The sequence below is a fragment of the Heterodontus francisci genome, chromosome 36 (assembly GCF_036365525.1).
Source record: "Heterodontus francisci isolate sHetFra1 chromosome 36, sHetFra1.hap1, whole genome shotgun sequence".
NCBI lineage: Eukaryota > Metazoa > Chordata > Chondrichthyes > Heterodontiformes > Heterodontidae > Heterodontus > Heterodontus francisci.
This window is the reverse complement of record NC_090406.1, coordinates 17,106,027-17,250,205: the sequence shown is the minus strand read 5'-3', so window position 1 is coordinate 17,250,205 and position 144,179 is coordinate 17,106,027. Positions and strand designations below refer to the sequence as shown.

General features: G+C 42.7%; 2 protein-coding genes across 9 annotated transcripts; both read left to right on the top strand.

The window, feature by feature from the left end:
- Nucleotides 1-40,894: 40,894 nt before the first annotated feature.
- Nucleotides 40,895-54,666, top strand: LOC137351621 (cold-inducible RNA-binding protein-like). 4 transcript variants are annotated; one of them, XM_068016240.1, is made up of 8 exons: nt 40,895-41,019; nt 43,794-43,901; nt 46,136-46,239; nt 46,694-46,826; nt 47,329-47,377; nt 47,470-47,525; nt 53,230-53,302; nt 54,176-54,666. In XM_068016240.1, exons 2-7 carry the CDS (start codon nt 43,802-43,804, stop codon nt 53,232-53,234), a joined length of 447 nt encoding a protein of 148 aa, XP_067872341.1. In that variant the 5' UTR covers nt 40,895-41,019; nt 43,794-43,801; the 3' UTR covers nt 53,235-53,302; nt 54,176-54,666. The 4 variants fall into 4 exon arrangements, with proteins under 4 accessions (XP_067872341.1, XP_067872340.1, XP_067872339.1 ...); XM_068016238.1 differs by having other exon boundaries at nt 40,896-41,019; nt 47,455-47,525; XM_068016239.1 differs by lacking the exons at nt 53,230-53,302; nt 54,176-54,666 and adding an exon at nt 49,800-50,546.
- Nucleotides 54,667-70,972: 16,306 nt separating this feature from the next.
- On the top strand, nt 70,973-117,482 carry LOC137351619 (cold-inducible RNA-binding protein-like). 5 transcript variants are annotated; one of them, XR_010969527.1, is made up of 10 exons: nt 71,241-71,440; nt 71,853-71,962; nt 72,469-72,575; nt 73,985-74,126; nt 74,774-74,855; nt 74,989-75,044; nt 78,529-78,602; nt 108,927-109,062; nt 112,617-112,837; nt 117,248-117,482. XR_010969527.1 is itself a non-coding variant. In XM_068016235.1 (7 exons), the coding sequence occupies exons 2-6, from the start codon at nt 71,863-71,865 to the stop codon at nt 75,041-75,043; spliced, it is 486 nt and encodes a 161-aa protein (XP_067872336.1). In that variant the 5' UTR covers nt 70,973-71,077; nt 71,853-71,862; the 3' UTR covers nt 75,044; nt 75,939-76,857. The 5 variants fall into 5 exon arrangements, 3 of the variants coding, with proteins under 3 accessions (XP_067872336.1, XP_067872335.1, XP_067872337.1); XR_010969528.1 differs by having other exon boundaries at nt 71,242-71,440; nt 74,992-75,044; XM_068016235.1 differs by lacking the exons at nt 71,241-71,440; nt 78,529-78,602; nt 108,927-109,062; nt 112,617-112,837; nt 117,248-117,482 and adding exons at nt 70,973-71,077; nt 75,939-76,857.
- Nucleotides 117,483-144,179: the final 26,697 nt, after the last annotated feature.

Sequence of the window (144,179 nt, the reverse complement as noted above, 5' to 3'; positions counted from 1 at the left end):
AGCGGGCTCCCAACTGAAGTGTTAGAGCCCAATTTAAATATGTTAATAAGCGTCCCACCTCTCCACAGCATGACTCTGGGATGCCCCAATATCTGCTGCCGTAAGAAATGACAGATGTCACTTTTAACCCCTCCAACACTCTCCCATCCATCATGATGCTGGGGGATGGTAATAACAAGCCCATTGTTTCCTGAGGTAATATCACCTCATTACACATGAACAATTGGCATCAGAATAACAGGTCACTACTGCAAGTTCATCAATTAGCAGAATTAGCTCATGGCAACTCCCTCATCATCGCGGAAGGACTTGCTCTCTCGGTGCACAGCACAACTTAACAAAAGTGACTGCTTCTCTGGCAGTCCACTCTTTCACCCAGAAAGGCAAGATACTGGGTAGATTTTGAGGGATCAAGGCTATCCTCTACCGATATGGCTGCTGGCACCTCGGAGGTTTTCCAGTATAATAAGACCCATTCAAGGATCGTGGTCGTGAACAGCGTGCTATGTACAACTTGCGGGTCTCAGAGGTCTCAAATTGGAAATCCTGGAAGAAGGAGGCCCTACAGAGAGCAAGGGAGCAGCAAGAGTCAGGTGTCTCAAGCAGATATGGAAGAAAACCAATTCCCAGTTGGAAGAAACATTTGTGCACTCTCATACAGGAGACCTTTGCTTGTCTACCATATCTGGTCAATGCGTGAAAAAATATTGTCTGAATCTTCCCTCCACAAATATGCCTTCATTTACAGCTTTTTGCATAACAACCCTCAACACCCTCCCTCCCTCCCCTCACCTCTTTTCATCCCAACTGATGAAAGCAACTATCAGAGCCTATCAATCTCTTCAGTACCACTACAATGATATTGGTAACCTACAATGTGTATGTGGCTTGTGTTCTTACCACTATACTTCCCCATGCTGTGAACTATGGTGTCTCTCCTGTGTGCTACCTCAGTGGCATGAGTGCTTGAGATAGCTGCTGCCATTCTCCAAAAGGGGCCTCTTTGCCTTTGTTTCACAACAGCAAAGTCCTGATATAGACCCTGCTGCAGGCTGCACCTCTTGGGCTGCTTCATGCAGGGCCTGCCTCCTTTCTGCCACACGTGCAGACATCGCAGATAAGAGGCAGGGGAGGGTGCAAACATGTTGTTAACCAGAGAGACAGCGCCATCATCTAGGCACATTTCTGCCATGCCACTGGTACCAGCCACTGACTCATCGTGGCTGCTGATCTGCAGAAAGCAAAATTAATGTTACTAATGACATCAGTGAAAGTTGTGGTTTCAAGTCTCACTCCAGAGATTTGAGCACAAAGATCTAAGCAGCTCTATGTCAGTGCACTTCGAAAGTACTTCATTGGCACGTGAAGTGCTTTGAGGCATCCTGAGTGTCATGTTTGACTAATCAGTTTGATTGCTTAAACCACCGGGTGGAGCTAGAGAGCAGAAGTGGAATTGTGGGAGATTTCCAGAAGTTTCCAGGAGACATTTTGATTCTGTCTCACAGAACGCAGGCTGCTGCGAAGACATATGCCACAATATGTAGATCTTTTATTGTTAATGTTAATGTGCTTTAAATAAACCAGTTGGTTGAGTTAAATCGGATATTGAAATTAAACCCAGCATAAACACAACACTGAGGTCATGAAAGGGGCTATATAAATGCAACTCTTTCTTTTTTGATAGTTATTTGTAACTTGTTATCAAGCTTGTCAAAGCCAAACAAAGGCAGCCTCCTCCAGTCTTCAAGGCCACATGTCACCAGCCTACACATCGATGGAAGAAGCACGGACTGGCCTCCACTGCAGATGCCCCTGGAGCTGGCATACACTCCATTGTGGCCTTCAGTTCTCTGAAACTGTACTCTAAAGTAATGTGCATGCTGCTGATAGCCTGGGTGGAGGAGTCTATCAGCTACCTCACAGTGTCTGATAGAGCCCCCAGGGCTTGCACCAGCACTTGCTGCTCTACCTATGAGCTCTAAATCCCCAGGTTGTTCAGGCAATACAAAATGAATATTTGGCCAGCAATGTGTTCCTCCTCACATGCCACAATCAGCTGCTCCTGGTCATTCATGCTCTGTGTGTTACCCAGTGCATTCCCTCTGGATTACTCATTAACTTCCCCAAAGTCGATGACTCTGAGCTAGTGCTTATTGGGGGTGGAGTTCTGTGACAGTGTGAGATGCAGGAAGGCCTCTCTTCATCTAGAAGGGCATCCAAAAGAGAAGAGGAAGAGAGATTAGAATGGTTTCCTGATGAATGCAACTCCCATGTCCCTTTCATTTAACAAGTGATATGGTTCAGTGAAGGGTAATGCAGGGTACAATAGAGAAGCAGAATATCATCACAAACCTATAGCTGTTGTATATCCTCTTTGCTTTTGACCTTTCACATCCTTGATGGCTTTCCTACCAAGTATATAAAGTATATACAGAGGTGAGAAGTCAGAGGTTTAGGTAACGGCCACCCATTGCAGATTTCTCTCGGCTGTTGTGGGCTGTCTTGTCCTTGCAAAAGAAAGGGGGAAAAGTGCTAATTACTCTTTATTACCATAGCCTGCAGTAAAATCCAAATATCAACAGGAAGTCCATAATAGCTGTAATGATAGGGGCTTGCAATAAGCAATTGCAGGCCATACAAGGCTTTTTATGGGGGAAGGTGGTAAGCAAGTAAGGATGTAAGTGAAGGAACACTTGCAAGTGAAGGCTGAGGGTATAAAAAGCACAGCAGACCATTAACATTGATAGTATGTAATTCAATCACTTTAATACAGTGTGAAGGGTCAGTCATTGTAAATGGCAGAGCTATTTAAAACAACACATTTTTGGAAGGCATGGCTCATCTTACCAAACATAACAAATCATACAACTTTTCTGCCGTTGAGTGGACTGTTCGCAGTTGGCACTGTCCTGTCCCCCTCCTTCCTGAGCAGCTCTCCTGGGGGGCTTGCGTTACACTGTCCCAAACAGGACCTCTCTCCTCTGCCTGCCCACCTGAATCTCTACTTCTGCATCTGAGAAGAAAGGTGTCTCTGTTCTGTAGCTGATCACACACAGTTTTCTTGGAAACTATCTTGCTTGGCAAAATCAATTCAGATGGTGCCTGGCCCTTTAAGTGCTGCCTCAGCACACCTGGTCCCTAATCAGAAGTGTTCCCAATACCTTTGGAGTACAGGACACAATTTCAAAGCTTGCAGATGATACAACACTTGGAAGCATTGTGAACTGTGAGGAGGATAGTGTAGAACTTCAAAAGGACATGAACTAGTTGGTGGAATGGGCAGACAAGTGGCAGATGAAGCTCAATGTGGAGAAATGTGAAGTGATACATTTTGGTAGGAAGAACATGGAGAGATAATATAAAATAATGGGTACAATTCTAAAAAGGGTGCAGGAGCAGAGGGACCTGGGTGTATATGTGCATGTCATTGAAGGTGGCAGGACAGGTTCAGAGAGCGGTTAATAAAGCATACAATATCATGGGCTTTATTAATAGGAGCATAGAGTACAAGAGCAAGGAGGTTATGTTGAACTTGTATAAGACACTAGTTCGGCCTCAGCTGGATTATTGCATCCAGTTCTGGGTGCTGTGCTTTAAGAAGGATGTGAAGGTGTTCGAGAGGGTGCAAAAAAATATTTGCAAGAAAGATTCCAGGGTTGAGGAACTTCAGTTATGAAGATAGATTGGAGAAGTTAGGACTGTTTGCCTTGGAGAACAGAAGGCTGAAAGGAGATTTGATAGAGGTATTCAAAATCATGAGGGGTCTGGACAGAGTAGAGAGAAACTGTTCCCACTCATGAAAGGATTAAGAACGAGATGGCACAGATTTAAAGTAATTGATACAAGGAGTAAAAGCGACACGAGGAAAAAATTTTCACGCAGTGAGTGGTTAAGTTCTGGAATGCACTGCCTGAGAGTGTGGTGGAGGCAGGTTCAATTGAGGCATTCAAAAGGGAATTAGACTCTTATATGAAAAGGAAGAATGTGCAGGGTTACATGGAGAAGGCAGGGGAGTGGCACTAGGTGAAATGTTCGTTAGGAGAGCCGGTGCTGACACGATGGGCCGAATGGCCTCCTTCTGCGCTGTAACAATTCTGTGATTCTGTGATACCTGGAGCTCTCCTGATCTACTTGAGAGATGAGCTTCCGATCACATATCCGCACGATCACTAAGACCGCCTATTTCCACCTCCATAACATCACCTGACTCCAACCCTCCCTCAGCTCATAAGCTGCTGAAACCCTCAAGCATGCCTTAATCTCCAGGCTCGAACTATTTACACACTTTCCTGGCCCGTTTCCGATCTTCCACCCTCTGTAAACTTGAGATCATCCAAATCCTGCTACCCATGTCCTAACTCGCACCAAGTCACATTCACCCATCCCAACTGTGCTTGCTGACCTATATTTGCTGCTGGTTAGGCTAAACCTCGATTTTAAAACACTCAAATTCTCCATGGCCTCCCCCTTCCCTATCCCAGTAACCTTCTCCAGCCCTACAACCTTCTGAGATATCTGCTCTTCCATTCCTAGCTTCTTGTGCATCCCTGATTTTAATTATTCCACCTTTGGTAGCCATGCCATCAGCCTCTGAAACTCCCTCCCTCAACCTCTCCACATCTCTATCTCTCTTTCATCCTTTAAGATGCTCCTTAAAATCTACCTGTTTGACTAAGCTTTTGGTTATTTGCCCTAATATCTCCGTATGTGACTCAGTGTCAAATTTTCTTTAATATTACTCAGTGGGGTCAATGGTCGTGAAGTCGAGGGGGAAGAGTAATGTTCTGCCATACTTTCAGCCATACTCACATCTGATTGGAAAATTTGGGCCTATATCTCTGATACCTAGTACTGAAATTCATCATTGTTTAATATTATTGCAATAACATAAGGGAAATTATTCTGAAAAGTGTCAAAATACAATAGGGCTGTTTTTCAGCTTTTTGGGTTCTCTAATTCAGAAAGGAGTTATGCAAAAAATACCAGATCAAACCTTGTGATGAGAACAGCAACATAATTTGTTTTTTTCCAAGCATCTTCCTCAATGCAGTCATTTGCAAGATTATAAATTGTTTCACTGTTTTCTTGGACTGGTCTCAATCTGTAAAAATGACTTACTTGCTGAGATCTTGTTTAGAATTCAGAAGATTTTTATTTGCTGAAAATGTTTACAATGTACAATTAGGGTATTTCTGATGGTTCACTTACTCTATTTCTTAAATACATATTCAGGTTCTCAATAAGTTTGTCCAGTTTAATTGTAAAAGGAAAACAGAGAAGGCAATTTACAATTGTGGTAGTTGTTCACATTTTGGTCACCAGAGGGCAGTGTGGTAAATTATTCCCTTTCATCAATGCAATTTTATTAATTTTTTAGAAAGATTCCAATGTGCAATGTTATGACAATAACAATTTCAGTCTTAAATTGATCCTATTCACTGCCATTTGACTTTTTTTCTTTGATTTACCATTAAGTGCACTCTTGTCCCAACCAGTTGAATGTCAAGACACTCAAGCTAACCAGGCATTGCCAGTTTATTTTCAGAGACAATCGGCACGGAAATAACTAGGAAGCATTAGTTCAGGATGGGAAATAGCAGAGGAAATAAAGAAAAGTTCTGGTTATCAGTGGAAGAATGTTTATCACTACACTAAATCTGTACAACTGCTGCTCAATTGGTAGCATTCTTTGAATCATAGAATCATAGAAAGTTTAAGGCCCGGAAAGAGGCCACTTGGCCCATCATGTCTGTGCCGGTCGAAAAACGATCCACCTATTCTAATCCCGTCTTCCAGCATTTGGTCCATAGCCCTGCAGATTACGGCACTTGAGGTGCATATCCTTACGTTGAGGGTTTCTGCCTCAACTATCCTTTCAGGCAGCGAGTTCCAGACCCCCACCTCTGTCTGGATGAAAAAACTTTTCCTCATCTCCCCTCCAATCTTTCTACCAATCACTTTAAATCCATGCCCCCTAGTCACTGACTTCTCTGCTAAGGTAAATTGGCCCTTCACCTCCACTCTATCCAGGCCTCTCAAAACTTTGTACATTTCAATCAGATCTCCCCTCAGCCTTCTCTGTTCCAAGGAGAACAACCCCAGCCTGTCCAATCTTTCCTCATAGCTGCATTTTTCCAGTCCCGGCAACATCCTCGTAAATCTTTTCTGTATCCTCTCTAGTGCAATTACATCCTTTCTGTAATGAGGTGACCAGAACTGCAAACAGTACTCAAGTTGTGGCCTAACCAATGAGTTATACAGTTCCAGCATAACCTCCCTGCTCTTATATTCTAAACCTCAGCTAATAAAGGAAAGGATTCTATATGCCTTCTTAATCACCTTATCGATCTGTCCTGCTACCTTCAGGGATCTGTGGACATTCACTCCAAGGTCCCTCACTTATTTATTTATTTAGAGATACAGCACTGAAACAGGCCCTTCGGCCCACCAAGTCTGTGCCGACCATCAACCACCCATTTATACTAATCCTACATTAATCCCATATTCCTACCACATCCCACCTTCCCCTACCACCTACCTATACTAGGGGCAATTTATAATGGCCAATTTACCTATCAACCTGCAATTCTTTGGCTGTGGGAGGAAACCGGAGCACCCGGCAAAAACCCACGCAGTCACAGGGAGAACTTGCAAACTCCACACAGGCAGTACCCAGAACCGAACCTGGGTCCCTGGAGCTATGAGGCTGTGGTGCTAACCACTGCCCCACTGTGCCGCCCCACTTCCTCTACACTTCTCAGTATTTGCCCATTAATCGTGTATTCCTTTGCCTTGTTTGACCTCCCCAAATTCATCACCTCACACTTCTCCGGATTGAATTCTATTTGCCACATTTCTGCCCACCTGACCAGACCATCAATATCTTCCTGCAGCCTACAGCTATTCTCCTCGCTATCTACCACATGGCCAATCTTGTTTCTGAGCTGCAAGGTTCTGAGTTCAGGTCCCACTTGAGGAAATCAAAACTGGCATTCCAGTGCAGTACTGAGGCATTTGACGCATTCAGCAGAGCAGGGCTCTACAAGATTTTGGGGAAAACTGGCTGTCCAATGAAGCTCCTCAGTTTCATTCGCTCCTTCCATGACACCATGCACTGCACTGTACAGTTTGATGGCTCCACATCCAACAGTTTTGGAGTGAAGAATGGAGTGAAACAGGGTTGTGTCCAAGCCCCCATCAGTTGGGTGTCTTCTTCTCCATGCTCCTGACCTTTGCCTTCCCTGCAGATATGGAAGGAGTCAACTGCACACCAGGTCAGATGGCAAGCTCTACAATCTATCAAAGCTGAAAGCGAAGACAAAAAACACATTGCATCCTGATCAGAGAACTCCTCTACACTGACGATGCTGCACTAGTCGCTCACATGGAAACTCAGCTACAAAGACTCATGGACTGTCCTGTCTTCTTGACTATAAGCGTCAAGATAACTGTGGTCATGGGACAAGGTGTTGCAAATCGGCCCCTGATCACACTAACAACACCCCACTGGAAGTGTTAGCAAATTCTGTTATCTTGGGCCTACGGTGACAGACAATCTGTCACTTGATGCAGAGCTCAATATATACATAGGGAAAGCAGCTACCACCTTGGCTGACTCACGAAATGCTCATGGGATAACACCAAGCTGACCCTTAGACCAAGCTGATGGTTTATAAGGCCTGTGTTCTCAGCACCTTGCTGTATGGCTGTGAAACATGGGTGACTTACAGCTACCAGGAAAAGAAGCTCAATAATTTCCATCTTCGCTGTCTGTGGTACAGTATGGGTATATCCTAACAGGACAAAATCACAAATGTGGCAGTCCTCTCAAGTCAGAGCTCCCAAGTGTGTTGGCACTAATCAAGCAGAGGTGGCTTTGGTGGATCAGACACGTCCACAGGATAGGAGACAGTCGCAAATCCAAGGATCTTCTGTAAGGGGAGTTAACCAGGGCCAGATGACCTGTGGGGCGCCCAAAGCTCCGCTTCAAGGATGCTTGCAAGCGTGACATGAGGCCCTAAATGTCGCCTATCATACCTGGGAGTCACTAACTGGTGAAAGAGGGAAATGGCGACACATCCTGTGGACTGATGTGCACTACCACGATGGCCAGTTGCTACAGCAGCTTGGCAACAGACGCCAATGTCAAAAACAACAACTCACAGCGTCACTTGGCAGCTTCATGTGCAAAACTTGTGGCAGAACCTGCCTCTCGAGGATTGTCCTTCACAGCCATCAGCAAAGGTACACCAAGAGAAGACACCCCACCTAAATGGATTGTTTGCTGTGCGTCTATCATCTTTCATAAATGGAAGGATGCCAACCACTGAAGGTGTGCTGCACTCTCAAAGGTGTCATCTTTCGGATGAGATATTAAACCAAGGCCCCAGCTGCTTGCTCGCGTGGGTGTAAAAGATCCCATGGCCCTGTCTTGAAGAAAAGCAGGGGGAGTTCTCCCCGGTTTTCAGGCCAGATTCCACCCCAACTTTCTGCTTCCAACATGGGTGGAAATCTTTTTAGCCCTCACGAAGCCAAGGAATTTTGGTGCTTGAATCCATAAACTATCCGCTGATGTGGAAAATCAAAAGATTCGCATAGTTAAGTGGAGGCTGTTTGTTTTATTCGTTGATGGGTTGTGAGCATCGCTGGCAAGGCCAGCATTTGTTGTCCATCCCTAACTGCTCTTGAGAAGATGATGGTGGACATTCCTGCTTAAGCTGTCACAGTCCATCTGGTGTAGGTACACCCACAGTGCCTCTAGGGAGGGAGTTCCAGGTTTTTGACCCAGTGACGGTGAAGGAACAGCAATATTGTTCTTTGGAGGGGAATTTGCAGGTAGTGGTTTTCTCATGCTTCTGCTGCACTTGGCTTTATAGGTGGTAGAGGTCACAGGTTTGGAAGGTGCTGTCGAAGGAGGCTTGGAGAGTTGGTGCAGTGTATCGAGTAGATGGTACGCACTGTTGCCACTGTGCATCGGTGGTGGAGGGAGTGAATGTTTAAGGTGGTGGATAGGGTGTCAGTCAAGCAGGCTGCTTTGTCATGGATAGTGTCGAGCTTCTTGAGTATTGTTGGAGCTGCACCCATCCAGACAAGTGGAGAGTATTCCATCGCACTCCTGACTTGTGCCTTGTAGATGGTGGACTCTGGGGAGTCAGGAGGTGAGTAACTTGCCGCAGAATTCCCAGCCTTTGACCTGCTCTTGTTGCCACAGCATTTATGTGGCTGGTCCTGTTAAGTTTCTGGTCAATGGTCACCCCCAGGATGTTGATGGTGGGGGATTCAGCGAGGGTAATGCTGTTGAATGCCAAGAGGAGATGGTTCGATTCACTCTTGTTGGAGATGGTCATTGCCTGGCACTTGTGTGGTGTGAATGTTACTTGTCACCTGAATGTTGTCCAGGATTTGCTTCAGTATCTGAGGAGTGTCAAATGGTACTGACACTGTGCAATTAACATGTTAGAGGGAAGGTCATCGATGAAGCAGCTGAAGATGGTTGGGCCTAGGACACTGAAGAACTCCAGCAGTGATGTCCTGGAGCTGAGATGATTGACTTCCAACAACTACAACCATCTTCCTTTGTGCTAGGTATGACTCCAACTAACAAAGTCGTTTCCCCTGATTCTCATTGATTCCGGTTTTGCTCGGGTTCCTTGATGCCATACTCAATAAAATGCTGCCTTGATGTCAAGAGCAGTCACTCTCAACTCACCTCTGAGGTTCAGCTCTTTTGTCCCATTTGGACCAATGCTGTAATGAGGTCAGGAGCTGAGTGGCCCTGGCGGAACCCAAACTGAGCATCAGTGAGCGGGTTTTTGCTGGGAAAGTGCCGCTTGATAGCATTGTTGACGACCCCTTCCATCACTTTGCTGATGATCGAGAGTAGAATGATAGGGCAGTAATTGGCCAGATTGAATTTGTCTTGCTTTTTGTGGACAGGACATACCTGGGCAATTTTCCACACTGTTGGATAGATGCCAGTGTTGTAGCTGTTCTGGAACAACTTGGCTAGGGGTACGGCTAGTTCTGGAGCACAAGTCTTCAGTATTATTGCCGGAATGTTGTCAGGGCCCATAGTCTTTGCTGTATCCAGTGCCTTCAGCCGTTTCTTGATATCATGTGGAGTGAATCTCATTGGCTGAAGACTGGCATCTGTGATTTGACCGAGTATGGCATCAAGGAGCCCTAGCAAAACTGAGGTCAATGGGAATCAGGGGGGAAACCCTCCGCTGGCTGGAGTCATATCTAGTGCAAAGGAAGATGGTTGTGGTTGTTGGAGGTCAATCATCTCAGCTCCAGGACATCACTGCAGGAGTTCTTCAGGGTTGTGTCCTAGGCCCAACCATCTTCAGCTGCTTCATCAATGACCTTCCTCAATCATAAGGTCAGAAGTGGGGATGTTGGCTGATGATTTCACAATGTTCAGCACCTTTCGTGACTCCTCAGATACTGAAGCAGTCCGTGTAGAAATGCAGCAAGACCTGGACAATATCCAGGCTTGGGCTGATAAGTGGCAAGTAACATTCGCGCCACACAAGTGCCAGGCAATGACCATCTCCAACAAGAGAGAATCCAACCATCTCCCTTTGACATTCAACGGCATTACCATCGCTGAATCCCCCACTATCAACATCCTAGGGGCTACCATTAACCAAAAACTGAACTGGAGTAGCCATATAAATACCGTGGCTACAAGAGAAGGTCAGAGGCTAGGAATCCTGCAGCGAGTAGCTCACCTCCTGACTCCCCAAAGCCTGTCCACCATCTACAAGGCACAAGTCAGGAGTGTGATGGAATACTCTCCACTTGTTTGGATGGGTGCAGCTCCAACAACACTCAAGAAGCTCGACACCATCCAGGACAAAGCAGCCTGCTTGCTTGGCACCCCATCTACAAACATTCATCCCTCCACCACCGACGCACAGTGGCAGCAGTGTGTACCATCTACAAGATGCACTGCAGCAATGCACCAAGGCTCCTTAGACAGCATCTTCCAAACCCGCAACCTCTACCAACTAGAAGGACAAGGGCAGCAAATACATGGGAACACCACCACCTGCAAGTTCCCCTGCAAGTCACACACCATCCTGACTTGGAACTATATCGCCGTTCCTTCACTGTCGCTGGGTCAAAATCCTGGAACTCCCTTCCTAACAGCACTGTGGATATACCTACCCCAAATGGACTGCAGCGGTTCAAGAAGGCAGCTCACCACCACCTTCTCAAGGGCAATTAGGGATGGGCAATAAATGCTGGCCTGGCCAGTGACGCCTACATCCCATGAATGAATTTTTTTTTTAAATGCTGGGATCCTCAGGAGGAGGTTGAGCAGGATCATCCACTCGGCACTTCTGACTGAAGATGGATGCAGATGCTTCAGCCTTATCTTTTGCACTGATGTGCTGGGCTCCCCATCATTGAGGATGGGGATATTTGTGGAGCCTCCTCCTCCTGTTAGTTGTTTAATTGTTCACCACCATTCATGACGGGATGTGGCAGGACTGCAGAGCTTAGATCTGATCCAATGGTTGTGGGATCGCTTAGCCCTGCCTATCGCATGCTGTTTGGCATGCAAGTAGTCCTGTGTTGTAGCTCCACCAGGTTGGCACCTCATTTTTAGGTATGCCTGATGCTGCTCCTGGCATGCCCTTCTGCACTCTTCATTGGACCAGGGTTGGTCCCCCGGCTTGATGGTAATGGTAGAGTGGGGAATATGCTGGGTCATGAGGTTACAGATTGTGGTTGAATACAATTCTGCTGCTGCTGATGGCACATAGCCCCTCCTGGATGCCCAGTTTTGAGTTGCTAGATCAGTTCGAAATCTATCCCATTTAGCATGGTGGTAGTGCCACACAACACGATGGTGGGTATCCTCAATGTGAAGATGGGACTTCATCTCCACAAGGACTGTACGATGATCACTCCTACCAAAACTGTCATCGACATATGCATCTGCGACAGGTAGATTGTTGAGGGTGAGGTCAAGTAGGTTTTTCCCTTATGTTTGTTCTCTCGCCACCTGCCACAGACCCAGTCTGGCAAATATGTCCTTCCGACCTCTGCCAGCTCGGTCAGTAGAGGTGCTACCAAGCCACTCTTGGTGATGGACTTTGAGGTACCCCACCCAGAGTACATTCTGTGCCATTGCTACCCTTGGTGCTTCTTCCAAGTGGGGTTCAACGTGGAGGAGTAGTGATTCATCAGCCCGGGGGGGGGCAGTAGGTGGTAATCAGCAGGAAGATTCCTTGCCCATGTTTTGACCCGTTGCCATGAGACTTCATGGGGTCCAGACTCAATGTTGAGGATTCTCAGGGCCACTCCCTCCCAATTGTATACCACTGTGCCGCCAACTCTGTCCAGTGGGACAGGACATACCCAGGGATGATGATGGAGGAGTTTGGAACATTGGCGGTAAGGTATGATTCAGTGAGTGTGACTTTGTCAGGCTGTTCTCTTTACGGTTAAGGATTAAGAGTATGGTGAAAGGATGTTAACAACATTGTGAACATAGCGGAAGATTTCTTGGAGGGCTGAGGATGTTAGAGAGATTGGGAGGGGTGAGGCACAAGGCTGAGAATTTTAAATTTGAAGTGTTGCTGGACTGGGAGCCAATGTAGGTCAGTGAGCACAGGGGTGATGAATGAATGGGACTTGATGCAGAACAAGAAGGCACAATCTTAAAATTAGAGCTAAGCAATGCAAGGTAGAAATCAGGAATCACCTTTCCTCACAAAGGGTAGTGTAAATTTGGAATTCTCCCCGATTTCCAAGACAGAGATCAACAGATTTTTTTTTCAGGCAAGGGTATCGAGGGGTAAGGATCAAAGGCATGTAAGTGGTTAAGGTGCAGAGCAGCCATGATCTAATTGGATGGCTGCTTTGTGTCATCCTATAAATCACCTGGGTTGTTTGTTAGATGAAAGGTGCTATATAAATGGAGGTTGTTGTGATTGTTGCAATTGAAGTGATGCCTTAGCCTCTGCTTCAGCATACCTTTTACAGAAAATTATATAGTCAGCATTAGAAATACTGCTGTGGAATTTGACTTTAATTCCTCCTAGTGGGTGACCATTATGCTGCTTTCCACTACTTTGCTTGCTTTGATGAAGTTTAAGTGTCTTGCCCCTCATTGATTTAGCTAGTTGGGTTGCCACATTTACATGGAAACTTTGGTGTAGGATCTTGATTTAACAGCTTATCAGAAAATATGAAGTTCAAAATATTTGCCTGATTTATAGGGGGCATGACATAAACCTCAATTCTTCTCACAGTAATAATGTTCGGGTTGCACTTAATGCTGAATAGAGATTTTACTGTCCCTCTTTGGAGCTTGTTCGAGAATCACTCAATTAGAATTTCATCTTAGATTTCTATCTCTGGTAAGTTGATGAGAGGATTTTTTTTCATATTGGAACATGAAATGGAGGTAGGCTTCACTGTCTTTTTGGTGCTTGATCTTTCTCATCTACCAAAGCATTCCGAGTTGATCATGAAAGTAAGGCTTTACGATAGTACCTGTAGTTAAAAATGATGCCCGCTCTTCAGTACTAGATATAATCTATTTTGATGAAGCTTAGATAATGTCTGTATTTTTTCACTGGTAGATGAGATGCAGTCAAAGGTAGGAACTTTCTGACTGAGCCCATTCCAGTTTGGCCCACCACCCTGCCAAAATTTGCACTTGGTATTCTTTTCAAGGGCCCTTTGTCTTCAATATGTAATTCCAAGTTTAATTTCTTGATGTAAAGGAATCAAAGGACTTCTTGTACTGAATGTTAAAAATGTACAGATGTACAAGTATGCCAAACATTCATCTTCCTCCAGTCAGAATTAAAAAGTTAAGTATCCCATTAACTTGCCAAGTCTCGCTTATTTTCATGTAACCCATTTCTGTGTAATGTACCGAAAAAAATAAATACACTACTATTCATTTGCAACATATCTCATTGGTGTTGTCTGACATTGGTAACTCTGCTGATAGACTAGAATCTTTGGCTTCTGTTTCAAAAGCTGCATTGTTACTTGGCCATTTTAAGATGTCCTTTGCTCTCCTTTTTTTCTCTGGAAATTTCCAAATTCATATTGAGGTATCACTTACCTTGTACCTCTACTCATGGCTAATATGTAATGCTCCAAACTTCATGAATTCAGCTTAATCAGTATATTGTTGCTGTTACGACCAGGTGCAAAAGGTGTCTAGGGGTCTGTAACTATCTTCACCTTGTCTTATTGTAACAGGGTTTAATTTTAAACACAGTGTTTTGAGCTCCCACTTTGCGAATCCTTGTTCACAGTTTTACAATTATAAGACAAAGAAACCAGGCTTTCTCAGGTTTAAAGAAGAAAGATGAAATTTTATTAAAACTTAAACTCTAATACAGTTCACACATATGGATATACAACGCGCCCACGCTAGCAAGCACATGCGATGCACACATGCAAATAGGGACAGAAAAGAGAACAGATAAGGTGGAACAATTTGAGGCAATATTCTGTTATGATGCTTCGAGCTCACTATAGTCCTTTTGCAAGTAGTCTTGCTTTTCGTTGGGGCCCAGTAGTCTTTTTAAAACTTTGTTCACATAGGAAACCTTTCTCACTTTGAGTTTCACGAGTTTCACAAGATTTAGTTCCGTGGGAAGGAGATGGAAGCAGAGAGACGGGAGGTTGTAATTCTTGCTTCAGTTCCAGGAGAGATCTTTACTCCATGAGCAAATGGCTTTGTCTCTTGTTCCAATTACTTTGTTGGGAGTTCAAATTCAGAAAAACTCCCAGGTTGCCCAGCAGGTTAGTCATGTGACTAGCTCTTTATATGGAATGATCTCTCCTGCGAGGTTTGTGGATTTTACCTTCGCAGTCTGTGGAATGCCAGCTTCCCTCACCTTCAACGTCTGGTAATAAAAAGTTCATTGTTCGTTGAATAAGTCAGGAGACAGAGAAGTCGAGGAAGGGAAGGGAAGTGTCAGAGATGGACCATGTAAAGGTGAGAGAAGGGTGGAAATTGGAAGCAAAGTTGATAAAGTTTTCCAGTTCGGGGCGGGAGCAGGAAACGGCACCGACACAGTCATCAATGTACCGGAAAAAGAGTTGGGGGAGGGGGCCTGAGTAGGACTGGAACAAAGAATGTTCGACATATCCCACAAAAAGACAGGCATAACTAGGACCCATGCGGGTACCCATAGCGACACCTTTTACTTGAAGGAAGTGCGTGGAGTTGAAGGAGAAGTTGTTCAATGTGAGAACAAGTTCAGCCAGGCGGAGGAGGGTGGCGGTGGATGGGGACTGGTTGGGCCTCTGTTCCAGGAAGAAGCAGAGAGCCCTCAAACCATCCTGGTGGGGGATGGAGGTGTAGAGAGATTGGATGTCCATACTGAAGAGGAGGCGGTTGTCCAATCTGCACCTTCTCCTTTGTTATCTCTTGCCGCACCTGCACCTCACTTGCTTATAACCTGTGACATTTTTAATATTTGTCAGTTCCGAAGGGTCACTGACCCGAAACGTTAACTCTGCTTCTCTTTCCACAGATGCTGCCAGACCTGCTGAGTGGTTCCAGCATTTCTTGTTTTTATTTCTGTGTCATACAAAGACTTTTTGCTTCAGGGGATGGGTGGTTCCCTTTTCCTCTGACTGTGGGGGAGGAGTTTTTGTTACTCTCCCCTTTGTTCTCTGGGACACTCCTACCTGCACGTATTTGTGCAAACTTAACTGCATTCTCCTTTGGCACTTTGACTAGGTGAGGCATCACCTTCACAGTTTCTCTGCCCCTGAGAGGTCTCTCTTTGTCTCTACAGGTTCCTGTAAATGCTGTTAACAACTCTGATGGGGTGCTTCGAGAGTTTGAATTTACATAGGAGGATATGGAGTCTAACTTTTCACATTTTTCTGGGTTGGTTGACCGGGTGGTAGGGGTTTTCATCTGGGATTAGTTTTTAATTTAGTTTAGTGATACAGCACTGAAACAGGCCCTTCGGTCCACCGTCTGTGCCGACCATCAACCACCCATTTATACTAATCCTACACTAATTCCATATTCCTACCACATCCCCACCTGTCCCTATATTTCCCTACCACCTACCTATACTAGGGGCAATTTATAATAACCAATTAACCTATCAACCAGCAAGTCTTTGGCATGTGGGAGGAAACCGGAGCACCCGGAGGAAACCCACGCAGACACGGGGAGAACTTGCAAACTCCACACAGGCAGTACCCAGAATTGAACCCGGGTCGCTGGAGCTGTGAGGCTGCGGTGCTAACCACTGCGCCACTGTGCCGCCCTGATTCTTCCCGGACTTCCTTTAACCTACCCTCTTAGTCACTTTTTCCCCTTCTTTTTCTAAACTTTTGCCAGCCAGGTGCCTGCCTGTCACCTTTTGCTCTCGGCAGGGGTCCCTTACAGTTCACCAGCCCTCTGCTGGAGGGTCCTCCTAACACTAGTACAGGACTTAGGGGTGCAGGTTTCACTGTAGGTTGGGGTTTCCCCTCAACCTGGCACATGTGACAACTCCTGCAGTACTCCACCACATATTTGTGGAGTTTTGGCCAGTCAAACCGCTGCCTTATGCAGGTTTTGGTCTTTCGTATACCGACATGTACAGCCACTGTAGTCTCGTGTGCCCTTCTTTTCTCCCCAGTACCTCTGCGGCACCACTAACTGGCGAACTACTGTCCACTCCTTGCCCTCAGGTCTGTGAGGAGACATCAGTATCTCAGTCTTTAAATAGTAGCAATCAGGGACTCCCTCTGCTTCACTTTCAGACAGGGCAGCCTGTGCTAACTCTCGCAATACTGGGTTGGCTCGCTGAGCCTCACTTAGGGAAAATCCATTTAATTCATTCCCTGGGTCTCCTAACTTTCCAAAGAAAGTCTCGGACAGGCAGACCTCATAGTCTTCTGCCTGCAGTGCCAATGCAGTCTCCTCTTGGGGAGCTGGTTTGATCAGGGCCTGATTCACTACACATTTAGGGACTCTGCAGGAGTCCGTCTCCTGCCACTGCCCCGTCTCTCTGACCTCCTGCGGTCTTTCTTTCACTACTGGGGGGCTACCACCTTCACCCCTGCCAGATCATTACCCAGGAGCATGTCAACCCCGTCCACAGGCAAACTAGGGACAACCTCTACAGTCACCAGTCCCGAAACTAGGTGGCACTCCAGGTGCACCCAGTGTACAGGTACAGGCATACACTGCCCTCTAATACCATTCACCACCATTTTGGTGTTCACAGCATTCTCTGGGGGAAAAGTCAGGCCTTTTCCCAGTAAAAGTGATCTAGTGACTCCTGTGTCCCTAAGACTCACTATGGGCTTGCTTGCCCCACTCGAGGGGTATGTGGTTACTTTCCCTTCAGACACAAAACCCTGTTAACCTTCAGGAATCCTATTAACTTTTCCTGCACTGGCCCAAGTAAGCTTCCTGGGTTGCACTCTTACTGCAGTTAAAGCCACAGCTTGTTCTGCTGTGCTTTGCATCAGGTCTCTGTCGTCACTGAGCGGGTCTGCCCTGATTAATCCTATCGGTTTCCCCTTTAGTTTCCGGCAGTCAGCTTTTAAATGCCCTGCCTTATTACAATGGAAGCAGACAGGTCTCTGGGTCTCACCCTTGCTCACAGCACCTTCTATTTTGGCTGGAGGAGGGCCCCCTGTGTCTCCTGCTTTCCTTTCTCTCCCAGGACTGTCTGGGCGGAGATCACCTTCCCACCCTTTGTCCTTTTCAGATTTGTGTGGGTGATTAGGAAAGGTTCTCCCCTGGGAAACCGACTTACAAATTAAAGCAAATTATCAGCCAGAACGGCTGCTTGCCAGGCTCCCTGAACCCACTGCTCCTCTACATAGGTCTTTATTGAGAGTGGGAGAGAGTTTTTAAATTCCTCTAACAGAATTACTCCTCTGAGAGTCTCATAACTGAGCTGTATTTTAAGAGCCCTCAGCCACTGGTCAAAAGCCAGCTGCTTGCTTCTTTCAAACTCCAGATAAGTTTGATTAGCTTGCTTTTTGAGGGTTCTAAACTTTTGGTGATAGGCTTCGGGCACTAATTCTTATGCCCCGAGGATAGCATTTTTGGTCAGTTCATAATTTAATGAACTCTCGTCTGGCAACAAGGAATAAACCTCATGGGCTTTTCTGGTCAGTTTGCTTTGCAATAAGAAAGACAAGGTCTCAGCTGGCCATTTTAGCTGCCTTGTCAATTTCTCAAAAGACACAAAAAACACTTCCACATCTTCCTCATTGAATTTTGGAATTAATTGAGTGTATTTTAGCAATTTACCCAGCCCTGAATTCTGCTCCTCCATACTGGCCATGCTTTCACTGGGGTCACTCTGTCACCCCCTAATTAATTCAAGCCGCCTCAACTATCTTTCTCTGCATCCTTTCTGGAATATTCTTTCTCTCTCTCTCCTGCCTCTCTCGTTCCCTCTCCTGCCTTTCTGTTTCTCCACATTCCTTCTGGAAGGCCCTCTCTTTCTCCCTCTCCTGCCTCTCTCTCTTTTTCTCGTTCCTTTAATTCAAGTTTCCTCTGTTCCAATTGTATCTTTGCTAACAATATCCTGTCGGATTCTGCTTCTAAGCCTGTTTCTACTTCTTCAGATTCAAGGGAAAAATGATGCCTTAGAAGTTCAGACTTCCTAGCCTTGCCACATACAGTGATCCCACACTGCTCAGCCATTTTTCTCAACTCCTCCATAGACAATGCTTTTAACTTATCCCAAGTTACTTCACCCTGGCTTGGAGAGCTACTCGCTTCAGTTGCAGACATGTTAGTATTCAATCACACACAACCACAGGAAAACCTGTATTAATCTTGCTCTTTTTTTTTGATTGGGGAACAATTTGGCTTCCCACTTCCAATTTCTCTCATTTGTGGGTAAAATTCCAGACACTAGCACCCAAATTTCTGTTACAACCAGGTGTGAAAGTTGTCTAGGGGTCTTTTTCAGCCTTCACCTGGTCTCATTGTAACAGGGTTTAATTTTTAAACACACTGTGTTTTGAGCTCCCCCTTGGTGAATCCTTGTTCACCGCTTTCCAATTATAAGGCAAAGAAATGAGCACACCAGGTTTTCTTAGGTTTAAAGAAGAAAAGTGAAATTTATTAAAACTTAAACTCTAAATCGGTTAACGCCTATGGATACACACCGCGCCCCACGCTAGCATGCATATGCAATACACATATGCAAATAGAGACAGAAAAGAGCAGAAGAAAAATAAAGTGGAGAGGTTTGAGGTAATATCAGAAGAGTTTCTTGTCACTGTGCTTCGAGCCCACTAGTCCTTTTGCAGATAATTCTTGCTTTTCGTTGGGCCCAGTACTTTTCTTAAACCTTGTTCACTGTAGGAGACTTTTCTCTCTTGGGGTTCATGTGTCTTCAGTTCCATGAGAAAGAGATGGGAACAGACAGAAGAGAGATGTTCTCCAGGAGCAAAGAGCTTTCTGAGTTTTAAAACTCTGTGGCAAGTTCAAATTTTAAAAACTCCAACTGCCAGTTAGTCATGTTACTAAACTGGTCTCACCAGGTCTTCTGTGTACTGGGGAAACAGGGACTGGTTCCTTTGTTCCAATACTGTTTGCTAGTATGCAAAAAAGGTTTTTCCATCGAGGGACCTGGCAACTCCTTGTGATAGGCCCTCTTTTCTTCCCAGCAACAATTTTAAGTTTTAATGTTCATGTGGCAAAATAATGTGTGCCTCATTCTTCACCTGCAAGACAAATGACAGGAGTGTCATATCACATAATGTACAAAGTAAGATTCTGCTATTAAAGTGCAGCTGCCCTTCCCCTGGGCTAACTAAGTCTGTTTAGCAAAATAAACATCCAGTTACTGTAAATGCTGAAGTTGGAGGTAATTGTTGTTGGAAAGGAAAGTTTGCAGGTTACAGATGATTCCAAATATTCAGTTCTCAATCAGTGGAACTCAGCATGATGTAAATTCCTTTATTTCTCTTTTTGTATACTTTTGACACTCTGAAGTGTGACACACTGTACCAGATAAAATACCTTTGGATAGATAGACATTTAGGCAGCCAGATAGAATGATGTTGTACAACCAAAATTTGGAAACAAAATAAATCAAACATTTTTTTAATCATTATATCCTTCCCTCACCCACGTACAGACAGAATTTTGCTTTCTGTGTCTGCCCTGTAAAGAATTATTCCCTGAGTCACTTACAACTGCACCTTCAAACTCCTATCGGCCTAGTTGTTAGCCCACCATTTTCCATGATACTTTTGCAACCATCAATTGGCTCAATATCTCTCTCACCTCCACCTTTAATGCCCTTCTCTCCAGTGAAACTTTAATACTCTCCCATCCCAGTTATGGTCCCCATCTTTGCACCCTCAAGTCCAAGAGGCACAAACTTGAATGTATCTGATTCACCATTGGCTCAGACGGTGGTATAGTGGTAATGTCACTGAACTGGTAATCCAAAGGCCCAGGCTAATGCTATGGTGACACGGTTTCAAATCCCATCACATCCCATTAAATTCAATTAATAAAAATCTGGAATTCAAAGCTAGTCTCAGTAATGGTGCTATGAAACTATCATCGATTGTTGTAATAACTCATCTCGTTCACTAATCCCCTTTAGGGAAGAAAAGCTGTCGTCTTTACCTGATCTGACCTAGGTGTGACTCCAGACCCACAGCAATGTGGTTGACTCTTAACTGCCCTTTGAAATGGCCTAGCAAGCCACTCAGTTGTCAAGCGCAATTAGGTTTGGATGACAAATGCGGGCCTTGCCAGCGACACCCACATCCCATGAAAGAATATTTTTTAAAAATCACATCTGATTAAACCATATCAAGCAATATCAGACCTCACTCCCCTTTGCTAAAGCTGCCTCATCTCGTTCACTAATCCCCTTTAGGGAAGAAAAGCTGTCGTCTTTACCTGATCTGACCTAGGTGTGACTCCAGACCCACAGCAATGTGGTTGACTCTTAACTGCCCTTTGAAATGGCCTAGCAAGCCACTCAGTTGTCAAGCGCAATTAGGTTTGGACGACAAATGCGGGCCTTGCCAGCGACACCCACATCCCATGAAAGAATATTTTTTAAAAATCACATCTGATTAAACCATATCAAGCAATATCAGACCTCACTCCCCTTTGCTAAAGCTGCCCACTACTCCTGCAGCATTCTGGAGAGCAAAGCTGACCCCTGGCTTCTCATGGACTTCTTTGCACTAAGATTGAGGCTATCTATTTTAACTGCCTCTGCTGATTAGATGCACCTTCCCCCAACTCTTTCCCAGCAAGCCAAACCGCCAGAGTCCTGAACCCACATCTCTCTCTATTTTGTCTCCATCTTTCCTCATGTCCTCTTCGAGTTCATTTAGTTCACATCCTGCACCCATGATCCCATTCCCATTAAACTGCTGACTACCTAATTTCCCTTCCTGGGACCCATGGTAGTTGATATTATAAATCCTTCCCCCCCACTCTTTGAAAAGGTTCTGTCATTACACCCTCCTCAAAAAATCCAACATCGTCTCTTCTGTCCTTGCGAAATATCTCCATCTCCAAAGTACTTGATTGTATTGTTACTTCCCACATCTTTGCCCATATATTACACAACTCAATCTCTCTTTCAATCTCTGCAATCAGGTTTCTGGCACTGCCACAACATTGAAATGGCCCTATCCAACGGACATTTTCTGTGACTGTGACCATTTTGCCCTACCCCTCCACATCCTCTTCAATCCCTCTGCAACCTTTGACGTGGTCAACCAAACCATCCTGATCCAACACTGCTCCTCTACTGTCCAGCTTAGTGGAACTATTCTCACTTGATTCCACACTTAACCTATCATAGCCAGCACAACTTCAGCAATGGTTTCCCTTCCCACTGCATCCAGCATCCCCCAAGGATCTAGCTCTGGCCTCCTCCTCCTTCTTATCTCTTGCTAACATCGACCACAGAAATAGTTTCAGCTTCAAATGTATACTGGGGACACCGCACTCCAACTCCACCACCTCTCTCAATCATTTCACTGTCTCTGTGCTGTCAGACTGTTTGTCTGACATCCAGTCTTACATATGTAAGAAAATATTTGAAGTCTCTATGGACTGCATGTTCAATGGTTCAAAACTGACTACATATTGGTAAGTCATGATTTTATTTAAGTATAAGTGAGACTTAATATGTTACAGTATTTGATCAGCAGTTTACAAAAAGCAATTGAGAATCATATTACTCATTGTAACTATCCGAATGATCCTTTGGGGAGGAGGTGTGGCACATTCTTCATTCCTTCCGCTCATATACATGTTTGCATCAGTCCAGATCAGTGCCCTTCCTGACCCTACTACACTGAAAATGACCCAAACCCACTAGGATATACCCCAAAAACCAGAATTAGAGAAACATCCATCTAATCATGTAACTTCCATTCTCCCCATTCTACCCAATCAGGAGTGCAACAAGGTCTGTGGCCAACACTAGACTCGGGCCTCCCTTATCTGCTGTTTAACCTCAGCACATGTTTTTTCCCGTTTCCATGGTGATACCTTAACCCAAAGGATGACACTTCTGACAATGCAGCAACCTATCAGTTATGTATGTAAGTGTTAGCCTCAATTATGGACTCAAGTACGAGCATGGAGCTGTAATCCAAACTCTTCTGTACACGACAAGGGTGCTAACAACTAAGCCACAAAACTCCAATCAATTCAAAATGTATATAATATATTAGCATTGGCATGCCAACTTGCTTTGTTGAATGTTAATTTTCTTTAATCCACTGACTGAAGATCTGAATTTATATATTTTTAAAATAAATTTTTAAAAAGAACAGATAAAAGATGACTTTGCTCGCAGCTTAAGATGGCCACCTAATTTGCAACACTGTATCCTACAATGCAGGGCCTGTGAACAGGGAGACGAAATGTCTGCTCATCCCAGCAAGAACCAAGACCAAGGAAGTTTAAGGGAACAGCTTGTTCTTTTTTTTTTAGCAAGAAGAAATACTGCTAACTATTATGCTTGAATCACTGCGTAACTGTCATGTGACAAGTCCCTCCCCATCTGTGGCTTTAAGCTTGTGTTTCTCTGCAGCAGCAAGGAGAAGCATCTGGATTCTGACACATGCAGACTTTCTCTCCATTCCAGCTTGCAAGCTTCAAATCCTGCTTGTTGATTGACCACCTTTGCGTAGTCCGGCTACAATCAGAAACCCCGTTGGAGGAAATAATCAGCATCGCTGTCTCCAAGAGACCCACTGAACCAGTCGTCTACCTCTTCAAACTAAAAGCCTCAGGGGCACCAAATTCAGCTAGAAGCCAGCCGAATCACCAAACCCCACAGACACTATACCCCTTTTTTCTATGGGCTCTAACTCAATCAATCTACCTTTCCTCACTATGTAACCTATTTGTGTGTGTGTAAACCTCTAGAATGTGCATGTGAGTGAAAGTTGGCACGTAATTTATTATTTTAATTAGTTCGGTTTAAGTACAATAAAGTTAACCTCTTTCTTTGTAAACTCAAGAAAACCTGTCCAGTTGGTTCTTATTATGATCATAGTAAGTAAGTAATCAAACATCTACTGAATTGGCCAGTACATCCACTTTAAGAAAGAATTAAACCTGATCAAACAAGGAGGGGGAAAAGAGGGAAGCCCTTTGGCCCCCTCCTCAATTGACCGTAACAGCATACTCCAGGTAAGTGCTTCTTCAAAAATAACATCTTTGAAAACAATATGTATGCTGACCACACCCAGCTCTACCTCACATGCAGACTCAAAGCCAGATCATAAGGAGATATTAGGGCAGATGACCAAAATCTTGGTCAGAGGTAGGTTTTAGTTTTAGTTTTAGAGATACAGCACTGAAACAGGCCCTTCGGGCCACCGAGTCTGTGCCGACCATCAACCACCCATTTATACTAATCCTACACTAATTCCACATTCCTACCACATCCCCACCTGTCCCTATATTTCCCTACCACCTACCTATACTAGGGGCAATGTATAATGGCCAATTTACCTATCAACCTGCAAGTCTTTGGCATGTGGGAGGAAACCGGAGCACCCGGAGGAAACCCACGCAGACACAGGGAGAACTTGCAAACTCCACACAGGCAGTACCCAGAATTGAACCCGGATCGTTGGAGCTGTGGTGCTAACCACTGCACCACTGTGCTGCATCTTAAAGGGGGAAAGAAAGGAAGAGATTTAGGGAGGGAATTCCAGCGCTTATGGTCCTGGCAGCTGAAGGCATGGCTACCAATAGTGGACTGATTAAAATTGGGATGCACAAGAGGCCAGAATTGGAAGACTGCAGATATCTCAGAAGGTTTTAGGGCTGTAGGAGATTACAGAGATAGTGAGGGGTGAGGCCATGAAGGCTTTTGAAAGAAAATAAAGGGTAAAGAGGAGGAAAGAGAAGTGGAGAGGCACACATTTGCAGTTTTGTTAGTTTCCTTCTGCTAAGTTATTTCCTTGTATGATAAATGGTAGTGTGATATGAACAGTACCTGAATTTCTAATTCTAGAACCTCTAGGAGCTCTGCAAATTATTTTGCTGTTTTGTTGGGTTCTTTTCCAGTAAGAAACTTGGTCAATTTGTTCTTGTATATAATACTTGCCTACACCATATTGATGACATTGTAAGAGATGGCTGTGTGCAAATTAGCTGCCACATTTCCTACATTACCACAGTAACTACACTTCAAAAATATTTTGTTGGCTGTAAAGGGTTTTGGGATACCCTGAGGTTATGAAGATTATATAAAAATGCAAGTGTTTCTTCTATTTTGTTCTTATAAAGACCATGTATATACAACAGATATAGGGGAAATTGAATAGCATATAGTAAAAAGTTTCTGAGCCATCCGTTCCCCTCCAAAATAGAGCTGTTTCCATCAACATTAAAAATACAATAATGCGTTCAATGTCCTGAGAATTAAATCGCACTGCTAACAGTGCTTGTTATTTGTTAAGAACACTATTTATTCCTTTACTTGGGATCTTTTCAGAACAATGTGACATGGAGACTTGGGTGTCAGCCTTCACTAAGTGGTAGCACTCTTGCCTGTTAAGTCAGAAGGTTGTGGGTTCAAGCCTCAATCCAGAGATGTAAATACATAAATCTAGGCTGATATTTCATTGTAGTACAGAAGTGGGTGTTGTTTTTCCAATTGGATGTTAAAATGAGGCCGTGTCTACCCTTAAGGGTTGGTGTAAACTATCCCATGGTGCTATTGGAAAAAAAGCAGGAGGTGTCTTGGCCAATATTTATCCCTCAACAAACATCATTAAAACAAGATTAATTTGGTCATTATTCTCAAGGCTGTTTGTGGGACCTTGCGGTGTGCGAATTGAACCATAGAAAAGTTACGGCACAGAAGGAGGCCATTCAGCCCATCGTGTCTGCGCCGGCCGAAAAAACTAGCTATCCAATCTAATTCCACCTTCCAGCATCTGGTCCATAGCCTTGCCGGTTACAGCACTTCAGGTGCATGTCCGGGTACCTCTTAAATGAGTTGAGGGTTTCTGCCTCCACCAACGATCTGGGCGGTGAATTCCAGATGCCCACCACCCTCTGGGTGAAAAAGTTTTTCCTCATGTCCCCTCTAATCCTTCTACCAATCATTTTAATTCTGTGCCCCCTGGTAATTGATCTCTCTGCTAGGGGAAACAGGTCATTCCTGTCTACTCTATCTAGGCCCCTCATAATTTTGTACACCTCAATTAAGTTGCCCCTCAGCCTCCTTTGTTCTAAGGAAAACAACTCTAGCCGATCCAATCGTTACTCATAGCTGCAACTTTCAGGCCCTAGCAACATTCTTGTAAATCTCCTCTGTTCTCTCTCCAGAGCAATTATGTCCTCCCTGTAATGTGGTGACCAGAACTGTACACAATACTCCAACTATGGCCTAACCAGCGTTTTATACAGTTCCAACATTACATCCCTGCTTTTGAATTCTATACCTCAGCCAATAAAGGAAAGCATTCCATATGCCTTCTTCACCACTTTATCTACCTGTCCTGCCACCTTCAGGGACCTGTGGATATGCAATTCAAGGTCTCTTACTTCTTCTACCCCTCTCAATATCCTCCCATTTATTGTGTATTCCCTTGCTTTGTTTGCCCTCCCTAGATGCATTACCTCACACTTCTACGGATTGAATTCCATTTGCCACTTTTCCGCCCACTCAACCAAAACATTGATATCATACTGGAGTCTACAGCTATCCTCTTCACTATCAACTCCACGGCCAATTTTTGTGTTATCTGTAAATTTCCCAATCATGCCTTGCACATTTAAGTCCAAATCATTAATTATATACCACAAACAGCAAGGGACTCAACACTGAGCCCTGTGGAATGCCACTGGAAACCGCTTTCCATTCACAAAAACATCCGTCAACCACTACCGTTTGTTTCCTGTCACTGAGCCAATTTTGGATCCAACTTGCCACATTCCCCTGTATCCCAAGGGCTTTTATTTTTCTGACCATTCTGCCATTTGGGACCTTATCAAATGCCTTACTAAAATCCATGTAGACTACATCCACTGCACTACCCTCATCAATCCTCCTTGTTACTTCCTCAAAAAATTCAATCAAGTTAGTAAGACGAGTTTCCCTTAACAAATCCCTGCTGACTATCCCTGATTAATCCGTGCCTTTCAAAGTGGAAGTTTATCCTATCTCTCAGAATTGATTCTAAAAATTTACCCATCACCGAGGTCAGAGTGACTGGCCTATAATTATTTGGCCTATTCCTGGCACCCTTTTTAAACAATGGTACAATGTTCGCAGACCTCCAATCCTCTGGTACCTCGCCTGTATCTAGTGAGGATTTGAAAATGATCCTCAGAGCATCCGCTATTTCCTCACTGGCGTCCTTTAACAACCTGGGATACAATCCATCTGGCCCTAGAAATGTATCCACTTTCAAGGATGTCAGACCCTCTAGAATGTCCTCTCTCATTATGCTTATCGTATCTAATATTTCACACTCTTCCTCTTTTACTACAATATCTGCATCATCCCTCTCCATTGTGAAGACAAAGAAAAAAAACTCATTCAGAACCCTGCCCGCATCTTCTGCATCCACGCATATGTTCCCTGGTACATCTCTGATAGGCCCTACCCTTTCCTTAGTTATCCTCTTGCTCTTAATGTATTGATAAAACATCTTTGGGTTTTCCTTGATTTTATCTGCCAATAATTTTTCATGTCCTCTCTTTGCTTTCCTAATTCCCTCTTTTACTTCACCCCTGCACTTCTTAAACTCCTCTAGGCTTTCTAAAATATTAAGATTTTTGTGACTGTCATAAGCTTTCTATTTCTGCTTAGTGCTGTATGTTTCTAGATAACCGGGGGCTCTAGATTTGGCTGTACCACCTTTTACCTTTGTGGTGACATGTCTACACTGTGCCTGTAGAATCTCACTTTTGAATGTGTCCCACTGGTTTGCCATTGATTTTCCTTCAAGTAGCTGTATCCAGTCTACTTTTGCTAGATTACCTCTCAGCTTCTTAAAATTTGCCTTCCCCCAATTTAGAACTTTTACTCCTGTTTTATCTTTGTCCTTGACTCCGGTGTTTCCCTACATTACACCATACTAATTAAGCCTGATGGTAGCGATACAATAGCAATATGGCCCATACTTTGTTGTTAAAATGACAGCGAGGCTAATGGCACTTGCCATTATCTGTGCAAATCGTACAATTCAGGTGAGAGGCAGATGTGAGGTTAAATGCAGAAATCCAAACGTTGCAGTCCAAAATATGCTGCTTCACCTTTAGCTTTGTGAAAATGGCTTTGTGCTGTCTGCTTCACCATTGAAATGCACAGAACGCCATGAAGTTGTTGTACTCGAGCAGAGTGGAAAAAAGAACAAAAGGAAAGGTCCGTGAAAGGTTTGTGATAGGGTGGAAGGCAGGAGATATTAAATAACAAGAAAGATGATGTTGTAAGGCCAAAGGGAGTGCCCATGAGACAAGAAAAGAAACAAAAGGTGTGTCTAGAAGAGCTGTGAATAGCAGAATGATGAACAGCTGCTATCCAAAAGCAAAACAAAGAGAAAAGAAATAAGGAAGGGGGAAAAAGTAAAGAAAAAGGAAACAGGTATTATTGCAGGAGGTCGAGAACAGAAAGGCCAGAGTGGGAGCAAGGTGGAGAATTAAAATTATAGGTGACTGGAAGCTCTAGGTCATGCTTGCGGACTGAACAGGGGTGTTCCGCAAAGTGGTCACCTAATCTGCTTTTTTCATTTTTTTTAATGTTTCCTTTTTGTCTCTCTTTTCTCTGTCTGAATCCAATCTTTCTTCCCCTCTTTCTTTACATGATTTGACATTAAATTCACCCACTCTAATTTACACTTCCTTCTCAGTCCTGTTAACTTCACAATTTTTCAATCTGATTGGTTAAGGAGATACACAGTTGGTTTCCCTGTTCACTCAGATCCAGGTGCCTGGTTTCCCATTATCAGCTCGCATGTTCAGCAACTTGTTAAGTAAAAACAAATTAAAAACCTAGACGTAACTGATTTGGATGAAGGGACCGAAGGTATGGTTGCTAAATTTGTTGATGACACAAAGATGGGTAGGAAAGCAAATTGTAAAGAGGGCATAAGGAGGCTACAAAGGATTATAGATAGGTTAAGTGAGTGGGCAAAGAACTGGCAAATGGTGTATAATGTAGGAAATTGCGAAATTGTCCATTTTGGCAGGAAGATTAAAAATGAAACATATTTTCTAAATGATGAGAGATTGCAGAGCTCTGAAATGCGGAGGGATCTAAGTGTCCTAATGCATGAATCACAAAAGGTTAGTATGCAGGTACAGCAAGTAATTAGGAAAGCTAATAGTGAGGGGAATTGAATACAAAAGTAGGGAGGTTATGCTTCAGTTATACAGTGCATTGGTGAGACCACATCTGGAGTACTGTGTACAGTACTGTTCTCCTTATTTAAGTAAGGATGTAAATGCATTGGAAGCAGTTCAAAGGTTTAATATTACCTGGAATGGGCAGGTTGTCTTATGAGGAAAGGTTGGACAGGCTAGGCTTGTATCTGCTGGAGTTTAGAAGAGTAAGAGGCAATTTGGAACATATGAGATCCTGAGGGGTCTTGACAGGGTGGATGTGGAATGGATGTTTCCTATTGTGGGAGAATCTATAACTAGGGGTCACTGTTTAAAAATTAGGGGTTGCCCATTTAAGACAGAGGTGAGGAGAATTTTTTTCTCTGAGGGTCGTGAGTCTTTGCAACTCTCTTCCTCAAAAGGCGGTGGCAGCAGTCTTTGAATATTTTTAAGGCAGAGGTAGATAGGTTCTTGATAAGCAAGGGGGCGAAACGTTATTGGGGGTAGGCGGGAATGTGGAGTTGAGGTTACAATCAGATCAGCTATGATGTTGTTGAATGGCAGAGCAGGCTTGAGGGGCTGAGTGGCCTACTCCTGCTCCTAATTTGTATGTTCATATGTACGTACAAGGGCAAGTCTAACAAATGGCAGACAGCTTTAGATTTACTCACACAACAAATATGAGCCATTACCAGTTTTTAACACTCACAAGTTTAAGTAAAATTGTTATGAATGCTGGACTTTGTAGTATAGTTGTGTTTTAAAAACTGTGACCTTTAATGCAGTGTAAAATGGATTTGGAGGAGACCTGTGCCCTCACACCAAGTCTGCCCAGAGACAAGCCAAGGATTGTGGTTACCAAGTAAAGAAGGAACCCAGATCAAAGCAGGGTGCAAGGTTGTAAAATTGAAAGGACAATGGATTTTGGTCTCCTAGACTCTCAGATTGTAAATAGGGAGCCAGGATCTGAACTGCAGATTCGGGTTGGAATTTTTAACACCTGGAAACAAAGGAAAGCTGAGGTAGTTTTGCTATGGTCAGACTTATGGCTCTGAAAATTGTAAAAGACAAATGACTATTGACTTTTGATCTGAATAAGTTCAACAGGCTTTCCTAGGTTTGGCATGATGAAAGGAAGACACAAAGACCAGTGTCCTTCTTAAAAGAGAGAGAGAAAAAACTGCTGTCAGATCACAGATACAGCAAAAGGTTGCTAAGACTTGAACCTAATTCAAAAGTTGAGGTTTGCAGAGGAGAAAAGTCACCAGAGATTGCCTTGTTACTGGAAGACCAGTCGAATGTGCTCAGAAGTGAACGAAGAGGACACTGGGTGATCCAACCCATTGCAACTGGGACGAGTTTGGGACTTTAAACTGCTAAGTTACTATTTCGATGAGAGCACTGTGCAACGTATAAATGTGGTGAGGGGTCTTCCGGGGTGTTAATAGGTTAATGGGAAACCTTTCTCCATAATTTAGTAAATTAGCTACCTACTTAAAGTAGCCAGAAGCGCTGCACAAAGAACAGCCAGGCACTGTGCACATGACTATTGGCAACACCTATGCAGTCGTATTCAGCTGGCCTCTGACACCGGAAACATCAGAGTATGATAGCATTAAGAGAGCTTTTGGGCCAACCATCAAGAAGATCGCTGCCACCACCCTTCTCCCTCAAGTCTAAATCAGGGGAAACAATCACTGACCAACGCAAGCAAATGGACCGCTGGGTGGAGCACTACCTAGAACTGTACTCCAGGGAAAATGTTGTCACTGATACCGCCCTCAATGCAGCCCAGACTCTGCCAGTCATGGATGAGCTGGACGAACAGCCAACAAAATCAGAACTCAGTGATGCCATTGATTCTCTAGCCAGTGGAAAAGCCCCTGGAAAGAACGGCATTACCCCTGAAATAATCAAGAGTGCCAAGCCTGCTATGCTCTCAGCACTCCATGAACTGCTTTGCCTGTGCTGGGACAAGGGAGCAGTACCACAGGATATGCCCGATGCCAATATCATCACCCTCTATAAGAAGAAGGGTGACCGCGGTGACTGCAACAACTACCGTGGAATCTCCCTGCTCCGCATAGTGGGGAAAGTCTTTGCTCGAGTCGTTTTAAACAGACTCCAGAAACTGAATGAGCGTGTCTACCCTGAGGCACAGTGCAGCTTTCGAGCCGAGATATCCACCATTGACATGCTTTTCTCCCTTCGCCAGCTACAGGAGAAATGCCACGAACAACAGATGCCCCTCTACGTTGCTTTCATTGATCTCACCAAAGCCTTTGACCTCGTCAGCAGATGTGATCTCTTCGACTACTAGCAAAGATCAAATGTCCACCAAAGCTACTAAGTATCATCACCTCATTCCATGATAATATGAAAGGCACAATTCAGCATAGCGGTGCCTCATCAGATCCCTTCCCTATCCTGAGTGGCGTGAAACAGGGCTGTGTTCTCGCACCTACACTGTTTGGGATCTTCTTCTCACTGCTGCTCTCACATGCATTCAAGTCTTCAAAAGAAGGAATTTTTCTCCACACAAGATCAGACGGCAGGTTGTTAAACCTTGCCTGTCTTAGAGCAAAGACCAAAGTACAGAAAGTCCTCATCAGGAAACTCCTCTTTGCTGATGATGCTGCATTAACATCCCACACAGAAGACTGTCTGCAGAGACTCATCAACAGGTTTGCGGCTGCCTGCAACGAATTTGGCCTAACCATCAGCCTCAAGAAAACGAACATCATGGGACAGGACGTCAGAAATGCTCCATCCATCAATATCAGCGACTACGTTCTGGAAGTGGTTCAAGAGTTCACCTATCTAGGCTCAACTATCACCAGTAACCTGTCTCTCAATACAGAAATCAACAAGCACATGGGAAAGGCTTCCGCTACTATGTCCAGACTGGCCAAGAGGGTGTGGGAAAATGGCGCACTGACACGGAACACAAAGGTCCGAGTGTATCAAGCCTGTGTCCTCAGTACCTTGCTCTACGGCAGCGAGGCCAGGACAACGTATGTCAGCCAAGAGCGACATCTCAACTCATTCCATCTTCGCTGCCTCCGGAGAATCCTTGGCATCAGGTGGCAGGACCGTATCTCCAATGCAGAAGTCCTCGAGGAGGCCAACATCCCCAGCATATACACCCTACTGAGCCTGCGCCGCTTGAGATGGTTTGGCCATGTGAGCCGCATGGAAGATGGCAAGATCCCCAAGGACGCATTGTACAGCGAGCTCGTCACTGGTATTAGACTCACCAGCCGTCCATGTCTCCACTTTAAAGACATCTGCAAACGCGACATGAAGTCCTATGACATTGACCACAAGTTGTGGGAGTCAGTTGCCAGTGATCGCCAGAGCTGGGTGGACATCCATAAAGGCGGGGCTAAAGAGTGGCGAGTCGAAGAGACTGAGCAGGAAAAAGGACAGAAGTGCAAGGAGAGAGCCAACTGTGAACAGCCCCGACAATCAATTTTACCTGCAGCACCTGTGGAAGAGTCTGTCACTCTAGAATTGGCCTTTATAGCCACTACAGGCACTGCTCCACAAACCACTGACCATCTGGCAAGTTTAGGGAACCTTGGTTGACGAGGGATATTGTGGGTCTGGCCAGGACAAAGAAGGAGGCATATGTCAGGTATAGGCAGCTGGGATCAAGCGAGTCCCTCGAGGAGTATAGGGGATGTAGGACTACACTTAAGAAGGAAATTAGGAGGGCAAAAAGGGGCCATGAGATTTCCCTGGCAGATAAGATAAAGGAGAATCCTAAAAGATTCTATAAGTATATTAAGAGTAAAAGGGTAGCTAGGGAGAGAGTTTTTTAAACAGATGGCTCCTGGGCTGGAAGCTCCCTAGGAAGCTCCCTTGCTGTTCAACTCTATCCATGGCCATCTGCTCCCATCCCTAACGTTTTCTCCCCCAATCTGCCCTCTTAAACTGTTTAAATTCCCCTGGCTCTTTAAATCAGTTCATTTTAGCCCTATCTAAAGGCTAACAGTTAGTTTAGTGTATGTTACCTGGGCCCACTGCCCTCCCCCAGCCACACCTGCTCTTTGTTTTCTCAATGAAATTGATCCGGATGAAACTGACGAGCACAGCTGCCGATACTTTAATCTCCGATCCTGCTGTCTTCACAGTCCAGAGTGTCTGCAGCCACAGCATGCGGTAAGTCCATTGAGGTGAAGAAGGAGCAGCGGGACCCGAGAGAAGTCCTGAGAAAAGGTACCCCGAACACCCAAAAAATCCACGAACGGCCCCCCCGCCGCAACTTCAAAGCGCCCGCGGGAGATGGCTCGGAGAGCATCTGCAGCGCACTGTCGGCAATGCTGCATGCCTTTATTTAAACCACTGCAAAAAAAAACCCTTAGCAAATGTAATCACCTCTAAGTCTGCCAAATGATGCTTCACCTCCCGAAGGACGTGGATGAGCTTTCCGGACGTCGATGGTGGGCACTGAGGAAATGGCTTATTACCTGCACCAGCTTCCCCCCCCCCCCCACCCCCGTCCCCTTCCCTGCTCCACCCTCTCAGCTCACCCCCTCACAACCCCGTCCCAGCCCACCCCCCCTCGCACCATCTTCACCCCGCACCCCCTTCCCCTGCACCCCCCCCCCACCCCCTCCTTCTACCCCTCCCCCTTGCATCCCCTCCTCCCACCGGCACCATCCTACACCTGTGGAGGGGCCCCAACAACCCCACTGCCTTGTGGGCGTCTCGGGAGAGACCAAGGCTAAGGGAGTAAACCCTAACAGAAAATCCGGAGCGGAACCCCGTAGGCGGTCATGTGTCACCTTTGGCATGTTTCTGGCAGTTCCTGCAGCCATACTGGTGCCAAACGTCGTGTCCTGCACTCCTTTGGACCCCACCAGAAAGGCCAAGAGGGGGGTTTTGACGACTGGGCAACTCTCAACCTCCATAAATTTGCCCAGGCATGCGCCATGGAGAGGTCACTCCATAGTTGCCTCACAGCGACTAAAACAACACGGAAGGCAGCAGTTACGGGTTATAAGTCCAGATAAATTGGCGTAGAAACTGGGCGCCACGGGTTGCCTTTGTCGGTGGGAGAGGTCATTGCACCTCACTGGACAGCTACCGCCCGCCTCAAACCGGGCAGCCCCCAGTCAATAAGGTTCTGTCCCGCCACAGTCTGCCTGCTTCAATGGGTGCTTGGAGCTCAGGGTCATTGCCCGAAAGGTGGACTGATACACCGCACCAAACAACATGAAAAAAGGAAAGAAGGTACCAGCCCTTCGCTTTGCAAGCTGGAACGTCAGAACTATGTGTCCTGGCCTGTCGGAAGACCTTACACAAATCAACGATTCTCGGAAGACCGCCATCGTTAACAACGAGCTCAGTAGATTCAATGTGGACATTGCAGCACTTCAGGAGACTCGCCTCCCCACGAGTGGCTCTCTAGCAGAGCAAGACTACACCTATTACTGGCAGGGCAGGGATCCTGAAGAACCAAGACAGCATGGAGTGGGCTTCGCCATCAGAAACTCCTTGCTCAGCATGATGGAGCCTCCCTCAAATGGCTCGGAACGCATACTGTCCATCCGACTGCTCACCACCTCTGGTCCAGTACACCTACTCAGCATCTATGCTCCAACACTCTGCTCCCCACCTGAAGCTAAAGACCAGTTCTATGAACAACTCCATAACATCATTAGCAGCATCCCCAACACCGAACACCTATTCCTGCTGGGGGACTTTAATGCCAGGGTTGGGGCCGACCATGACTCGTGGCCCTCCTGCCTTGGGCGCTATGGCGTTGGAAGGATGAATGAGAACGGGCAGAGACTGCTTGAGTTGTGTACCTATCATAACCTCTGCATCACCAACTCGTTCTTTCACACTAAACCCTGTCACCAGGTTTCATGGAGGCACCCAAGATCACGTCGTTGGCACCAGCTAGACCTCATTGTCACAAGGCGAGCCGCCTTAAACAGTGTTCAAATCACACGCAGCTTCCACAGTGCGGACTGCGACACCGACCACTCCCTGGTGTGCAGCAAGGTTAGACTCAGACCAAAGAAGTTGCATCATTCCAAGCAGAAGGGCCACCCGCGCATCAACACGAGCAGAATTTCTCACCCACAGCTGTTACAAAAATTTCTAAATTCACTTGTAACAGCCCTTCAAAACACTCCCACAGGGGATGCTGAGACCAAGTGGGCCCACATCAGAGACGCCATCTATGAATCAGCTTTGACCACCTACGGCAAAAGTGCGAAGAGAAATGCAGACTGGTTTCAATCTCATAATGAAGAGCTGGAACCTGTCATAGCCGCTAAGCGCATTGCACTGTTGAACTACAAGAAAGCCCCCAGCGATTTAACATCCGCAGCACTTAAAGCAGCCAGAAGTACTGCACAAAGAACAGCTAGGCGTTGCGCAAACGACTACTGGCAACACCTATGCAGTCATATTCAGCTGGCCTCAGACACCGGAAACATCAGAGGAATGTATGATGGCATGAAGAGAGCTCTTGGGCCAACCATCAAGAAGATCGCCCCCCTCAAATCTAAATCGGGGGACATAATCACTGACCAACGCAAACAGATGGACCACTGGGTTGAGCACTACCTAGAACTGTACTCCAGGGAGAATGCTGTCACTGAGACTGCCCTCAATGCAGCCCAGCCTCTACCAGTCATGGATGAGCTGGACATACAGCCAACCAAATCGGAACTCAGTGATGCCATTGATTCTCGAGCCAGCGGAAAAGCCCCTGGGAAGGACAGCATTACCCCTGAAATAATCAAGAGTGCCAAGCCTGCTATACTCTCAGCACTACATGAACTGCTATGCCTGTGCTGGGACGAGGGAGCAGTACCCCAGGACATGCGCAATGCCAATATCATCACCCTCTATAAAAACAAAGGTGACCGCGGTGACTGCAACAACTACCGTGGAATCTCCCTGCTCAGCATAGTGGGGAAAGTCTTTGCTCGAGTCGCTCTGAACAGGCTCCAGAAGCTGGCCGAGCGCGTCTACCCTGAGGCACAGTGTGGCTTTCGTGCAGAGAGATCGACCATTGACATGCTGTTCTCCCTTCGTCAGATACAGGAGAAATGCCGTGAACAACAGATGCCCCTCTACATTGCTTTCATTGATCTCACCAAAGCCTTTGACCTCGTCAGCAGACGTGGTCTCTTCAGACTACTAGAAAAGATCGGATGTCCACCAAAGCTACTAAGTATCATCACCTCATTCCATGACAATATGAAAGGCACAATTCAACATGGTGGCTCCTCATCAGAACCCTTTCCTATCCTGAGTGGTGTGAAACAGGGCTGTGTTCTCGCACTCACACTTTTTGGGATTTTCTCCTCCCTGCTGCTCTCACATGCGTTCAAATCCTCTGAAGAAAGAATTTTCCTCCACACAAGATCAGGGGGCAGGTTGTTCAACCTTGCCCGTCTAAGAGCGAAGTCCAAAGTACGGAAAGTCCTCATCAGAGAACTCCTCTTTGCTGACGATGCTGCTTTAACATCTCACACTGAAGAGTGCCTGCAGAGTCTCATCGACAGGTTTGCGTCTGCCTGCAATGAATTTGGCCTAACCATCAGCCTCAAGAAAACGAACATCATGGGGCAGGACGTCAGAAATGCTCCATCCATCAATATTGGTGACCACGCTCTGGAAGTGGTTCAAGAGTTCACCTACCTAGGCTCAACTATCACCAGTAACCTGTCTCTAGATGCAGAAATCAACAAGCGCATGGGTAAGGCTTCCACTGCTATGTCCAGACTGGCCAAGAGAGTGTGGGAAAATGGCGCACTGACACGGAACACAAAAGTCCGAGTGTATCAGGCCTGTGTCCTCAGTACCTTGCTCTACGGCAGCGAGGCCTGGACAACGTATGCCAGCCAAGAGCGACGTCTCAATTCATTCCATCTTCGCTGCCTTCGGAGAATACTTGGCATCAGGTGGCAGGACTATATCTCCAACACAGAAGTCCTTGAAGCGGCCAACACCCCCAGCTTATACACACTACTGAGTCAGCGGCGCTTGAGATGGCTTGGCCATGTGAGCCGCATGGAAGATGGCAGGATCCCCAAAGACACATTGTACAGCGAGCCCGCCACTGGTATCAGACCCACCGGCCGTCCATGTCTCCGCTATAAAGACGTCTGCAAACGCGACATGAAATCGTGTGACATTGATCACAAGTCGTGGGAGTCAGTTGCCAGCATTCGCCAGAGCTGGCGGGCAGCCATAAAGACAGGGCTAAATTGTGGCGAGTCGAAGAGACTTTGTCTTTTTTCCTGCCAACTACTGAGGCGCAAGGGGAGAGCCAACTGTGCAACAGCCCCGACAAACAAATTTCTCTGCAGCACCTGTGGAAGAGTCTGTCACTCCAGAATTGGCCTTTATAGCCACTCCAGGCGCTGCTTCACAAACCACTGACCACCTCCAGGCGCATATCCATTGTCTCTCGAGATAAGGAGGCCCAAGAAGAAGGTAGCTAGGGAGAGAGTAGGTCCCCTTAAGGATCAGTGTGGTAATCTATGTGTGGAACAACGGGAAATGGGCAAGGTCTTAAATGAATACTTCTCGTCTGTATTTACCGTGAAGGTCATGGAAGCTAGTGAGTTCAAGGGAGGGAACAGCAATATCCTGGAGCATATCAACATTACAAAGGAGGAGGTGTTGGAGATTTTGAAGCGCATTAAGGTGGATAAATCCCCAGGGCCTGACCAGGTGTATCCTAGGATGCTATGGGAAGCAAGGGAGGAGATTGCTGGGGCCCTGGCAGAGATTTTTGTATCATCATTAGCCACAGGTGAGGTACCTGAAGACTGGAGGATAGCTAATGTTGTGCCTTTATTTAAGAAGGGCAGCAGGGATAAGCCAGGGAACTACAGGCCGGTGAGCCTTACATCAGTGGTGGGAAAGTTATTGGAAGGGATTCTGAGAGACAGGATTTATATGCATTTGGAAAGGCATGGTTTGATTAGGGATAGTCAGCATGGCTTTGTGCGTGGGAAATCATGTCTCACAAATTTGATTGAGTTTTTCGAGGAGGTGACCAAGAGGATTGACGAGGGCAGGGCGATGGACGTTGTCTACATGGACTTCAGCAAGGCCTTTGACAAGGTCCCGCATGGTAGGCTGGTCCAGAAGGTTCGAACACATGGGATCCAGGGTGAGCTAGCCAATTGGATACAAAATTGGCTTGGTGATAGGAGGCAGAGGGTGGTAGTGGAGTTTTTCAGATTGGAGGCTAGTGACCAGTGGTGTGCCGCAGGGATCGGTGCTGGGCCCTCTGTTGTTTGTCATATATATTAATGACTTGGATGTGAATGTAAGGGGCATGATTAGTAAGTTTGCAGATGACACCAAAATTGGTGGTATAGTGGACAGTGAAGAAGGTTGTCTAAGGTTACAACAGGATATAGATAAACTGGGAAAGTGGGCAAGGGATTGGCAAATGGAATTTAACACAGACAAGTGCGAAGTGATGCATTTTGGGAAGTTAAACCAGGGCAGGACATATACAGTGAATGGCAAGGCCCTGGGGAGTGTTGTTGAGCAGAGACAAAGAACAAAGAACAAAGATAATTACAGCACAGGAACAGGCCCTTCGGCCCTCCAAGCCTGCGCCGATCCAGATCCTCTCTCTAAACATGTCGCCTGTTTTCTAAGGTTCTGTATCTCTTTTCTTCCTGCCCATTCATGTATCTGTCTAGATACATCTTAAAAGACTCCATCGTGCCCGCATCTACCACCTCCGCTGGCAATGCGTTCCAGGTGCCCACCACCCTCTGCGTAAAGAACTTTCCACGCATATCCCCCCTAAACTTTTCCCCTTTCACTTTGAACTCGTGTCCTCTAGTAATTGAAACCCCCACTCTGGGAAAAAGCCTCTTGCTATCCACCCTGTCTATACCTCTCATGATTTTGTACACCTCAATCAGGTCCTCCCTCAACCTCCGTCTTTCTAATGAAAATAATCCTAATCTACTCAACCTCTCTTCATAGCTAGCGCCCTCCATACCAGGCAACATCCTGGTGAACCTCCTCTGCACCCTCTCCAAAGCATCCACATCCTTTTGATAATGTGGCGACCAGAACTGTACGCAGTATTCCAAATGTGGCCGAACCAAAGTCCTATACAACTGTAACATGACCTGCCAACTCTTGTACTCAATGCCCCGTCCGATGAAGGAAAGCATGCCGTATGCCTTCTTGACCACTCTATTTACCTGCGCTGCCACCTTCAGGGAACATTGGACCTGAACACCCAAATCTCTCTGGACATCAATTTTCCCATTGGACCTTGGGGTGCAAGTATATAGTTCCCTGAAAGTGGCAACAACACAGGTAGACAGGGTGGTGAAGAACGCATATGGCATGCTTGCCTTCATTGGCCGAGGCATTGAGTACAAGAGCTGGGACATCTTGTTACAGTTGTACATAACGTTGGTTTCGGCTGCATTTGGAGTACTGTGTGCAGTTCTGGTCGCCACACTACAGGAAAGATGTGATTAAGCTAGAGAGGGTGCAGAAAAGATTCACAAGGATGTTACCTGGTTTGGAGGTCTTGAGTTACAAAGAGAGATTGGATAGGCTGGGTCTGTTTTCTTTGGAGCGAAGGAGACTGAGAGGGGACATGATAGAAGTATATAAAATTGAGAGGCATAGATAGGGTAGATAGCCAGAGTCTGTTTCCTATGGTGACTAAAACTAGAAGGCATAGATTTAAGGTGAGAGGGAGGAGGTTTAAAGGGGATCAAAGGAGTAAATTTTTCACACAAAGAATGGTGGGTATCTGGAATGAGCTGCCTGAGGAGGTGGTGGAGGCAGGAACAGTGGCAACATGTAGGAGGCATCTGGACAAGTACTTGAATAATTTAGGCATAGAGGGATATGGAATTAATGCAGGCAGGTGGGATTAGTATAGATAGGCATTATGGTCGGCATGGACATGGTGGGCCGAAGGGCCTTTTTCTATGCAACAAAAACAAGAAATGCTGGAATCACTCAGCAGGTCTGGCAGCATCTGTGGAAAGAGAAGCAGAGTTAACGTTTCGGGTCAGTGACCCTTCTTCGGAACCCTTTTTCTATGCTGTAGCATCTATGACCTCTAGGCACTTACCCATTGTCTTTCGAGACAAGGAGGCCAAAGAAAAAAAGTACTATTTAGTTAATGTTGATTTTTAGTTTGTTATAAAAGAAATCTTAAAATATGAAAATCTTGTTGTGTAATTCTTCAATTGGTTTGGGGAGTTCATATCTCTTGTTTTAAAGTTAACAGTCTCTGCTGAGGTTGAAACTAAGTGCATCCATTATATTTTCATATAATTTCACATTAACCTTATATTCACTACTGAACCAATTCTTTGATTATTTATTAGTAAAAGGAACTGGGTCACAGGCCAATAATACAAAATAAAAACAGAAAATGTTCGAAATACACAGCAGCATCTCTGGAAAAATAAGAGTTAACGCTTCTGGTCGTTGACCTTTTGTCAGAACTCCAAATCAGATCCAGTTGCTGAGGAAAGAAACGTTGCTGTAAAAACGAGTTTTGGTAGATACATGAGAAAGGAAACAGAATGAGGACGAACAAGGTAAAAGAGACAAATATAAATCCCGTCGGAAGGGAGAGCAGAACACCTTCAACGCGGGCATCCCTGGAAGAGGAAGTGGCAGTGAATTAAAAGCTAATACAAAAGAGAAATACCGCGGACCCCAGAAATCTGAAATAAAAAACACACAAATCACCGGGAACACTAAAAGGGTCAGGCAGGTCGATATTCTCCTTTAACTGTACTTCTCTCTCCACAGATGCTGAACATTTGCAGCATTTTATTTTTCTGGAACGGAAGCAATCTTGACAGGAACCCGATCTGCGCATGCGCACTGCCGAGGTAGCCTGTTTTGATGGGGAAATAGTTCGGGCACCGGGGACGACGGTTTTTTTCAAAAAAAATCTGTTCGCTGCGCCTGCGCAGTGCCGAGCGTTTGGGTCTGGTCACAAGGACTGGATAGGAAATCAAGGCGCCGCGCCTGTGTACTGACTATTCTTTGGGTCTGGTCACAAAGACGCGATTGGAAATCAAGGCGCCGCGCCTGCGCAGTATTGAGAAAATAGGGCGGGCGGAATCGTTTTTTGCTTTCGTGCTGTCGATTGTCTTGGAGAAGAGGAGAGGCGGTGCGGTTAAAAAAAAACATACTGTGTTGTTTGTGGATAAAATACGGTGAGTGAGGTTGCTGGTTAAGATGTTCAGATTGTATTTGAGGAGCGGTGATGTAGATTGATAACTATGGCCGATTAAATGTTTATAATCTGTGAAACCAGGGCGAAGACCGTTCTCTCCTTGGTGAATTAATGAAATGGAAGTTAAGCTTTTTCAGTGCTAAAAGGCTCTTGTTAATGTCTACTCCTTCGTATGTTGTGAGGGGTTATCGGGAAGTGAGGGTAAATTTTAGGTCGCCAGTATCTGATTTTAGTTTTTTTTTACTACGGCCGGCACTGAGCCACTGTTTAAAATGGCGGCGAGGCGGTAAAATGGCGGCGGCTGGGATTGTCTCCAGGTCTTTCTTGAAGGCTGAGTGTGTTCGGTGGGTGGATTCAGCCGGCTCCATCTTGTGTGTCGCAGTTGGAATTAAAACTCCCGCGGTTCATTTGTCCTTCCCCTCCCCCATCCCTTCTTTTGCCTACACAATACTGTACCCAGAAACATGAGTCAACCTTGGTAGCTCTCCAGTTTGTAAAGTTTGAATTGAAATAGTAGATTTTTTTTTACATCAGATTGTGGAACCGCATTCGTAATTTGCAGGGTTTATGCGGAGTTTCTGTAGCCACGTAATGCAGCTTAACTAATGCACGTTTGTGCATATTTTATGGATTGTATGTAATTACATATTGCCTCCATTCTTTTGATAACTGCCAATCTGAGTGAAGTATGTACATAACGTCCAATCAAAACACAATAGATTTTTATGGGTAGCACAGCATTAATGAAGGAAGTATCTAGTATTAATTTTCCTTGCCCTTCAAGAGATGCATGTTTTAATTTTAACTGAGTTAACTTGTCTGAACGAATACAGCAATGTTTTCCCATAATATTTTCAGATACTTTATAGATTTAATAATGAGGATTATGTGAAGGGATTTGAGGAAACATTTTTTCACCCAGAGGGTAGTTGGAATCTGGAACACACTGCCTGAAGGGGTGTGCGCAGCATTTAAGTATTTAGATGGGCACTTAAAATGCCATAGCATACAAGGCAATGGGCTAAGTGCTGGAAAATGGGATTAGAATAGATAGGCTTGATGGCTGGTGTGGACACGATGTGCCAAAGGGCCTGTTTCTGTGCTGTATAACTCTGACTCAATGTCATGACATCTTAGCTGTTTGACCCTGCCCAAACGGCATGAGAAACTCATGAAATCTGTAACCTTGTCTTAAATCAAAATATTTTAATACTTCCTCAGAATTTTTTTTTAGTTTAAACCTTTTGTCATTTAAATAAAAATGTGGGACTTGAAAATGAGACCTTGCTCACAGGTCTAGGGTCAAGTACATTTTTATGACTGCCCACCAAGGTATATATGGAACAAAAACAAGAAATGCTGGATTCACTCAGCAGGTCTGGCAGCATCTGTGGAAAGAGAAGCAGAGTTAACGTTTCGGGTCAGTGACCCTTCTTCGGAACTCATGGTATATATGGACTCTTGTTGAGTTCTGGTGAAAGCGCTCAGACTTGAAACATTAACTCTGCTCTCGCTGCAGATGCTGCCTGACCTGCTGAGTATTTCCAGTGCTTTGTTATTATGGACTTTACTGTTCATTTCCTCATTCTTTAGAAACATTCTCACCTCTTGAGTGCCATACTAAATGCATTAACTAAAAGCAAAATTCTGCAGATGCTGGAAATCTGAAATAAAAACAAAGTGCTGGAAATACTCAGCAGGTCAGAAAGCATCTGGAGAGAGAAGCAGAGTTAACATTTCAGATCTGACCTTTCATCAGAACTGGCAAAGGTTAGAAAAGAATTGGGTTTTAAGCCAGTGCGGGGGGTGGTTGGTGGGGAAAAGAACAAAAGGGAAGGTGTGTGATAGGGCAATGGGCAGGAGAGATTAAGAAAGCTGTCATGGGACAAAGGCAAAGAGCATGTTAATGCTTGTGGTGAAAGACAAAGCATTTGTCCAGAGAGTATTAATGGCAGAGGGATGAGCATCTTTGTCCACATGAAAAAACAGGCAAATGGTTAAAAAACAAAATAAATAGAAAAATAGTTTTTAAAAAGTCAGTCATGCTCTGAAATTGTTGAACTTGAGGTTGAGTCCACAAGGCTGTAGAGTGCCTAACCGAAAGATCAGGTGCTGCTCCTTGAGTTTGCATTGATGTTCGCTGGAACACTGCAGCAGGCCAAGGACAGAAATGTGGGCATGGGAAGGGGGTGAGTTGAAATGGCAAGCATCCAGAAGCTTGGGGTCATGCTTTCAGACTGAGCGGAGGTGTTCCGCAGAACGGTCACCCAATCTGCATTTGGTCTCCCCAGTGTAGAGGAGACTGCATTGTGAGCAGTGAATGCAGTACATTAAATTGAATGAAGTACAAGTAAATCACTGCTTCACTGCAAGGAGTGTTTGGGGCCTTGGATGGTGAGGAGAGAGGAAGTAAAAGGGCAGGTATTACACCTCCTGCAATACATTTATTAGTTTGTGTCAAATGATGGGTTTAAGTAGGCCTTTCAGTACATCAGTATTTGCAGGAATTGGGAATATATATCTACCATTTTCATCTATTTCCAGAATTTATCTGCAAAAACTTAAATGCTTGTGTACTGTGACTTTCCTGCTGAATTACTCCTTTTTAAAAAAAAACCTGTTCCTATCAGATGGGCAGGGTCAGGAAGTATTTTTAATTTTCGCAGTAAATTCTCCCTTGCAAAATGCAATTTAATGATTGCAATAATTTTCATTGAGGTTGTAAATGTATTATAGTGCTCTGTTTTCTCCCAGAAAATACCATGTCTGATGAAGGAAAGCTTTTTGTCGGTGGGCTCAGCTTTGACACAGATGAGCAATCACTGGAGCAGGTATTTTCCAAGTATGGAGAAGTTCGCGATGGTAAGGTCCTAATGTGTTTATTTGAAGCAGTTTTAATGTGGCCATTCCCCTACTAGGGAAAAAAAGGTGCCAAATATGCTTTATTACTGGCTGATAGCATTTGGTGTATATATTAACTGAAACAGGGTGCTGCAGAAGATGACAACCAAAGAAGGAGATTGTCAGAATTGGTTGGTACTTGCTGGGAAAGAAGATTGTATGTATTCAGCTGGCAAGACTCAACAGATTCTCATTTTTCAGTGCATTCTTAAAAACGAGCTGTTTTAATTTCTGCAGAAAAATTTACCCCGTCAAGATGGAGGAGTCATGTGTCTTAGCTGGTTATTTTGATTGACATCCAACTGCTATAATTCTCATCACATTGTCTCGATTGGTGCTCTTTCCTAAATAAAAAGGTTATGGGTTGAAGTCCCAGTATAGAAGCCTAGGTTCAGGCCTAATTGAAGTACGGAAGGTACCCTTCCTACCTTTAACGTCTTTTTTAAAAAAGCAAGTCTGCTAGGTCAGTCTGAGGAATGCAAGTTATGCGTAGTCTAGTGCCCCTTTTAAAGAAAAAGAATTCTCCCTTTGTGTACAACTTGCAGATAGTCAAAGCCTGATGAAGAAAAGTATGGAGTACTCCTAGGCTGCATTCTTGCTTCAACCAGGAACACTGAAAAATAGTGACTGGTTATTCATGCTGTATTTATACTGTGTTTTCTACATTGGCAATCTAGGATCCCTTGTTTGGGGGCGTGGGGGTTTGGGAAAGAGTGGATAAATGGATTCAGCAGTTGTTGAACCATAATGCACGTTGGAAGAGGTGACTGAAATCATGCTTGAAAATATAGGCTTTGTGAAGGTTTTTGAACTGCAGAAGCAGAAAGGTTTTGCACAAGAACTTAAGATTTGAGCTGAGGTAGTTGAAATATTATATTGGGGTGAAGGTTAGGCAAATGGTCGAGGATGGGGTGCTGGAGAGCATGGGGCGGGGGATAAGTTTGAGTTAAGTTGGGATGAGGTCCTGGAGGGTTTTGAGGAATGTTGCAAATATGTGTGTGGCACAGACCAGCCAAATGAAGGTTTGTGAGGCTGGGAGGAATGGCTAAGCAAGATCTTGCAGTTGAATTTTCAGAAAATTGAAATTTGTGGTGAATGACATGTTGAAAAGGAGGACCTCATGAAATTACAAAATGGAGGTACAGTGGTTGGTAATGTTGGAAATAGAATTAAGTGGATTTGTTGATTGGATATGGGAAGCGTGGCTCTGGATCAAACATACCATCAAGTTTTTGATGTAGTTTGGCTTAGCAAATGACTAGGGTGTTGAATGAAGTCTGGCTTAAATGCTGACACATCAGGCTGAAATTTATGAGCGTGCCGCAAATTGTGGCAACACACTTTGCTGTCAGTGGTCTTCAGGCGCAGATGCGCTGTTGTTGAGCCCCGCGATATTTTGCGTGGGGGCTCGTTTAAATGGAGGGGGCGGAGCGGCTGCTCTTTGTGACATAGAGGGAGCCACTGCACACGCGCCGTTTTTAAAGGACTTCAAACCATTCGAAGAAATTTTTAAATAATATAGTTAATTTGTGTTGCAAACATTAAATGAAAGCTGGTGGCCTTTCCCATCTCTTCTCTCCTCTTCTTCCCCCCCCCCCCCCCCCCCCGGGCCCTGCTCCCCTACCACAATGATCAATGATTGCTTTTGGGCCTACATCTCCAAAAGTAACTTTATTCCCAATCCGAGCTCTTCCCCCATCCCCACAGCCAATTAAAACTCCTTTGCCCCCCCCCCCCCCCCCCCCCCCCCGATAATTTCATTCTCTTTTCCCCTCCCCGCCCCATGTCACGCTGAGCGGCAGGGAGGACCGCACCGAGGCTTCGCCGCTGCTGGTACAATGCGGCGAGGCCTTCTCTGCATCGGGGGATCATGGCAGACTTCTCCGGGAAGAATTTTCCGGGCGCCCCCCCTTCCTGCCATGACCCCCAACACCAAAGGCATAAAATTCAGCCCATCTTGTTTTCTTTATTGAAGGCTAGCAGGTTTCCTTGTATGGATTCATCAATCCTCAAGTCCAAAGACCTTGCCTGGGATACAGCAGTCCTTTTTTAATTGCATGCTTTTTTTTAAAAGCCAGCTTGGAATCGTACCCCATCAACAAATATTACAAGCTAAGGTGGTTACTTTAGAAATTTAAATGCTGTTTTAACTTGAAAACTTAATGCTCTCTTCTTTTCTCCTGACCCATGTTCAGTCCTTGTGATTAAAGATAAAGACACACACAAATCCAGAGGGTTTGGTTTTGTTACTTTTGAAAATCCTGATGACGCAAGAGATGCCTTGGCCATGAATGGAAAGGTATATATTTCTAGATGAGTGTCTTTTAAAGATTAGGTGGTAGGCATCTCTTCAGATGCATGATACTTCAATATTTTAATCTGGGATTTATTCAAATTGAGAAAGTATTTTGTGCTTTAATGTTTAGTTTTCTGAAGAACATACATCATTTACACTTTTGTAAACTGCCTCAATCTATCTAAATACGTATATTCCAGTTTCCTTGAAGTAACTTCGTAACTATCCTCAGACATTCAGCCAAATTGGACTGGTGGATAATTATCTCCCACTTGATTAGCCTGATGGTTCCAGATTTGTTTTCCCATGCCAGCTATTCACTTGTACCTAATAATAGACTACTCAAGTAAAATGGAAGTTCATTTTGAATTCTAAGCATTGAGGAAAACAGTGATGAAGTTTTGTGATTCTATACTGTTCCACTGTAGCAATTTGTCCGTTTCATTTCTCTTGACAGTCAGTTGATGGTCGGCAAATTCGAGTAGACCAGGCGGGCAAAGGCTCTGGGGGACGATCTCGGAATTACCAGAGTGGGCAATCACGAGGTTATGGATTCCGTGGTGGGAGAAGCAACCGTGGATTTTACAGAGGTGCTCTATAATGCTGATCTGTGAATGTAATAGAGAATCGTATGAGTTCAAATGGCAATTTGTGAAAATTAAATCAGTAAATTTGACAATTTGTGGGCTTGCTGCAGAAAAACTACCATGAATGCTGCAGGATACATGTTCCTGTCTGTCGTGGTCTGGGGGTGACTTCAGTGCTACATTATATGGTTGACTCAATGCCCTTGGGGCATCGAGGGGTGGATGATGATTATTGCTTTGCTAATGTTGAATAATAAACTTTCTTAAATAGTGTTGGATGCGCTGCTGTACTGTTGTACAGAATGGGAGATGGTGGCATTCTGCATGTCGGAGCTAATATACGGTTCCATCCACAATTTTAATTAAATTTCGTGCAGTTTAATACTGATATATCATGGATATAGTACCTGGGTAGATGTTAAATTTCTCTTTTTTCTCCTACCCTCCCCTGCCCCACCCCCCAACCACACTTACCTAAAGGCTAACTTGCTCAATCTTCCAATAGATGGTGACAGAAGTGGACGAAGCAATTACAGAAATGACTACTATAATAGGTAAATATTTATATTCCTGCATAATCAGTAAATCTATTTTGTTTTGCATGTGGTTAAAAACATTTTTTTAATTGCAGGAGTCAAAATTCTAGCAGTTATGGCTATAGTTCAGCTGGAAGGTCATACCGGGATGACTATGATAGTTATGGTAAGTACATATATCAAACTCTTGTGTAAGCTTCCAGTGCAATTTGCAACTTAACACTGAAAATCATTGAGCTTAGAACAGTGTAGTTGCAGTCATATAGCTTACCCATTTAATCTTGTATTTTAAAAATGTTCATATTTTTCCTTTTTACAAAATCTTTAAGAACCTCACCTTGGGATACTGAAATTTCTCATACTATTGATAAATTAGTGCTGACGTAGAGATGTGATCTGCTTTATAAAGTACAAGCTTTCTGAAAATCTCACCTGGGGTAAATGGGATAACGAGTTGTATATTGCTTTTCAAGTTCCCTTTTTCGCCTTTCCCCAAATTAGGTTTTAACTGCAATAATGCCTTGGTGTGTTATTTGTAACTGCAGCAAGCTCAGTGTAAGCCATTATACCAGTGAACTTAATAATAATAGTACAGGTTGCAAAATTTCAGTATTGAATTGGAGATACACTAACCATGAGTGTTTAGCTATGTGTTTTTAAGAAGGAGTTATTAATTTAGCAGCACCACTGTTGGGGCATATTTTTACTCATTGGAATGTAACTGCCGCAACTGTCAATTAATAAGATTTAAGAATTGAAGTTGCTGAAAAGCTGTTGGTCAACCCTCCCCGCCATCAAGCGCGCACCTAAATTTTGAAATGTATTCCTTCCTCTAAACAAAGTGGAAGCCAGAGAAAAGGTAAGTACACAATTTCTAAAAGGCTACCATGGATTAGAGGAAAAAACTGAGTAGAAGGAAGAAATGGAAATTTTGGGGTGAGCAGAAGTTGTTGCATCGGTTTTAAATTGTATTTTAAATGTTGTAATTTAGGATTTTATTACAGCAATAATCAAATTTCCTTTACCAAACTGCAGTTTATATCGAGTTTAATGTTTTGTAAAATTCCACTATGAATTGTTGTGCTTCAATTATTGAAGTGTTTTAAATAAAATGTGCTTCTAATAGGACTTTATTTAACAGCTTAACTCATTAGGTTTATTTTAGATTCAAAATGCGATGTATAATGTCTAGATTGAATAATTGGGATTTTACTGTTCAGTTTTCCTTTTATCCTTTTGATTCTACCTCTGCCCAATTAATTCAATTCTAACTGAATAAATGGAATGGTCCTGTTGGTCATTTACGTTTACGGAAAAATGCTGGTTACCTTCAAGTATTGTTTCCCAGAGTCTGTTTCTGCACATTTATAAACCAAATTGCACAAGATGAGAATTATATTGAGTCAGCTTAAAATTTACAAATAAAATTTTGATTTGCAACTGTCCACTAGAACTGAAGAAATTTTGTTCAATATGAACTCATTGCTTGTTTTGAGAACAAATTTAAAGCACTTTTATTTTTAGCCCATTATATTTGCGACTATGGCTTCTGCCACTGGGACCTGTGACCTTTATGGTTATTATGATGTGCTATTTAGTCAGCAGTATATTGAAGGGAGAGGGAGGTGACGACATGAAATAACCTCTTCTGCATAATGCTCCATGGTGCTTTGGCTGCTGAATTTTGTTCACGGGGCTTTAGGAGTCGAGCACTAAAGCTTACGCTACCAGTTCTATTTCAGTGAAATATATATATCTGGCAATGCATGTTGCACACTCTTTTTAGGCATTGACACAGTCCTGCAACTATACACTTCTGTATCTAGAAGTTGTTCCAGATTACCCACACTTCTACCTACAGCATCACTAATGCACTCGAAAGGGCATTTGTCTTGTTGCTCATAGAAAATCAGGACATCACAGGAGATGCTTTAGCTTTGGTGTTTCTCTAGGTGTATCAATTTTCTGCCCATATGCAACCTTGCCATAATGAAAGGAAATTGTCTTGGCTGTGGATGTTGCCACAATGTGTTTTCAGTGGCATTCTGTATCAAGTGGTAAGAGGTGGGTGCTTCATATGCTAGCCGCCTTTCTTCTCTACCTCTTTTCCCCTTTTGATTTTTATCTATAACCCCAAGAAAAAGACTTGGGACTGAAGTGTTAATCTAATATCCTGGCAAATGTAAGAGCTTATCCATTGAAATAGATTTCCAAATTGGAATTTTGCACTGCCTGCCCAGTTGCTTGTTTTGAATATACTTAGTTTTGAGCTTTTCCAATACTGGCACTCCATGCATTTTGTAGCTAAAATTAAATGGTGTTAAACAAGGGAAATGTGTGCCAGTGAGTTTCTATTTTTTACAATCTGATAGAATATGGAGAAGCTGAATTAAAAATGTATTACAAATTCTTTACATTGTGCCTGCTTCTCCTCCTCCAGCTACAAATGAATAATCAGTCTCCTTGAATCAAGATCATCCTCCTTTTGGCTCTTGAGTTTTGGAACTACAGAAAGCAGTTGTCTTCTGAACTTGTTGCCTGTTTTAACATTATCAAAATTATTGACAGTCTGATAGCTTCTGACTTGAATGTGCATTTACTTTTGGGTCAAAAAAGACCTATTGAACCTATTTATTTCAAAAACTTTTCACTTTCAGCCCCACGCCTGTAAAGAACAGACTTGATCTTCTTTTATCCTATTGAAATCCTCAATCAGTTCCCCCCTGCCCCCCTGTGTTTTTTGCAGAATTTTGATATATTCCTCATTTTCTCTCCCTTCTGCTGGTCATTTTTTTTTTTGAAAAAAAAAGCTCAATTTAAACTAAATCACAAAAGCTGTGCATGCTGCAGCGTGTTGACTTTTTCAAGCTTGTTTGTTGAATACAATTATACACATTACTTTCCTGATGGTAAATCAGCATTCAGTCGTTCTGCCTGTCATTAAAAATTAACTTGCAGTGGAATGTTCAAATCTGCTGGATCTTGAGTATTTTGCATAAAACCTGTTAAGATACAATTTACAAAAAATGCATTCATTTTCAATCTAATATAGGAGGCTTGTTTTTGGAAAATTATATACTGGTAACGTTGGCCATTTGTTCATGCTGTATTTCATGCGCAAGGATGGAACAATTTTTTTTGTATAAACTTGGCTTTTTGGAAACATAATTAAAGAACCTTGCCCAAAGATCTCTTGTTGCCTTTAATCAACCATAAGTGTTATAGTGAACCCTGCTAATGAGTTCATTCAATTTGGATAAAATGTAGTGACTGAAATTGGATGTTGAATACTCAGTTTAATACATGTCACATTCTGATTATTGTGTCCTTTATCTACCTTTTATACTTCTAAATGACGACTTTATGCAGTAAGAACTTAGCTTTCTATTTTGACCTTTTTTAAGTAACTTCACATGCTGTGTAATTAGCACATTTTTTTTAAAGCTGTGTATATGGAGGTTGCCAGAAAAGCATAACATTGCATTGTTTCATGGCTAACTTTCTACCTATTAATAACACTGCTTTTAGAAGCAACATTTTTTTTAAACTTGCTATTGGGTAATCTGTAGTGCATCAAATCTTGTGTTTAACAGTGCAGCTGAAATGACAGACATTGTCTACTTAGTTTAGTTTAGAGATAAAGCACTGAAACAGGCCCTTCGGCCCACCGAGTCTGTGCCGACCATCAACCACCCATTTATACTAATCCTACACTAATTCCGTATTCCTACCACATCCCCACCTGTCCCTATATTTCCCTACCACCTACCTATACTAGGGGCAATTGCTAATGGCCAATTTACCTATCAACCTGCAAGTCTTTGGCTTGTGGGAGGAAACCGGAGCACCCGGAGGAAACTCACGCAGACACGGAGGACTGGGTTTCTATGAAGTGTTCTACATTTGAGGTCACTAAGTACCCTACATTTATAAACTGAGCACATTTTGAACTACATTTGAAGGAGAGGGAGATGGAGTGGAGTTGGGACCTAGTTATACAGGAGATGAATTACAATTGACCTTACTCATTTTCAGTGATTTCCTGCTTTCTCCAGACCCCCTTCCTTCCCTTAATGTCTCTTCTCCCCTTGACCCAGCAAGCCAGTTTCTCTTGTGAGGAAAATGTTGATTTACCTTTGTAGACTATTTTTGAAAAGGCATGAAGGAGTCATTTTGATTTTTAGTAAGTGCTGTGTCTCAGGATGACCCACTGGCTCTATATAAATGTAATCCATGTCCTTTCCTCCATAACATTTTTCTGTTTTAATGGCTTGCCTGAATTTAATTTGTGAGCCCTCTTCGCTCCTAGTTAATGTGCAAATAATATTTTGTGGATAACTAAAATGAGTAATCAGATTAAAACTGCCATTTTTTTTCAGTAGGTAAAGCTAGCTTGTTCAGATTGAAACACACCACGACTTATTTTTACATAATTGTTCACGGAAATTCCAAACAACAAGCCTGAAAGGAGCCCAAATAATATTGCAGCATCCTAGAAGTGATCAATAATTTTAAGTTATTACTCTAGCCCCAAAGGTAATGGCTCTAAAGCAATTCTCATGTGAAATGCAAATTTTTCCATTTCCCTTTCCTCCTCCTCCAAAAAACCCTTTTCACCAGGCATTTAAGTAAAACTTTTTCAGATTATCTTACCTGAAAGTACTTCCTGCTAAGCTGTTAAGTCCTTTAATATTTGAAACTTGTGCAACAATTACATGAATTAAGATAATAGCCCACATTACTTGTCACAAAGATTTCATATACTTTACAATATCAAGATTTTTGCTAGCTTTGAAAGTAGTGGCATTGAAGAATGACGTGTTCCTCCTGCAAAGAAACTTCAGCTGGTTATGGCTAATGCGTCAGTGGACATAATCATAGCCTTGAGGTAACTCATTTTGCTCTCGTACAATGTCCACTTTCCCATTTTGTTAAGCTGATCCATTTTAAATGTTCTGGTGATGTGCTTGGAATAAACTCGTGGATTTCCTTCTTGGCCTCTTTAATGTGTACATCTCTAATGAGTTCAAGCATACTACAGTTCACTGAAATGCACCCAAATCAAGTTGAATTGTTGCCATTGGGTGAAAAGATCAGTGGAGGACTCTTGATGTGAAACTGATCATGTGTCTACTTCATATCCTAGACTTTAACTTGCCAAGCTCAGCGATATGAATACTAAAGTCAACTGTGCTGTTAAGTGGAAGAAAGAGGAATTTGTGTCTTGATCAATTTTATCAATATCCCAGTTCTTGTTCATAACACTAGTTATTCCTAATAATACAGCATACATTTTCAAACTGGTGTTCGCGAGGTCCCCAGATTTCAGTCTGGGGCCCAGCATACCACAAGCAATTGCTCAAATTCTGCATTTTTCTTGTATTTGGTAGCATATTTGTCATTAAATACTAATTTTCTGTAATTATAACACTATTCCCTTTTGGGTAGCTACTCTCTTCAGGAAGCTGGGGTGGCAGATGTCTTAGGGTCTGAATATTTACGCAGGTCTCTACATTTTCAAAATGAGTTTTTTCACTAAGGGTGTGGATTTCAATTTCTTCGCAGCCCCCCACCCCCTCTAAGTTTTAAATTGGAGGAAAGCAAAACTCATTTAATGATTCATTCTGAGTTCCAGTTGAACACACTTGAATTTCTCAATTGTGCAAGTATTACACTTACACTTTTGGATTTGCTAAAGTAAGACATTTTGAAAGCAAGGACTATAGAATATTTTGAATTGGCTTTCTGATGACGCACTTAAGTTTTTGTGCTGATGTGGAATTTTATGCTCGGTTAGAGAATTGGTTAATGGATTAATATTTGAAATTGCATGCAAAAAAAGGTTAACTTATTGGCTTCTTCTGTTGTAGAATGAACAAAGTTGAAGTAAGAAGATTGTCGTTTAAATTTTGGAAAGTGAGGTGAAATCTCCTGAAAAACAACGTAAGTAGTTTAAAATAAAATTCGTATAGCAGGTGCAAACTTGTCACCAGTGTGAATTAGATCATTGTGCACATCTATGTCTAACAGAATACAAAATTGGAGAAAAATTGAGAATTTTGAAAGCTCCACCTTTTTAATAGTGAAACCAGCATATTGGAACTGCGATGAAGCTTTATTGCCCTTTTCAATTTATTCTCTTCCATGCTATCAGTTGAGTTGATCTTTTATGTACATGATATTGTCAGATCACGTTTAGGAATCTACCACTGTTGGGTGTAGATCTGAGTCCGTACAGATCAGAGATCCTTTGACTTAAAACAAATTAACTTCTGTACATTTGTTAATCTATCCTGACAAGTTACCATGTTAATTGCACCAGCATATATTAATCAGGATGGGGGAGGGAGAAGAGTAGAATTTCACTTTTGAGAAAAGTCACATTTTGCTAGTTATGCAATGTTGGTTACTATTAAGTCGTGATTAGGTTTGTTCCTTTTAGCCTAATCCAAGATTTTGAGTGCTGCTATAAGTTTGCTTTTTACTATGAATAAGTGTTCTGTCTGGTGAACACGGGCATTTTTTTCTACTGTTCCCACTTCCATTAACCCTTTGTCATTCTAACATTGTATTGGGTCAATGAGTTGATTCTTGAATGGTTTCTTCAAGCTATTGTGCTTGTAGAATATTGCATCTAATAGGATTTGCGTAAGATCTTGGTTCACGTTTATACCAGTTGTAAATACGGATCTTCAATACTTTGCCCTAGATTTGTTTTCATTTCTATTCTGTATCAAAGCTTTGAAAATGTCAACAAAATCGTGAATCTAGCACCTTTTGAACAATCTTTGTTAATGCTGTGTTTGCTCATTTTAGGCTGATCCTTCTGTTGGAAAGAAAAGGAAGAAAAAAAGGAAAGCATTTTTAGCATAGTTGCAGTTAATGTTTTCAGGTAACTGGGCAAGACTTTTTTGTTGGATAAAATTGTTTGTATCCAGCCTACAGTTCCCCTTCCATTTCATTAGACATAAAATTGTGGAGATGGCATTCTTGAAAGCACAGTAGTTAACATCGAGTGCACCAAGATGTGAAAGTCCTCCTGTCCCAGTCTAAGAAAACAACACCTATTGTCACACAACATGACAAGTGTGTGCACGCTTTTTAAATGATGAATTTTTCCATCATTGTTATGCATCAATCCCTATCCAAAAAAGTTCCATCTAGCTGAGCACTACCAGATCAGTTCCTGATTCTACATCAGTGGTTACTTTAGGAACCACAATTTAAAAATGTTCTGTAAATGACTGTTTACTGTAAAAATAATTATACAATGTACTTTTACCTGTCAATTAAATGTTTCGGCTCTATTGAATGTGATTAGTGTTTTTATTTTAAGTGGTCAAGACCCATTTTTGTGTTTATGTAAATTAAATCTACTGGGCAGCTGCAAAGAACTTGAATTCGCTGTTTAGAGGAAGACTACTTTGGATGGCAGATGGATTAGAGGATACTTGAAGCTAAATTATCTGAATTGACATTTATTATATTACACCAAAGAGTGTACCTGCAGCATTTCATTTCCAAACTACCCTAACTTTTGGTGTCAAGTAGGTGAGGTACTGAAGGTGATTTAGTAGTTGCATTAATTGTCAGTCATTATAATTGTTTGTCATTGTTAAATTGACCAAAGCTGCCACCTGTCAATGTTTTACTTGAGAAATTACACACTCTATATTCATTTTTATGTACAATAAAATCTCATATTTTCAATTGAGCACCCTATGTAGATTAGATGAATGGGAGCCTGTTCTGATTTTGAAGCGGAGTATTTGTAGTTGAAAGGTGCTGCACTTCATTTTCTGAAAGTGGTATCCTCACATCCATATATAGCATCGTGGTGCTTTTTTACATGTAGGAGTGCGTCATTTTGGAATTCATTAATAAATTAGTATTGTCATTTTTGGTCTCACTGCGCTGCTTTTTGTGTTTATCTCTAAATTGCAAGTATGTTTTGTAAAGCATCGCTCGTCGTTTTGGCTTTTCTATTCTCTTGGCTTCTGACGTAACACCATATCGTGCAACAATGTCTCATTCTTGATGTTTGCTGGGGTTCTCATCTAGCATGTGATGCACCCAGATGGTTGAAGTGTAGTTAGAATTGAATGCTTTATGTTGAGTCATCAAGAAATGTAACTTCCTGGCGAGACCTTGGAGAAGTTTGAGAGTTTTGAACTGGATTTGGAAGATTATGTAAATCTTTCCTTTTCTCCATTGAAAAGATTCTTTGCCAAGCAGAGAAGCTAACCCCTTACTGACTGAAAACTGCTTTTAGACCTGTAAACAGTTCAAAAGGACTGACTGAAAGGAAGGGCTCCTACAGGTTGTTTGAAGGGTCAAATCTGGCTCTGTGATCATTTAATTTCAGTCAACTTGAGCAGGATTTTCAGCCGATATAAGAAGTTTTAGAATGGCTTGTGGTCTGAGTAGTTACTATAATTGTGGTAATTAATACACAACTGTCAAACATCTGCAGCTTGAGAGGTGGCCTATGTGTCTAGCCCTCACATTAGGTTTGTTCCAAAGGGATAATTGAATTAGTGGTGACAGTAAGGAAACTGATTTTACTTGATTCTAGCTGTACCTGGCTTCTGTTATGGTCAAGTGGCAAAAGTAAATGAAAACCCCAGATGTCCAAAGGACACCTTCATTGTTTATAAATGGTTAGTTTTAATTTCCTGGTCATTCAGAAGTTGTCTTCAACTGAGCCTGGTTCAACGTCACAGACAACATGTAATTGAGCAGCTCTGTGAAAGTCTCGGGCAATCAAAAGCTGCTGAAAAAATGCCAAATGTTTTTATTTTAAAATGGTTTGCACATGGGAATTCAATTATTCAATGTTAATTTCATGCTGTGTAATTATCTAAATGAAAATAAATCTGACTTTTTAGGCTGTTGTGAAAAGTATTATATAGAGGGCTGAGAGCATAATTGTTCCAACCAGAATGATCTGTATTGACCTGTCATTTATCCTGTGACAGCATAAGAGTTTGAGATACGGTTCTGTTTGCGGAAACTGCCTTTGTCATGACCAGTTGCAATTTGGAAGGATACCTGAACACACTCACCTGTGTTATTATGTAGAAATACAAAAATTTACATCAGGAGGCCATTTGGCCCATCATGTGTGCCAGTAATTTGTTATCCCACTGATTGAATTTTATTGCCCTTTTAAGGCTCTTGTGCAGAAGGCTGCACTTCCTCCCCACACAAGTAGTGAAAAAATCTAACACCTCATAGGAATAGAAAAACATGAGCTGGCCATTTGTCCCCTCGCACCTGTTCCTCAGTTACTAATCTGTACCTCTTAACAGCCATTCATCCATATTCCTTGATGTCCTTGCCTAACAATTGGTCTCTATCAAATGATAAGGAGTTGAAGTACAGATCAGCCATGATATAGTGGAATGGGTAAACGGGCTCCAGGGACTGTATGGACTAAATATATTCCAATGTTTCACCAAAGTTCATTTGATATCTGTTTTTTGTCCCAGCAGTGCTCAGATTTATGAAAGCTGCATTTGAAAATTTGATCTTCCCTTCTGGATCAACTGTAGATATTAACTCAACAATGAGTTTTCACCTCTAATTTCAGATGCTTTGCCACATTCTGAACAAGTTGCATATCGGGAAGACATAGTATGTAGCCTTTCCCAACATATGTTTGCTAGTTGCAAAAAAAAACCCTGCAAATTGATCAAGGCTGCTGATTGGAACCACACATAATGAAGTGTAGAGACTGAAAGACTGGTAAAATCCCAAACTGCCAACTAAAACCATCAGTACAAAGGGAGACTTGGGTTGTATATACAGATTGGCCCAGATTTGCATTAGTGATGATGGCGAAACTCAGGATTCACCGTTGTTACTCCACTGAAACTGACTATGACTTTGGGAGTACACGTGCAGAATAATGAAGTCTAAAAGTTGCTGTCAATAATTCTATGCTAGCCTCTTGTTGAGGCACCCCCTCCCCCTGCATCGTTCAATCAAAGGGAGAGCTATGAAGGAACAGGAGCTTCTACTCTACCACTGTTAGTCTTTTTTTATTTAAAAAATACCTTGGAAAAAGTTGCACCTTGTTGAATGAGATGTAATTGGGTTTTTAACAGTGTACTATATAATTACTGTTAAACACCCACACTGGCCCCGATGAACTAATTTTGTGGATGTCAAATTTCTCAAATATTTTTCAAGTTTGTTTATAGTGATATTTTAGTCTCTTTAAATCCAATTTATTCTGTTATGTTAAATATAAAAAGTGAAGGATAAAGTGCTTTTAATTTCCTGCTTGGTGATATCACTACTGCATGTGTAGAAATCCCCTTGATTTGGCACAGATTTAAATTACCATCAAGAAATAGGAAGTCTGTGCCAGATCTTTGAACAGCTTTCTTCAAGGTCAGTAGTGTGCACCAATACGTTGCTGCTGACTGAAATCTGGGCCATTGTGTTAAATCATGTTGACAACTTAATATTGAGAAGAGTGGCCATGAACCTTTTTGAAATTTTTGTATTTTGCCTCTTTTTTCCCCCCCCCCCCCTTTCTCCGGAATGTGTTTGCAGTGTTGAGTTTTAAAGCTAAATAGGTACTACATTTTCAAATGTATTAGTCCTACCTCCAGGACTATATAGCATAGTTTGGATGTTATATGGTCAACATTTTGATGTGCAGCAGTTCAAACTATTAATATCTAGTTCTTCAGGGATACACCATGATTCTGATGCACTGCTTTTTCTATATGCCAACTATAAATATATATAATAGAATATAAATGCATTAGAGGCAGTTCAAAGAAGGTTCACTCGACTGATACCTGGGATGGGGGTTATCTGAAGAAGGGTTGGGTCTGTATTCATTGGAGTTTAGAAGAATGAGGTGATCTTGTTGAAACATCTAAGATCCTAAGGGGACTTGACAGGGTGGATGTTTCCCCTTGTTGGAAAGACTAGAACTAAGGGGCACAGTTTAAAAATATGGTGTTGCCATTTAAGATGGAGATGAGAATTTCTTTTCTCTCAGGGTTGAGAGTCTTTGAAACGCCCTTCCCTGGAGAGTAGTAGGGGCAGGGTCATTGAATATTTTTAAGGCAGAGGTAGATAGATTATTGACTAAAAAGGGAGGCGAAAGGTATTGGGGGTAGACGGGAAAGTGGAGTTAAGGCCACAATCAGATCAACCATGATCTTATTAAGTGGTGGAGCAGGCTTGAAGGGGTCGAGAGGCCTACTCCTAATTCGTAGTACTGTTTCTAACCTGGTATCGTTTACAGCTGCTTTAGTACATTTGTATTATTGGTCTATTTGAGGTCTGTGCTGCAGTTTTTGGCTTCAAGAATGAGATGTTGATGGATGGATTTGAACTGGAAGATGCATGCATATAGAAGAGGGGAGTGGGTGATTGAAGACATGGTGGAAATCTCGGGTGATGATGAGGTCCCAGAACTGGTATGATGGGTGGGGATAAGGGAACTTTGTGAAAAGTGAGGTTGAGGTTAACAAGTGTCATTCTGTTGAATGAAATTACAACTACTTGAATTTGTATAGTGCCTTTAACATAATCAAACATCCAAGGCACTTCACAGGACCATTCATTGTCAGATGAAATTTTGACACAGCCACAAGAGGATAGCTGGCCAAAAGCTAGGCCAAAGAAGTTGACTTTAAAGAGAGTCTTAAAGGAGGAGCAAGGTGGAGAGGTTGAGGGGAATTTCTGATTTATCCCACTTTTAGAAGTGGGGGAAGGTAACCAGGTAAGTGGAGATTGAGAACAAGATGTAGCAATTGAAAGGAGGCAATAGAAAAATTTGAGGGCACTTGATCTAAAAATGCGAAAGAGCAAGATGTTTTGAATGTGAAGAAGCTGAAGGAATGAGTTGAAGATCAAGTTGGTAAATGTGCATCATGGGTATATTTACATAATGAGCATCTACCACTTTTCAATGTGAAACTTTAAAGTTTGGAGCTCAAGCCTGAATTTATCAGACACAGCACGTAGCAGCTTCTAGGTTTTTGTCCAGCACTTTGAAGTGGTGCTTGACTTCAGAATGATAGAGAGTCAACATTCTCAGCATTGAGATGTGGCAGACTCACCCCTGGTCTCAATCGTGGTTGGATGCTGCCTGCTCTTTGCTAAGATATGCCAAGTTGGAGCTCCTGGTTTTTAGTTCGGCTTGCTTTCCTGGAATAGTTAGTCTGATGATTCAGCTAACCAAGGTGACTGCTCCCTTCTGCATAAGTTGTTAGTGTTCTCATGATACTGAAGTCAAGCATTTTTTTTTTTTACCTATGTTGCACATTTTAACATAATCAATATGCTCTAATTGAGGATGTAAAGCACACATTGATCGAAAGCACTGGCGCACTTTTTTTGTCTTTAACGGAGGGAAAGAAAGTACAGATGCGTACGTTGTGATTTTGAGCATTGAGATTGTGCCCAACAACTGTTAGTGATCTTTTTATTTAAAGTTTACTTGAGTTTTAAAAGGGGTAGCTAGAGATGGTGTTGGTTTTGATCTTCGACAATTCCCTAGGTTCTCGAACAGTCCCCATAATTGGAGGGTAGCAAATGTAATGTCTACGCAAGAAAAGAGGGACAGTGGAAACCAGGAACTAAAGGCCAGTTAGCCTGATAGAAGGGAAAATCGTGGAATCTGTTAAGGTACACTGGACTGACTCTTGATGAGGCGATTGTCCTCTGAGGGCAGAGTGAGTAGTCTAGGACTGCATTCCCTAGACTTCAGAAGAACGAGACGCTATCTCATTGAAACAAATTTCTTAGGCTTGAAAGGGTAGGTGCTGGGAGGATGTTCTCACTGGCTGGGGAATCTAGAACTAGAGGCCACAGTCCTAGAATAAGGGGTCAGCCATTTAGGACTGAGATGAGAAATTTCTTCCCTCAGTTGTGGATCCTCACAATTCTCTATCACAGAAGGCTATGGGTGTTCATAAGGAGTAGACCACGCAGCCCATCTAGCCTGCTCCATCATTCAATACAATCATGGCTGATTATTGGCTTCATCTCCACTTTACTGCCTGTTCCTCATATCATTTGATTTCCTGTTGAGTATATCCAAGACTGAGATCAATAGGTTTTTGGATATTAAGAGATATGGGGGTGTGGCAATTGAGGTCGAAGATCAGCCGTGATTATACTGAATGACGGAGCAGGCTTAAGGACTGAATGACCTTTTTTAAATGTTCTTGAGAGGCAATTAGCCACATGTGGATTGTAGATAACATTGGACACTGCTAAAATACTATAGTTATTTTAGTCTAGCAATTACTATTGTGATGAGAGAAAATAGTGTTCATGAGACAGTCCTTTGGGCTGCTATTTTGATGCCGTCATTAACCTATGTATTCTAAACTGATACCTCAGTGAACAAAGGCGTGTCAGTGAATGAATTGTTGCCTTTATCTACAACACTAACTTCAAGGCTTTGATCAGAAAATGAGTCATTGAGACTACATACATAATTTTAACATGGCTTTTCATTGTAGTAGCTCTCAGAATCTTAACTTCATCTTTGTTTGCAATTTTGTTTTTGGAGCTAGCATTTGTTGTACAGTACTTTGGATCCCACAAGAGAGGTGATTTCATTTCTTGTGCACAGTGCAAGACTTGTCAAGGTTGGAGATGTTTTGTCATTTTTCTTAAGGAACGCATATAACTAGAAGATTTAATGTAAAATTGGGTTTGATCAAAATAAAAGTGAATCAATAAGTTCATTAAAAAATGCTATACTGTTACATCTCAAAGAATCTTAGAGTTGCCTTCCAAAGAGGGGTGATGTGATTAATGATTTGGGTTCATCTGATCCTCAATCAAATGCCAGGTTGGAGCAATACGTGGGGATAAATCAGTTTATGGGCCATAAATAATTCAAAGTTATCCAATTAATGTTGGAATGAGGTTTTGTTTTTAGCTTGAGGTGGACTCATGCAAATATATAATGTATATGAATGATGAGCACTGCTAATGTGGATCATGCACAGTGTATAATGTATGAAGATTAAAAATGTCTTAAGTGTATGCGGAAGGTAATTGCCATAAGTACAATGGTACTTAATCCTATATAGAATTTTCAAAAGTTTAAAAAGTGGGTATATTGTTAATCCTCAACTACCCTACCGTCCTTTTTAGAGGGTAGTGGTGAAGTTGAATGGAAAACGGAACAGTTAGATATGATCAACTGATGTGAGAAGACTTTGTCTTGTGGCATTGTACACAGGAAGTCAAGACCAGGAGTATCTAGGTGAAGTGGGGTTAGAAGCAGGGGGCAATTGGACTGGGTGTACTGACTATTAAATCCATTTTTAAATTCATGCATTCTGTCTTTGTTTCCTGTGTCCGCATTTACAATGGAAACTGACTAAACTAATGTCTCCAGGTAATTATACCCTCCCACCAGTTGCAGTGGTGTTGTGCTTCCATTGGTGATATGTTAAATTAAGACTTGATGGGTTTACATGTGCAATTTCCATTATAAATGTGGATTAGGAATTTGGAATGGGGAATGTTGATGGAAATATGTGTAGCTGTATAGGTTTTCATAGATTAATGACTTCCAGTAAGTGATCCATTTTCTACAAAAGTGGGTAACATTGCGGATGCTGGAAATCTGAAATAAAAACAAAATGCTGGAAATAGCAGGTCTGGCAGCATCTATGGAGAGAGAAATGAAAGGTCATTGACCTGAAAAGTTAGCATCTGTGGCGAAAGAAACGAGTTGCTGGACCTGCTGAGTATTTTCAGCATTTTCTGTTTTTATTCCCACTACTTCTAGTTGTGAGGATTTATCTGCTTTCATGGCTTCCTGTGGAGTTTCACACTCGCAGAATTTATTTTTCCAATTAGATAACCTCTTTTTTTCAATTGTGTACAGAATAATTGATTCATATTCAAAGGAAAGAACCTGCATTTATATAGCACTGTTCACAAGTGCAATATGTTCCAAAGTGATTCATAACAAATATTTTTTTTATTTATCATGGGACGTGGGCGTTGCTGGCTAGGCCAGCATTTATTGCCCATCCCTAATTGCCTCAAGTGGTGGTGAGCTGCCTTGAACTGCTGCTGTCCATGTGCGGTAGGTACATCTGACCCAGCAACAGTGGGAATGGCGATATAGTTCCAAGTCAGGATGGTTTGTGACTTGGAGAGGAACTTGCAGGTGGTGGTGTTCCATGCATTTGCTGCCCTTGTCCTAGTTGGTAGAGGTTGCGGGTTTGGAAGGTGCTGTCTAAGGAGCCTTGGTGCGTTGTTGCAGTGCATCTTGTAGATGGTACACACTGCTGCCGCTGTGCATCAGTGATGGAGAGTGAATGTTGAAGGTGATGGATGGGGTACCAATCAAGTGGGCTGCTTTGTCCTGGATGGTGTCGAGCTTCTTGAGTGTTGTTGGAGCTGCACCCATCCAGGCAAGTGGAGAGCATTCCATCACACTCCTGACTTGTGCCTTGTAGATGGTGGACAGGCTTTGGAGAGTCAGGAGATCAGTTACTCGCTGCAGGATTCCTAGCCTTTGACCTGTTCTTGTAACCACGGTATTTATATGGATGCTCCAGTTCAGTTTCTGGTCAATGGTAACCCCCCCAAGATGTTGATAGTGGGGATTCAGCGATGGTAGTGCCATTGAATGTCAAGGGGAGATGGCTAGATTCTCTCTTGTTGGAGATGGTCATTGCCTGGCACTTGTGTTGCGTGAATGTTATTTGCTACTTATCAGCCCAAGCCTGGATATTGTCCAGTTCTTGCTGTGTTTCTACACGGACTGCTTCAGTATCTGAGGCATATCCACCATGGCTGATCATTTGCCATGTGTGTTTTTGGTATAAATATTCCCCAATTTTGTCAAAATTCAAAGTATTTTCAGCCCTTGTGTTAATCTTCAGCACTAAAAATTTGTTCAATTGAAATCAAAAAGAAAATTCCCTTAAAAGTTAGTATTTCCACAAACTGCATTATAAAGACTATAACGAACAGAAATTGAGTTTTGCAAATTGAGCCTTGCTTGTATGTTAAAGCAATTGGCTAGATGATTTCAAGGATGATATAAATTCAGTATTTTATAACAAATGCTGAAAGGGCAGAGGAAAAATCCCAGTAATAGTTTACAACATCACATCCACACCTGGGCCTTTATTAATTCTACTTTGCCCAGCTTGTTTGGGTTGATGGCTTAGAAAAACTGGTAATGACCAGTTTTTTGTTTTCCGATATGCCTGGGAATTCATAAGTAACTTTTCCAAAGGAAGCTAAGAATTTTTTTATTAAAACAGCTGAGGTTTTTTGATAGCTGTTGGCCTTGATTCCTTGTAGAACAACAGCTGTGTAGTAGAGTTGAAAATTTCTACAAGACAGAGGGGTGGAACTCTCACTGAACCTTCCATCTGGCATTCAATTTTTAAATAATGCATTGTTCAGCCTCTGAAGGAGGTATAACAGTTAACTTTTATGCTTGATTCTCTGAGTGCTAAGCTGACTATTTCTACCTCAACTCCAGGGATAGTTTTGTATTTCTGCAGTCTTGTGACCAGTTTGGGCAAGGCAGGAGTGAAAGGTTGGGATGAATTTATTTTTAGATGTGTTCCAATGCAAATATTTGTTTCATTGGGTCAAATTATGTAATTTTTTTTTCACTGTGGCAAGTAGTTATAGTATTTAAGGCTATCAGCAGCATAGAGGAGGTGGAGGAAAATGCTGGTGTTTTCAGGAAGCTAATATACTAAGGATTGCTTATTGTCCTTGCTGAGATGTGAGAAGAGGAGAAAAGGGACTCTGAAATGTAAAGCACTCCATTTGCACTGCAATTAACAATAACTGCAATTCAATCTTCTTTATCAGCTACAATGTAGTGTAAGAACAGAAAAATAGGCTTGCTATCAAGTACCTCATTGTACCATATTTAGAGGGTGATGGGACCAGTTGAATTAGAGATTTGCTTGTATGGTTTGTTCTTTTAAAGCTTCAGGACTTTTGTGTCTGTCTTCACAGTTGAAGACACAAGTTGCATACCAGAAATAGGCAGTAACCTGGGGGCGAAAAAGGCTAAAAAGAGTGAGGAAATTGTGGATATTGATATCAGCTGAGAAAATATATTGGAGAAACTTAAGGGACTAAAATCTCACAAGTCCCCGGGACCACATGGCCTACGTCCTAGGGTTCTGTAAGAGAGAGTGCATCCACTATCTCTTAAGCTAACTATGATTTTCCAGAATTCCTTTGATTCAGGAATGGTCCTATCGGATTGGAAGTTGGCAAATGTTGCGCTGCTTTTCAAGAAAGGAGGTAGCGAGAAAAAGGAACTATAGACCAGTTAGCCTAACATCAGTTGTTGGGACGATGCTGGAAACATATTGAAGTCTTAATATTGGACTTGGAAAAGCATAGTATGATTAGAGCAAGTCAGCATGGTTTCACTAAAGGGAGAACCTGTTTGACAAATTTTAGATTTTTGAGGATGTAACAAGTAGTGATAAAGGGAAATCAGTAGATGTAGTATATCTGGATTTTCAAAAGGCATTCAATAAGGTGCCACATAGGCAAGATAAGGGCTCACCTGTGTTGGGGATAATAGCGTGGATAGAGAATTGGTTAACAGGAAGGAGAGTGGGCATAAATGGGCATTTTCAAGTTGGCAGGCAGTGAATAGTAGGGTGCTGTAAGGATCAGTGCTGGGGCCTCAGCTATTTGCAATCTATATTAATGACTTGGATGAAGAGACAGAATAATGTATCTAAGTTTGCTGATGATGCAAAGCTCGGTGGAAAGGTAAGCTGCGGGGAGAATGTAGAGAGGCTGCAAAAAGATGTAGACCATTTAAGTGAGTAGGCAACTAGATGGCAAATTGAATATAATGTAGGGAAGTGAGAAGATGTTCGCTGTGGTTGCTAAAATAGAAAAGCAGAATATTAAAAGATGTGAAATTGGTAAGTGTTGATCAGAGAGACTTAGTACTCGTACGAGGAACGCACAAAATTAACATGCAGGTGCAGCAGGCTATTAAGAATGCAAATAGCATGTTGGTCATTATTACAAGGGAATTGGAGTACAGGAATAAAGAAGTCTTTCTAAAATTGTACAGGGCTTTGGTGAGACTGCACCTGGAATATTGTGTGCAGTTTTGATCTCCACATTTAAGAAAAGATATACTTGCACTGGAGGCAGTGCAGCAAAGATTTCCTAAATTGGTCCCTGGGATGAGGGGGTTGTCCTGTGATGAGAGGCTGAGTAAATTGGGCCTATATTCTCGAGTTTAGAAGAATGAGAAGAAAGGGCTTGATAGGGTAGAAGCTGAGATTGTTCCCACTGGTCAGGGAATCTGCAACACAGGGACACGGTCTCAGGATAAGGGGCCAAACATTGAGAACTGAGATGTATTATTGAGAATAACTATTCCAAAAAATAAATCCTGTAGTATTATTTCTAAATGTTTCCTTGACTATAACATTCAAATATCTTCAGACTCAGTTGTTTAAATTGAGGGACGACCTGCTAATTTTAAGATGTGATTTTGCAATGGGAAAACATAATGTATGCAATCATCTCCCTTACCTCTTGTTCTGTCTGTCTTCTCCCTTGAGAAATACCTTGAGGTATTATACCATACCAAAATATGCATGTTTTGTAGTATTTGCATTTTACATCGTACACCCAGTTAGGACCCGGTGAGGAAGTTGTCTTGGGGTCTGTCAGCCTTCACCTGGTCTTACCGTAACAGGGTTTAATTTTAAACACACTGTTTTAGCTTTTTCTTGGTAAATCCTCCTTCATCACGTTCCAATTATAAGGCTAAGAAACCAGCACAAACAGGTTTTCTTAGATTTAATGAAGAAAAGTTGAAATTTATTAAACTTGAACTTAAATGCTAATTCGGTTGGCACTACAGATAAGCGACATGCCCATGCTGGCATGCATATGCGATACACACCTGCAAATAGATAGAAAAGAGCAGAAGAAAAAATAAAGTGGAAAAGTTTGAGGGAATATCTGAAGAGTTATTGTTACAGTTCTTCGAGCTCACTGTAGAGTCCTTGATTGTAGGTAGATCTTGCTTTTCGTTGGGGCCCAGTATTCTTAAACCTCGTTCGCTGTAGGAGACTTTTCTCTTGGGGTTTCATGTGTCTGCAGTGGATTCAGAGGCTTGTGAGAAAGAGATGGGAGCAGGCAGGAGAGAGATCTTAGTCCAGGAGCAAACAGAAATTCTCAGTTCAAACTGTTTGTACAATTTAGAAAAACCCAGGTTGCCAAGCAGGTTAGTCATGTGACTAAGTGGTCTGACCACGTCGTGGATTGTGTCACCTTAGCAGTCCCTGGAATGCTTTTCTTACACACAATACCTGGCGATCATGGTCCATTGCGGGTTGAATGTGTCAGGGAATGGTCCTTTGTCCTTCCAATCACCATCTGTTAATATACAAATATCTTTTCCAACCACAGCTGATCTGTTTAACAAGTCCTTTCTTCACTCCAGTAACAGTTTAAAATCAACGTACATGGCAAAATTAATGTGCCTCATTCTTGGCAGGTGGGGGCCTAACATGACTACTCAATGAATGTAAGGTGTAACGAAGTTTTGCTCCTCCAACTGAATTTAGGTATGATGTATTTCATATATTACAGAATCTACTTTGTTAATCAGAAAGCTGCTGGATTTGGTCTCTGAAAGAGAAACTCAACTCCCCATAGTGTTGGTTTTTGGCACTTTGACACAAGTGCTTTAAAACACCAAACTTGGGTGCGTGGGTGTCTTTGAAACCTATTGTCTATAATAGTGATGGAATTCTCATCAAACCCTGTTTGATGGGGAAATACATTTGAGAAGTGGAAAAGGCTAAATTACAACCAATACCTACAGATATGGGAGATGCATATCCTCTGTTTTGCACAAAGCATAGCCTGCAGTGGTTGTGATGCAGCATGATGTGGAACTATATTGAATACAGTAGGGAAGTACTATAAATTGGCCTTCTGACCTCATCTGTAAGGATAAAAAGTACATAAACTGCTATCTGCATTGAAGATAAAATACTGTCAGGCAAAAAGTTGCCCATGCTTGACATAGAACACTCATAAAACTCCTGAATTTCACATTAGGCTTGATTATTTTTGATTTAAAAATTGAATCCTGCATTTTAACGTTCTAGCTGGTAGAATTGTTATTAAAATGCTATCCTGCTATAGTGAACATTGTGAATGTGGGTGGTGGAACTGTTCTTACATTTCATCTGTCTGCTGTCATCAGAGCCAAACCTACGTGCAGTAGATGCCACAGTTGTTTCAGAAAAGTAACATTTTCTGGTCTTCGAGCTGAAGATGTATTGGATTAGGTGCTGATACAGTATACTTGACATACGGCTGATCGTGCTGGTATTGGCATCCCTCCATCTACGAAAGATGATGGACACGCAGCAAACAATCCATTTAGGTGGGGTGTCTTTTAGTGCTGAATGTGAAGCTGCCAAGTGATGCTGAGAGTTGTTTTGGCATTGACACCTGTTGCCAAGCTGCTGTAGCCACTGATTATCATAGTGCATGCCTGTCCATAGGATGTGTCACCATTTCCCTTTTGGTCAGCTAGTGACTCCCAGGTGCGATAGTCGACATTTAGGACCTTCATGTCACGCTTGCAAGAATCTTGAAGCAGAGTTTTGGGCGCCCCACAGATTGGCCCCGGTTACCTCACCATACAGAAGGTCCTTGGGTATGCAACTGCCTTCATCCTGGAGATGTGTCTGATCCGCTGAAGCTGACTGATTAGTGCCAGCACACTTGGGCGCTCTGCCTTTGTGAGGACTGCCACATTTGTGATTTTGTCCTGCCAGGATATACCCATTGATGTGTGCTACAGATAGTGAAGATGGTAGCTATAAGTAAGCCCATGTTTCACAGCCATACAGCAAGGTACTGAGAACTCTGGCCGATGTGCAACTTGCAAGTCAGCCAAAGGTGGCAGCTGTTTTCCCTATGCGTGTATTGATCTCCACATCAAGGGACAGGTTGTCTGTCTGGCGCTATGGACCTAGTGGTTAGCAAATTCTGCTACCTTATCAATGGCTGTTATTTAGTGTGGTCAGGGCAGCGATGCAACAACTTGTCCAATGTCCATAGTTTTCTTGATGCTTTTATAGTCAAGGAGAACAAGGCTGGATCACTGAACATCATTAATGTATTAAAATGGTGATTGGAAAAGCTGCTTTTACATTTGTCTAATTTGTGTGTACCTGTATCACCTCAAAACGATGAGGTTAAACTGGAAAATCATAAGCAATGTTTAGCAAAGGGCGAGTTTAGATGAAAGGTTATCAAACTGGCCTGTTAAATTTTGTTTTTTCTCTCTCTCACTCTCGCTCTTGCTCTCTCTCCAATCACTACTTGGCCTGAGTGTTTCCAGCGTTTTACCTATTTACAACTTGTAGCTTAGCCTTCAGCTGCCTAAGCCTAAAGCTCCTCTTTTAAGACACTCCTTAAAGCCCACCTATTTGACAAAGGTCTTGGCTACCAATCCTCATCTCTGTAATAAAAACAAGAAATGCTGGATATACTCAGCAGGTCTGACTGCATCTACGGAGAGTGAAGCTGAGTTAACGCTTCAGGTCAGTGACCCTTCATCAGAACTTGTATCTGTGTATGTGGCCCGGTGCCAAATGTTGTTTGTTAACCCTCCTGTAAAGTGCCTTGAGATGATTTTACGTTATTCTGAACAGCTTGCAGTTTTAGAGATCTCAACCATAGTTGGCTGTAACCAATATATAAATATACTAGTTTTATAATATAAACCTAGTCGGTTTATTCAGGGAGCGAGACCCAGACCCATGCCTCTCATTTTATTGTGTGCAACTATAATTGACTACTGTTAAAATACAACAGATAGATGTTGTGGCTTTGTTGTGTTCCTCTATTGCTGTGACCTAAACATCGACTGCTGCTGGAGAACTGTCAACTGTGAAAGATGCTCTTTGGTCTGCTTGAAACTTGCAAAGAGTTGTCCATGACTGTTGCAGTCATAGTCCAAGGTCCAGGACTACATGCCGAAAGATGCACTAAAGTGTGGAGTGGCTGCTGCAAGTGCTCGATGGGGAAAGGCTACAAACCATGTAAAACCTCCTCCGGCTGCATGCGCTAGAGTATGTCTTTGGTACATAATATAACCTGGTCATCAGGTGCGAGGCGCTCACGTTGCTGTATGTGGCGCAGGTCTGGCCCATACCCCACTCCTGCGCTGTGGCGGTCACCCGAGCCATTTTCCGCTTCATCTGGGGATCCAAAATGGACCGGGTCCAGAGGGACACTATGTTCAAATCTCTGGATAATGGCGGGAAAAATATACCCAACGTGGCCCTCATCCTGATGACTACCTTCGTGTGCGGCTGCTACAAGCTGTGTGTAGGCCTCCAGTACGCAAACTCCAAGTGTCACTACGTGCTGAGGTTCTATCTGTCCCCGGTGTTGCGAAGGATGGGCCTGGTCACATTGCCGTGGAACGCTCCATGGGGTTGGACCGTGCCGTACCACCTATCCTTCATGGAGCAGTTTCTGCGGGAAAACACCTTTTGACCACCAATCCATCAGGCAGTGGTCTGCACGGAATGTCCTCAAGGCCCTACGGGAAAAGGAGACGGTGGATCCTGTCGGATGGTTCCCTGAGCAGACCACCAGTCATTTGGCGGAATGGCTCATCACCAGAACTTTCAAACAAGCACCAAGATGTAACTTGGCTGGTGGTGAGAAGAGCCCTCCCCGTCAGGTCCTTCCTGCATGCCCTAAGTCTCGCCCCCTCCGAACAATACCCCCGCGGTGGCATTCCTCCTAGAATGTGTCTTTGCAAAGCAGGTGTGGAAAGAGATGCAGTGGTTTTTGAGGTTCATCCCAAGCAGCTCTGTAACACAGGAGTCTGTGCTCTACGGGCTGTTCCCAGGGACGCACCCTGAGACACACATCAACTGCTGCTGGAGGACTATCATTTCGGTGAAAGACTCCCTTTGGTCTGCCCGAAACTTGCTGGTCTTCCAGCGCAAAGAGTTGTCCACGACCGAACGTTGCAGGCTGGCACATTCCAAGGTCCAGGACTATGTGCTGAGGGACGCACTAAAGCTTGGGGCAGCCGCAGCAATGGGGAAAGACCACAGTGTAAGGTCCCCCTACCAAGCTGAACTGAGGGGCTGGATCCATGGGAAACCCCTCAAACTGTATTGGGAAATTTTTTGTTTGTCATGCCAGATGCATTTTTACATTTTACAGCAATGAAATGGAAGGGTTGTGAGGCAATTTTTTGACTTGGTGATGTTTGAAACGGTTTGGTGATGTATTTTTTTTTTACAGATTTTCATGGATAAAGTATATTTTGGAAATAAAAAAACATGTCTTTACAATATATATTTGCATTATATATTGTAAATACAATGGCAAGGGTTGTGGAGTACCTTGTGCTCTGTCTTGAAAGAAACTGATCTTTATTGCACTTTTAGCAATGTCCAAGTTGAAATGTTATGAATCAAGTATTTCTTTGGGGGTGGGTGGTGGGGTAGGTGGTAAGGAGAAAGGACAGCACCGGGAGCTCCTAGCAGTAGCTGGGCTGCGCTGGGGGGGTTTCATTCATTCATCGGGTCTGTGGTCGGAGGCTGCGCAGAGCGGTGGATCCGGGGCACGAGGCCGCAGCTATAAATAGCAGGCAGCAACGGGGGGCTCCCATTTCCACCTTGGAGCTCGGAGCTGCCGGTGAGTGTCTGTGTGCCCGTTCCGGTATTCTGCCTGCGCACCGTGTTGGATCGGGAACGACTCCCGGTCGCGGTCGAGCCGGCGTTTCGGTCGGTTGGTGCGGTCAGCGGCTCCCTTTGAACCGAGTGAGGGGGTGGGGCCAGTAACCTGGTGCGGTTCTTCAGAGTGGAGGCGGGCCTCCGATAACGGAACACTCTGGAAATTCGCGCAGTCGGCAACAACAGTTTTTCCTCATAAGCTGCCGACTCGTATTAACCGGCTGATGCAAGATAAATCATTAAGAGATCGGCACAAATTATTTTAAAATGCTGATTCGTTGCGTTTTAACCTTTCGAAGCACAAAAAAAAATTCGAGGGTGGTGGGTGAGTTGAAGATTTTTAAGGGGATCAAAGCGGTTCGTCGTGGCTGCTCTTCGAGTCTTTGCTGGCGGCGGCGGGAGAAGATGAGGAGAGACCGTGTGGACTGTTGGTGGAGGGGGCAGGGGGCGCTCCATAAAATGGCGGCAGCGCCACAAAGCGGGCCGGCCGGCGGGCGAGCTGGGCACCGACATGGTCACTGCCTGGGACCCGGATCGTGCCGCATTGCGGCACGCACTGTGCCTGTGAGGAGCGGGCCGGGGGCTGGGGCTCCAAACCCTCCCCTAAACCACAGCTACTGAGGGTGGCAAGGCTCCTTCTTCACCTCACAACCGTGCGGCTGTAAATCACTGCAATATCATAACCCCACCCCCCCCCCCCCAAAAAAAAATTAATTAATTCTCTTATTCCCAAATAGATCAAGCAAAATGTCGGACGAAGGAAAGCTTTTTGTCGGTGGTCTTAACTTTGACACGAACGAACAGTCCCTGGAATCCGTGTTCTCCAAATATGGTCAGATCTCTGAAGGTTGGTATCTGCTGTGGCATCTAAATATAATCCACCCGCGTTAGCGGGGCAGAGGTTTAGGCAATGCTCAATTTCGGGACCGCGGTAGCTGAATTATGAATGATCGTTGCTGGAAGGTCATTTTGATATGGGTGTGCTGTTTACATTTTCCATCTTCACTTTTACAAGACTAGTTTGTTTACTGTCAGTGCACATCCTCCCCGCAACATGGATTCCTTATAATTTTGCAGTTTTAAATGGGCTGTAAGTTTTTTTGATATTGTACATTGGTGCTCATGCAGATAAATAGAAGAGGGCAGCCTTAAATGGGGGGATGGTGCAATAAATGGAGTGCGAGGAGGCTCGTGTGGAGCATAAATACTAGCATAGACCTTTTGGGCTGAATGGTCTGTTTCTGTGCTGTGAATTCGATGTAATTCTATAATACGCTGTGAACATATTTTTAGCTCTTTGGGTTAAGATGTGGTGTTTCGGAACTTGAATTGTTTTTTCCTTCTCTGCTTTAGTTATTGTAATTAAGGACCGGGAGACACAGAGGTCAAGGGGGTTTGGTTTCGTCACCTTTGAAAATCCTGATGATGCAAAGGATGCCATGTTAGCTATGAATGGAAAGGTACATTTTAAATACTCATTAATTGTACAGATTTACAGTTTAGGTGTCATCTTGATTAAGTGGTATCGCTGCTGCCACGGTGTGAGAAGGTGATGGATTCATGCCGCCCCTCCCCCACCATTCCAGAGACTTGAGCATATAGTCCAGGGTGACTATTCTGTACAGTACTGTGAGAGTAATGTCAGAGCTGCTGTCCTTTGGATGAGATGTTAAACATCGTCCTGTCTGTCCCTCAGGGAGATGCAAAATTTCCCATGATGCTACTCAAAGAAGAGTAGAGGAGTTTTAGTATCCTGGACAATATTTATCCCTCAAATCAACATTGCTGAAAACTGATTATCTGGCTATTATACATTCTCTGTTGTTCGCTATCCAGTCTCGGATGAGTTGAAGTTTCCTTGAATTAAACATCGGGAAGACGAAAACCATCTTCTTTGGCTCCAACCGCAAACTCCATTCCTTGGCCACTGACTCCATCAATCTTCCTTGCAGCTGACTCAGGCTGAACCAGACTGTGCAACCTCAGTGTGCTATTTGATCCTGAGTTTCCAATCCTCTGTCCATCACAAAGACTGCCTACTTCCACCTTCATGATGTTGCTCGTCTCTGCCCATTCCTCAACCCATCTATTGAAACTATCTCCAGACTCTGTTACCTCCAGACTCTGGTTTTCCAATGCTTCCCTGGCCAGATTCCTGTCTTCCACCTTCCCTAATCTTGAGCTCATCCAAGTCTTTGCCCATATTCAAAACTGTACCAAGTCCCATTTACCCATCCCCCATGCTCGTCGATCTACATTAACTCAGTGTCCAGCAATGCCTTGCTTTTGACATTTTCATGCTAAAGTCCTCTTTGGATCTCTCCTTCCAAACCTGACATTTTCTCCAGCCCTAGAACCCTCTGAGAAAGTTGTGTTCCGCTGACGCTGGCCTCATGTATCCCCACTTTGCTCGTCCCACCATTGGCTGCTTTGCATTCAGTCGTCTGGGCTCTATGCTCTAATTCTCTCCCTACCTATCTCTGACCATATTTTATTCACCTCTTTTATCTCTTCCTTTGGATCGATGTCAATCTTTGTCTTATTACGATTGTGAAGTGCCTTTGGATGTTTTATTATATTAAGGCGCTGCATAAATGCAATTGTTCCACCAGTAACAACTTGCATGCTAGCTGCCATGTTTCCCTACATTATTAGTGATTGAACTTTTAAAAAATAAATCAAGATCAGCCACGACTTAATTGTTGGAACAGGCTCTAGGAGCTGAATGGCCTGTTCCTGTGTTTCTGTGTAAAGTGCTTTCAGATGTCTGGTGATCGTGAAAAGTGTGTTATAAATGCAGGCTCTTTTATATTTAAAATGAAACCATTTGACAACCAAGAACTATATTGATGCTTTTCTCTGATTCTAGTCTATTGATGGGCGTCAGATTAGGGTGGATCAAGCTGGCAAATCCTCTGGAGACCGATCCCGAGGTTACAGGGGTGGAAATGCAAGCAGTCGTGGATTTTTCCGTGGTGGGTCTGGACGTAGAGCACGCGGGTTTTCTAGAGGTATGTAACTTTACCAATATGGTGTAAATGAATTTTATCTGCTTTAGTGCCCAGGGACAGTGAAGGTTAAAAGGATTGGTTGTCTAAGATTGTCATTGGTCCTTTTGTTTGTTGTATTGAACACTAAATATGGTGGCGCAGTGGTTAGCACCACAGCCTCACAGCTCCAGCGACCCGGGTTCAGTTCTGGGTACTGCCTGTGCGGAGTTTGCAAGTTTTCCCTGTGACCGCATGGGTTTCCTCCGGGAGCTCCGGTTTTCTCCCACGTGCCAAAGACTTGCGGGTTGATAGGTAAATTGGCTATTGTAAATTGCTCCTAGTGTAGGTAGGTGGTAGGAGAATTGAGGGAAGGTGGGGATGTGAGAGGGAAATGGGATTAATGTAGGATTAGTATAAATGGGGGGTTGATGGTCGGCACAGACTCGGTGGGCCGAAGGGCCTGTTTCAGTGCTGTATCTCTATGACTCTGACTAAAATGTTACCATCAATGTTTAGCAGTATTAAAATCACTTCTTAACTTACAGGTGTAGTACCTTATGGCCACTGGAATTTTCAAACATGGGCCCATTTCATGTGGCTTGATTTGAATATTAATGCACCTTTGTCTATTTGATTGTATTCACACCATTATTTGTATTCTTACACAGGTGGAGGAGATAGGGGATATATTGCACGCTATGATTCAAGAAGTGGTTACTCAGGATCAAGAGATTACTATAACAGAGATAGGTAAAAGATGTTTCTTTATCATTTATGGTTTGATTTTATTATATTCAGTTTATGTTTGGTTACATATTGTTATGATTAGTTGTTTGCTCTGAAATGATCTGCAAAACACTACAGGGGTTTTGTTTGTCCCCAGGAGTCAAGGGAGCTATGGCGGTGGTGGTTCTTACAGGGATAGTTATGACAGTTAAGGTAGGTGCCATTAAAAATGAAAAATAAGTGAAAACTGGTCGGATTGGGGTTGCAGCTCTAATCTTCTGAAAAGATCTAGTTGGCTTGATAACTGGTTTCAGAAATATTACATAATGTGAATTGCCAATAAGCAGTGTATCTGCATGTCAACGTTGTCCACATGAATTTGGGTTATTTAACCATAACCTGAATACTGAAGGCTCAGTACAATGTAACATTGATTCTTCCTGTAGTACCAGTCAACAGTGCATCTCTGGGGGCGGAAAGTTCTACTGATGGTAGGTTCTGGCCTTGCAGTTCTGTTGGGTCCAGGCGGAAAGAACAGGTTCTTGGTCTGTGCTACACTACAGTGCTTGATCCCTGCTACTAGGTTCTAAAGGTTAACTGGTGCAGTGTAGTATTGAGAAATGGATTTCAAACCTTGAAGTTTAATGCATTATTTTGCATTGAAATCTTGGACTAGCATACTTTTAGTTCTTGTCCTGCATGTCGAACTTTTCACCTTTGGATAGCGGAACAGATCTGTCCACTCCTATAGAAATCAATTTATATATGTAGTACTATCTTGAACCAAAACCAAGAAAGCAGCAGTGCATTCTAAATTTTTAAACCATTGAGGGTATTTTGAGGTTCAGATCGGACTTAAATATATCAGAAATCTCAAACCGGTTACCTACTGTTTTCCCATAATATATTCATTGATATTGCATTTACTTTGATGGGAATGCAAATGCCATAATTTTCAATGTTACGTGATGCTTCAGATAATCTACCATGCCCCAATCGCTCTAAACCATGATCCAAGTCAGTCCATATCACTGATCTAGCAGTAGGAAGAGGAAGCTATGATTACTGTTGCAGTCTTTTTACATTGTACCTGCTTCTTGTTCTCAGCTACACACAACGAATAAATAAATCCTCCTGACTCAAGATCGTCCTTCCTATGGCTGTATTTATAAAGATTTTCGGAGCTTCGTGGAATCGTATTGTGTATTTGTATTCTCACTGACATGTAGTAATTCAGTTTGGCCTTGTTAATCACAGCCTGACAGCTTCTGACATGAGGATGCACACTAAGTGTTGGCTCAGTAATTTTGGAATTAAACAATCAAATAATCATAAGCATTCTCAGGCACATGGCAGAGCCCTCAATATTTTATTTTTTTGTAATGTTTTGAGGTTTTCTTTTTACTTTAGATTTGTTTTTGTCTTAACATTGCTCAAATGCTTCAGTGCTTCCCATGATGTCTAGCTATTTCTGAATTGAAGTTGTGGGGTTGACTGGAATACCGGTAAAACAAACACGTAAAAGGGGTTAATAGGGTGTTCCCAATCTATTTTTATGTTAAGCAAACTGATGTTTTATAGAAGCTGAACAAGCTGTGGTCATTTATTTTAAAATAAAGGCTTTCATAGCCACTTATTCTTGTAAACGTTGTCATCTGAAACGTTCCTTTAGTGTAGCAAGGTAGGGAAGCAACACGGGAACAGAAGATATTCTCTGCCTCACAAACCGCCTTGATACTGCTGAAGATAAAAGGCTTCATTTTTAACTTGTAATTGGACATTTGTACATCTTTCAGTAGTTTCAAGAGTTCTGTACACTGTAAATAACTAGTTAATCATGTTCCAAATTCTTCAAAATTTACAAATGAAGTCCTGAGCAATGTATCTTTATAAGTTGACATGTATTGGATGAGAAATATTTGGAAATGGCTTTCTTTGTGTTGTATGTTCAAGTGGTTTAGAGTTGACCTTTTTGTACTGAAACAGGCTTCACGAAGCCTCATTAAACAAAATACCTGACTCATAACCCTGATCTTCCTGTAGTTGGATTCTTGTGGGATGGGAAATAGTGGAAAGGGTCCAGGTAGGGATTAATTCTGCAGTCTGTAATGGTAAATGTAATTGGAGAAAGATTTTAGAAATTAATTAGGGGTATTAGGAACTGACTTGAGCTAGCAGGGAAGTTTTGTATTGCTATTGAGTTGTAGATGTATAGCCACTGCAGTTGAAGCCCTATTTACCTTGACAATTAAGTGATGTGAACAAACTGCCAGCTGAGCATCAAGCAACTTGTGGCAAAAGTTGTTCCAGATACACTGCATTGTCATCATTTTATAGTATATTATATAAAGTACTGTTGTACGGTATTAACTAATTGATCGAAACTGAAATCTCAACTGTCCCTTTGTGACAGTTGTAGGAGGACTAGTAAAATCAGTACTACTCGTTCAGTGTGTGTCCTCAGTGTCTCCTCAGGTGTGTCTGAGGTCATTGCCAACTATGGTGCTTATTTAGACTCCTTAGGTTGGACTTTGAATTTGTCCTCCTTCACTTTTATTTTAGATCAACCATTTTCAATGCATATAAAATTCTTAGCAAGTTTATAGTACTAACTCTTGTCACTTCCTTTGTGCAAAAAAAAGAGGCAAATTTTGAAGTGGAGATTTTCTGTCGTTCATTAGTTTGAAAATAATTATTTTTAGTGCCAGATATCAAAAGGCTATCTGTTTCTGGCTGAAGCGGTTTTATATATATTCAAAAAAGTCCGGTCTGCCTTTTCATGTTTCTCAGAAACTGGTAGCTTTATAATTACTTTGATAACATATAGAATAGTTGATGAAATGGAAAATTTCCATTCCAAAACTTGCTGCTGTATAGGTGAAGTGATAAAATTAGTACTAGCAGCTGGATGGTCTATACTAGCTTTTTGGAGTTCAGTTATCAGAAACATTAGGGTAAAGGTTACAAACAGTTCAAAAATAAACTGTCTCTGTTACTATAATTTTTTTTTATTTTTATGAAGCAAAAGGAAAATTGGGCACAGCTAAATTTGGTGCAAATGTCTGTTCAGAAAGGTGTTCCAGTCCATTAAAGATTTTTATAACACTTCACAACTTCTAAGGATCTTTGCTAACATTTGGAAAGAAATGGCCATGGAGAACGAAGTGCTGTGCCTTCTTCAATGAAACCTGAGATGAAAACAGCACATGGCTAAGTGCATATGTGGATATAGTCCTAGATTTGAGGTAACTCCTTTTACTCTCATGGGCAGTTTACGTTGACTGTTCATTCAAAACGCTTCTGAAATAATATGCTTGTGAAATTTCATTTATTTTATTGGGTTAGTACTCTAGCAGAATCCAACTCTTAAGATTGAACACCACACCAAACCTTACTATAATGCTTCATTCCTTGATCTTGTAGTCGTTCAGTTGTTTGCTGTATTCTACTCCATTGGCATATAATAAAGTGAGCACTCTAAAATATTGCCCCTTCAAAAAAAGGAAATTGGATCTTATACTGTTAGTGGCACAATTTTTGTTTCCTTAAATAGGATTTGCCTTGTTAGTGACTGTTTACTGAAAATTGTAAAAGTTACCACATTAATGTAATCAAATCCTTACACCTGAATAGTTTATATTTTGCTGAGTTGCTTCAAGTTTCCAAATGTAACTAATGGTCTCTCTTCATGTTACAGAACGAAACAGAGCGATGGCTTCAATAACGCTGTTGATGGCCCATTGACACTGAAGGCAGAGGAACGCTTGTGTGGTACGTTTGACATTACATTTGCACTAGGCTGTTGAGTATGTAGTTACATTTTAACTTTAAGTGCTAATAGATTAATAAACTTCATGTAAATATTTTTGGTGGCTCCTAAATTGCCCATCCATCACACTTCCATTAATTTAAGGCTAAAACTAGTACAGGTGATCACTTGCTATGTAATGTAATTGTTCAAGAAAGTTGTTGTGTTTACAGTTGCCTTCTCTATATTTTTTTTAGTAAAAGATGAATTGCCCTGTCCCATTGAGCCAGGCAAATAAAAATGAAGCTGCAAGACACCAAAGGAGTGCTTCGAAACACAAAACTGTTAGCTGATGTGCCTTTTTTTAAATACCCCAGAAACTGGTGTGTGGTCTATACTGGTATTTAATATATTAGTACCAGAATTGGTCTATTTTAGTAAAGTAAGTTTCTGTGTGTTGCAGCTGTAGGGATATGGTACAACAACTGAGATAAAAAGCCTAGCAATACTTTTTAATGGTCTCCAGTATATTGCGCTAAGCCAGAAGTGTTGGGCTTGCAATACATTATGGCCATATTTGGAAGCCCCAATCCATCATTATAGCTTCTAGTGTCTTAAATAATAGTCTTGTTCCATTATGTTGACATATTCAATATATGTAAAAGATATTTGGTCAAAGGTTCCTCCTACCCCATTTTCCTGCCTCCCTTTTTCTCAAAACTTCTACTGCTTGCTTCAGTATAGTCTCACTGGTGATAGTTGCCCTTCAGCACATTGCCCAATTCGTCAAAATCCAAGTTGAGCAGTGATGGTTTGAATCTTTGGAATTCTCTACCCCAGAGAGCTGTGGAGGCTGATTCACTGTCTATCTCAGCCTTGAATATATTCAGAATTTTGAACTATAGGGGGGGGGGGGTCAAGGATTATGGGAAATGGGCAGGAAAATGGAGTGGAGGCCGATTAGATAGATCAGCCATAATCTTATTGAAAGGTGGAGCAGGCTTGTGGGACCAAATGGCCTACTTCACGTGTTTCTTATGTTCTTATGGTGAATGGCAGCTATTTGTAATTGAGATATTGCAGTTAAACCTGTATTTTTATTTACCCATTGTTTACAGACATGCACTTTCAACATGAAACACTGATTAGTAATCAAAAGTGGAATCCTGGCTGATTTATCTCAACCCAGGTGTATAAGCAATCCTTTTGCTACCCAACTCAAATTGGTTAATCATGCACAGTTTGATGTCTTTCTGATTTGTATTGCTTAGCCTCTTGCTCGATAAACTCGCGGAATCATTGTGTGTTGAGGGGATGGTGGTTGCTGGCTGTGGTTAGCATGAAAACGTCAGGTCATACAAGTCTAACCTTGATTTCTGGACCCTATGGCTTTTCTGAAGATTATTGAATTATAAATCTGTCTTTTTCTAAGGTTCAGTAAAGTGTTTGAAGCAAAGCTGTTTGATTATAATTGACAGTACTAAGACCTGATGTTTACTTACTGCTCATACAACACATAACTTAAATTTGAAATCTTGCTATAGTTCATGGGGTCTCACTATTATAATTTTTAGGTCTGGATGTAATGTAGAGCATCTGGTAACTTAAGCAAATCTGACTGCACTATTTGTTCTAAAAAAAAAAGTATGGAAGTGCGCATTTTTAATTCAATAGGATGGGAATGATGAGCTATTTGTACACTGCTGTGAGAACATGGGAATTTGTCAGGTCAAATTTGGATTGGTTTATGGATTAATCTCAATCACTGCTATTTATATGTTCTGTTCAAATGTAATGTTTGTTTCAACTCATATAAAGAACTTAATATGTCATCTTATTTGCTTGAAGGCTAGCTTCACTCATGGATTCCATGAACATTCTAAACAAAAATGAAAACTAGATGAGCCAGGCTGGCTGGCTAATTCATAGTTCATTGGAGTTTTGCCAACATGCCTGATTGATTTCTGACTAATGCCATAGGGGATCATCTCCATTCCACTCCTTCAGGTGTGTCAGCTTGGAGCTAACTCCAAATAAAACCCCACAAGTAGAGATACGGTAGATTGTCATGCAGAGAGGTGCGAATCTTGTGACGAGAGACCGATTGCCTGTTAGATGACTAGCAATTACTTGTATCCTGCACAGGATGGGTGTTGGTCAGCATGAGTTGGCTCCCCAGACATATTCAGATTTTGAATTGGCTCAGATTTTATAGCGAGAGAGGGAAGTTGGAGGCCAGAGTTGAGAGAAGGATCACTGATCAACTGTCAAGTGTTTTTTCCATCTTGTGAAGAAATGAGTATCCCATGATAGTGTCAGTATTTAATTGTTGGATGCACTTGGACATTAGAGATATCGAGGGAGAAAATTATTTTTGATATGACGAAAGTAGGCATCTTGAACACCGCTTTAGACTGGAGGAGATGGTGAAACCATGATAGTTGATGGAGGTATTTCAGGGTGGACCCATCAAAGCGAAGAAGTGATAGCCGTTGGTTAGATTTGAGTGAGCTGAAAAAACATTCTGAAGAATTATAAACCAAGATTTCTTTCCCATTGAATGATATAGAGATCAAGATGTAGCAATTCAACTATTAAAGAAAGATGTAATGTAATTGAAAATAAGGAAATGGTAGACTTGCTATATAATTACTGTGTTTCTTCACAATAGAGGAAGACAGTACCAGAGCTATCAGGAAATATAAAAATAAATCATAGGGAGAAACTTGGATTTAATGCAAGTGGAGAAAACAGTAATGGTGAAAATAATGGGGCTGAAGATTGACAAATCTTCAGTACCTAATGATTTCTTCTACCCCAGGTTATTAAAAGAAGTAGGTGAGGAAATTACAGATGCTTTAGTAATGATCGCTTGATTCAAGAATTGTCCCTTTGGATTGTAATATTGTCAGTGTCACTCCATTACTGAAGAGTGGCGAGAGAGAAACCAGCAAGTTGTAGACCTTTTCTATAGACTTAATATCTGTTGTGGGGATGTTACATGAATCTCTTATTAGGGACAGTGATTGAGCACTTGGATAATTATGAACTGATCAAAAAGCCAACTTAGGTTTGTAAAGGGCAGGTCATGTATAACCTGGTTGAATTTTATTGAGGTGGCAGATTAGGGAGTGCATAAGAATGTTAATTATATAGATTTTCAGATGACATTTGGTAAGATTCCACTCAGACTTTTAGCAAAAATGAAAGAACATGGGTAGGGAATTGGTTAGGAGGTAGGAGTTTATTTATATAAATATTGGAGATTGTATTTTATCGATGACACATGAAGTTTGATGGCTGTAAATTAAGTGGCGCAGTCTTCTTTTCTTTGGCCTCCTTGTCTCGAGAGACAATGGGTAAACGCCTGGAGGTGGTCAGTGGTTTGTGAAGCAGTGCCTAGAGTGGCTATAAAGGCCAATTCTAGAGTGACAGACTCTTCCACAGGCGCTGCAGATAAAATTGGTTGTCAAGGCTGTTACACAGTTCCTCACTAAGTTAAGTGGCACAGTAAGTTGTGTATATGGGAACAGAAAGTTACAAAGGGACATAGTGAGTGTGTAAAGTTGGCAGATGGAGTTCAGTGTGGCGAGGTATAAGGTTGGACTTAAAAGATAGATCTGAGTACTTTCTGAACAATCAGAAGCTAAGAACTGGAGAAGCAAGAGATTTAGGGATTCATGTACAGAGATCATAAACATAGAAAATAGGAGCAGGAGTAGACCATTCGGCCCTTTGAGCCTGCTCAACAATTCATTATGATCATGGCTGATCATCCAACTCAGTAACCTGTTCCTGTTTTCGCCCCATATCCTTTGATCCCTTTAAACCCAAGTGCTATATCTAACTTCTTGAAAACATACAATGTTTTGGCCTCATCTGCTTTCTGTGGTAGCGAATTCCACAGGTTCACCACTCTCTGGGTGAAGAACTTTCTCCTCATCTCAGTCCTTAAAGGTTTACCCCGTATCCTTAGACTATGACCCCTGGTTCTGGACTCCCCCACCATTGGGAGCATCCTTCCTGCATCTACCCTGTCAAGTCCTGTTAGAATTTTATAGGTTTCTATGAGATCCCCTCTCACTCTTCTGAACTGCAGCGAATATAATCCTAACCGACTCAATCTCTCCTCATACGTCAGTCCCGCCATCCCAGGAATCAGTCTGGTAAACCTTCGCTGCGCTCCCTCTATAGCAAGAACATCCTTCCTTGGATAAGGAGACCAAAACTGCACACAGTATTCCAGGTGTGGCCTCATCAAGGCCCTGTATAATTGCAGCAAGGCATCCCTGCTCCTGCTACTAAAGTGGATAACCTCACATTTATCCACATTATACTGCATCTGCCATGCATTTGCCCACTCACTCAACTTGTCCAAATCACCCTGAAGCCTTTCTCCATCCTCCTCACAACTCACCCTCCAACCCAGTTTTGTGTCATCTGCAAATTTGGAGATATTACATTTAATTCCCTCATCTAAATCATTAATATATATTGTGACTATTTGAGGTTCTAGCAGCGATCCCTGCGGTACCCCACTAGTCACTGCCTGCCATTCGGAAAAAGACCCATTTATCCCTACTCTTTGTTTCCTGTCTGTCAACCAATTTTCTATCCACCACAATACACTACCCCCAATCCCACATGCTTTAATTTTACACGCTAATCTCTTACGTGGGACTTTGTCGAAAGCCTTCTGAAAATCCAAATAAACCACATCCACTGGCTCCCCCTCATCAACTCTACTAGTTACATCTTCGAAGAATTCTAGTAGATTTGTCAAGCATGATTTCCCTTTAGTAAATCCATGCTGACTGTCCGATTCTACCACTGTTCTCCAAGTGCTCTGCTACAAAATCTTTGATAATGGACTCTAGAATTTTCCCCATTACTGACGTCAGGCTGACTGGTCTATAATTCCCTGCTTTCTCTCTACCTCCCTTTTTAAATAGTGGGGTTACATTAGCTACCCTCCAATCTGTAGGAACTGTTCCTGAGTCTATAGAATCTTGGAAGATGATCACCAATGCATCCACTATTTCTAGGGCCACTTCCTTAAGTACTCTGGGATGCAGACCATCAAGCCCTGGGGATTTATCAGCCTTCAATACCATCAATTTCCCCAACACCGTTTCTCTACTCATACTGATTTCCTTCAGTTCTTCTCTCTCACTAAACCTTGTGTTCCCCAACATTTCTGCTATGATATTTTTGACCTCCTTTGTGAAGACAGAACCAAAATATGCATTTAGTTGGTCAGCCATTTCTTTGTTCCCCATAATAAACTCCTCTGTTTCTGACCGTAAGGGACCTACATTTGTCTGCACTAATCTTTTTCTCTTCGCGTACCTATAGAAACTTTTATAGTCAGTTTTTATGTTCCCCGCAAGCTTGCTCTCGTACTTTATTTTCCCCTTCTTAATCAATCCCATGGTCCTCCTTTGCTGAATTCTAAACTGCTCCCAATCCTCAGGTCTGTTGTTTTTTCTGGCGAATTTATATGCCTCTTCCTTGGATCTAATGCTATCTCTAATTTCCCTTGTAAGCCATGGTTTGGCTACCTTTCCCATTTTACTTTTGCGCCAGACAGGAATAAACAATTGTTGCAGTTCATCCATGTGCTCTTTGAATGTTTGCCATTGCCTTTCCTTCGTCGTCAGTTGTCAGGTCCAAAAACAATTAAAAGGACTATTGGAATGTTGGCCTTTTATCTCAAAGGGGTGGAAATTATGCTACAATTGTGTAAAGCACTGGTTAGATTACATCTGGAGTGCTGCGTTCAGTTCTGGGCAGTGTACTACAGGAAGGATACATTTGCCTTGGAGTGGGTGCAGTGCAGGTTCGCCAGAAGGATGCTAAAGCTAAAAGGGTTAACTTTTGAGGGCATATTGCATAGACTAGGCTTGTATTCATTTCAGGTCTATGACCTTCCATCAGATGAAAGGTCACAGACCTGAAACATTAAACGGTTTCTCTTTCCAAGGTGCTGCTGACCTATTGAATATTTCGAGCATTTTCTGTTTTATATATCAGATTTCCAGTATCCATAGTAATTTGCTTTTGTAAGCTTGTATTCCCTTGACTATAGATGATTAAGAAGTGACCAAGATGATTAAAGGATTTGATGTTATCAATGAAGAGAACCTATTTTCTCTGGAGTCCAGAAAGCATTTGATAAGATGCCACATCAAAGGTTATTGTGAAAAATAAAGGCTCATGGTGTAGGGGTAATACATTGGCATGGATAGAAGATTGGCTCGTTAACAGGTAACAGAGTAGACATAAATGGGTCATTTTTCTGGTTGGCAAGATGTAATGTGCGTCGTGCCCCGGGGATCAGTGCTGGGGCCTCAACTTTTTACAATTTATATAAATAGACTTGGATGAAGGGACCAAAGATATGGTTGCTAAATTTGCTGATGACCCAAAGGTAGGTAGCAAAATAAGTTGTGACGAGGACATAAGGAGGCTACAAAGGGATATGGATAGGTTAAGTGAGTGGGCAAAGATCTGGCAAATGGAGTATAATGTGGGAAAATGTGAAATTGTCCATTTTGGCAGGAAGAATAAAAAAGAAGCATATTATCGTAATGGTGAGAGATTGCAGGGCTCTGAGCTGCAGAGGGATCTGGGTGTCCTGGTGCATGAATCACAAACGGTTAGTATGCAGGTACAGCAAGTAATTAGGAAAGCTAATAGAATGTTATTATTTATTGCGAGGGGAATTGAATACTAAAGTAGGGAGGTTATGCTTCAGTTACACACTGCATCGGTGAGACCACATCTGGAGTGTGTACTTCCTTCCTCCTTTAAGGAAGGATGTAAATGTGTTGGAGGCAGTTCAGAGAAGGTTTACTAGACTAATACCTGGAATGGGTGGGTTGTCTTATGAGGAAAGGTTGGACAGGCTAGGCTTGTATCTGCTGGAGTTTAGAAGAGTAAGAGGTAACTTGATTGAAACATATAAGATCCTGAGGGGTCTTGACAGGGTGGATGTGGAAAGGATGTTTCCTCTTGTGGGAGAATCTAGAACTAGGGGTCACTGTTTAAAAATAAGTGTCGCCCATTTATGACCAAGATGAGAGATGTTTTCACACAGAGGGTCATGAGTCTTTGCAACTCTCTCCCTCAAAAGGTGGTGGAAGCAGAGCCTTTGAATATTTTTAAGGCAGAGGTAGATAGATTCTTGATAAGCAAGGGGTGAAAGGTTATCGGGGGTAGGCAGGAATATGGAGTCAAGGTTACAATCAGATCAGCCATGACCTTGTTGAATGGTGGAGCAGGCTCGAGGGGCTGAGTGGCCTACTCCTACTCCTAGTTCATATGTATGTTTGTATTAGTCCAGAACAAGGGGGCATATCCTTAAAATTAGAGCTAGGTCGTTAAAGGTGTCAGGAAGCACTTTTTCACAGACAGGGTAGTTGAGATCTGGAATTCTTCTTGTTTTCGCGTGCGCCCCCCCCCCCCCCCCCCCCCAAAAAAAAAAAGTTGGCTAGGTCAATTGAAAATATCAACGCTAAGATTGATAGATTTTTCTTTTGTAAGGATAATAACTGATGGAATCAAGGCAGGTAAGTGGAGTTGAGGTACAGATCATCCATCCATGATCTAATTAAATGGTGAGGGGCTAAATGCCCTAATGCTATTATTTACATATGTGCTTTGAGAGGAATGGAGTTTATAAGTACTGAGTGAGTATGCTGGGAAGTAAGTTCATGCTGAGAGGAATCATCAATATAAAGGTTGGTTGAAGATTGAGAGAAAGTAGAATGTTATTGATGAAAATATTTAGCATAGATGAGATTGGGACTTGGGAGAACAGTAGATGGCGCTTTCAATTTCCAGAAAATGTGTCAAAGCAATTTTGTAAAGACAGTAGAAAGATGAGGGGGAGTTTTATGCTGTCCACTGCAGCAAATTTGGTGGCGTGCGGGGTGATATAATTAGGCGGGCGGTGTTTCTCGGATTCCTGACGGGATATTTTAGAGGAATTAAGTCGGTGGTGGATTTGTGACATTCTGGGGTTCCCCCAGTGCAGTGGTGGATTGCAGCTTTGCATTTATTTAAATAACATGAATACTCATTACCATACGCATAGTTAGAATTTAGTCCCACCTGCCAGATTAAGTGAATGGCGAGTGATATTCCGGTGCCACCTGGTTCACAATTGTTTCAACGTTGTGTGCAGCAGTCTGATTTGTGCAGTTGAGTCTCAGGTCTGTGTTCTTCTTTCTTTAACTCATCTGCTAAACTAATGTCAGCATTGCAATGGATGTTTACCTTCACGCCAGCATTGGAATGGATGTTTACCTCCAGGCTTGGCACTAGCAGGGTTTTCTTAGGATGGCGGCAAAGGCATGGGCAGGGGCTACATGGAGAAGGAGGGCAGGGTCGTCGGGGAGGGAAGGGTGCGGTGATCGGGTGCATGGAGGAGCAGGGCAGGGTCGTCGGGGAGGGAAGGGTGGGGTGATTGGGTGCATCGAGGAGCAGGGGAGGGTGGAGTGTCCAGGTTGTTGAGTGGTTGATGAAGATGCATTTTGTCGGCTGCGGGGGGTGGTGTGTGGATTAACTCTTTGGCCTCCTTATCTCGAGAGACACTGGGTAAACGCCTGGAGGTGGTCAGTGGTGTGTGGAGCAGCGCCTGGAGTGGCTATAAAGGCCAATTCTAGAGTGACAGGCTCTTCCAAAGGTGCTGCAGAAAAATTTGTTTGTCGGGGCTGTTACACAGTTGGCTCTCTCCTTGTGCTTTTGTCTTTTTTCCTGCCAACTGCTAAGTCTCTTCGACTCGCCACACTTTAGCCCCGCATTTATGGCTGCCCGACAGCCCTGGCGAACGCTGGCAACTGACTCCCACGACTTGTGATCAATGTCACAGGACTTCATGTCGCGTTTGCAGACGTCTTTAAAGCGGAGATATGGACGGCCGGTGGGTCTGATACCAGTGGCGAGCTCGCTGTACAATGTGTCTTTGGGGATCCTGCCATCTTCCATGCGGCTCACATGGCCAAGCCATCTCAAGCGCCGCTGACTCAGTAGTGTGTATAAGCTGGGGATGTTGGCCGCCTCGAGGACTTCTGTGTTGGAGATACGATCCTGCCACCTGATGCCAAGTATTCTCCGGAGGCAGCGAAGATGGAATGAATTGAGACGTCGCTCTTGGCTGACATACGTTGTCGTACGTTGTGGATTAGATCAGTACAATGTGAAGATATTTGGCAAGAGTCTAAAGGGCGGGATGAGTGCTGTCAATGTCAGGGAGCTGTGGGGCAAATTGAGGGTACTGGCTAACAGAGGGAATGGTCACAGTCAGTGGGGGCAAGCAGATTCTGTAGGGGGGAAGGTCAAGTCTAACGCGTGGGTATTTGACAGCTTCATATGGAACGAAACGGGACTTGGCAGCAGTGGTCAGTCTGATATGAGGATGTTTAAGGGTAAGAGTCGGCATGCCGATAGTAACGGGAGTCAGAACGGGGGGAGGGATGGCATGAATAAATTGATGATTATATTGCACAGTAATGGGGGGAGGCTCAATGGTGGTACAGGAAACGGTAACTCTAACATTGGGTGGGTCAAGGGTGATGGCCTCAATCTGGAAGGTTGCATGAGGAGGTGTAAGATGGGGAGACTCGTCCTGAATTCCAGGTGCACCGTTTTCTCCAACGATAATGGAAACCATGTGGACACTCAGTGAAAGCAAGGAGAGTGGGAGGAGGCAAATAACAGTGGGTGTGTCTTCTCCCTGGTTGTAATTTGGAGGTAGATAAAAGGGAGCTGTTCATCGTCTCGACATTGCAGCTCACTGGCAACAGAGGGTTGAATCACCATGCTCTGCTTATTTATTGTTCAGAAAAGCCACAATGACATGGATATCATACACCTTGGGAAGACGAGTAAAGGGAGAGACTAAGGAGGGCTCTTTTTGCTTCAACTCATGATGCCTGAGCAACAGGCAGAACAAGAAGGTGAGGATGCTCCAAATGATAAGATCCAGGAACAGCCTTATCGAGGATGGGCATTGCCACATCATCACATCCTCAGGGCAAGGACAAATTGCCTACAAATGTCAGAGAAGCACATGGATGTCACAGAACTTTGTAGGATCCTGTGGCGTGACCTGCAGCCTCTTGGCTTCGATGGGATTCCCATGCCATTTGCCTTCAAGGTGACAGAAAGAGATCACCTTTTTCAACGTGCTGATGATTTCATCTACTTACCTGTAGACGAGGACAACCAGACAGCAAGGTCTGTGGCCTTCAGCGGCATCATTGGGATCCTTAGAGTGCAAGGGGTTATCAACTCTACTCATGTGGCCATTAGAGCTCCCTGGCCTGCTGTCTTTGCCGATTACAAAGGCTTCCATTCTAAACATGCAACTGGTTTGCAACCACAGGAGACAAATGATGCATGTTCCTCATGTTTCCCAGGGAGCTGTCATGACTCCTACATTTTGAGGAACTCCTAGCTGCCAGCAGTTTTGCGGAACCAGCTGAAGTGGACAGATGGATCCTGGGTCACCCTTTGTACATGGTTGATGACACCAGTCCGTCATCCCCAAAGTGCTACTGAAGAGAGGGACAATGCTGTACAGGCATCCATCTGAGCCATCATTGAGCACATCATTGGCATGCTGAAAATGCGATTCCATTGCCTTGACTGGTCTGGAGGGGCTCTTCAGTACATGCCACAGAGGGTGTCACGAATAATTGTTGTCTACTGTGCCTTGCACGACCTTGCAATTCGACGTGGCAACATTCTGCAGGTGGAAGAACAGGAGGAACACCAGTCCTCCTCCGATGAGGGTGACTGAAGTGGGTGAGGAGGAAGACAATGACGATGATGCTGTCATCAATATGAGCGCTGTGGAGAGACATGTAAAGGACATCAGGGAGAACCTAATTTATGCATGTTTCAGCCAACAATAAGCCGCATCATCAAGGAACGTTAGGAGAAACAACAATTCCCAATTAAATTCACTTTTGCATGAGGTCTTATGCATATCTGCAATCTTAATGAAGCATTGCTGCACTTTCATGTCATTGGCATTTGAAATCATCTGTGGGCTACGATGTATGCAACTACACACCACTGCAAGCTGACTGTAGAAAACGAAAGTAAGGCATGACAGTATTGGAAAAAGCTAATATTCATCAGTAAGAAAAACAGTCATCATTGAAGATTGAAGGCTCAAATTCCAATGAGTTATGGACACTGGACATTTCCTGAGATGCTTTGCAATCTGGACATTTCCTGCCATAAGCCTCCAAAAAAAATCTTTCTATCCAGCTGTAATAAAGCAAAACATTAACAAAAGTGGATCAAATTTTGCATGAAATAAAAATGTATTAATAAAGCTTTTCCATTGTTACAATATGTACAGCACCCATGCCACCTTCATGCTCAAAACTCTTTGAATTTATTTTTTCTCCCACTATGTCTAGGTGCTACGCCGACATTAGCAGCTGAGGTGGAGGCAGTCTGTTCAGTGCACAGCCCCGTTGCTGTGGATGACCATGGCGGGTGTCCTCTGGAAGAACAGGGCGTTGATGGCTCCATCCTACTGGGGTCTGCAGCAATGGTGCTTGAGTATTCCCCGTGTGCTCGTCTGCTGGAGGTAGGGGATCAATGTCTGGGGCAGGACGAGACACCGCTTACCCTGGGGGTGTCCTGAGTGGAAGGCCCTGGGCAGCTGTCACGAGCTGCTCTTCCATCTGTGTGTATGATGGCACCTGCCTGTCTGTCTGAGCAGAAGGGTCACTTGGAGAGAGGGGAAGGGTCACCTGGAGGGAGGTCCAGGTTCCTCATCCCCCTCTCGCCTAGGCTCTGCTGCATGGAGCCAATGGCAACAGCAGTGGACTGCAGGTCAGATCGCATATGGCTCGAGTGCTCAACCAGACTCGCCATGGAACTAACCAGACTCTCAACTGAGGAAGGATACGCTGAAATGTCTGGGACATGGCAGACGTCATGGCTTGCATGGACTCGTCCATGGTATGCGTAAAACCATGCATGACCTCAGCATCTCTGACACATTTTCCCCATGGCTTTGCACATCCAGCAGACTTCATAGCTACAAACAGGATCATCATGAGCATGAGGCTGAGCAGGGGGTTGGTCCCCAGCAGTCCTTGGATTGTCAGGGGACTTAGCTCGCACGTACTCCCTCAGCTGCTGGGATATGTCTATCATGCACACCAGCTTGTGACCCAAATTCTCATCTGAAAAACCCCCCCTGCTATGGACTGCGTGGATGTATTGCGCTGGTGGAGGCAGGTGATGATGTACCCTCTGGGGCTTTGGCGGCTTCTTCCTCCCCAGAGGAGGATCCTTGGGCCAAGTGGCATTCTGAGAGTCGAATGCGAGCACCTACTGTGAAGACACAAACAGAAACACTTTAAGCATGTGCTTCCTTATGGCTGTAGGAGTAGAGATGACACTTCATCATTGTGGCTCCTGTCTTGCCATCTCTGCTTACCCTGCCTCCCTCCTATCTCGCGATTTCCGCCGCCGCCTCTTCAACCGTGGTCTGCAGTCTTATGTCAGGGACCCCTCCTCCCATTCTAGCATGCTGATACAGGTTGTGGTTTCGTTTATCCTGCAGCAGACAGTGCAGATTTAATGACGTGGCAAATGATGCATCACAACCATTGCATACATGCATCAACATCACTCATTCTGCAGTGGCTTTCGAACAACACATCCAGTCACATAAACAATGCCAATCACAGCTTCTTATTTCCATCAATTCAAGAGTTTCTTGCACATCAGTATATTTTCCCATTCATTTCAAGACTGCATGCAGTCAAAAAAAGCCGATTGGTGCATCCAAAGCTTCCTTCTAGCACCCTGTCACATTCTCTCCCTCCATCTGCCTCTTTTTTTTCTAGACTGCAAAGCTTCAGGTTCTCATTTTTCCTCTCAACTCGGCCCCCCTTGGTGGCTTTGTGACCAAATTTAAACAAAGTGCAGATTGATCATTGAATTGCAAATCGTTGGCATAAATTCTGCAAACTTTAAGGATTAACATAAATTATATTTTCCGTTCTCCTGTTCTGCCTATAGACACCATGGGTGGAATTTTATGAGTGACAAGGAGTTCCCGACAGCAGGACCGGAAGTTGTCATAACTTCCTCTTCCGCAGCAATTCCCGTCTCCCACACGATTTTGTTGTATGTAAATTAGCCATGCAGCAACAGGCATGGGGGACAGGTGGGATCGTGTGGGGGGGGGGGGGGGGGGGTTGGTGCGGCCTTTCATTGGTGGAACCTGACGTCACTGCCCCAAACACCATGATCGCCACAGATATAAAACATTTCTGTGCTTGCAGCCTCAAGGATCAGTAGCCTTCCTTTCATGCAAGTTTTTTTTTATTCATTTGTGGGATGTGGTCATTGCTGGCTAGGTCAGTATTTATTGCCTATCCCTAATTGCTCTCGAGAAGGTGGTGGTGAGTTGCCTTCTTGAACCGCTGCAGTGCTTGGATGTAGGTACACCAACAATACTGTTCGGAAGGGAGTTCCAGGATTTTAACGCAGCGACATTCGCGCCACACAAGTGCCAGGCAATGACCATCTCAAACATGAGAGAATCTAACCATCTCCCCATGATGTTCAATGGTATTACCATTGCTGAATCCCCCACTTCAACATTCTGGGGGTTACCATTGACCAGAAACTGAAGTGGACCAGTCACATGAAAGCTGTAGCTACAAGAGCAGGTCAGGGTCTGGGAATTCTGTGGTGAGTAACTCGGCACCTGACTCTCCAATGCCTGTCCACCATCTACAAGGCACAAGTCAGGATTGTGATGGAATACTGTCCGCTTGCCTGGATAGGTGCAGCTCCAACAACACTCAAGAAGCTCAACACCATCCAGGACAAAGCAGCCCGCTTGATGGGCACCCCATCCACCACTTTCAACATTCATTCTCTTCATCACCGATACACAGTGGCAGGATTGTGTACCATCTACAAGATGCACTGCAACAACTCACCAAGGCTCCTTCGACAGCATCTTCCAAACCCATGACCTCTACCACCTAGAAGGACAAGGGCAGCAGATGCATGGAAACACCACCACCTGCAAGTTCCTCTCCAAGCCACACGCCATCCTGACTTGGAACTATATCGCTGTTCCTTCACTGTCACTGGGTTAAAATCCTGGAACTCCCTTCCAAACAGCGAGTTGATAGGAAAAACGAGAACCTGAAGCATCGCAGTCTAGAAAAGATGCAGATGGAGGGAGAGAATCTGACTAACATAGGGTGCTAGAAGGAAGCTTTGAATGCACCAAATTGCTTTTTTTGACTCCATACATTCTTTAAAAGAGTTGATATGATTACATGAGTGAGCTGCTTAATGTTAGTTTGAGCAACTAACTGTTGATGGAGAGGCGGTAGCAAACAAATCTTTTCATTCTAGGATTCTTTAAAAGTATCTGCCATGAAAATATTAATGACAACACCTTCTCGGCCTCCTCTCCCATTCCACATGGTTCAGTAAAACTAGTAATTAGCAAGAAAATGTCTGGGTCAAAACCCAAGCCCTCATGCAATTTTTAAAAATGGAGTCACTGTTCACATGTTTGGCTGGAGAAGAACAAGAATCCAATTTTGTTTTTCCTCTCCCAACTCGAACACTAAGGTAAATTGCATACCCTTCATTGATGCGCAATGTAAGAACTACTAATTTTACACAAACCGGGTACTGAAGTGACTGTATGACTCAGTACTATATTGTACAGCCATCGCAGTTGCTATGGTAAGAATTCTAGGCTGCTCTGATCATTGGAATAGTCATGCATTTCTTTGAAACCTTGCTGAGGAAAGGATTATATGCCTAGTGCCACCGCTATTAGAATGGTGTCAGCATGTACTATTTTTAATAAAGCACAAAACTGCTGCAAGCAGTTATTTCAAATGATGTGCGTGTGTGGAAACAACCTGGCACAGGATGTGCATTAAAAAAAAATCTGATTGGAAAGCAAATTGGAAATCCAAGATATCCATTTGTCTGGATTTCAAATCTAAAGGGAGATTGTGTTGCTGTTAGATGATCACAGGGTGGGGGAGGAAAATCATGGAAGAATGTAGTATAATCCCCTGTATCAACCAGTAGAATCAATACTGATTGAACTCATTCTGCTTAGCCACATGGCACTTAAATGGACTGCATGCCATACCAACAAAAGAACAGAAATGGAAAACTGTAAATGGACCATAGAGAAAGATGAAGTCACTAATTCTAAATACTGTAATATATAGAGTGAACTGAAGTGCACTCCAAGGTGTGACAACTGTTTATATGCTATTTTATCTTGCATCCATTCATTTTATTTAAATTGTGTTTTATATGCATTAAAAAAATAACTGAACATTACAGAATTTGTTCAGTTTTTGTAGAATTTGTTTTACTCACCAATAGCCATTAGGCTATGTAATTTTGGAAGACATTTGGGAGAACAAGATCGATACAAACAAGGAAAGCCTACAACCCTCCCAACTCCATCGTGGTATCCAACTTTTTTTCTTAAATATTCTAAGGTTTTTGCCTCTTACCCTCTCTAAAAGTCTGAAAAATTGTGTGTGGAAGAACTTCAGACCTAAATTTGTCTCAATAGTTTGAACCTGTGTTCGATTGTCTTATTGCTCGTATTTTATTTTTTAGGTGGTGTTCAGTATCAATTTCCTATTTCCTACCTTTTATGCGCCTGTATAAGCCTGCAGGTTTCCTCCTTTCAAGGTTGCAGCATACATTTTCCCCCTTATTTCCTCATAATTCAGTCCTTGTGGCTCTTCCCATTGCCTCTACTAGCATTTAAATGTCACCTTTATCTCTGACTAGGCCCCGAAATAGCACCACTCCTCTAACAAGGACCTGTTGCTTTTAGTCCTTTGTTACCAGCTTTTGAGCTTAAATATGAGCCTATCATACAGAACTTTGTCAGATGCTTTTTGGAGATTGAGGTACACCATATTGTGGGGTTTTCCATAGTCCATTTGAATGTTTCTACAGAAAAGTCAGCAGTTGGAAAGGATTTTCCCCTCTGAACCCAGATTTGGTTACCATTTACTAGATTATCTGTACAAAGGTAATCAAGTTTATTAGTAGTTGGTTCCATCATTATTCTTCATATTGATGTAAGACAAATGATCCTGTAGTTGCCAGTCTTTGCTTGTGTCTCCCCTTTTGAATATGGGCATCATATCAACTAGTTTCCAATCTAGCATGACCTCACCAGTGTTCAAAGATTCCCTTATAGTAAAGGTCAGTGCATCGTGAATCGCATTCCTTGTCTTAATACAGTTACACAAATACTATCCATCCTTGTGGATTTGTTTTGAGCCCTTAAAGACTATCTAGAATTTCAGTTTGTTTATTTCAATTACTTCTAATTGGATTGATATTATTTAGCATGACACATTATGTCTGTCCTAATGCATACTTGGAGGAACTATTCATTTAGTATATTAACTATATAGTATGCTCCTGCACTGTTTCGGCCTCATTAACATCGCCTCTTCTCTAACTGCGTTTTTACTGTTATGTTGAAGAGGTTTCTTTCTTTCCTGCTTTCCACCTGCAGCCATGCTTTTTTTAAAGGTTTTGTTTGCCCCTCTGCTCATCCTCATCTTTTTTTGCATGTATTCAAGTCTATATCTGCTAATGCTGGAATTAATTAATCTCGCATTCTAGCATTATGTGTTCAAAAGGTGTATCACTTGGCCTTTACTGATGTATTGTTGAACAATGCCCCTCACCCCATCAATTTGTTTTATGTTTCCCCCATTTCCTCAATTTTTATCCCTTTAAAAAAAAATATATATAACGTATGTAACCCCTAGTCCTCAGAATTCCTAAAGTCCAAATCAAATTGAATGAGTTTTTTGTGGTTGTTACCACCTTCCTCTATGTTATCTGGGTCATTTACCATTACCAAGCCAGGATATGCATTGCCTGTAACATAATAAAAACAAGAAATGCTGGAAATACTCAGCAGGTCAGGCAGCATCTGTGGAACTGATTCAGGTCACTGACCTGAAATGTTAACTCTGCTTCTCTCCACAGATGCTGCCAGACCTGCTGAGTATTTCCAGCATTTCTTGTTTTTATTTCAGATTTCCAGCATCTGCACTATTTTGCTTTTACTTTATGCATTGCCTCTAGTTGCTTCCCTGATTCAGTGGGTTATGAAATATGATTAGTAACTGACTCCATGCTGTACCAGCTCCCAATTCTGAGCCAATCATGTAGTCCCAGATTTTTATTTGATTCATTAAAGTCCCCATTAAAATAGCTTTTCCTGTTTTCACATACCCGTCTTAATCTTTCTTAGGATATATGGCACAGAAAGTGGCCATTCCGCCCAACCATTCCATGTTGGCGTTTATGCTCCACTCAAGCCTCTTCCCATCTTTCTTCTAAATCTATCGTAATCCTCCTATTCCCTTCTCCTTGGTGGCTATCTTGTATTGATGGCCTTTAATATTGCTCTTCCCCACAAGAGTCAACACTCTTCTCTGTATACACTTCATCAAAACCTTTTCATAATTTTAAAGACCTCAATTAGGTTACCCCTCCGCCAACTTTTTTCAAGAGAAAAGAGACCCACCCTGTCAATCTTTGGCTGATACATATACTGTTACGACCAGGTGAGAAAGGGGGTCTAGGGCTCCCCTCTCTGCCTTTTCTTGGTTTGGCCGTAACCAGGTTTAACTTTTAAAACAGTGTTTTAGCTTCCCCTCTGAGTACTTGCTCACTGCTCTCTTGTAATTGCAAAGAAATCAACCAGACAGGTTTTCTCAGATTTAAACAAGAAAGGTGTAAGTTTATTAACCTTAAAATTCTAACTCAGTTAAAACTGCTAAAAATGCGCGATGCGGCTACGCTAGCATGCGTACGCGATAAACACACGCAAATAGAGACAGGAAGAGAAAGAATTAAAAGGTTGGGGGGGTGGGGGAAGGCTTGAAGTAGTGGATGGAAATTCAGTTACTGATTTTGAGTTGGATGTAAAGTCTTTGTTTTAAGTCTTGCAGTTCTTGTTGGGGCCCAGTGCATACTTTCAAATTTGTTTCGCTGGCCTTCAGTCTTGAGACTTAAGTTACTTCAATGGGTCCTTGGAAATTTGCGAGAGAGAGGTGCTCTCTTCTTGAAGTTCAATTGTAGTCTCTTCCTTTCTGGGTCCTGCACAATTCAAAAAGCCCCAGGTTGGCCAGCAGGTTAGTCATGTGACTACCTCCTTGTTTGGAGCAGCCTCGCCTGCAAGGTTTGTGGCTTCCTCCAAACTTACCAGACACACTCAGTGGGGGGTGTGGAATCCTGACTTTTAGGCATTCAATGACTCTCAATGTCTTTAGATCATCATTATTGACAAAACTCATCTGGCTAATTGAATCTGGGGGTACTCCCATTGTCTCTCCATGCCACTATCTTTTAGAATGCAAATGTGCAGCCATGTTTTCAGCCACTGTTTCTGTGGGGTTTTTTTTAAACAAGTTATGTTTATTGTCCAGGAACAATTCAAAAATAATGTTCTGGATGATGAAATTAATATGTTTCATTCTGGCAGGTGTGGTTTCTATCACAAGACCCACACATTTCTGGTATCATCCTTGTAAATCTATGCACCCCCTCCAGTGCCTTCATATCTTTTTTATATGATGACCAGAACTGAACGCAGCACTCTTAAGTGTGGTCTAACCAAGATTCATTACAGGTTTAGCATAACTTCTCTACTTTTCAATTCTATCCCTCTAAAAATAAAGCCGAGTGCTTGGTTTTCTTTTTTTAATGGTGTTGTAACCTGTGGTGCAACTTTGTGATTGGTGTATTTCTACTGCGAGATCCCTTTGTTCCTCTACCTCACCTAGTCTTGCACCTTGCAAGTAATAAATGACCTCCATATTCTTTCTACCAAAATGTACTACCTCACATTATCTGTATTGAACTGCGTTTGTCAATTATTTGTCCAATCTGCAAGTTTATTAATGTCATCATGCAATTTGTTGCAGCCCTCAGTATTGACTATTCCCACCCTAATTTGGTGCCATCTGCAAATTTAGAAATTGTTTTTTGATTCCAAAATCCAAATCATATATGTAAATTACAAACAGCAGGGGTCCCAGCTCTGATCCTTTTAGAACATCACTTCCCACCTCTTGCACTCTGAATAGCTACCCTTTACTCCCACACTCTGTTGTGGGACAACCTTGAGAGGACCACCTTAAGGAGCTATTAGTGAAGATCGCTGAAGGAAGTGATGTTGTGCAACACATGACCAGTTAGTTGTGGGTGGAGCCCAACAGTGTAAGACGTGTGTGCCTGTGCAATAACTATGTATATGCATGTTCCAGTTAAGTTATACTAAAACCCATGCTTACTTTGGACATTACTTGTAGTCCTGTGAGTCTTGCAATAGATCACACACTAAAGGAACAAGTAATATTACACACTCTACATTCTGACTTGAAGGCAGCTAGCAATCCATTCTGCCACTTGTTCCCAGACTCCACATTTTCTGACCTTATTCATTAATCTATTATGGGGCACCTTATTGAAGGCCTTTTGAAAATCCATATAATTTACATCTACTACATTACCAATGTCTCTTTCTTACTTCCTCAAACAATTCAGTGAGGTTGGTCAACAAGATTTTCCCTTTTGAAATCCATGCTGACTCATTATATATTTTTTTGTAGATGTTCTTCACTTCTCTGCTTTAGTAGGGATACCATTATTTTTCCTTTCATTCTCATCTGGCAATGTAGCATACTCCTATGCCAAATTTCTAGCTACAAGCCAACTGCCAGCATATATTGGAAAATTGTAGGTGTGCTGCCTGCAATTTTGTCCATTGGAATCAGTAGATGGAAAATTACAGTTGTTTTTGGATATGTGCTAATAGTGGCATGGTTTCTTGGCACAGCTACATATTCTCATAACATTTACTCTCTAGTGTTAGCTTTAAAGATATCCAACCAGAATAGCTCAGATGTGTAGCTATCCATCTCCCAAGAGGACAACTCATTTAATTTCTTTTTTTATTCATTCATGTGGGTGTCGCTGGCAAGGCCAGTATTTGTTGCCCATCCCTAATTGCCCTTGATAACTGAGTGGCTTGCTCAACCATTTCAGAGGGCAGTTAGGAGTCAACCACATTGCTGTGGGTCTGGAGTCACATGTAGGCCAGACCAGGTAAGGACGTCAGATTTCCTTCCCCAAAGGGTTAGTGAACCAGATGGGTCTTTACAACAATCAAATTTAAATTCCGCCAGCGGCTGTGATGGGATTTGAACCCATGTCCCCAGGGCATTAGCCTGAACCTCTGGATTGCTAGTTCAGTGACATTACCACTATGCCATTGTCTCGTGCCCTTCATCTATCGAGCTATGTTACTGCCTTTTTTGGGTGCTGGACCCTTCCATTTTCTATTATCACTGCAATGGGCATTAGGTCTGCTAGCTTTCTGATATTCCTATTACATCATCTCTAGGATTATAGGAAGTAGGAGCAGGAGTAGGCCATTTGGCCCGTCAAGCCTGCTCCGCCATTCAAATGGATCATGGCTGATCATCTACTTAATTTTTTCCCACTATCCACATATCCCTTGATGTCATTAGTAACGAGATATCTATCGATTTCTGTCTTGAACATACTCAACGATTGAGCTTCCACAGCTCTCTGGGGTAGAGAATTTCACAGATTCACCACCCTCTGAGTAAAAAAATTCCTCCCCATCTCAGTCTTAAATGCCTGCCCCTTGTTCTAGACTCACCAGCCAGAGGAAACATCCTATCCACATCCACCCTATCATGCCCCGTAAGAAATTTGTAAGTTTCAGTGAGATCACCTCTCATTCTTCAAAACTGTAAATACAGGCCCAGTTTCTGCAGTCTTTCCTCATAAGACAATCCTGCCATCCCAGGGATTAGTCTGGTGAACCTCAATTGCACTCCCTCTATGGAAAGTATATGCTTCCTTAGATAAGGAGACTAAAACTGTACACAATAATCCAGGTACAGTCTCACCAACTCTTTATACAATTGAAGCAATACAACTTTACTCCAGTACTCAAATCCCCTTGCAATGAAGGCCAACATGGCATTTGCCTTCTTAATTGCTTGCTGCACCCTGCATACTTTTAGTGACTCATGAACAAGGACACCCAGGTCTCTATGGACATCAACACTTCCCAACCCTATATTTCATCTACCATGTTCTCACTTAGCCTGTCCAAATCCCCTTGTAGCCTCCTTGCATCCGCCTCGCAACTTACATTCCCTCCTACCTTTGAATCATCTGAAAATTTGGAAATATTACAGTTGGTCCCCATATCCAAGTCATTTATATAGATTGTGAATAACTGTGGCCCAAGCATTGACCTTTGCGGTACCCCACTAGTAACAGCCTGCCATTCCTGAGAATGACACTGCTATATCTCTCCTGCTATAACAACCTCCAGTTCAGGCATTGCACTTCTAACTCCTCATTCATGTGTGCACATCTTGTAGAAATGTCTCTTCTGTTCTGGCATCTGACAGCTACTTTCTACTCCTTGATCAGTCTAGTTCCTAAACGCTCTTATTGAACACTTCGTATACCGAACACTAATAATGTAACCGATCATTACCTTGCACCCTGAATTTAAAGGTGAAATTTACATACATGGCTTTACAGCTGCTGTATGATGACCTTCTCTACCTGATGCTTTAGTAAACTAACTTTTTTTCAATATATTCTGATACAGTTTCAGTTACTTAAATTACTATATGATACAACCGCTCACGTGTACTCTTGTTTATGCATGCTATTATGGAATTAAAACAAGCACCTTTAATTGTAGCGTACATACCCTGGTGCTTTATGCAAGATTGGAGGGGGTGAAAATAAATGGAAAAAGTTAAAGGAACAATTTATAAACCATGTTGGGAGAGTTGACTGAAAAGTTGAAGATGATGGATTTGAAGAGAAGGTTTATAATGGTGGCAAAGTAGATTTTAGGGAAGGAGTTCTAGAAGGCAGGAGGAGGGTGTACAGTAGGCTAGAGATGGAGTACTGAACGATATGTGGGGTTGGGAAAACCATGAGCAGGTTTGAGGACAATGTCCTTAAATGCATAAAAATCAGACAGCCAGTGTCGGTCAGTGAAGATTGGGGTCATTGAGTCTTAGTGCAGCATAGAATATGGACAACAACAAGAAATGCTGGAATCACTCAACAGGTCTGGCAGCATCTGTGGAAAGAGAAGAGAGTTAACGTTTCGGGTCAGTGACCCTTCTTCGGAACTGACAAATATTAGAAAAGTCACAGATTATAAACAAGTGAGGTGGGGGTGGGGCAAGAGATAACAAAGGAGAAGGTGCAGATTGGACCAGGCCACATAGCTGACCAAAAGGTCACGGAGCAAAGGCAAACAATATGTTAATGGTGTGTTGAAAGACAAAGCATTAGTACAGATTAGGTGTGAATACACTGAATATTGAACAGCAGCAAGTGCAAACCTGAAGAAAAACAACCTGAAAAAAACAGTGGGTAAGCAAACTGAACAAACTAAGATGAAATGAAATAAATGCAAAAAAAGATTGTAAAAAATGTAAAAAGGAATGTTAAAAAAAAAAGGAAGAAAAAATAACTAAAAATGAAAGTAAAATGGGGGGCTGTCATGCTCTGAAATTATTGAACTCAATGTTCAGTCCGGCAGGCTGTAGTGTGCCTAATCGGTAGATGAGATGCTGTTCCTCGAGCTTGCGTTGATGTTCACTGGAACACTGCAGCAATCCCAGGACAGAGATGAGAGCAGGGGGGAGTGTTGAAATGGCAAGCAACCGGAAGCTCAGGGTCCTGCTTGCGGACTGAGCGGAGATGTTCCGCAAAGCGGTCACCCAGTCTGCGCTTGGTCTCCCCAATGTAGAGGAGACCACACTGTGAGCAGCGAATACAGTATACTACATTGAAAGAAGTACAAGTAAATCGCTGCTTCACCTGAAAGGAGTGTTTGGGGCCTGGGATAGTGAGGAGAGAGAAGGTAAATGGGCAGGTATTACACCACCTGCGATTGCAGGGGAAGGTGCCCTGGAACGGGGACGAGGTGGTGGGGGTAATGGAGGAGTGGACCAGGGTGTCGCGGAGGGAACGATCCCTTCGGAATGCTGACAGGGGAAGGGAGGGGAAGATGCGACTGGTAGTGGCATCACGCTGGAGGTGGCGAAAATGGCGGAGGATGATCCTTTGGATATGGAGGCTGGTGGGATGAAAAGTGAGGATAAGGGGAACCCTGTCACGGTTCTGGGAGGGAGGGGAAGGGGTGAGGGTAGAGGTGCGGGGAATGGGTCGGACACGGTTGAGGGCCCTGTCAACCACAGTGGGGGGAAATCCTCGGTTGAGGAAAAAGGAGGTCATATCAGAAGCACCGTCATGGAAGGTAGCATCATCAGAGCAGATGCGTCGGAGACGGAGAAACTGGGAGAATGGAATGGAGTCCTTACAGGAGGTAGGGTGTGAAGAAGTGTAGTCGAGGTAGCTGTGGGAGTCAATGGGCTTATAATAGAATATGGACAGCTGAGTTAGAATTTGTGGAGACTGAAATATGGGATTCCAGCAAAGAGGACACTGGTGAAATTGAGCCAAGAGGTCCAGGTTTTGGGCAGGATGAGGTTCTGATGAGTTGAGCAGTGTTGCAGAAGTCGCAGTCAGGTTTCTTGATGATGGATAAGATCTGGGGTTTGATGCTCAGCTGTGAGTTAAACAAAATCAAAGTTTTGCACAGTCTGACACTACTTGAGTGGTGCAGGAGGTAGATTGGAGTCAATGGCAAGGGAATTGAGTTTGATCCAGAGGTTAAAACCATGGCCTTGATCTTCCTGATTGTTCAGTTGGAGGAAATCTTGACTCATCTATATCTTAAATGTTGGATTGGACAGTCTTGTGTACTTGGGTGGTCATGGGAAGTTATGGAGGGGGAGAACTGGATGTGCTTGCCAGGCACATGGAAGCTGACCCTGTATCAGTGGATGATGTCATTGAGGAACAGCATGCAGATGAAGAAAAGACTGAAAATACATTCTTGTGGAACTGGAGGTGCATGTGTGAGAGTGGTAAAAGAAGATACATTGAGTGTGCTTGGACATATGGGAGTGGAATCACACAGTCCTATTATCTTGCTTTCACCATCATACAATGTATTTTTCTCACTGGGAAACACATTTGGAAAGCAACAGACGTACAATATTGATTTGTTTCACTTCTGACAAGATATTAAATTTGCTATCTCTTGGTGACCGGCTCTGATGATCACATGCTCTGCTGCTTTGGTGTTATCTATGTGCCACTCTGGTTTTGGGTTTGTGCTCCATGCAGTATTACTCCAGCCTTGCTGCATTTCCCATGAGATAATATGGTGGATTTTAGTAAGGAACTTAACTGTTTGAGAACCACAAAAGAACTTCAAAAAAAAAACTATTTACAATAATGCACCTTTTTGATGGTTAATCCACCATTTCTGGATAAATTGCACCTCTAGGTGGCCAGTTGGAAAACGTGTATGTCCATAGGCAGAACCTAAAAGCAAAACTAATTTAAAGAAACAAATTCAAGCAGCAAATTACAGAAATATATAGCACAACAGGTTTATCAACATCTTAAAACTAAAAATGATTTAATGCTTCAGGTCAGAATACTGTTTCCTTATTCTGGTTGCCATGCTTTGAAAGGAAGATACATGTATTGGAAAGGGTGTAAAGAAGGGCAATAAGAGTAATCTTAGAAGTACTATTAATATCAGTTTGGCTCATTTAGTAACACTGCCACCTCTTGTCAGAATATTGTCTGTTCACACCCCACTGTGGACTCGAGCACTTACTAGCCTGATTGCTAAGATAGTAGAGGGAGTGCTGTTATGTCAGATGTGCCCTCTTTCAAATGCAATATTAAACTGAGGCCTTGTTCAGGTGATGTAAAAGGTACCACTCTATGGAGAACAGAGAGTTCTTGTACCCTTCTCCTCACTTCCCCCTTAAATCATGATCACAAAAACATGATCTGGTCATTCATTTAAATATTTATGGGACCCTGCTGTGCACATATTGCTTATATAATAGTGAGTACATTTCAAAACCAGTAATCCATTGACTGTAAAATACCTAAGGTAACATGTTATATTCCGTGTAAATTTAAAATCAGTTTTAGAAATAACATTGTTATTTGAATGATAAACGTTTGGAACAATCTACTTGATAAGATGATGCTAAGTTGGTTGAGTGAAATAGTAGAAAGAAATTTGATAAGTGAAATGGCCTTTTGTAGCTTTTGACTTCCTTGCTTATGATCTTTCTTGGTAAAATGGATAAAGCACCACTAATGTTAAATTTTATTCCCAGCATTTTATTTTTTTGAAAACTGCAAGAATTCAGTACAGTATAAAATAGAGTCTGTACTCAATCAAGGTAATGCATAAAATTACTTCACTCCAGCTGAAGTACAAAGACTGCGGGGAAGACACATGGAATCATTTACGGCATAGAAGGGGGCCATTTGGCCCATCAGGTCCTTGCCAGCTATCCACAGAGCAATCCCATTCCCCCATAGCCCTGCAAGTTTATTTTTTCTTCAAAAGCCCATCCAATTTCCTTTTGAAGTCATTGTCTCCGCTTCTCCCACTCTCATAGGCAGAAAATTCCAATTCATTACCACTTGCTGTGTAAAAAAAGTTCTACCGCACATTCCCCCTGCATCGCTTCCCAAAGCCTTCAATCTGTCCCCTAGACCTTGTACCATCAGTTAATGGGAACAGTCTTTCCTTGTCTAACTTATCTGAGCCTGTTATAATCGTGTACATCTCAATCAAATCTCCCCTCAATCTCCTTTGCTCCAAGGAGAACAGCCCCAGCTTTTCCAACCTAACTTGTAACTAAAATCCCCATCCCTTAAACCATTCTGGCAAATCTCCGCTGAACCCAGTCAAGGACCCTCACAGCCTTCCTAAAGTTTGGTGACCAGAACTGGACGTGACACTCTAGTTGGGACCTAACCAGAGCTTTGTAAAGGTTCAGCATAACTTCCCTGCTTTTCTAGTAAATGCCTCTATTTATGAAGCCCAAGATCCCATATGCTTTGCTCACCACCCTATCAATATGTCCTGCCACCTTCAGAGATCGATGCACATGCACCCCCAGGTCCCCCTGTTCCTGCACACACTTTAGAACAGTGCCAATAAGTCTATATTGTGTTACCACCAGGTGAAGAAGGGGTCTCAGGCTCCCCCTTTCGCCCCTTCTCTGGTTTGACTGCAACAGGATTTATCCTTTTTACACTGATTGAACTTACCACCTCAGTCAGCGCTTGCTCCTGTTCCTCTAAAGTAATTGCAAAAGAACCAATCAGACAGGTTTTCTTGAGTTTAAACAAGAAAGATATAAGTTTATTATTTTTAACACTCTAAACCATTTAAAATTACGAGAAAGACGCTACACATTCATGCACTCAGACACTTGAGAGTCTCACACTCAACTAGATTAGAGGGAAAACAGCTTTGGTGGTTGGAGTAGAGTCCGGAATAAATGGCATTTAAATATTGAATATCTGCATTTGAAATTGTAGTCCTAAGTCCTCGCTGGGCCACGTGCATGGTTGTGGGCTTATTTCTCAGACTCTGGAAGGCAGAAGATGGGGTTTGATCCTTGTCCCCAAGTAATTGGCTGATCTGTAGGTTTGAGGCTTTAGCAGTTGTAGCCGAGACTTCTCTGGATCTTTGCTGGAGAGAGAGAGGGAGAGAGATCTGCTCCCTTGATGGTTTACAGTTACTGTTCTGCTTCTAAGTGACGAGAGCTTAGTCTCTCCAGAGCTGCACAGCAGTCGCATGATGTTCCCAAACCTCTGTGTTTTAACGAGGTCCTTCTGGAATGTTCTCTGAGATTCAAGGCTGTCCCCTCACACTTGGTGGGGGGTTGGCTCTTTCAAAGTCAATGGGTATCGATGGCTCCTGACAACCTTGTTGATGAATCCTTTTCTGGTAATTTAATAAGAGAGCACCTCGTTGTTCTGGCTTGGTTGAATCAGTCATGTTGTCTCCTGTCTACTTTGTCGATACATATGTAAATTGCAGTGGCCATTTTGGCTTCCAGCTTTTCTTTTAAAAAGTTATTTATAACAATCTCCAGTAAAAGTCTATGGCAAGGTGGCAACTGATGAAATTAATATTTCCCATTTGGCATGTAGAGTTTTCATGACAATTGACTCTCCCTGTCTCTTCTGCCAAAAAGTGCAACACCTCATACTTGTCTGTATTAAATTCTCTGTCACTTGTTTGCCCATTCTGTTAGCCTAACTATGTCCTGTTGCAGGCAGTTCTTATCATGCTCACTGTTTGCCACTCCACCAAGTTTGGTGTCTCTAGAAAGTATCTTTTTATACAGGGGATGATCAACAGCTGGCATGTGTTAGAAAGTATGATCAAAACCCTAAAAGCAACTTGCATTTAAATAGTGACTTAAATATAGCAAAGCACCCCAAAGTGCTTCACATTTGGTCAGCACTCTGGACTCTAAAGAAATAGCCAGGTGCTGAGTTTCGAGGAAATGTAAGTAAGTATTCTGGAATAATAAGATGAAATGGGCTAATTCATCTGAAACTAATTTTTAATTGCAGAAGACCGTGTGAATTTGAAGGTGTTTTCCATTATATTTTGTAATCCTGGCAATATAGAATAGAATCCTACAGCACAGAAGGAGGCCTTGTGGCCCATCATGTCTGCCATGCTTTGAATTATTGCTGCCCTTTGCCCACAGCCCTGCAAATTTCTCCTTTTCAACTTTATATCCGATTCCCTTTTCAGGCAGTGCATTCCAGATCATCATAACTCATGTAAAAAAATAAGGTAAAAATATTCTCATTTTCCCATTGGATTTTCTTTTGCCAATTATCCTGAATCTGTCTCCTAATGGTTACTGACCCTCCCGCTAGTGGAAACAGTTTCTCCCCATTTGCTCTAACAAAATCTTGCATGAAGGAAAAAAAAGTTAAAATTTTCAGGGGTGGGAGAGTTTATTTTTTTAAAAAAGAAACTTTGTCTCTGTTATTAAAACTTGAATTGGAATTTAAACTGCTGCCATAGGTTTTTTTTCCTTCAATTTTTTCCCTTCATCTTCTGAAGCTTCTGCCTATCTGAGGTACGGTCTTGCAGATGTTGGCAATGAATGTCAGCAGGCTATTCAATCATGGGAGGATTTAAAATAGTCTGATCCTGTCTTCACCCATTGTCCACACATGTATTTTCTCAGGATTCACTGAACTTTTTAGGCTGATTGAATGAGGAGCAGCTAGCCTTGTCTGTGCTATGAATTGCATCTGGACCTTCCTGGTGTTGCTCATGCAGTGAGGTGGACACTCACCTTGTTGTTGCTGATGGGCAAAGGCTAATGCTTAGTGATCTGATCTGAAGTGGAATCCTCTCTCTCTTTCCCCCCCCCCCCCCCCCTCACAACTTACTTCCTCTGCCCCCAAATCATCTTTGAGCCCATTCTCTGTCCCTTTCTGTCCAGTGTCATTATTTTAGTTTATGACTTATTCCTCCATTCCACTTGTACTTCTGACCTTGCTTTCCATTTGTTTTCTTGAATAAAAAGTCTATTAATTTGGAGCTGAATAATTCAAAATATTTCATAATTTATTTTTCCTGAATACTTATTCCTACCTTACCTAATGTAGATTATTGGATGATTAGTTTTCGTGCAAAAAACTGAATTATCAGGGTTTGATTGTAAATAGGTTGGAGGCATTCCTGGAGGTTGATCATGTGATGTGCTGACTCATACCTAATCGCATGACATCTGATCACATGATTTCTACAAATATTCTACCAATATCTGAAAGTTGACTGTCCTGTAGTTGAGTTTCTTTGCTATTGATTTCACACCAGCAGCTATTGTTGTGAAAAGTTTCAAGAACTAAGAGGCCTTCATGAACAGGTGAAGAAGGGAAACTGAAAGTGGAAGGAACTTTGATTTAACCATTAACTCTCTGAAATTGCGGCAGCTGTAGGAGAGCTACTGTTGACCTTGGTCTCCCTAGGCTGGCGGGGGGCGTGGGGATCAATCACTCTCCTGACGTTTCTACCAGAAGGCAGTCATATATGCATACCAGGTGAAGTCACGGATCATGTGCAATGCTCTGTACATTTCAATATGCGCTGCTTGTGTTCATGTGAACCAAGATGACTGCAGGTCCCTATAAAATCACACCCAAGGGTCATACTTTTAAAAGAGCGGTGAAAATTGAGAAAAAAGTTAAATTAATTTGAGAGTGAATTATAACCTAGCAGGAATTATTTTGACTTCATGTTATGCATTAAGACTTTTTTACAAAAATGTAGAAAATCCAATATGATCTTTCAAAATCAAATGTTTAAAGCTGCCGTTTTCCAGTGATACACTATGGTGGCTATTAACGTTACCCTGAGGGCTTTAAGAACACAGGCTGACTTTGTATTTTCCTCCATGGTGAGTTCCTAATGCCAGATATCCCATACACGGATTGTTTTAGGAGGAAGAGAAAATTAATGGGTGAGCATTGTGTCCAATTCTGGGCACCACACTTTAGGAAGGACGTAAAGGCTTTGGAGAGGGTACAGAAGAAATTTACTAGAATGGTTTCAGGGTTGAGTGATTACAGTTACATGGATAGACTGGAGCAACTGTCGTCCTTCGAGCATAAAAGGCTAAGAGGAGACTTGATGAGGTGTTTCAAATCATGAAGAGTTTTGATAGAATAAATGGAGAAATTGTTTCCAGTGGCTGAAGGTTTGAAAATGAGAGGGCACAAATGTAAGATGATTGGCAAAAAAGCCAGAAATGTTATGAAGAAAAACATTTTTTACAGATGGGGTGTTCAGGCTTTGGAATGCACTGCCTGATAGGATGGTGGATACAGATTTAATAGCAGCCTTCAAAAGGAAATTAGATAAATACTTGAATGAGAAAGAATTTGCAGGGATATGGGGAATGAGCGGGGAAATGGGACTAACTGGATTGCTCTTTGAGAGAGCCGGCACAGTCTTGATGGGCCAAATGCCTGCCTACCTTAGCTGTACTATCCTATGAGTCCTTCTAGTTTGATGTTTCACACCTCCAGGTATCTGTTGGCAAATACCTGAAAGGAAATTAACTTAGATATTGCCTACTCATCCTTTCAGTCAGAGAATGGTATACAAAAAAGGCCTGAAATAAATAAAAATACTTCAACTGCTTATTAAAGGATCAAAAACATGCATTCTGTTCTCGGAGGTCAGGGTCCTAAATTATGCATGTTAGTGAAGAGCTGTTTGCATTTCAATGTTAATATTTGGTTTTCTATCACAGATCGGAATTACCATTTGAGGTTGTGTTGGTTGTGGTCATTCTCTACGAAACAATGAAGTACAGAAGCAAAAGAATTCAGGATTACTTTCATCTGGAACATAATAGTACCTCAAAAATAAACATCATGCTTCCCAAGGTAGTGCAAGAATTAGAAAACAGCAATTCTCAAGTTACCAATATACAATCTGCTAATTTACTTTAGTTCAATACAAATTATTGGATAATTTTGATTTTTACCAATAAATTACCATTTTTGCTGTTATTTACATTGCTTATTTTGAAGTATTAGCTTGGAATTATCAGGTAGTTTGAATATATTTTAAAATAAACAAATTTTAGCTAACTGCTTAGTTAGTTTCCTTCATTTTAATATACTTAAAGGATAAGATCACATGGCTGTATTTGAAGAGGAACAGGGGTATTCAAGTGTCCTGGCCAATATTTGTCCCTCAACCAACATCACTAAAACAGACCATTTATCTCGTATAATAAAAGCAAAATATTGCAGATACTGGAAACCTGAAATTAAAAACAAGAAATGCTGGAAATACTCAGCAGGTCTGGCAGCATCCGTGGAGAGAGAAGCAGAGTTAACGTTTCAGGTCAGTGACCCTTCATCAGAACGGGCAGATATTAGAAATGTAAAAGGTTTCACGTAATGCGGGGGGTTGGGGCAAGAGATAACAAAGGAGGTGTTGATAGGACAGAGGATCACAGAGAATAACTGACCAGAAGGTCATGGAACAAAGGCAAACGGTATGTTATGGTGTGCTGAAAGACAAAGCGTTAATACATAGAGGGTGTGAATAGACTGTAAAGCACTCCAAGCACAAACATTAAAAAAAAACACAGTGGATAGGCACAGTAGAAACAAACTAAAAAAACTAAAATAAAATAACAAAAGAAAAAAATAGCTAAACATAAAGAGGGGGGCCCATCATACTCTGAAATTATTGCACTCAGTGTTCAGTCCGGCAGGCTGTAGCATGCCTAATCGGTGAGATGCTGTTCCTCGAGCTTGTGTTGATGTTCACTGGAACACTACAGCAATCCCAGGACAGAGTTGTGAGCATGAGAGCTGTGGCCAGCAACCAGAAACTCGGGGTCATGCGTATGTACTGAGCGGAGGTGTTCCGCAAAGCGGTTACCCAATCTGCGTTTGGTCTCCCCAATGTAGAGGAGACCAACTGTGAGCAGCGAATACAGTATACTAAATAGAAAGGAGTACAAGTAAATCGCTGCTTCACCTGTAAGGATTGTTTAGGGCCTTGGATAGAGAGGAGGTAAATGGGCGGGTATTACACTTCCTGCAATTGCAGGGGAAGGTGCCATGGGATGGGGACGAGGTGGTGGGGGTAATGGAGGAGTGGATGAGGGTGTTGAGGAGGGAACGATCCCTTCGGAATGCTGACAGGGGAAGGGATGGGAAAATGCGTTTGGTAGTGACATCACGCTGGATGTGGCGAGGATGATCCTTTGGATCTGGACATTGGTGCGGTGGAATGTGAGGACAAGGGGAACCCTATTGCAGTTCTGGGAGGGAGGGGAAGGTGCGGGAACTGGACAGGACATGGTTAAGGGCCCTGTCAACCACTGTGGGGGGGAATCCTCGGTTGAAAAAGGAAGACATAGCAGAAGCAACTGTTGTGGAAAGTAGCATCATCAGAGCAGATGCGTCGGAGACATAGAAACTGGGAGAATAGAATGGAGTCCTTACAGGAAGGATGTGAAGAAGTATAGTCGAGGTAACTGGGAGTTGGTGGGCTTATAATGAATATTAGTAGTCAGCCTATCCCCAGAGATGGAGACAGAACAGTCGAGGAAGGGAAGGGAAGTGTCGGAGATGGACCATGTGAAGGTGAGAGAAGGGTGGAAATTAGAAGCAAAGTTGATTTAAGTTTTCTAATTCGGGGCGGGAGCAGGAAACTGCGTCGATACAGTCATTAATGTACTATAAAAAGAGTTGGGGGAGGAGGCCTGAATAGGACTAGAACAAGGAATGTTCGACATATCTCACAAAAAGAGAGCCATAACTAGGACCCATACGGGTACCCATAGCAACACTTTTTACTTAAGGGAAGTGAATGGAGTTGAAGGAGAAGTTGTGCAACATGAGAACAGGTTCAGCCAGGCGGAGGAGGGTAGTGGTGGATGGGGACTCTTTGGGCCTCCGTTCAAGGAAGAAGCGGAGAGCCGTCAAACCATCCTGGTGGGGGATGGAGGTGTAGAGAGATTGGACTCCATAGTGAAGAGGAGGCGGTATGGGCCAGGAAACTGGAATGACGTAGGGCATCAGAAGAGTCATGGATGTAGGTGGGAAGCGACTGGACCAAGGAAGAAAAGATGGAGTCAAGATAGGAAGAAATAAGTTCAGTGAGGCAGGAACAGGCTGAAACAATGGGTCTGCTGGGACAGTCCTGTTTGTGGATTTTGGGAAGGAGTTTGAAGCAGGCTGTTTGGGGCTGTGGGACTATGAGGTTGGAAGCTGTAGGGGAAACATCTCCAGAGGAGATGAGATCAGTGACAGTTCTGTGGACACCTACATCCGTGACCTACATCCGTGAATGTCAGCATTCCGAAGGGATCATTCCCTCCGCGACACCCTCTTCCACTCCTCCATTACTCCCACCACCTTGTCCCCTTCCCACGGCACTGTCCCCTGCAGTCACACGAGGTGTAATACCTGCCCATTTACCTCCTTTCTCCTCACTATCCAAGGCCCCAAACACTCCTTTCAGGTGAAGCAGCGATTTACTTGTACTCCTTTCAATTTAGTATACTGTATTCGCTGATACAATGTGGTCTCCTCTACATTGGGACACCAAACGTAGATTGGGTGACTTTTGCGGAACACCTCCACTCAGTCTGTAAGCATAGCCCCAAGTTTCTGGTTGCAGGCCATCTCAACAACAGCACCCCGCCCCCCACCACCCCCATCCCCGCTCTCATGCTCACGTCCCTGTCCTGGGATTGCTGCAGTGTTCCAGGGAACATCAACGCAAGCTTGAGAAACAGCATCTCATTTAGGCACATTACAGCCTGCCGGACAGAACATTGAGTTCAATCATTTCAGAGCATGACTTTTTATGTTTGTTTATTGTTTTTTATTTGGTTATTTTAGTTTAGTTTTTTTAGTTTGTTTCTACTGTGCCTACCCACTGTTTCTGTTTTTAATGTTTGTGCTTGGAGTGCTTTGTGCTTTACAGTCTATTCACACCCTCTCTGTATTAACACTTTGTCTTTCAGCACACCGTTAACATACCATTTGCCTTTGTTCCATGACTTTCTGGTCAGTTATTCTCTGATCCTCTGTCCTATCAACACCTCTTTTGTTATCTCTTGCCCTACCCCCTGCTTTACTTTCTTAAAACCTTTTACATTTCAAATATCTGCCAGTTCTGATGAAGGGTCACTGACCTGAAATGTTAACTCTGCTTCTCTTTCCACAGATGCTGCCAGACCTGCTGAGTCTTTCCAGCATTTCTTGTTTTTATTTCATTTATCTCATTGCTGTTAGAAGGACTTTGCTTTGTGCATTTTAGCTGTCCTATTTGGCTACATTACCAGAGTGACCACACCAAGTACTTAATTGGCTGTGAAGCATTTTGTGATGTCCTGAGGTTATGAAAGGTACTATATAGATGCAGGCTTGCTCTTCTAACGTTTCTTTTGTATTGTGCCCAATTGCAGGTTGATAAGAAAAGGACTCTTGACAATTTTTGAAAACCATCAACCTTCCTTTTTTAAAACAAAGAAACTGGACGATGGGGAAAATATTCTGAAAAATTCCAAATTATGAATATAATAATCAGCAATGCAAAGTTCCAATAGCTTGCATATGTTTGATCATCTGGTGAAGGATACAAGGATATGTGCTGGTGACTTTAGTGGGGACAAAAGATACCTGTATGGTAAGCATTTCACACACTTATTTTCATTTGAAATTTGTTGTTAATTTTCACCTGTATACAACTGATTTGTGCTCATTTTTCAAACCGGTAGTTTACTTCTATATGAGCCAGACTCACCCAGTGCTGGCGGCTTCTACTTAAGATCAAAATATTTATTGCATTTTATGGTTACCACTGACGATGCAGTTTGTAAGGACCCTGGAATAACCCATGGTGTCATTGGCACCCACTTAAACTTTTATATTATGTCATAGAAAGTGAATGTTGATGCGCAGGGCAGGCTCTAGTTGCCCAGAAGCCGTTAGAGAAGAGGGAAAAAAACAAGTTGACACCAAGGATGTAGATCGACCTGCCACCATAGTTTTCTAAAAGTGGATTCCCACACCAGGGCAGTTTTCTCTGTTCCTCTTGCTGCGTGCCTCATCGCACCAACCACTGTGCCCACAGTCTTGGCTATAATTATATTCTATATCTTATAAATGTCTTTAATTTCTTTCATATCTCCCATTGTGTCTTATTAATATCATGGCTGACTTTTAAGCCAGGTCATTCTATTTGCTTGTGTTTTTCCCTCCTTCCACTTTGTTCTGTTTCTTTTTAAATGCTGTTCCTCTAATATTTTCCAGTCTTGACAAGGGTCTGCAACTGATACATTAACTTGTATGTTTTCTCCAGATGTTTCTGATTTCTAACATGCGCAGTTTCTGCTTTCTGTATTTTTTATAAATTTAATATGTCTTGGGGGACCACATGTGTAGGAAGTGTCTCCAGCTGTTTGAGCTCAAGCTCAGGATTTCCAAGCTTGAGGGGCAGCTGTCATCATTGCGAGCATCAGTGAGCAGGAAAGTTTCCTGGATTATACATTCCAGGAAGTTGTCACCCACAAGCAGTGAGGGTTCAGGATACTAGATAGGTGGCCATCCGGAAGAGTAGGAGGAGGCAGGAGGTTGTGAAGCCTTAGGGGTGTGTGCCACTCTCAAACCAGTACTCTGGCTTAGGGATTATTGGAGGTGACAACACTGTGAAGGAGTGCGGTCCAGACCAGTGGGAAAGGTACTGCACAGAAGGAAACTGCAAAGAGTCAAAATGCAATTGTTATAGGAGATTCCAGAGTTAGAGGGACAGAGCAGCATTTCTGTAACCGTCATCATATGTCCCGCATAGTGTGTTGCCAGGGTAAAGGACAACATGGAGAGGGTGCGTAATCTGCAGGGTAAAGAGTGAGATATACCAATGACCTAGAGAGAGCAGGTATTGAGGTCCTACAGTCAGATTTTCAGGAGCGAGGGAGAAAGTTTAAAAAGTAGGTCCTCGAAGGTTACTCCCAATGCCATGCACTAGCGAGCGTAGAAATAGGAAGATGGGGAGGATCAGTGTGTGGCTTGAGGCATTGAGCAGGAGGGAGGTCTTCAAATTCTTGGGTCATGGGGACCAGTTCTGGGGCAGGAGGCACTTATTCAAAAGGGACAGGTTGCACCTTAACAGGATTGTGACCAATATCCTCACAGGGAGGTTCACTAATGTGGTTTAAACTGAACTGGCAGGGGTATGGGTACCAGTATATAGAAGTAGAAAAGAGGAATAAGGTGCATAAAGGAGTGAGTGTGTTGGATAGTATGAGAGAAGGAAGTAGTACCATGTTGGATAGCAGACTAAGAAGGACGATGAGGTATACAAAGACAGGTTTACAGTGCATTTATGTAGATGCACAAAGTATGATGAATAAGATTACTGATCAACAAGCAGAAATAGCCGTGCGGGAATATGATGTAGTGGCAATAACGGAAATGTGGCTTAAAAATGGTGAGGATTGGGCACTTAATATTTGAGGATACAAAGTATTCAGAAAGGATAGGGAAGGAAAAAAGGGAGGTGGGGTGGCAGCACTGATTAGGGAAGACATTGTATTGTTGGAAAGAGGATGTCCTTGAGGGGGCAAAGACAGAAACCATTTGGCTAGAGTTCAGAAGCAAAAAGGGGTTAATCATGCTACTAAGGTATTCTATAGACCTCCAAATAGTGAGAGATCGAACAGCAAATCTGCAGGGAAATCACAGATGTGCAAGAACTATAGAGTGGTACTAATGGGGGTCTTTAGTTACCTAAATATCGACTGGGATAATGTTATAGAGTAAAGAGAAAGGAGGGGGAGAAACTGTTGAAATGTGTTCAGGAGAACAACCTTCACCAGTATGTTCTCGGTTTAGGAAGGAGGCATTGCTGGATTCGGTGCTGGGGAATGAGGTGGACCAAGTGTCTGTGAAGGAACACTTGGGTAAGAGTGATCATTTATCATAATATTTAGATTAGCAATAGAGAATAGAAAGGAGCAATGTGAAGTAGAACTTCTAAATTGGAAGAGGGCTAACTTCAATAGGATGAGAGGGTTTCTAGCCAGGATAAAATGGAGCCAAAGATTGACAGGAAAAACTGTATTGGAGAAATGGGTGATCTTTGAGGAGATGTTTCAGGTACGGGGGTAGATGGAAGTGTGGAATTGAAACACAAACAGATCAGCCATGATCTTATTGAATGGGGGAGCAAGTTTGAGGGGCCGAATGGCCTACCTCTGCTCCTAATTTGTATGTTCAGGCTAGTTACATTCCAACAAGGGTGAAAGGTTAAGGGAACTGAAGCTGGGTCTCCTTGAATGATGAAAGAGATAAAGAATATGATGAAATAAAAAAAGAGGTTGTATGATGGATGCCAGGTGACTTTCAAGCGAGAAGCAGGCCATATACAATAAGTTGAGAGGGGACGTGAAGAGGAAAGTATGACTGGCAGAGAGAATATGAGAATAGAATGGCAGTTAGCATAAAAGGGAACCCAAAAATCATCTACTAACATATAAATATTAAGTGATAATAAGAGGTGGGGTGGGGCCTATTAGGGACAAAGAGGGTGATATATGCTTAGAGATGCAGGGCAAGGCTAGAATACTTAATGAATACTTTGTATCAGTGTTTTCTAAGGAAGAGGATGCTGACAAAATAGCGGTAGAGGCGGAGATGGATGAGGTGAAAATTGATGGACATGATGTACTGGAAAAGCTGGCTATGTTAGAGTAGATCCATTGCCTGGTCCGGATGACTTGCATCTCAGGTTGATAAAGGAAGTGCAAGTGGAGATATCGGAATGGCTTGCTATAATCTTCCTTGGATATGGGGGAAGTGTCAGAGGATTGGGAACATTGGCAGTTGTGACACCTTTATTCAAGAAAGGGCGTAAGGATTCCAGAGATGAGGGGTTTGTCTTATGAAGAGAGATTGAGCAGTTTAGGCCTTTTACTTTCTAGAGTTTAGAAGAATGAGAGGAGATCTAATTGAGGTATATAAGATGATTAAGGGGATCGACAAAGTAGACGTAGAGAGGATGTTTCCTCTGGTCGGGCAATCTAGAACAAGAGGTCATAGTGGGTAGCAGATTTAAAACAGAGATGAGGAGAAATTACTTCTCTCAAAAGGTTGAGAGTCTGGAATTCACTACTCCAGAGTGTGGTGGATGCTGGGACATTGAGTAAATTTAAGAAGGAGATAGACAGATTTTTAATTAGTAATGGGTTGAAGGGTTATGGAGAACAGGCAGGAAAGTGGAGTTGAGGCCGAGATGAGATCAGCCATGATCGTATTGAATGGCGGAGCAGGCTCAAGGGGCTGAATTGCCTACTCCTAGTTCTTATGTTCTTATGTAAGGACATTCCAACTAACGACAGGCTGGTCAGCTTAATACCTGTGGTGGGTCACATTTTAGAAACAATAATCGGAAAAAATCAACAGGCACTTGGAGTGGTTTGAGTTAGTTAGGGAGAGCCAGCACAGATTTGTAAAATGCAGATTGTTCTTGACTAATTGTTTTTTTTTTGATGAAGGGACAGCAGTGGATGTTATCTCTATGGATTTTAAGAAAGCTTTTGACAAGTGTCACATGAAATCCTGGTTAACAAAATTGAGACTCATGGAATAGGAGGTTCAGTATCAGCTTGGATAAATAATTGGCTTAAGGACAGAAATCAGCAAGTTGTGGTAAATGGTTGTTTTTCAGACTAGAGGATGGTAGAGAGTGGTTTTCCCCAAGGTTCTGGAACTCACTGCCTATGAAGTGGTGGAAGTGGAAACGAGGAATTATTTCAAAAGGAAATTGGATGGGCAGTTGAGGGGAAATAAACTTACAGGGATGGAGGTGGGGAATGAGTCTAATTGGATTGCTCTACAGAGAGCCTGCATGGACTCGATGTGCCTAATGGCCTCCTGTGCTGTTAAGACTCTGAAATGTTAATAATGTGGAATTGAATGTAAATTTTGACCTGCAGCAGTGTTTTATTTTTGGTGGCTACATAGTTGCCAGTGAAGTACTTTACTTACTGTAGTTTCATTTCATTTTTTAAATGTTGAATACTTGTGTATTTTCCAGGGGATTCTGCTGGGCCACTGGTTTGCAAAAGGAGAGAATTGAAGGATTACTTTCCTTGGCAAAGATTGCGATGGCTAGATTGTGCCGAATGTTTGCGCAAGGATTTCCAGCTATACCTCCTGGATCATAACCAGGGGTAAAAAATCATGTCGTTCTGCAAATTACTGAAAACCATCTGGTGAAAAGGGATGTGAAAACTGGGAAACATTTTCTCGGTTGTTTTTGCATATATGAAATAAATGTTTGAATTATTATTACATTTTAAGTGTGTATCTTTGGTGTTTTAGATGATTTTTTGCTGTACTGGTAAATGAACTATTTCTCCATAAATTCATTGGGATCAGTAAATGGTGTCTGAATCTGAACTCAATCCAAGTCAAACCCATATTTGCAGTAATTCGTTCTCTCAGTTCGGATGCTTTTCTGATCAGTGCAACACTGCCTTGATAGACTTTTGTCACACAAATTTAATACACCATACTCGAGGCTGGTATGGAGATGTGAGTGCAAGAAGATAGTGCTATGTACTAAAAAGAAACTCCAATTAAAGATATTGAGGCCACAATGTTTCCTGGGACTGTGGGTAGGGATACACACTCTTACATATGCGCACATCTTTAATATTACAAAATAGAAAAATATTGAAGCCATATTTCATTAGAAACTAAAACCATGCATAGAGTCTAGTATAGTCAACTGGGCTTAGCGGTCACGCTAGCCTGTGAGTCAGAGCTCATGGATTTAAGTGCTGTTCCATAGACTTAAGCACAAAATCTCGACTGACATTTAATTGCAGTACTCAGGGGAATGCTACTTTATAGGAAGTAATATCTTTCAGATGACATACTAAACTGAGGCCCTGACTAACTGTTCAAGTGGAGATATAAGATCCCACAGCATTAGTTGAAGAACTGGGACATTCTCCCAGTATTTTGGCCAAGATTTATGATCAATGACCATCACCAAAGGAGATTAATCATCTTTGTGAGACCTTGCTATGTACAAATGCATTGCTATATTTTCCTACATAACAGCAGTAACTACACTTCAAAACTAATTAATTGGTTGTGAAGCACTTTGTGACGTTCTCAGGATGTGAAAGTGCTATATCAGTTTCAAAACCACTCATAAGGAGGCACTGTTCTCATTAAAAAGCTTTAGGCAAACATTTTTTGCTTTTGCAGGCAGACAATTTGAATCACTTCAGACCACATCTTAAGGTTACTTGTCTGTTACGATCATGGTACAATACTCCATGGCCTGTCTCTCCAAACAAAATCTTGTCAAACACTTTTTTGTGAAGATAGCACCCCTTTAATAGTGATAAATGTAAAATGTTGGGTGTCTAAAGTATGTGCATGTTACTTTCAGTTTGTTTGTCAATATGTTGACAATCAGAACTGATAGGTTCATTTTCTTTACCAGCTGTGTTTTATATAAAATTCCATATAGAATATTCTTGCCAAATTATGCATGTTTTCAAAACTGCTGTTATGCCACAGTAACAGCATGTTTCAGCACCTTTCATCCCTAGTGGACCATTTTGCCAAAGAAAATAAAGTCATCAATCAGTTAGAGACCCAAATGGTTAGAAATATGTATTGCTACAAATGTGTTTTGGCCCAGTTCCTGAAATATCTTGCTTTCTAACAGGTATTCAGTTCTGAGTACCGATGGGAAGAAGGGTTCCTCTGTTGAGTGTCGTGAGGGTCATGACCGGAACATCATGGGTGACTCAGCTGTGCTGGGAGGGAGGAAAAAGGACAAGAGAGCAATGGTGGTAGGGGATTCTATGATTAGAGGAACAGCTACAGAGCATTCTGGAGGGTGAGGGTGCACAGCTGGCGGTTGTGGTCCACGTTGGTACCAACAATATAGCAAGAAAGAGAGATAGGGTCCTGCAGGCTGAGTTTAGAGAATTGGGAAAGAGATTAGCAAGCAAGACAAAAAGGGTAATAATCTCCGGATTACTCACAAGGCAACGTGCTAGTGCGTTTGGTAATAGGAAGATACACCAGACGAATGCGTGGCTGGAGAGATGGTGCAGGAGATATTTCTCTGGTATTGGAACAAGTTCTGGGGTAGGTAGGACCTGTATAAGCCGGATGGTGCGCACCTGAACAGGACTGGAACAAATATCCTTGCCGGAAGATTTGCTAGTGCTGTTGAGGATGGTTTAAACTAGATTGGCAGGGGGATGGGAACCTGAGCCTAGTCTTAGGGCAATTTCAGGGCAGGAAACAGGACGCAAAAAATTATCAAAATTGGCAAGTGACTAAAAGAAGAAGAAAAGGTTAAAAAGTGTGTAACAGGAATTGGGCAGCATTAAAGGGTATTTAAATGCAAGGAGTAGTAAATAAAGCAGATGAGTTGAGATCAGATAGATCAACACAATATCGTTGCGATAGCGGAAACTTAGCTTGAGGGGCAAGAATGGCAGCTCAACGCCCCTGGATTTAGTGTAATCAGGTGTGGTAGGGCGATAAAAAGGCTGGGGGGTGTTGATGGGGGTGTAGCATTATTAGTCAAGGAATCAATAACAGCTTTGAGGCGGGTTGATATTTATTTATTTAGAGATACAGTGCTGAAACAGGCCCTTCAATCCACTGAGTCTGTGCTGACCATCAACCACCCATTTATACTAATCCTATATTCCCCTACCTATACTAGGGGCAATTTATAATGGCCAATTTACCTATCAACCTGCAAGTCTTTGGCTGTGGGAGGAAACCGGAGCACCCGGCAAAAACCCACATGGCCACAGGGGGAACTTGCAAACTCCATACCCAGAATTGATCCCGGGTTACTGGAGCTGTGAGGCTGCGGTGCTAACCACTGTGCCACCCATATGTTAAATGAATCATCAAACGAGGTGATATGGGTGGAGCTCAGACATAAAAAGGGGGCAGCAGCATTACTGGGAGTGTACTATAGACCCCCAAATAGTGACAGGGAGATAGAGAAACAAATATGTAGGCAAATTTCTGAGTACAATAACTTTAGGGTGGCAATGGTTGGGGATTTCAACTACCCCAATATCAACTGGGATGCAAACAATGTGAAGGACACGGGACAAAATTCTTGAACAGCATTCAAGAGTACTTTTTTAGCCAGTACATAACAAGCCCAATGAGAGGGAGTGCAATTCTAGATTTAGTTTTCGATAATGAAGCTGGGAAAATGGATGAAGTAACTGGGTGACCATTTTGGAGATAGTGACCATAATACAGTTAGTTTTAGCATAATCATGGAAAAGGACAAAGATAAAACAGGAGCAAAGGTTCTAAATTGGGGGAAGGCAAATTTTACAAAACTTGAGGTGACCTGGTGAAGGTGGACTGGATAAAACTACTTGAAGGAAAATCAGTGGCAAACCAGTGGGAGGCATTCAAGAACGAAATACTACAGGCATACTGTAGGCATATCCCCACAAAGATAAAGGGTGGTACTGCCAAATCTAGAGCCCCCTGGTTATCTAGAAGCCTACAGGGTACGTTAAAGCAAAAAAAAGAAAGCTTATGATGATCACAAATATCTTAATACTTTAAAAAGCCTAGAGGAGTATAGAAAGTGCAGGGGTGAAGTAAAATCATGGAAAACCCGAAGATATTTTATCAGTACATTAAGAGTAACAGGATAACTAAGGAAAGGGTAGGGCCTAACAGAGATGTACAGGGGAACTTGTGCGTGGATGCAGATGATGTGAGCAGGGTTCTAGTTTTTTGTCTCTCTTTACAGAGGAGAGGTTGATGCAGACATTGCAGTTAAAGAGGAAGAGTGAAATGTTAGATAAGATAAGATAAGCATAATGAGAGAGGAAGTGCTTGAGGCTCTGACATCCCTGAAAGTGGATAATTCACCAGGACCGGATGTTTTGCATCACAGGCTGTTAAAGGAAGCAAGGGAGGAAATAACGGATGTGCTGAGGATCATCTTCAAATCCTCACTAGATACAGGTGCGGTACCAGACAATTGGAGGTCTGTGAACGTTGTACCATTGTTTAAAAAGGGTGCGAGGGATAAGCCAGGTAATTATAGGCCAGTCAGTCTGACCTCGGTGGTGGATAAATTGTTAGAATCTATTCTGAGGGTCAGGATAAACTGCCACTTGGAAAGGCACGGATTAATCAGGGATAGTCAGCATGGATTTGTTAAGGGAAGGTCATGTCTTACTAACTCGATTGAGTTCTTTGAGGAAGTAACAAGGAGGATTGATGAGGGTAGTGCAGTTGATGTGGTTTACATGGATTTTATTAAGGCATTTGACAAGGTCCTGCATGGCAGACTGGTCAGTAAAATTAAAGCCCATGAGATACAGGGGAATGTGGCAGGTTGGATCCAGAGTTGGCTCAGTCACAGGAAACAAAGGGTAGTAGTCAACAGATGTTTTTGTGAATGGAAAGCAGTTTCCAGTGGTGTTCCACAGGGCTCAGTGTTGGGTCCCTTGCTGTTTGTGGTGTATATTAATGATTTGGACTTAAATTTGGGAGACATGGTTGGGAAATTTGCTGATGATATAAAATTGGCCGTGTAGTCAATAGTGAGGAGGAGAGTCATGGACTCCAGAATGATACCAATGGTTTGGTTGAGTGGGCAGAAAAGTGGCAAATGGAATTCAATCCTGAGAATTGTGCGGTGATGCATTTGGGGAGGGTAAATAAAGCAAGGAAATATACAATAAATGGGAGGTTATTAAGAGGTGTAGAAGAAGTGAAAGACTTTGGAGTGCATGTCCACAGGTCCCTGAAAGTGGCAGGACAGGTAGATAGCATGGTAGATAGGGTGGCGCAGTGGTTAGCACCGCAGCCTCACAGCTCCAGCGATCCGGGTTCGGTTCTGGGTACTGCCTGTGTGGAGTTTGCAAGTTCTCCCTGTGACTGTGTGGGTTTCCGCCGGGTGCTCCAATTTCCTCCCACAGCCAAAGACTTGCAGGTTGATTGGTAAATTGGCCATTGTAAATTGCCCCTAGTGTAGGTAGGTGTTAGGAGAATTGTGGGGATGTGGTAGGGAATATGGGATTAATGTAGGATTAGTATAAATAGGTGGTTGTTGGTTGGCACAGACTCGGTGGGCTGAAGGGCCTGTTTCAGTGCTGTATCTCTCTAAGAAGGCATATGGATTGCTTTCCTTTATTGGCCAAGGTATAGAGTACAAAAGCAGTGATATGATGCTGGAGCTGTATAGAGCGCTGGTTAGGCCGCAGCTGGAGTATTGTGTGCAGTTCTGGTCACCACATAACAGGAAGGACGTAATTGCTCTGGAGAGAGTGCAGAGGAAATTTACAAGAATGTTGCCAGGGCTTGAGGGTTGCAGCTTTGATGAAAGATTGGATAGGTTGGGGTTGTTTTCCCTGGAATTGAGGAGGCTGAGGGGTGACTTGATTGAGGTGTATAAAATAATGAGGGGCCTAGATAAAGTAGACAGTAAGGACCTGTTTACCCTGGTGGGGTTGGTTACCTGGGGACACCGATTTAAGGTGATTGGTAGAAGGATTAGAGGGGGCATGAAGAGAAACTTTTTCACCCAGTGGATGGTGGGTATCTGGAATTCACTGCCAGGATCGGTGGTGGTAGCAGAAACCTTCAATTCTTTTAAAAGGTACCTGGACATGCATCTAAGATGCTGTAACCTGTGGGGCTATGGACCAGGTGCTGAAAGTGGGATTAGTTTGGGTGGATAGCCTATTCGGCTGGCATAGACACGATGGACTGAATGGCCTCCTTCTGTGCTGTATTTTGTTCTATGTTCTACCCCTTACAGTTTTTTTTCTGGTAGAAACGCAGGAACAGGGATAGGCTATTCACCCCCTCGAACCTGTTCCACCATTCAGTTAAATCATGGCTGATTTGTACTCCATTTATACACCTTGATTTCATAACCCCTAATATACTTGCCTGACAAAACCGATGCATCTCAATTTTGAATTTTCAATTGACCCCCAGCTTCAGCAGTGTTTTGGAGGTAAGTTGATCTTCCTGGTCCCACCAAAAAGCGATTAAAACATGTCCTTCACCAGTTTTTTTATTCATTCATGGGATGTGGGCGTTACTGGCCAGGCCAGCATTTATTTCCCATCCCCAATTGCCCTTGAGAAGGTGGTGGTGAGCTGCCTTCTTGAACCGCTGCAGTCCATGTGGGGTAAATACACCGACAGTGCTGTTAGGAAGGGAGCTCCAGGATTTTGACCCCAGCGACAGTGAAGGAACGGCGATATAGATCCAAGTCAGGATGGTGTGTGGCTTGGAGGGGAACATGCAGATGGTGGTGTTTCCATGCATCAGCTGCCCTTCTCTTTCTAGGTGGTAGAGGTTGTGGGTTTAGAAGGTGGTGTCTAAGGACCCTTGGTGCGTTGCTGCAGTGCATCTTGTAGATGGTACACACTGCTACAACTGCGTCGGTGGTGGTGGAGGGAGTGAATGTTTGTGGATGGGGTGCCAATCAAGCAGGCTGCTTTGTCCTGGATGGTGTCGAGCTTCTTGAGTGTTGTTGGAGCTACACCCATCAAGCTAAGTGGAGAGTATTCCATCACACTCCTGACTTGTGCCTTGTAGATGGTGGACAGGCTTTGGGGAGTCAGGAGGTGAATTACTCGCTGCAGAATTCCTAGCCTCTGACCTGCTCTTGTAGCCATGGTATTTATATGGCTACTCCAGTTCAGTTTCTGGTCAATGGTAACCCCAAGATGTTGATAGTGGGGAATTCAGCGATCGTAATGCTATTGAATGTTAAGGGGAGATGGTTAGATTCTCTCTTGTTTGCGATGGTCATTGCCTTGCACTTGTATGGTGCGAATTTACTAGTATTTACTGAGCAAACTTCAGTTTTACATTAAGGTAGGCTGATCAAAACCCAAGCATAAATGGGCCAAATATGCACTGTACCTCAAAATTGTAATCTAGATCCTATTTATGTCCCACCTGAAACAGGTGCTCTGGCCGCCCATCTCCAGACCCCACTCAAGATGGCAGTAGTCAGTTCGCCAGTTTAAACAAAGCAGTAAGTGGCCAATGCCATTTTTGGGCTGCAACTGCCCATTCCTGTTGAGCAAAGAGTTACAGTTGACTCAGTGCCGACATCAAATTCGGTTAATAACACATTTCCTTATTTTGGTTTGGGCCCTTAATCTACTAATATTGAAAAATGACATAATCTGCCCAGAATGAAGAAGATCTCGTTCAAATCTGGTGTGCCGTTGACCAGCATAGCTTCTAAAAAACAAAAAAAACCCTCGGCTTGTATCCAGCCTTGCTTCGTGCTATTTTTTATGTGGAATATATCAGTTGCATTACCATTAACAGGTGAAGTTGAACTTAAACTAATGCTCTTATCAGGATAGCCAGACTGAGCACCTTCCAGATTTTTACTAACCTCGATAAAGGGCTTTGCCAATTACAAAGGTTGATGTTGCCACAGGCACTTTATACATTGTTATGACCGAGGCAGGAGGAGTGCGCCGTCTTTTTTAGTTCCACTTCTCCACAAGCCACAACATCTATTTAAATATTTACCTGGTTACCGATACAGCCAATCTATACTCTATGTTTTTATCCCAGAACAAAATACACCAACCAGGTTTCTTTAATAAACCACAAAATTAGCAGTTTATTATAAAACAAGACTAAACCAGTACTGAAGCAAAGCATGAACACTCCGATTAAAATATGAGATTTCCCTTTTTAAAAACTCCCCAACTACAAGCACAAGCACTGCAAAAAATACAGAAATGCTCTCTGCAGCGATCTGTTATTAAAAAAAAGACCAAAAAACCTACTTTGGCCAAATATTTGCTAATTCTTGACAAAAAAAAAGGTATGGAAGGAAGTCAGTTGTCCCTTTCTTTGGTCTGGCATCCGGGTATATGGAGACGGGTCATTTCAGAAGCCATCCGTTCTGGAAATGTCAAGAAAAGAATTATTCTAGTAGGCTTTCTAGAAGAAATGTGGCAACAAGGCTTTTTTGCCAGCACACACTTGAATCACAGGATTGTTTCCAGCTCCTCAGGAGCTATCCAACACCAGGGATTTTTTTCCCCACACTGGATCCTGGCAGGATTTCTTCAGAAAGGTAGAGGAGGAGGTGAACGGGGTTATTTCTCCTTGGCAGGAAAACACCAACTGTCTTCAAACAGTTCATACCAGAACTAAAACTGAAAACAATGTTCAAACCTCAAACCGTGAGTCGACCTCCTGACCTCCATACATCTTGACATGTGGCTTCTCTGTAACCATTTCTTTTCAGGTCACCAAGGTTTCTGCTGTTTTCTGAGCCTAAATCACAGGTGGCCTCCAGCACAGGTCGCTTTCAAACAACATCTTGTCCTGTCGGTGAACTTGGTTAAAACAACACCCATGGAATCTTTTCAGTTTTAACGCAAGTTCTCAAAAATATAAAAATATTAAAAATAGTGGTAGCACTTTTGTAACAAAATGTCAGTCCATGTTGACTGCTCAGCAGTTTCACGTGAAATACATTTTGCCTTGGACAATATACATCCTTAATGAATAATGGTATAAGATACAAATCTGATATACCTCAAAGGGGTTATTCCTTGATCTTTTTTCACACGAAAATTTAAGCTTCTTCAACCTTTTCTTATGTCTGATCCTCTTTAAACTTGAGATAATGCTTGCTATCCTCCGCACTCACCAATGTATGCATGTCTGTCTCTTCTGTATTCTGTTCAATCCTGAGTTAAGCTGCAAACCCCACAACCACTCCATTAAGGCCACTTACTTCCACCTCTGTACTTTTACCTTGCTCAGGCCTTACCTCTGCCACCACTGTTGATATCATAGTATCCTTGCTTTTAATATCTCCTCCAAAACTGTCCTTCCCAGTTCAACCCTAACAAACTCTAACCCATCCAAAACTCCTCCATCCACATTGTGTTGGGCAGATTTCCATCCCTGTATCACCCTGTCTTTGCTGCCCTACTGTGGATTCCCATTTCCCATTGCATTGAATGCAAACCCATTGTTTACAAATCCCTCTGTGACCTCACCCCTACTTCTGCAACTTCCTCCAGTGTATTTGCTTCTTCCACCACATTTCTTTCAGTGGAAGATCCTTTAGCCATCTTGCTACTATCCGTGTTTCATCATCTCCCCTTTCTCTTCTGTTTTTGCCAAGTTTCCACTCCCTCCTGTGTGAAGCTCCATGTGATGTTTTATCATATTAAGGATGCAAGCCCTGAAATTCCTCCCTTCTGGGCTTAACACTGCTGCAATCCGCATGAGTAGAAGTGGAATGTGGGACAGGACCCAGTTATATTGGATCTCAGTATTGTAAAATTCTGCCAGAATTGGGGAATGTGCTTCTTATATCTACCCTCACGTGCTGATATCTGAGGAAGAGACGGGGCTGGAGGGATGATCTAATCTGTTAGAACTTCTAAAACGTTCCACCTTCTTTAGCCTCCACACTATGTTTGCCTGCACAAAACAAGCATACAATTGTGCTAGGACCTGAGCCTGGTGGACATGGAGCCCACTATTATTTCAAAGGTTGGTGTTCCATTAGCAACCAATTGCAGAGGGATCATGTGCCATTGGGAAAGCAGCAAATTTGAAATCAAGACATTTTCAAATATTTCTACTGACCTTCAGTATCGTCAGCTGGTTCGCTTACAATGTATCAAGGTACTCCAGGGATATATGTCCCCCTGCCCCTCCCCCCTCCATGCCCCCCCCTCCACCCGTATAACGGGAGAGAAGGCACAGAAGCCTTCCCGAAATAAATAAATGTCCTTCATCCCAGGATTTGGGATATCTGCAACACATCCATTGGGCAGGCAAAAGTTCTGCTGTACCCCAGATCCAATCCCAGGAGACTGCCACATGAATGTCAGTGCCACTATGTCAATGCATATTGTTATAGCTGTTTTCTTGTTCCCTATACTTGCAAAAGGACCCATTTGAAAAGATTCAAAGCAGGGAGTGTGGGGTAACTCAAGGTATTAACAAGATACTAATGGTGTTGAAATAGTTACAAAGAAAGCACTTTGGCTGGGGTGTGAGTGAGCATGGCACACTGTTGTGTTGCTGTCAATTTAGGATTGTGATAATGCATTTTATTTACATGGAGGTACTGCAGTTGTTTCCAAAATCGACATGAAATGTGGCAAAACAAGCAATGCCTATTATCTCCACTAGCTGGCACTGAAAGACCATTTTGTTAACTGAGCAAAAAATTATGTATTTAAAAACATATTTATTTACAATAATCTTACAATCATCAACAGTAAAACATATCACTTTCAATCTTCATTTGGTAAATCTGTTCATGATCTGAAAATATGTCTTCCCACTAAAACAAGCCTATAACATGCCAAAGTGTTAATATACTGCAAACAGGTGCGCACACAAAATCACTTTAAACATGAGGTTTCAACATTTTGTTGTACTGTTTATAAGCAACCTTAAAGGGCAGGTTGGAGAAAATTACACCCAACTGTTCAATCCTATTAAGGCTTCCTCTTCTTCCAGTTTCAGTTCTGTTGACGGTTCTACACATGAAGCATTAACCTGTTATTTTCTCTTTTCAGATGCTGATAGATTCCAAGCATTTCAGTGTCAGTCTTGGCTCAATGGCCACACTCTCACCTCTGAGTTAGAAGATTCAAGACCCCTTTCAGAGACCTGAGTACATTTTTTAGGGTGACAGTTCAATCCTAATAAAGTGATGTACTTCTGTCTTTCTAATGAGATGCTGCGGAGATCCAGGAGAAATAATGCTTCCCAAGCTATCATCTCATTTCAGGAAGTGGTAACTGGGTTAAACTCCACCTGAACCCAAACGCTATACAATTTTCTGATTTAGCAGATAACTCGATACTAATTTACTGGTCTTTACTGGAGATACTGTGAAGGTGCTGAGACCATGTGAGAAAGAAGTTGAATGTTGCATCCCTGGAATCCCCATATAGATTATAGCAGAATTCCTGGGAGACTTCAGTTATGACTAAAGCAAAATAATAACATGAAAACTGCATAGCTGTTTTGTCTGTGTGTTTAGTGAGTCCTTTATCTTTTCTGCCATGATCCTTTATTTTTGATTCTGAACCTCCCACCTGTAACTGGACACTATCATAGTTAGATGAAGTAGAGTGGGTAGAAGCTCTTGTGGCGTATAAACACTGACATAAGCCAGTTGGGTTGAATGTGCTGTAAATTCTATATATTTCTAAGTAAGTTTAAGGTATAGGAGATTCTGACCTAAGTCTTGGGCCGTAGAGATGTATTTGGATTTATAAAATGCATGTAATAGATATGCATATAATCCAATGCTGATTAAATGCCTAATCTAATTTACCCTAAACATTGTAACTCAGCTCAAACCTCAGATGATAGATGCTTACACTACATCACAGATTGAAAGTTTTGGGCAAAAGATGCAAGGGGAACATGTGCTGTAAATCACTCATGACTCTATTATTCCCTCTTGCTGCCTCATCTGTCTTTAGTGACTCTGAGTAAAGCTGCCAAATTAATAGTGCTGCATTGGGATCGGTTTTGTGCACGAGCCCTGGGACTTTGAAGGATTAGGTTGAATCATCCAAATTAATCTCATCCTTGCAGCCAACAGAGGGTGGAGACTTTTCTGAGCTGAATTCAAGCCCTGGTTCTATAGGTGAAAACACAATGTACTAAGCCATCAAGCGCATTATATCACAAAGTCCAGGATTTGATTAAATCCAGTTGAGAATCTTATTCTCATCTTTTTGTCTTAGGTGGGTATTGGGAGTTTTACACAATGAAAGTTAGTATTTACATCCAGGCATCCACCTGGTTAAGCAACATTCCTTCATATCCTTGGCACAGAATTACAATATTGATATGGTTATCGTGACTGAGCTATCTGTAAGCAATTTATAACATTTAGGAACAATAATATTGTTTTTTAAGTAAATTATTTCAGCACATGCACAGACAATCACTCTAGTGACCTTCCCAATGAATGAAGGAAGGCAGGTCAGACTCAAATACACGTCAAATGCTGGTTGTCTAATATTTATATAATTGGAGTTTGTTACTAATTCCCACAGAAACATATCATCCACATACTTCTAAAAAGTCAAAGTAATGTTTTACATTAAAAAAAGGAATTATTTTTGAATTAAGTGTTACAACCGGGTGAGGAAGGGGTCTCAGATTCACTTCTTGCCCCTTTCCTGCTTTGGCCGTAACAGGGTTTATCTTTTAAAATACAGTGATTTTAGCTTACCACCTCAGTGAGCCCTTGCGCACTACACTCTCATTAAAATTGCAAATGAACCAATCAGACAGGTTTTCTTAGGTTTAAACAAGAAAGATATAAGTTTATTAGCCTTATCACTTCAACTCGGTTAAAGTTACTAAAGTACACAATGCAACCATGCTCGCATACATACGAGAGGCACACACACACAAATAGATACAGGGGGGGAGAAAGAATTGGTGGGGGGTGTTGAAGTAGAGTTTGTAATAAATGGAATACAGATACGGTTGGTCGTGTCCTAGATCGAAGTGAAGGTCGTGGAGTTCTCAGTGGGGCCCTGTGCACAATTTCAGACTTGCTTATCTGGTACCAGAATGCCTAAGAGGTGCTTTGTCTGTAGTCTTGACGTCTAAGCTGCCACTGTGGGTTCCCTGGGACTTTGCTGGAGAGACAGAGCGAGGGAGAGAGAGAGAGGGACTTTTCTTCTGCCAGTCCAGTTGTAGTCTTTTCCTTTCTGTGTCGCACAATTCAAAAAACCCCAGTCTTACCAGCAGGTAGGTCATGTGACCATCTCTGTTTGAAACAGCAGCTTCTGGGAGGATTTCAAAGCTTTCCACACACACTCGGAGGGGTGAAGTTCTGGCTCTTACACAGTCAAGGATGTTGATCACCACTATTGTCCAGACCAATCTTGTTAATTGAATCAAGGAGCACCCCCATTGTCTCTCCATCCATGTCTCTCAGGAAGCAAATGTGCAACCATATTTTCAGACCCTCAGCTCTGCTTTTAAAGTAAGTTATTTGCAATGTCCAGTAAAAGGTTTCAAGTGTCCCATATGGCAAAATTAATATGTTTCCATTTGGCAGGTGTGATTTCCGTCACATAAGCAACACAAATAAAACAGGAAAAAGAGAATTTAGTACTAAATAACTTAAATTATCAGATAATTTGAATAAGACAGTTTTCATTAAGAGTAAGCTGTCCTTCATTCTTTCCATAAGCATGTAACCTAGGTTACCAGTTCAGTGCATCAATACTTAATTGCATCTGAAGTGCACTGGGATGTTTGCGGGGGATAAGGTGCCATATAACTGCAAGCCTTTCTTTTTCCCTTTTTCAATTGTTCTATCCCATTCTCCCCTACATGCAGATGAGAAACGATCTAGGTTCTATCTACATGCTTCTTGCTCTGTGTTTATGATAAGGACAATTTTTCCATTCCATTCAGATTCAAATTTACCATTGGTGATTGGCGCAGCAAAATATTTATAGAAGCCGAATGAACAATCACTTGTTAAAGTTGTGTTGAGCTTGATGGCACTGAATTGGGGTCTCCACTCTCTGAAGAACTCTAATAAGTTGGCGCCTGTGGCCAGTGTTCAATTAAACCACCTCTGATCTTTCTCACATGAGGAAAACATACAAAGAACAAAGAACAGTACAGCATAGGAACAGGCCATTCGGCCCTCTAAGACTGCGCCGATCTTGATGCCTGCCTAAACTAAAACCTTCTGCACTTCCGGGGACTGTATCCCTCTATTCCCTTCCTAGTCATGTATTTGTCAAGATGCCTCTTAAACGTCGCTATCGTACCTGCTTCCACCACCTCCCCCGGCAGCAAGTTCCAGGCACTCACCACCCTCAGTGTAAAGAATTTGCCTCGCACATCCCCTCCAAACTTTGCCCCTCGCACCTTAAACCTATGCCCCCGAGTAACTGACTCTTCCACCCTGGGAAAAAGCTTCTGACTATCCACTCTGTCCATGCCGCTCATAACTTTGTAAACCTCTATCATGTCGCCCCCTCCACCTCCGTCGTTCCAGTGAAAACAATCCGAGTTTATCCAACCTCTCCTCATAACTAATGCCCTCCAGACCAGGCAACATCCTGGTAAACCTCTTCTGTACCCTCTCCAAAGCCTCCACGTCCTTCTGGTAGTGTGGCGACCAGAATTGCACGCAATATTCTAAGTGTGGCCTAACTAAAGTTCTGTACAGCTGCAGCATGACTTGCCAATTTTTATACTCTATGCCCCGACTGATGAAGGCAAGCATGCCGTATGCCTTCCTGACCACCTGCGTTGCCACTTTCAGTGACCTGTGGACCTGTACGCCCAGATCTCTCTGCCTGTCAATACTCCTAAGGGTTCTGCCATTTACTGTATACTTCCCACCTGCATTAGACCTTCCAAAATGCATTACCTCACATTTGTCCGGATTAAACTCCATCTGCCATTTCTCCGCCCAAGTCTCCAACCGATCTATGTCCTGCTGTATCCTCCGACAATCCTCATCACTATCCGCAACTCCACCAACCTTTGTGTCGTCTGCAAACTTACTAATCAGACCAGCTACATTTTCCTCCAAATCATTTATATATGCTACAAACAGCAAAGGTCTCAGCACTAATCCCTGCAGAACACCACTCGTCACATCCCTCCATTCAGAAAAGCACCCTTTCACTGCTACCCTCTGTCTTTTATGACTAAGCCAATTCTGTATCCATCTTGCCAGCTCACCTCTGATCCCATGTTACTTCATCTTTTGTACCAGTCTGCCATGAGGGACCTTGTCAAAGGCTTTACTGAAGTCCATATAGATAACATCCACTGCCCTTCCTTCATCAATCATCTTTGTCACTTCCTCAAAAAACTCAATCAAGTTAGTGAGACACGACCTCCCCTTCACAAAACCATGCTGCCTCTCGCTAATAAGTTTGTTTGTTTCCAAATGGGAGTAAATCCTGTCCTGAATAATCCTCTCTAATAGTTTCCCTACCACTGACGTAAGGCTCACCGGCCTATAATTTCCTGGATTATCCTTGCTACCCTTCTTAAACAAAGGAACAACATTAGCTATTCTCCAGTCCTCCGGGACCTCACCTGTAGCCAATGAGGATGCAAATATTTGTGTCAAGGCCCCAGCATTTTCTTCCCTTGCCTCCTTCAGTATTCTGGGGTAGATCCCATAAGGCCCTGGGGACTTATCTACTTTAATGCTTTGCAAGACACCCAACACCTCCTCCTTTTTGATAATGAGATGACTGAGACTATCTACACTCCCTTCCCTAGACTCATCATCCACCAAGTCCTTCTCTTTGGTGAATACTGATGCAAAGTACTCATTTAGTACCTCGCCCATTTCCTCTGGCTCCACACATAGATTCCCTTCCCTGTCCTTGAGTGGGCCAACCCTTTCCCTAGTTACCCTCTTGCTCTTTACATACGTATATCAAGCCTTGGGATTTTCCTTAATCCTGTTTGCCAATGACTTTTCATTACCCTTTTGAGCCCTCCTGATTCCTTGCTTAAGTTCCTTCCTACTGTCTTTATATTCCTCAAGGGATTCGTCTGTTCCTAGCCTTCCAGTCCTGGATTCTAATCAACTGACGTTTGAAAGACTCCCACATGTCAGATGTTGATTTACCCTCGAACAGCCGCCCCCAATCTAAATTCTTCAGTTCCTGCCTAATATTGTCATAATTAGCCTTCCCCCAATTTAGCACCTTCACCCGAGGACTACTCTTATCCTTATCCACAAGTACCTTAAAACTTATGGAATTATGGTCACTGTTCCTGAAATGCTCCCCTACTGAAACTTTGACCACCTGGCCGGGCTCATTCCCCAATACTAGGTCCAGTACGGCCCCATCCCTAGTTGGACTATCTACATATTGCTTCAAGAAGCTCTCCTGGATGCTCCTTACAAATTCTGCCCCATCCAAGCCCCTAGCACTAAGTGAGTCCCAGTCAATATTGGGGAAGTTAAAATCACCCACCACTACAACCCTGTTACCTTTACATCTTTCCAAAATCTGTCTACATATCTGCTCCTCTACCTCCTGCTGGCTGTTTGGAGGCCTGTAGAAAACCCCCAACATCGTGACTGCACCCTTCCTATTCCTGAGCTCCACCCATATTGCCTCGCTGCACGACCCCTCCGAGGTGTCCTCCCGCAGTACAGCTGTGATATTCTCCTTAACCAGTAATGCAACTCCCCCACCCCTTTTACATCCCCCTCTAACCCGCCTGAAGCTTCTAAATCCTGGAATATTTAGCTGCCAATCCTGTCCTTCCCTCAACCAAGTCTCTGTAATCGCAACAACATCATAGTTCCAAGTACTAATCCAAGCTCTAAGTTCGTCTGCCTTACCTGTTATACTTCTCGCATTGAAACAAATGCACTTCAGACCACCAGTCCCGCTGTGCTCCGCAACATCTCCCTGCCTGCTCTTCCTCTTAGTCTTACTGGCCTTATTTGCTCGTTCCCCCTCATTTATTTAACTTGCTGTCCTACTGCTTTGGTTCCCACCCCCCTGCCATACTAGTTGAAACCCTCCCGAGTGACGCTAGCAAACCTCGCAGCCAGGATATTTGTGCTCCTCCAGTTTAGATGCAACCCGTCCTTCTTGTACAGGTCCCACCTGTCCCTGAAGAGAGCCCAATGGTCCAGATATCTGAAAGCCTCCCTTCTACACCAGCTGTTCAGCCATGTGTTTAGCTGCACTATCTTCCTATTTCTAGCCTCACTGGCACGTGGTACAGGGAGTAATCCCGAGATTACAACCCTAGAGGTCCTGTCTTTTAACTTTCTACCTAACTCCCTAAACTCCCCCTGCAGGACCTCGTCACTCTTCCTGCCTATGTCACTGGTACCAATGTGTACCACAACCTCTGGCTGTTCACCCTCCCCCTTCAGAATGCCGCCTGTCCGTTCAGAGACATCCTTGACCCTGGCACCAGGGAGGCAACATACCATCCTGGAGTCTCTTTCAAGTCCACAGAAGCGCCTATCTGTGCCCCTGACTATAGAGTCCCCTATAACTATTGCTCTTCTGCGCTTTGTCCCTCCCTGCTGAACAACAGTGCCAGCTGTGGTACCACTGCTCTGGCTGTTGCTGTTTTCCCCTGATAGGCCATCCCCCCCAACAGTATCCAAAACGGTATACTTGTTAGAGAGGGGGATAGCCACAGGGGATTCCTGCACTGACTGCCTGCCCCTTCTAGCGGTCACCCATCTATCTGCCAGCACCTTGGGTGTAACCACTTCTCTAAAACTCCTGTCTATGACGCTTTCTGCCACCTGCACATACAAAGTGATAAAATTTGGACTGCCCTAAACTGAGCTTTGTTTTTATAATTTCGTTCAGGTTATTGATACAATGGATATATTGGAAGTGATAGCATTCAAACAAGTTATTTGTTTTCCTTAACAATTCAGTAGAAGAGGTAAACATAGAAGCCAAAAGAAAGGGAAACCAGCTTCCAAAAACCATTTACCCACTGCATTCTTTAAGTGTGCATGCATAGGAAATCTTCACTCGAACATCCTTTGAAATATATTTTGTCACTTTATCATGAATAGAGACTTTATAATGCACCCTATCTACTGTAGACTTGTCTTTATAACACGTTAATATTGCATTCAAAGGCAACATTATAGAATATTTATATTAGAGGGTAATAATCTACTAAAATAAACAGTCCTTAGATTCATCCAAAACTTTTAAAGCCATAAATTAATATAAAGAATGTGAATGTTATGGCATTCTGATTAATCAGACATGTTTTGTTGCTATAATATTTGTCCAGTTACTGTCAGTACTTGTTTCAGATAAATTATCTTTCATGAATTGCAGCATCTGATCCTTCTCCCCGTCCCCCTCCTAACGCCCACACCATTTAACCTCCAATTCCCACTGAAATAAAAACATTGCGAGTTGGCATGGTTGTGCAATTTTGTTTCCAATTTAGGTTAATTCATCCAAGAATGGTTGGGTGATTGAACAAAGGGCTTGCAACTCCCACTAACAGGAGATCTGGTAGGAAGTTATGAAACCAGCTGTATTTTTCTAGGGGTGGGTAGAAGGAGTAGCGAAGGGTGAAAGGAGGGCTGTATATTTGAATGTCAATGGCTTATGGAAAGACAATAAGCAAAATTTTGTTGATTTAATTAACATGTGAGACACGCTATTCATCATAAATTTGCAATCTAAATAACTGGAGCACATTTTTAGTGTAGAATCTATGTGCCAAATGCAGTAAATAATTAATGCATTGTAATGCAATAAGATAAGTTCTGTTATGGTCCAAGTAGGTAAAGACACTGAGCCCTACACATCAGAAGATTCCAGGTTTGGCATGTCTGAGTTGGCTGATCTCAACCAGACCAGTAGTTGGGTGCTACAACTGGCATCAAATACTTGGGCTGGAAAGGGGAAAAGTGAGCCACAGTTGCAGTTCTTGATTCCTATCCAGTGAGCCCTGTTTTATAGTGCTCAAATGTGGATATCAAGTTGGTTTGGCCTGTAGAGAAGTCTCTATGCTTGAGTAGTTTGCCAACATGCACCATTTAAGTTCACACATAGAGAATGGGCACCTGTATGAGTTAGGGTTGCCCACAAAGCTGTATGCCAGGAAAAGTCAGTCCTTACAGTACTGGGCCGTAAATAAAATAAAACTAATAAGCATTTAGAGATGTTTTATACGCTATAGTATACATTTTTTGAGATTTAACCAGTAGCTATTTCTGAATATAAAGCTACAGCTCCGAAATTGGTTACATTGCAGATATTGGCACAAAATTGGTGGCACGTCTGTCACGCACACTTGCTGATGTCAGCCAAAGGCTTGCTCCAAATCAGGCCTCACCTCCATAGAGCTGCATCGCAAGTTGGGTGCCTTGAAGTAGCTTGCTAGTTGAGGCCTTTTCAAAATTGGCAGGTTCGGTTGCCAAGACAGACCACCAGTAGGCCCTCCTGGGACAGGGGAGGCAGACATGGTTGGGCGGGGTGGGGGAGATGTGGGAAGGGGGCGGGGTTGCTGGTGGGGGGGTGCTGATGGGCTGATGAGCTCAATCCAGCAATAGCCCACAGTACTATTGTGGAACCACGAGGACCACTGGTTAGATTGCAGTGGACCAAGAAAAACTGAGCGGAACATGTGTGGCCCATGTTCGGCACGGTTTCTGCCAAATTTGGGACCAGGGTCTTGAAACAGGCACTAGACATCTGATTAGCATATTCAAAGCACCTAAGGCCAGTTTCAGGTGGCATCCTGGACATCAGCTACATCTTTGGTAGCCAGCGCACTTCCTGGAGATCAGCATGGAATACCGCCACCTGAAATCCATCACCCAAAGTTATTTATTGTCCAATAGTCGGACATGGTGTGGGTTGATTTCTCCCCTTACATTGATGTAAATCCTTTCTATTTTGCTATTCAAATCAACCATAACTTTGGTCAAAGTTGATTATGTTCAATAGAACTGAATGTCAAGCGGGGCAAATAACAGGCGGCCCAGGCGATATCGCCCACTTCACATTACCGTTCAAGATAGATTTCTACCTCATTAATCTACAGATATAAATAAAATTCTATTGCGCTGTGAAAATGTGGAATCTGTTTGGGTGGAGCTAAGAAACAGCAAGGGGCAGCAAACATTGATAAGAGTTGTTTATAGGCCACCAAACAGTAGTGGTAGTGTGGGGCATGGTATTAATCCGGAGGTTAGAGAAGCATATGGCATGGGCAATATAGTGATCAGGGGTGACTTCCATCTGCATATGGACTGGGTAAACCTAATGAGCACTAATGCTGTGGAGGTCGAGTTTCTGGAGTGTATTAGGGATGGTTTTCTAGAGAAGTATGTTGAGGAACTGACTAGAGAACAGGCTATTTTAGATCTAGTTTTATGTAATGAGAAAGGGCTAATTAATAATCTTGTTGTAAAAGAACCTTTAGGGATGAGTGACCATAATATGACAGAATTTTACATTATGTTTGAAAGTGAGGTAGTTCAATCTGAAGCCAGGGTGTTAAATTTATACAAAGGAAATTATGAAGGTATGAGGGGCAAATTGGCTGAGGTGGATTGGAAAAATACATTAAAAGGTATGACAGCACATAGGCAATGGATAGTCTTTAAAGAAATATTGCATAGTTTACAGAAACTATACATTCCTTCAAGGCACAAAAACCCCAAACGTAAAGGCAGTCAACCATGGATAACAAAGGAAGTTAAGGATTGTATAAGATTAAAAGAAAAGTTGCCAGAAATAGTAGTAAACCTGAGGAGTGGGAAGATTTTAGAATACAGCAAAGGAAGATGAAGAAACTGATGAAGAAAGGAAGAATAGAATATGATTGTCTTCTTCTTTGGCCTCCTTGTCTCGAGAGACAATGGGTAAGCGCTGAGAGGTGGTCAGTGGTTTGTGGAGCAGTGCCTGGAGTGGCTATAAAGGCCAATTCTAGAGTGACAGACTCTTCCACAGGCGCTGCAGATAAAATTGGTTGTCGGGGCTGTTACACAGTTGGCTCTCTCCTTGCACTTCTGTCTTTTTTCCTGCCAACTGCTAAGTCTCTTCGACTCGCCACTCTTTAGCCCCGCCTTTATGGCTGTCCACCAGCTCTGGCGATCACTGGCAACTGACTCCCACGACTTGTGATCAATGTCACAGGACTTCATGTCGCATCTGCAGACGTCTTTAAAGCGGAGACATGGACAGCTGGTGGGTCTGATACCAGTGGCGAGCTCGCTGTACAATGCGTCCTTGGGGATCTTGCCATCTTCCATGCGGCTCATATGGCCAAGCCATATCAAGCGCCGCTGTCTCAGTAGGGTGTATATGCTGGGGATGTTGGCCGCCTCGAGGACCTCTGCGTTGGAGATACGGTCTTGCCACCTGATGCCAAGGATTCTCCGGAGGCAGCAAAGATGGAGTGAGTTGAGACGTCACTCATGGCTGACGTACTTTGTCCAGGCCTCGCTGCCGTAGAGCAAGGTACTGAGGACACAGGCTTGAAACACTCGGATGTTTGTTTTCCTTGTCAGTGTGCCATTTTTCCACACCCTCTTGGCCTGTCTGGACATAGCAGCGGACGCCTTTCCCATGCGCTTGTTGATTTCTGCATCAAGAGACAGGTTCTTGGTGCTAGTTGAGCCTAGGTAGGTGAACTCTTGAACCACCTCCAGAGCGTGGTCGCCGATATTGATGGATGGAGCATTTCTGATGTCCTGTCCCATGATGTTCGTTTTCTTGAGGCTGATGGTTAGGCCAAATCCGTTGCAGGCAGCCGCAATCCTGTTGATGAGTCTCTGCAGACAGTCTTCTGTGTGGGATGTTAATGCAGCATCGTCAGTAAAGAGGAGTTCCCTGATGAGGACTTTCCGTACTTTGGTCTTTGCTCTAAGACTAATATGATTGTAAGCTAGCAAAAAAAATATAAAAATGGACTATAAAAGTTTCTACAGGTACATAAAAAGGAAACTTTGGCTAAGACAAATGTGGGTCCATTACAGACAGAGTCAGGAGAATTTATAATGGGGAATAGAGTAATGGCAGAGAAGCTAAATGATTACTTTGTGTCTGTCTTCACTGAGGAAGTACAAGAAATCTCCTAGAATTAGAGATCCAATGGATTAGAGGGAATGAGGAATTGAAAGAAATTCTTATTAGTAAGAAGGTTGTATTGGAGAAATTAATGGGCCTGAAGGTTGATAAGTCCCCAGGGCCTGATATTCTACATCCCAGAGTGTTGAAAGAGGTAGCTATGGAGATAGTGGATGCATTGGTGATCATCTTCCAAAATTCTATAGATTCTACAGCGGTCCCTACAGATTGTAAGGTCGCAAATATCACCCCACTATTTAAGAAGGGAGAGAGAAAACAGGGAATTACTGACCTGTTAGCCTTACATCAGTAGAATCTATTCTAAAGGATGTGATAAATGGACATTTGGATAATAATGATCTGATTGGGCATAGTCAACATGGATTTATGAATGGGAAATCATGTTTGATGAGTATGTTGGAGTTTTTTGAGGATGTCACTAACAGAATTGATAAAGGGGAGTCAGTGGATGTGGTGTGCTTGGATTTTCAGAAGGCTTTTGATAAAGTCCCCCACAGGAGGTTGGTTAGCAAAATTAAAGCACATGGGATAGGAGGTCATATACTGGCACGGATTAAGGATTGGTTAACAAGCAGAAAGCAGACAGTACGAATAAATGGGTCATTCTTACATTGGCAGGCTGTGACTAGTGGGGTACTGCAGGGATCAGTGCTTGGGCCCCAGCTGTTCACAATATATATCAATGATCTGAATGTGAGGACCAAATGTAATATTTCCAAGTTCACGGATGACACAAAACTAGATGGGAATGTGTGTGTGTGAAAGATACAAAGTGGCTTCAAGGGGATTTGGACAGATTTGATGAGTGGGCAAGAACATGGCAAATGGAATATAATGTGGAAAAATGTGAGGTCATCCACTTTGATGGAAGGAACAGATGTGCAGAGTATTTCTTAAATGGTAAGAGATTAGAAAGCGCAGATGTACAAAAGGCCCTGGGCGTCCTTGTCAATAAGTCACTGAAAGCTAACATGCAGGTGCAGCAAGCAAATAGGAAGGCTAATCATATGTTAGACTTTATCACAAGAGGATTTGAGCACAGGAGTAGTGAAGTCTTGCTTCAATTGTATAGAAACTTGGTTAGACCGCACTGCAGTACTGTGTGCAGTTTTGATCCCCTTACCTTAGGGAGGATATTATTGCCATAGAGGGAGTGCAGCGAAGTCTTGTTCCCTGTCCTATGAAGAGAGATTGGGGAAACTGGGCCTGTACTCTCTAGAGTGTCGAAGAATAAGAGGTGATCTCATTGAAACCTACAAAATACTTAAAGGGATAGACAGGGTAGATGCAGCTACCCTGCTTGGAGAGTCTAGAACCAGGGGACACAATTTCAAAATAAGCAGGAAGCCACTTACGACAGAGATGAGGGGAAATTTCTTTACTCAGAGGGTTGCGAATCTTTGGAATTCTCTACCCCAGAGGGCTGTGGAAGCTCAGTCATTGAGTATGTTTGAAGCAGAGATTGACAGATTTCTAAATACAAATGACATAAGGGGATATAAGGATAGTGTGGGAAAAAGGCATTGAAGTGGATGATCAGCCATGATCATATTGAATGGCGGGGCAGGCTGAATGGCCTACTCCTGCTCCTATGTTCCGATGTTCCTATGAAAAAGTCCATTTCGTCCAAAATTATGGTTGATTTCAGTTTCTGTCCCGTGAACAGGTGTATTTAGTTTGGTTACAGTCTTAAATTTATACAAATGGGACTAGGTCTCCTTTGTCAACTTAAGCAGAACATGTGGGCTCCAGCTGTGGTTTGTCTTTTTACACTATAGGGGATTTGGAGCACAGAATTAATGAGCAATAATGTTAATGACATTGGTTAGGTTTGTTTGTGCTACGAAAATTAATGCATCACATCTGACAGACACCCACTATGTTTATACCATGTTTACTTTTCAATGTTTTTTGGAAAAAAGACACTATGACAAATAGTAGCATTCCCACGTATGGGATATTTTATTTGACGTTTTCACGTAATGAGTCCTCTTCGCTCATTAAAGTTATTCATTTGTATGGTCCTTTTGTCTCCCTCCATTTAGAGCAATCCGAGAAACAGTAAAGCATAAAAAAGTGCTTGCATTTATGTAGCACCCTTCACATCCTCAGGATACCCCAAACCATTTCACAGTCAATAAATTACTTCTTGACATGTTCTTGTTACATGGGCAAATGCAGCTGTCAATTTACACACAGAAAGATCCCACAATCAGGAATAAGATAATTATAAGGTAATAAGGTCAATTAAATTTGTTTAGTTGAGGGATAAATAGTCAACCAAGAAAACTCTACCACTCTTCTTCAAACAGTGCAACAATATAATTTACATCCATCTGAATGGGCAGACAGGGCCTTAGTTCAACATTTCATATGAAAGACAGCACCTCTGACAATGTAGCACTTTGTTAGTGCGACAATGAAGTGCTTGCCTTGATTTCACACTCAAGCCTTTGCGTAGATCTTGACTCCACAACCTGCTGACTCCGAGGTGAGAATGCTCCCAATGAGCCGAGTTGGTGCTCTAACTGCAAGGCTGAGTCAGAGTTAGCTTTCAATTAGTTTGTGGTTGTTTCTTTTATTTGTTTGCATTGCTTTTATAAGTTTCCTTTTGTTGCTCGTCGACAAGAACTGGTTGTGAATTGTACAGTCCTGTAAGCCAAACAATTTCAGACCGCCAAGCATTCTGTGATTTTGCCATCAGTCCCATAGTTGCGATAACAAGCATCAGCAATACCACACTTTAAATGACATTTTGTGGCCACAACTAAAAGGAAATGAAAGGTCTTGCACTTATACAGCATCGCAAGGCACTTTCCAGCCAATGAGGTACTTTTGAAGTACATTTCCGGCTGTAATTTAGGGAATTACACAGTGGGTTTTTGGAGCATGCATTTGGTCACAAAGAGGTTCTGGCCTTGGCCTTTGGCATCCAACACAGATTCTTCAGCCTAAACTGTTGTACTCTCAGCAACCACCAAGGTCAATTTTGTCAGCCTTCTGTCTTCACTATGTTGCCTCCAGCTGCACACTGTCATTATATCAGGGAATAAATAGCCGAAAAAGAAACTGGTCGTTCATCTGCTAGGACCCAGCTGCACTTGCTATTAACTCTTTGAGAGCTGCGCTAATATTCCAGTATGTTATGACTTGCAGCATATTCAGAAAATTAGGCCCTGGAATCTCCACTGATATATTTAGCCCTCCTGACCCTTTGTCATGAAGCAAGGCAGATTGAAGATTAGAGCTACAATTACACAGCATTCAACAAAAAGAGTTCTCCAGGAATGCAGAAAATACAGAGCTTTTTGTCCACATTCTGTTGTCTTGTCCAGGAAAGGGTACTACCCACCCCCACTCTCCTTCCCCTCCGAGGGACTATTTTTGTATTAGGTTGTTAGTCGGTATCAATTGAATATCAATTTTGGACCATCCTGAACACCATTGAACAGAGGCAAGTCCTAACCTTTTTTTATGTTCTCCTTGATAATTAAAGAAAAGCATCAGAAAGTTGAAAATCCTTCAGGAAAGGATGTTGGCATTTGAAAGATTCTCATTGGTATCTTGACTGATTAAGAGCAGGACGTTTTGACTGGCATCAGGTTAATCCAGACAAGACAGGTGGGGGTATGGGTTGGATACAATTGCTTATCAGCTGGTGAACAAATTTTTGTGCGTCATTACTACATAACTGCTACAGAGTGTCTCTTTGATCTAGATAATTTGTTGAAGTATCATCCTTGAGCTTGTGCCAAAATTTGCTTTGCCAGTCGAAAAATAACTTTTGTGCATCTTATGGCTTTAGAAAGAATTAACTCTATAGGGTCTGAAAGCCCTTTCTGAATGCTTATCAAAGGATGACAAAAGTCAAGAGACTGAAACCTGTTCCAATTTACCCCTGGTAACTGCTAAGTGCCATTGAGATTTTTTTTGAATTAATTGAGAAATTTAGAGGAAGGACAAGGTCCAAAATGCAGATCAATCCCCAGGTTGAAAAGAGTAAGGGGAAAAATGGGATAAATCAAGACCTAGTGATCATATTATTCAAAGTTAGAAGAAAAAGAAAGAACTTATATACCACCTTTAATGACCTTGGGACATCTCAAAGCATATTGAAGTGCTTTTGAAGCAAATTGTTGTAATGTCAAAACCATGGCAGCCAAGTTGCACACAGCAAGGTCCAACAAATTGCAACGAGCAGATAATCTGTCTGAGTGACAGATAAATATTGATCAGCACTCTTTCAGTACTACAATGGGAAATATCTTCACAGGGTTAGGGTTATCAGATGCAGAACTGTGATGTGCTGTTGAGATAACTCTAGCTATCATGCAGCATGTGGCTAGCACAACCAGTGACAGTAACAATCGGCTCCACAATCAAGCTTAATTCCCCATCTTTCCAGGTTTGATGCAATGCTGACCTATGGGGCAGTTCATGCTTGTTTATGTTTATGCTTATACATTGAAGACAAAACAAACTGGACTTCCCTCTTTCCCATCACAACTCGTAGCACTAGCTTCACCTCAGATGTCATCAAATAGGTTTCTGATGGAGACTTGAGCTTATATGTTAGATTTTCTTTTCCAACAAGTTTGCCTGTTACTTCTTTTCCATCGCGTCCTTAGTGAAGACAGCCTATTGGCTGATACACCTTTTGAACTTTTCCAAAGACCATAAGAAGTTTTTCCCTCTATTCTGCCATGTCCTTTAATGGTCCATATCTCTTTAACTTTCACCGACATGCAATTTTCCAATTGCATGACTAGTGTGCTCTCAAGTCTGCACCTGGAGCTGTGAACATTATGTAAATAGCCAACCTCAGATAATTGAGTGTCAGTAGCGCATTACCATTTGGCGTGATTTTCACCAGTTCTATCGGTTCTTAACCAATTAGAACTGACCTACACTAATGGAGGAAAATTGGCCTTGGAAAATGAAGAGAGAGAGGGAGAGAATTTCCGCAGGGGCTCCCCAAACTCCCACTATAACTTTGGTGGACGTTGTGCGGAAACCTTGAGAAATGGATTATGCTGTTTTTCTGAGGTGTCTGTCGATCTTGCACTGAAGTTACCGTGGGGAATTGGAGAACCCCTGCGGAAACCCTACTGCAGAGAGAACAACAACAGCAACTTGCATTTATATAGCACCTTTAACAGAGTAAAACATTCCAAGGCACTTCACAGGTGCATTATCTGACAACATTTGACACTGAACCACATAGGAGCTATTAGGACAGGTGACCAAAAGCTTGGTCAAAGTGGTAGGTTTTAAGAAGCGACTTAACGGAGGAGAGGGAGATACTGAGAGGTTGAGGAAGGGAAT

Coding starts and splice junctions, on each gene's coding strand:
- LOC137351621 (XM_068016237.1), top strand. CDS start 43,802: ATGTCTGATGAAGGAAAGCTTTTTGTCGGTGGGCTCAGCTTTGACACA. Junction 46,827..47,328: donor CAACCGTGGATTTTACAGAG/GTGCTCTATAAT, acceptor ATCTTCCAATAG/ATGGTGACAGAAGTGGACGA. Junction 47,378..47,454: donor AGAAATGACTACTATAATAG/GTAAATATTTAT, acceptor TTTTAATTGCAG/GAGTCAAAATTCTAGCAGTT.
- LOC137351619 (XM_068016235.1), top strand. CDS start 71,863: ATGTCGGACGAAGGAAAGCTTTTTGTCGGTGGTCTTAACTTTGACACG. Junction 71,963..72,468: donor ATATGGTCAGATCTCTGAAG/GTTGGTATCTGC, acceptor TCTCTGCTTTAG/TTATTGTAATTAAGGACCGG. Junction 74,856..74,988: donor GATTACTATAACAGAGATAG/GTAAAAGATGTT, acceptor GTTTGTCCCCAG/GAGTCAAGGGAGCTATGGCG.